We start from the raw sequence: 142,039 nt of genomic DNA, 5'->3' as shown, positions 1-142,039 counted from the left end.
TTAATTAGCACAGTGTTGTGTTTTCAGACTTGCCATTAACATGGTATAGCCATACAATGAGGCCAGATATTATTTAGACCAAATTTCCAAAGGATATATATTGCATGAAAAAAATACCTGTAAGATAGTGTTAAGTGCCAAAAAGTAAGATAGAAAGCTGTGTAAACATAAGTGTCTATCTCACCTTTTCCATTCAAGGTCAGCTTCCTTTCAGAGGGAAGGGAAGGTTTCAACCTATAACTCTCAGGAGGGGTCCTCACAGGGTGGAGGTGGAGGTCAATATTAGGAGCTCTTTCCTGACCATGACCTGCTGGATGGCTGGTCTCTGCCAGGTAACCCATGCCTTGGTTGCTGTTTATCTTCCAAGATAGCACAGATTTGGTAAGGATGTGGGAAGGCCTCTCTCCTCCCACCCCATCCCATAGTTCATGCAACCTCCTTCCATGACACTAGCCATACAAGCCAGCACACTTTCATTTTCCAAATATTTGCATAGATTTGAGATTTTTTTTGTGAAAGTTATACACATACATGGCTAAGAGTACTAAGAGAATGATCATGAGGAGGATGATGAGGATCAAGATGAAGATGATAAAGCAATACCTTACACTACTTCTGACCACACCCTAGCTCTCCCTAGCCAATTACTTTTAATCATAATTTATTAATTTTACTTTCTATACATCCTGATTTAGCTCTCTTTCAACACCTTTCCCTCCTTTCATTCTCCCTGTATAGTTTTATTACTATTTTTGTTTAATCAATAAACAGAGGCTATTTTTTTAAAAGATTTTATTTATTTATCTTTAGAGGGGAAGGGAAAGAGAGAGGGAGAGAAACATCAATGTATGGTTGCCTTTCATGCATCCCCTGCTGGGAACTGGCCTGCAGGGAACCGTCCTGCAACCCTGGTATGTGCCCTGACTGGGAATCAAACTGCAATTGTCTGGTTCGCAGGCCCGCGCTCAATCCACTGAGCTACACCAGCCAAGGCCAGAGGCTACTTTTTTATGTCTATGATGACAGTGTTCTTTGTAGAGGTAGCAGGTGTGTTTTGATTACGTTTTCTTTCTGTATAGCTTTGTGTTCTTCTTTCCTGAAGTCCTTACATTCTTTCTTTTCTCTGAATAAACAATAACCACAGAAACAAGGCCTCCATATTATCAGGTATGGAATTATCCCTGCTTTTTTCCAGGAGGCAGAGCTCCCTCCCAGTGACATCTGCCTCCTCTGATTTGGGCCTGCTGTCTTGATGTCAGTGGGGGGCTTTGAGCAGGGTAGAGAAGATTTGCTGTGCAAAAGGTGGTAACTAGCACTTCTCCCCAGAACCTGAAGGGGCAGCAAGGAGGGGATAAACCTCTTTACCGAGGGTCCGAATCCTGCACTGGGCCTGCTGCTTACTCCTGTCCCACTGTTATGATGCCTCTTCCTTTAAACCTCCTTTTGAGCAGCCCAGTCTTTCCCCATCTGAGAAGAAAAATCTTGCTTCCCACACCCATCCTTTCACAGAGCTGGATACAGAACTCCAGTCTGAGTCTCATTCCATGCAGTCCCCTGGGCTTCCACAGGATGATGGGGAACTGAGACTTCACAACTTAGTCACATGAGCATTCTGGGTTGGGAAGGGCTTTGACCCTCCAGTGGTCCAGGTGGACACTGCTATTGGGTCAGCTTTCCTTTGCCACCTCTCCACCAGTGTGATCTCAGGCTCTTCTGCTTCTTTCAGTTAGGTACCTTTTAAACCCAGCATCACCACTGATAGGTCCTGAGGACAAACAGCATTGCTAGTTATCAGGGACAGTGTGCAAACCCACAATGAGGAAGGTGCTTTTCCCTGAACAGCCTTATAATTAGTGGTGCACCTCCCTTTTCCCTAGGAGTCAGCACACTGCTTTATTTCCTACCTCTCCTTGGTGTTGGACCAAAAAATAAAGGAGACACATAATGCTCAGGGGAGGCTCCTTTGGAGACCTCAGGAGGGGCTGTGAAATGACCCTTCTAACAATGTCTTCATTTCGTTTTCACCCAAGAGCCTTTGTTCCCCAAATCCTTCTGAAGAAAAGGGAGTAATGGCCAATTCTTCCCATTACAAGGATGTGTGGTATGTTTCCAATATTAGATATACTAGGAAAAAATAAATAGGAGGGAAATATACCAGTATGTTAATGGTTGTTATCTCTAGGTATGAACAAAAAAGTGACAATTTTTTAATACTTTTACATAATGTTTCTATTTAAAAAATTATATCTACCATGAGGTGCTATTTAACAAATATTTAAACATATTTAAATATATATATAACATAGCAGGGGTAAGAGAGTCCATCTTGAGTTTGAACTGGAAGCAGACCTATTTGGACACATCTGACCATTGGGGTGATGGGTACAGAGGTCTGTTTGCAAAAATGGGCACTCTAGGATGTCAGAGACTGTGGAAGACAAAAAGAAAGAGAAAGTGATCTATTTTAAGGAATTGACTCATAATTGTGGAGGTTAGCCAGGCTGCTATCCATAGGCCAGGCCAGTTGGCTGGAAACTGAGGCCAAATTTCTGTTATAGTCTTGAGATAGAATCTCTTCTTCTCTGGGAAACATCAGGTTTTTGCTCTTAAGGCCTTCAATGGATGGGATGAGGCCCACCCACATTATGGAGAGTATTCAGCTTTACTTAAAGTCAACCAATCATAAATGTTCATCACATCTACAAAATGCCTTCACAGCAACATTTAGATTAGCATATGACAAGACAATTGGCACCCAACTTAACACCTTGACACAAAATTAACCATTACAGGATCCAAAGAAAGTATCTGGAAGCCCAGTTGGGCATATTTAATCCACTTGGACTTCTGAAGGATGCTTACAAGTCTCCTGACCCTATTTTCAGAGAAGACGGAGCAGAGGACCCCACCCATCTACAATGCCTCTCTTTATAATCTAGAGATGAAAACAAAGTAGAAAATGTATTTCTTTACCTTAGGTGGGCATGTTGTATCCAGAAACTTACTGGTCTGGGAACACCTGCCTCCCTCAGACTCTGACTATTTAACAATGATATTTGGGGGCATTTCATACAGTTGCATCTCCAAGAATAAGGAAAAAATAGTCACCTGAACCTGAAAGTTGGGTCTTAGTCCCAGAGAAAATGAAGTTTGGCAAAAATGCTAATACCAATGTAGGCATTGTGATCTTATTTGGAGATAACAGTAAGGAAGTGTTAGGCCACAGACCTAATAAACAGGGATGACTAAAGTGGAGAGTCCCACTGCCCATTCTGCCTTTGTCCCCTGACTCTCAGAAATGAGCTTTCAGACTTGGCAAGTTAGGGAAAAAAACACACAGATAAAAACTGTCACCATCCTCTCCCTAGACAGGAAATTGTGAGAGGGCATACCGCTGCTCCACTGAATTTTGACAACAGTAATTCACATAGTGAAAGCTGAGCTCTCGAAACCATGTTCACACTGCTGGGTGATGCTGTGGTTTCACCAGGCACCTCTGCTCCACTAACCTGGCTTCACAGTGATGTCCTGCTAGCCAGAGATTTTGGGTGGTCTTCAGAAAACCAGGGGAGTGAATAGTTTCACTATGTTCTGAGATGCATTTTCTTGGTGCAGTTATACAGTAGGGTGTTTGACTTTAGAAGAACAGCTCCATTGGTTTCATTTATAACATCTTGTTTCCCCTGGACCTAAACATTAAAGGATGGGCTGAGAGATGCCGGGTCTGGCTCTTTCCTGATGACCCAGATAAGTGGATCAGGCTTCACCTGCAGAAATTCCTCCCCTGTCATTCATTCACAAGCATATTTTAAAAACTGTATGTGCCTCTTAAATACCGTGAAGGCATTTTGTAGATGTGATGAACATTTATGATTGGTTGACTTTAAGTAAAGCTGAATACTCTCCATAATGTGGGTGGGCCTCATCCCATCCATTGAAGGCCTTAAGAGCAAAAACCTGATGTTTCCCAGAGAAGAAGAGATTCTATCTCAAGACTATAACAGAAATTTGGCCTCAGTTTCCAGCCAACTGGCCTGGCCTATGGATAGCAACCTGGCTAACCTCCACAATTATGAGTCAATTCCTTAAAATAGATCACTTTCTCTTTCTTTTTGTCTTCCTTCCATCTCTTCCTCCCTCTCTACATACCTCCCTTCCTCTTCTTTCTTTTTTTTTAAATTTATTTATCTTTAGAGGGGAAGGGAAGGAGAGAGAGGAAGAGAAATATCAATGTATGGTTGCCTCTCATATGTTCCCTGCTGGGAACTGGCCTGCAACCCAGGCATGTGCCCTGACTAGGAATCGAACCGCGATACTTTGGTCCGCAGGCCCACGCTCCATCCACTGAGCTACACCAGCCAGGCTCTTCTTTCTTTCCATATTTATCCTATTGGTTCTCTTTCTCTAGAGAATTCTGGCTGATACTGACACAGACCTCTTCCTTGACCAAACTTAACCAGACTTATCTGAGCCCTCTTCTTAATCAGGTCCCATCCTTGGCCTGCTGTGCCAAGTATAACCAAAGAATACTACTACACCAGTTTATTAAAAATCCACCCTCCAACACGCAAACACTGATATTCAGTCAAACTCCTCCTTCTCCACTTTTGACAGTTGATCAAGGTTCTCTTCCTCCCAACCCTTGATACCTTAGTAAATTTCTATCCTGTTCTTCACGCTGTCCTGGCTATAAATTTCACTTCTCCCTGTTTGCTTTTGAAGTTGAGTTTAGGCTCTCTCTCCTATTGCAGCAGTCTCTCCTATTGTAATGGTGTTGAATAAACTCTGTCTTACCATTTTTAAACAGGTGTCCACTGAATAATTCCTCTTTAATGGTACAGCCTCCAAACCCAAGGCCAGTTATTATCAGAATTTTATAATATTCCAGAGCCAAACTCAGTTTTTTATGTGGGTGCTATTTCTCATGTTCCTACAGCAATTAGAAATAATGAAATCAAGAATAGCACAGGGGCTTTCCTGGGGTACAGCAAACAGAGGGAGTGGAGAGATTGCATTATATTCTGTCCACTAAGGAGTGTCGAATGAAATGGAAGGTGTTAGCTCTAATGGATGGGAAAACTTCTGAATACCTTTAACTTGGGAGGGAAAACCAGACATCTGGTTGTAATCTGGTGTGAGGTAGGACCCAGGAACTGCAGAACAAGATTGTTTAATTACAAGCCACTTTTTATATGGATAGGACGTCCTTTGTGAATTACCTTCAAGACCCACAGGGACATGTGCAATATCAAGTTGTGGGGAACATTGGAAAGCCAGATTAGGTCATCACAGGACTGGGGAACCTTTCTAGAAAGCAGCTGGTGATCTACAGGGGAGTGGTGAGTACTCATTTGGCTGAGGAAGTCACAGTGACAGCTGGTACATTAAAGGAAGTGCAATCATTTTTTTTTTTTATATTAGGGCATGGGAGCTTCTTCTTCCCAAACTCTGGGCAAAAGACCACAAGATCCAAGTGGGGAGCCAGCTCTAGACAAGTATCCAGCAGACCTGTCAGAAACCAGACCAGGTAGACAGGGACAAGAGAAGGGGTGGCCCTGGGATTCAGTGGGCATCCAACAAGAGGCTCAGCTGGTGCGCTGAGGCCATGATGTCCTGCTGTCCTGATTGGGGATGGTTCAAGATGTGGGTTGGGCTGCCTCTGCAGAGGAATGTCACTGACACTTCAACAGGGAATACCTGGGGCAATGAGACCAAGTCCATCCTATATTTCCAGCTCTGCCTTGGGAAATACGGAGACATGCTAAGGAGTATCTTCCCTTTATTGTTGAAAATCTGCAACTTTTGTATTAGTGGCCTGCATAATGATAATGATAACAATAAAAGTAGCTAAAATTTACTGAATTCTTTCCATAGATCAAGCACATGACATAAATAATTGCATACAACCAACCTTATTATCCCCATTTAATAGATGGGAAAACTGAGGGTGGTGGAGTTAAGCAAAAGGCTCTAAATTACATTCCTAGTGGAAACGTAACGTGAATGCAGACAACATGACTTGACATTTAACCACTATGCTATTATGTTGGCACATAAGGCTCATCCCAAAGTATGGTTATTGCTGAACTGATATCCTTCAGGCGTGGCTTCAATATAGGCTACTTGTCTTAGTGTTGGAGGTCAATTCTGTTCACTGGGGACCTAACCACACCATATACCAGGAAATCCCTAGGTTGCTGTCAAGCATTGTGCTCTTTGGCTTATGTTACTGCCCTAGGGCATTGCTACTTCAAGTCTTCAGGGGTGCCCTCACTGCTTTCCACTGAACAGGAGTGTAGGTATTTGCAGGCTCTTTCCAAAACCAAAACAAGCTCCTTTGAAGGTTGAATCAGGGGGTATAAGGGAACAGTAACCCCTAGCTTCAAGTAGAGCACTATAACAATAAATAAGCAGTGGTATTTACTGCCTAATCCAAATGCTCTTTAGCTCTCCTTAGATAGGTCAAGGGCCTGCAGTATTGTTGATTTTTTGGAAATAGCAGCATTCAGAGTTAAGCTTGGGCTTTGGACTAAGATGGACCCGGAGTTAAAATCCTTCCCCACTGCTGATTAGCTAGATGATATCCAGCAAGTTACTTAAATTCTCTGAGCCTCACTTTTTTACTCAGTAGGGAAACAAAAGTATTATTATGAGAATCAAATAAAATATTTATGGCCTGGCTGGTGTAGCTCAATGGATTGAGCATGGGCTTCTGAACCAAGGGTCACTGGTTTGATTCCCAGTCAGGGCACATGCCTGGGTTGTGGGCCAGATCCCCAATAGGGGATGCATGAGAGGCAACCACACATTGATGTTTCTTTCTGTCCCTCTCTTTCTCCTTCCCTTTCCCTCTCTCTAAAAATAAATAAATAAAATCTTTAAAAATGTTTATGAAGTATAGCCCAGTAATAAACATGGGGTATAAAAGTTCTGCCAATGTCTATACTTTTCTTCCTCCCTCCTTGTTAAAGAAGCATGTGGGTACAAAGACAGCATACATCAGGCCAGAGGCCTTGAATAATTCTAGGCTTGTTTCAATTCATTTTAAGAGACTTTTTGTTCCTAAGAATCCCCAGGTCTTCTAGGCTGTGTTCCCCATGGGTCCTGCAAGGGGAACAAGTCCATATGCTCCTACTGGGCAGATGTGGGACTAATGGGATTACTCAGCACTGAGGTCAGTGACAGCACTTGCTCCATGCTTCTTCATTCCAACTCACCTGGGAAGCTGCTTCTGGCAGTGGTGCTGGCAGACACTTTCGTAGATCTTCTGACTACTCTTCCTTCTTTCCACTTCCTTGGATTGCAGGTTGGCTCACAGGTCGGCGGTTAGCTTAAGTCGGGCTTCTGGTCATTCTTTACGATTGAACTTCAGAGATCTTCCCTGGAGTCATTTGCCTAACTGAGGAAGACACTAAGTTGGGTTGAAGTTTAGAAGACAGGCCAGTTCCCACCGTTTTGGATTCAACATTAGTCCTAATGACCAATTCCATATTCGGGAATATCATCAGTATAACCATTCTGATACATAGCATTTACTGACCTTCTATAGTTCAGATACTATACTTAGTGCTTTACCTATATAATTTAAATCAAGCAAAATTAAATACTGAGTATTCAATAACTGCTGTATTTACTATGGTTTATTTTCATTTAATCTTCTCAAAAACCTGATGAGTATGTATTGCAAGCTTCATTTTACAGATGAAGAATCTTTCCACTGAACAGGAGTGTAGGTATTTGCAGCCTCTTTCCAAAACCAAAAGGAGCTCCTTTGAAGGTTTAATCAGGGGGTATAAGGGAACAGTAACCCCTAGCTTCAAGTAGAGCACTATAACAATAAATAAGCAGTGGTATTTACTGCCTAATCCAAATGCTCAGTAGGGGTCCCCAGTAGGGGTTGCTCGAGAGGCAACCAGACATTGATGTTTCTTTCACCCTCTTTTGCCCTCCCCACTCTCTAAAAATAAATAAATAAAATCATTTTTTTAAATAAAGAAACATTGTACATAGGACAATGACATCTCAATCCCCTTCAAAGTAGGCACCCCAGACCTTACACAGTTCTGCCAATTGCCATCAGCTGCCGCATTGTATTTTTATGAATCTCATCAAGGATCTGAAATCTATTTCTTTTCAAAGGTGATTTTAGTTTTGGGAAAAGCCAGAAGTTACAGGGCACCAAATCTGTGCTGTAGTGGGGCTGAGTCCTCTGAGTGATTTGATGTCTTACCAGAACACTCTCCATGAGCAGGCATATTGTCTTGCTAAAGTTGCCAATCACCAGTTGCCCATAGCTGCAGCCTTCTGAATCATTTAAAGAGTTCCCAGGGAGGAATGTGCAAGCTTAATGTAACATTTGATGCAGATTTGTTGCTCTACTCACTCAGTCATTTTGAATGTGATAGCCACACAGTACACATTCTCACTCAATGGCACCTATCACCCCCACTGAATAGAACAGTGAAGGCATTGTTCATTCATGCGCCTTCTAGTGCACTCTCATTGGCTGCCAGGTTACATTGCTGTCGTGCCAACCGTTCTCATTGTATTAATGATGGCTGGACTTTTTCTGGACATACCTCATGTACTGAGGCTACTTAGCTAGAAAACAGCAGAAACAAAGTTAGACCTCAGGTCATTGGGTCATAAAGCTATTATCAGAACATTACACTTCTTAAGTTGTCCCTTGCCATGTCAGCCGAGGTCAGCAGGTGTACTTCACTCTATCTATTTCTACTGAGTTCAATCCAATGGCATAATGCAGCTGACTAATAGGGGCTTCTAAGAGCTGATGTATGCACCTCTTCTCAACTATGTTGTTCACATGAGATTAACCATGGTGGGCACACATATACCACAGAATTAAGTAAACACTACAAATCATGGTTTTCTAATTTTTTCTAGAGGGACAGCTTATCAGTCTAACAGACCAGCTTATGGGCCAGTCTGTTAGAATTAAACATGAGTAATGCCAAGATTTATGGCTGGTTTTGTCTGTGGCTTTCTGACTACTTATATACCACACAAGAGAAGTAGGAACTAACACGACTGGTGTATTAGTTATCTATTGTTGTATAACAAATTGCCCTGAAATTTAGTGGCTTAAAACAATAGCAAACATGCACTATCTCTCATAGTTTCTGTGGGCCAGGAATTTGGGAAAGACTTAGCTGGGTGGTTCTGGCTTGGAGACCTTATGAAATTGCAGACAAGATGTCACCTGGGCCTCCAGTCATCTGAAGCCAGAACTGGAGGATCTGAGCAAAGCTGACTGATTCACATGACCAGCAAATCCACATGGCTGTTGGCGGGAGGCCACATGAACTTTACCATAGGAATGCTGAAGTGTTTTCAGGATGTGGGAGCTGGCTTCCTTGTCTGGCTTCTGAAAGAGCAGGATGAGAGCTACAAGGTGTTTTGTAACTTAGCCGTGCAAGTCAAATCCAAATTCTACCATTTCCACAATATCCTATTGTTTACTTCAGTCCTATTCAGTGTAAAAGAGGACTACACAGGGCTTGAATACCCCGAGGTGAGAATCATTTGAGGATCTCTAAAACTGCCTCCCAAAAATCTGTGGTTTAGGGAAATTGTAATTTGTTCTTCTGTCAGGGGTGGTAGCAAATCATTCTCTCCTAAATCCCATGGCCACTTGCCTGATAACTGTATTAAATAGCTTTTTCTAAGCAATAAAGAAGGGTGTGGCTATAGGATAAGCAAAAAATGACTGTCTGCTATAATATTATACATTCTTTAGACAAGAAACCCTTCTTCTGAGACCACCATATAATTGGCCTTTACGTGTTTTCTCCCAGCTTATTAACTAGAATAAATTGCTCTTGTGTCTGTTATGCTTGGTTTGCACAAGTCAACTTTGTGTCTTTCTGAATATACAGTCTTTTCATGGGGGTGGGGATGGATCTTTGGGCAGAGAGAATGGAAAAAATGAGGCTGATGTGCAAAACAGAGTTTCTTCATCTCTGAGGAGACAAGGGTAAATGATGCTTCTACCACATTTGGCCAGATCACAGGTGCATAGGTCTAAAGCTGATGCTTGCTGGGTTAATAACCAGACTGAAGGAGAAAGTTGGGTGAGTGCTCCCTGGATGTTGCCTTTGGAAGTGTTTGAAACATTTTCAGAGCAGTGTACAATGAGGGCAAAAGAAGTGAAAGCAGTTTTTATGATGAAGTATTTGTAATTATTAACATAAATGGCACAAGTGAATTCTGAGGCAGTAGATGCTGTCACCTTGACATCAGACTGTGCTTTTTACTCAAAACTTTAATGTGAAGAGCTTGAAACTCTATGTACTGAAAACACCTTTACCCCTTTACTTCGTGAAAGGATTTCAATAAAGCGGATGCCACAGGTCCTCCTCCTCATTTACTCCATCCCCCAAAACAAAGAATTAAATCCAAGGATTCTCAAATAAGAAAGATATTTTTCTCCTTAAAGAGATAGCTGGGTCTGGGACAGAATGCTTTGAATGTAGCCTTCCTCATTAATTAGATCATTTGTCTCACTGGCTTATTATGTAGAAAATCACACCAACAATAAGCTATGCCAGGCTCAGTTGAAGCATTTGTGATGGGATCCACTAGACAGGCAGGTTTAAAAACTTCTCTAGACAACAGTATGTGGACTCCAGCACGACACCGGACGAATACCTCAATTACCGTAAAGATGGAAGTGAAACATGGGGACTGAATGGCAATATGACAGAGAGAGTCATAATTGGTTGTTTTGAAAGGCCCCAAATGACAATTTCTATCTACCTGAAGTGAGGGTCCTTTTATTCTCCTAGAAGCTATTGAATGTGTTACTGTCCAAATCCCTCTAGCAAGGTCTTTTGCATAGTAAAGGGTGTTAATATTGAGGAAGTCCAATTTAGCAAATTTTCTTTTTATGAATCATCCTTTTGTTGTCAATTGTAAGAACATTTGGCCTGGTTTTGTATCCTGTAGATTTTTTCCTGTTCTAAAAGTTTTGTAGTTTGACATTTTATATTTATGTCCATGATCCATTTTGATTAATTTTTTTATATGAAGCACAAAACCTAGGTCAAGTTTCATTCATTTGTTTGTTTCTATGGACATCCAATTGTACCATGTCTAATTCTGTTCCACTGTTCCATATGACTATACTTCTGACAAGACTGAACTGTCTTGGTGACTGTAGCTCTATAGTAAGTCTTGAAATCAGGCAGATAGATTTTTCCATTTCTTCTTCCTTTTTCACAAGTTTTAAGGTATTTAGCCTTTTCATATACATTTGAAAAATCTATATCTGCAAAAAATCTTTGCTAGGATTTTAATAGGAGTGGCATTGTACCTGTATATCAATTTGGGAAAATTAACTGTTTTGAGTCTTTTAATTCATGAACACAATGAATTAATTTCTTAATTTCTTTCATCAGCATTGCATTGTTTTCAGCTTATATGTTTTGTTGAACTTACACTAATTTATTTCATGTCTGAGCAATTGTAAATGATAATGTATTTTAATTATAATTTTCACATAATAGTTGCTAAAATATAGAAATAAAGTGGATTTTTACATATTTTCTTCTATTCTGTGATCTTGGTGACCTCACTTACCAGTTCTAGGAGTTTATTTGTGTATTTGTTGAGATTTTCTACATCTTCTCATCTGTAAGTAGAGAGAGTTTCATTTCTTTCTTTCCTGTCTCTATGCTGGTTATTTCCTTTTCTTGCCTTGATTACACTGGTTAGAACATCCAACGTTCAATTAAATAAGAGTTGTGAAAGCAGATATCCTTGCTTTGCTCCTGATCTTACAAAAACAACATTCAGTTTTTCACTTTTAAGTGTGATGTTAGCTGTAAGTTTTTGTAGATGTTCTATGTAAGTTAAGGAAGTTCTCATCTATTCCTGTTTTCTGAACGTTTTGGTTATAAAGGGAGGTAAATTTTTATCAAATGCTTTTTCTATATTTATTGATATGATCATGTAATTTTTATTCTTTAATCTGTTAATATGGTGAGTTACATTGAAAGATTTTCCCATTTTAAACCAGTTTTGTATCTCTGGAAAGGTACACTCTTGATCATGTTGTATAATTTTTATGTGGTATTAATTTGTATTTGCTAATATTCTCTTAAGGATTTTGCATCCATGTTCACGAGCTATATTTGTCTCTAGTTTTCTTGTCTTTGTCTGGTTTTGGTATCAGGTAATGACAGCTTCATAAAATAAATTGAGAAGTGTTCTCTTCTGTTTTCTAGAAGAAATTGCATCTAATTGATGTTTTTTCTTCTTTAAATATTTGATAGAATTCTCTGGGTCTGGAGATTTCTGGGAGTTTTTAAATGACAAATTCAATTTTTGTAATAGTTGTATGGCTGTTTAAATTATGTTTCATGCCCTGACCAGGTGGCTCAGTTGGTGGGAGCAGCATCCCTTACATGAGCGGGCTGTGGGGTGGATTTCTGGTCAGGGCACATACTTAGGGTGCAGGTTCTGGCACCAGTCAGGGTGCATACGAACTGATGTCTCTCTCTCACATCAATGTTTCTCTCCCTCTCTCTTCCTCTCTCTCTCTAAAATCAATAAAAATATCTTCAGGAGAGGATTTAAAATATTGTCTTTAATAATGGAGGAATTGTGTTATCTTGCGCTTTTTAAGGAATTGGCTTCCTTTATTTGTTATTTCAGCTCAAATGGCCTTAGATCAATCAATACCTTCTCTCTCATCTTAAAAACACCCCAACTAAAAGGGTATGATTCCCCAAACCTTAGCACTGCTAAGGTCCAGAGAGTCAGAGGGGAGGCTACTTCCAGTTCTAAAGATGAACACTTCTTGGGCCAGGACCTAGAGTTAGGAGTCTGCTCCTCTTAACCCATCTCCAAATCTATTAGTCATCTATGGTGCCCTTGGATGCTTCCTGCCCTGTTTGTCTGTTGCTTGTCTCTGTACTCTGTCTTTCATTCTGATCAATACACAACATAATGGATCCTGGCAATGAACCATGGTTTCTGTATCAGTGTTGCTTCTACAGCACAGGACCATGGTGTAAGCAAACCCATGCTGTAAGTCACAAGATAATGACCTTACACCCTGACATTCAGTCCCTAGTACCACCTTCCTTAAATCCTCATGGGCAGATTCTCTTCCACCCTGCTGCAGCCTTGAACATAGGGAAGATGTAGAAAATCTCATGCAAGATGTCTATTATATATTGATTTTTAAATGACTATAAAAATGTATTCAGATGTAGAAGAAACTTCTATAACATATGGAGCTTGAAGTTTTGTCAGTGTGATGTAAACCCTGTAGAGAGGAAAGGAAGGTGCCAGGAAGCAGTATCAGAGTGCAAAGTGGTACCTTCTCACTCTGGCAAGGTATTTCTTAGGGAAATGATTGGGAGCCAGGTATATTTCAGAGACTTGATTTGTGCCACCTCCTCAGGGAAGCCTTTCTGGATCTCCCCTATACATTTTTAAATGTTAACTTTCATCGGATCTCCTGTAGAATTTTAAATTCACATACCATGAAATTGAGAGATATGATGAGATATATATTGAGATATAAGTCACATAAAATTCCCCTGTTTTAAGTGTAGAATTTAGTGGTTTTTAGTATATTCACAAAGTTATGTGATAGATACCACTATCCAATCCAGAGCATTTCAATATCCCTAAAATAAACTGGTATCGATTAGCACTCTCTCTTCCACCCTTCCACTGAGTTCTGATAACCACAGTTTACTTCCTGTCTCTCTGTATTTGCCTATTCTGGACATTTCATTTAATAAAACAATATAAAATGTGATTTTTTTAAACTTTAATATCTTTTTAAAAAAATATTTATTTATCTTTAGAGGGGAAGGAGAGAAGGAGAGGAGAGAAATATCAATGTATGGTTGTCTCTCGTGCGTCCCCTGCTGGGGACTGGCCTGCAACCCAGGCATGTGCCCTGACTGGGAATCGAACCGTGATCCTTGGGTTCGCAGGCCCGTGTTCAATCCAGTGAGCTACACCAGCCAGGGCAAAATGTGATCTTTTTGTATTGGCTTCTTTTGCTTGTCATAACATTTTCAAGATTTATCCATGCTGTAGCATATATATGCACTTCATTCCTTTTTTGTGGCTGGATAATATTTTATCATTTGGATAATCCAAAAAATGGATTATTTATCCATTTATCAATTAATTAATATTTGAGTTATTTTCCTATTCTGGCTATTATAAATAACACTTCTATGAACATTAATATACAAGATTTTGTATAAAATGTGTTTTCAGTTCTCTTGGGTAAATATTTAGAAATGGTATTGCTTGGTCACATAATAACTATGTTTAATTTTTTGAGGAACTTTCAATGTGTTTTCCTAAGTGCTGAACCATTTAGCATTCCCACCAGCAATATATGGCAGTTCCAATATCTCTACATCCTAATCAACACAAAATTGTCAGTCTCTTTAATTTTAACCATCCTAGTATGTATGAAATGGCATCTCATTATAATTTTAATTCACATTTCTCTACTAACTAATTATATTGAGCATTTTTCATGGGATAATTTGACACATGGGATAGTTTGGCACTGTATATCTTCTTTGGGGAAACATTTATATAAATACTTTGGTTATTTAAAAAAATGAGTTGCCTCTCCTTTTATTATTGACTTGTAACAGTTCTTTATATATTCTGGATACTAGCCTTTTATAAAATATGTGATTGGCAGATGTCTCTCTTAGCATATGGGCTGTATTTTCACTTTCTTGAGTGTCCATTGAAGCACTTAAGTGTGTAATTTTAAAGAAGTTCATTTTATCCATCTTTGTTATTGTTGCTTGTGCTTTTGGTATCCTATCTAGTAAACCACTGACTAATACAAAGTCATGAAGATTTATGCCTATATTCTTTTCTCATAATTTTATATTTTTAGCCGTTATATTTAAATCTGTGGTGAATTTGAGTCGATTTTAGTAAATGGAGTGTGGTTTAGGTCCAATTCCCCTGTGGATATTCAGCTGTCCCAGCACCATTTATTAAAGAGACTATTCTTTCTCCATGGAATTGTCTTGAAATAATCCCTGTTGAAAATTAGTTGGCTATATTTATAAGGGTTTATTTCTGGACTCAATTATATTTATTGATCTATTGGTCTACTCTTATGCCAGTAGCACACTGTTTTGATTACCATAGCACTGAAGTATGTTTTGAAATCAGGAAGCATGAGTCTTCCAATGTTGTTTTTTCTTCAAGATCTTTTTGGTTGTTGTGGGTTCTTTGCAATTTCATGTACATTTTAGGATCAGATTGTCAATTTCTGTAAAAAAAAAAAAAAAGCCAGCTAGGATTTTGACAGGGATTGCAGGGATTGCAGCTATAGACTAACTTGGAGAATATGGCCAGTTTAATAATACTAAATCTTCCAATCCACAATTACTGGATGTCTTCCTATTTATTTGTGTCTTCTTTAATTCCTTTCAACAATGTTTTATAGTTATCGGTGTACAAATCTCGTACTTCTTTTGATAAATTTATTTTTTAAAATTGTTAATGCTATGATAAATGGAATTTAAAAATTAATTTCTAGGTTACTCATTGTTTAGTGTGAAAACTACAATTGTTATTTATATTTTGATCTGGTATCCTGAAAACTTTAAAACTTTTTGTATTTGTTTATTATCCCCAATTGTTGTGTATGTGTGGCTTCCTTAGGATTTTTCATATACAAAGATATGTCATCTTTAGATAGACATATAGATAACATATAGAGGCAAATAGGTAGTTTTACTTTTATCTTTAAATCTGGTGCAATTTATTTATTTTACACTGTGTCATTGCCTTCTAGTACAATCTTGAAGAGAAATGTTGAGAGTAAACATCCTTCCGGCCTTGTTCCTGATCCTAGGTGGAAGGTTTTCATCTTTCTCCATTAAGTATGATGTTTATTATGGTTTTTTCATAGACACACTTTATCAGTTTGAGGAACTTCCCTTCTATTTCTAGTTTGTTTAGTTCTTGCTTTTCATGAGAAGATGGTGTTTTTTTGTTAAATGCTTTTTTACACCTGTTAAAATGATCATATATAACTGGAATGTTTCTAAAAGGCAGTTTTAATGAGAGGGCCTCTCCTCAGTGCCTCCTCCTCTTTTTTTCTTTAGCATGAACTCAGTTCATTCCCTACATCTGTCTACCTCAGACAGGCTTAGAATGATTGATATGGGTATGCATGCCAAACTCCAAGCTACCAAAGTTAATAATTTCCTGCCTTTCTATTTCTACGCCTCTTTTTTTACCACTATGATCTGAATATCGGCTCTTCAATTAAGACCATTTTTTTTCAGTTTGTTATAGTTTATTCCAGGTGCTCATGGAAAAGTTGCCATGTTATGATTTTTCAGATCATCTTTCCCTTTCCCTTCTTCCAGTCTTCCTCTACATTCTAGTGCTTCACCATAAATTGAGCAGCATGTGAGGAATCTTGAGCCAACTTCCCGCATCACTTAAGATGGCAGTCTGCCTTCCAGACTCACGCTTTTTTTTATCAGATCTGTCTTCATGCAGTTAGGAAGGTAAACTACCAACAGGAAATCCTGTCCTGTGTTCTGAGGCCATGGACAAGTGTGTGCCACAGATCAAGCTGCATGGTCTTAAAATGAGTAGCCTTCATTTTCTGCTCAGTAAAATAGGGACAACATCCTTTCCTCCTGCAGGAATGCTGTGAGGAATAGCTGGGCAATAGGTATGTATGTGCCCTTTGAAATTTGTAATAGCTCCAAGCACATTAAAAGCATTTTATTACGAAAGGTGCTTCTAAATTTGCCATTTACCTGATACTGTCAGGCTTGCCTGAGTTTTGCATGTATTGCTTTTATCAAAATGTACACTTGTGAATATTATGGGGTTTAGTTAATACAATTAATTGATTTGGATGAAAGAAAGTAATTTGAGCTGTGTTTTTCGTTGTTGTTCCATTTCTAAGACAGAACAAGAAGTGTAAATGTCTTTTTGAAGTACAGCAGTTTAGGTAAACTGATATTGTCATTTCAAAAGTGTTTCATTGAACTTTATTTTACTTTATAACATATTCTTATGTAATGTTGAAAATATTACTTCTCTGTATTGTGCTAAAATTTTTTATGAGCATTCTTGTAATAATGTTTCTCAACTTTTTTCCTTTGGATAAATTGTTTAAATGGATGAGAAATGTATTTTCTATTAAAATAAACATTAACATTTTGGAAGGAAATATGGTTATGTGAAGATTAATGTTTTTCATCAGAATTGTAAAGTTTTTGGTCATTATTTCTTCAAATACTCTTCCTGCCCATTTCTCTCTCATCTTTCTTTCTGGAACTCCTGTTCTGTGCATGTTGGTGTGCTTGATGGTGCCCCACAGGTCTTTCAGACTGTATTTATTTTTCTTTCTTCTTTCTGTTCTTCATACTGGAAAAATCTTCAATGGCCTGTCTTCAAGTACACTGATTCTTTTTTCTGCCTACTTAAATTTGATATTGAGCCCATCTAGTAAGTTTTTCTGTTGGTTATTGTGTTTTTGAACTCTAGAAATCTTGACTTTTTAAATACTTTTTCTTAATTGATATTCTATACTTGGTGAGAGATCAATCTCATAGTTTATTTTAGTCCTTTGGATGGTTTTATTTAATTCTTTGAACATGTTTAAAATATCCAATTTATGGTCTTTGTCTAGTAAGTCCAACATATGAACTTTCTCATGCACTGTTTCTATTGACATATTTCCTGTTTCTTTACGTGCTTTGTAATTCCTTCGCTGAAACAGAGATTCAGCAATTTTTCCTTAATAAACATTTGCAGGATTATTGTAAGCTTTTGGTTAATTTCCAGGCTATAAAAGCATTCATTCTGAGACCTTATTGGCAGTGTTCTCATTGCTTCTATGAACAGGATTTTCAGAGACCCTTATTCCGTCATTTCTGCTGAGAGTCTATAGTACTGTGAGTCAATCTCTGTACTAGCACATCTAACAAATGATAATGTATAACCTCCTTTTTTTCCCTGATAAGCTTGAACCCCTAAAAGGAAAAGATTGCCTTATTTGCTTCTTTGTCACCCCTTCCAAAACAAAACAGTGCTTGGTAAGTAGCAGACTGTTATTGAAGGAATGAGTGATTGAACCCCCAAGAGGATGCAAAAAAGTTTCTGTGTTGTCTTCGGATGACTTCATTTCTTAATCCTAGAGAATACTGGAAAAACTACTATTGTGCTTGTATCTAGGTAGTTCTGGAGATTTCTATCTCAACTTTGTCACTTATTTATAGTGTCCTAAGATGGTTTACATCATAATTTAGAACCTCGGTTTCGTCATGCATGCAATGTGGATAATAATGCTTAAGATCATGATATTGTGATCCTAGTATGGTTCAGAGGATTACATGAGATGACATATGAAAAGCCCAGAGCCATGTCTGGCAACGCTGCTCATAATTATGACTCTTTACTCTTCTTGCCTTTTCTAACTCCAGGGAGCCCTTTAATTATTTCCTGTTTAACTTGAGCAAGGGTTTGGAAAATGTACCAGCCAACAGCAACAGATGAACAATGGTATCTTAGCTCTCTCATGTCTCAACTTCTACAAAGGCCTTCTTTGTAACCCAGGCAGGCTAACAATAAAGGTGCTCCATCCATGGGGCACAGGCACTGACGGAGTTGTGAACAGAAAGCACGTGCTGCCAATTTTGTCCTCTAAAAAGTTCTGAGCTTTAAAAAAAAAAGAAAAAGAAAAGAAAACATGGGCGGCCTTGCGGGGCTGGGCAGGTATGGAGACAAGGACTGTAAGTCAGGTTTCTTGGAGAGCCGGAGGCTTTAACACTGGGGAAAGGCACTAGGCAACCTCAGGATTTACCCACAGATGGCTAGAGAGCAAAGTGAAAGGGGGCCTCAAAAAAAAAAAGACAGTAAAAAGAAAGAAAGAAATGAAAAAATCTTTAGTTTTTCTTTTTTCATTTTAGAACAACTGATGCAATCTAAACCCCTTATTAGATAGATGAAAATGTAGACCAGGAGAAACTCAGTGACCACCCCTGGTCAGACAGGAGAGGAGACACAAAGCTGGAAACCCCACGTGGGTGTTGTTCTGACTGGGAGGACAAGGTTCCTTCCATCTTGTCTGCTGCCACCTTAAATCACTTTCCACAGCACCTGGAAACACACCCGAGCCTGGGTTGTCTTCAGCCATGTACAAATCTCATCTCTAAGAATAGTTTATCTTATCATGGAAGCTTGGATATGTGGAGTTTGAAGGCTAGATTTGGAATCAGGAGGATGGGGTTCAAACACAGGCCCTGGTCTCATCAGTTAACTTGCGTCAATCTGTTTTTTCACTGAAACAAAAGGGGCTCCAAATCACCTTTCTACTTTTCTGCTTTGATTGTTCTAAGAATCACTGGAATAAAAGATGTGAAAAAGATTTTTAACTCCAATTTTCTTGAACTGTGAGTTCAACACATGTCCACTAAGATCCTCCATTTATTCCTGTAGTAGCAAAATACTGATGGCTTTACGTGATTTGTAAAATCCCAACCCTGAGCCTCCCATCAGAATCCTAGACTGCCCCTCTCCTTCTGTGGATTCCTGGACTATCAAGGAGAGACTGTGCTAGTGCATAGGAGATGTCATTCTGTCCCACACCTAGAGGATGCCGTGTGATGTGAGTGATTCCACCCAGGGCAATTTCCTTTAGCTCCTGCTCATATTTCCAAATGCTCACTGGAATCAGACACTTGAGTATCTAAGAAGCATCCATTTTTATCCCTCTCTAAGCATACGAGAATTCCAAAACCCTACCTGTCATCCTTTTCCCATGCCTTCAAACCTTATATAGTTCACATGATTTGCTCAACATCTGTGCTGTTCTTCCACACTAGGTAGCACTTAACGCCATTTGGTTGGGACTGACTATACCTATACCCTCATTGGTTCAAGCCATTAAGGTAATCTCATCCTCCTTACTCCTGGTGATTATTTCTAGCAACTCCCCTTTAAGCTAATGAGTTCATTGACAACTGATATACAGTGGGATTATAAAGCCAACTATCTGATCTATTCTCCTGGCAATAGGACTTGTTCATAAATGGCTCAATCAATCCCAAGATTGTGGTGTTTCTTTTATAATTGTTGGAAATTATGCTTTTTCCTCATCCACATGAATGGAGCTATCTTGCGACTATGTATGTATCTTGCTCTTGAAGCCCTCTTACAACCATGTATGAAGTCACTACTAGGATAAATGGATACAGAGAGGGTAGGGAATAAATGAGGCAGGACTGAGAATCAGAAAAATAAAGTGAGAGCCCTGATCAAACCTTGCCTGAAACCTACGTATATCACACCATTTTTTGTGTCTATAAGTTGCCCTTATTTTCTAAAGACAGTTAACACTGTGTATACTATTTTATTTCCTGAAATCAAAAGCATCCAAACTGAAAAACTTATTGAAACCACTAGCAAGTTCTGTCGTTTCTGCTTCCAGAACCACATACCATATCTGTTAGCTTCTGACAATTATCACCACCATAGCCACCACCACCACTGTCCTAGTGCAAAGTAACAGAACTCAAGCCTGGACTCTTGTAACAATCCCATTTCACCTTCCTACTTGCAATGTTGACCTCTCCGGTGTAATTCCCACACAGCAGCGAAGATGATCAGTTAAAAATGCAAATCAGATTTGGTTATTTTCCTGATTAAAACCTTTCAAATGCTTTTGCTTTCTCTTAAAATAAAGTGTAACCCCTTTTCCATATCACCCTCCTCCCCCACCCCTATATCCCTGCTGAAAGGGGCCCCTGCATTTCCTATGGTTTCTCCTTGACTCCATCTGCTCTGCCCTTATGAATCTTTTTTTAAAATATTTTATTTATGGTCCTGGCTGGTGTATCTCAGTGGATTGATTGCGGGCCTGTGAACCCAAGGATTGAGGTTCGATTCCCAGTCAGGGCACATGCCTGGGTTGCAGGCCAGTTCCCAGTGAGGGACACACGAGAGGCAAACACACTGATGTTTCTTTAGAGGGGAAGGGAAGAAGAGAGGGAGACAAACATCAATGTGTGGTTGCCTCTCGTGTGTCCCCTGCCGGGAACTGGCCTGCAACCCAGGCATGTGCCCTGACTGGGAATTGAACCACGATCCTTTGGTTGGCAAGCCCCCGCTCAATCCACTGAGCTACGTCAGCCAGGCCTGCCCTCATGAATCTTTATGTTTCTTGAACAGCCAAGCCCTTTCCCACTTGCTATTCTAGCTCCCTGGAATTATTCAACCCTTGCTCTCCACCTGACTGCCTTCTTTTTATCCATTAAGTCTCAACTGAAATACTACCTACTCAGAGATGTCTTTACTGACCACCTGTCCCAGTTACTTCCTATTTATCCCTTGTTTATCTCCTCCAGAGCATTTAATTACAATTTGTTATGACATATTTTATGTACTTGTTTACTTTCATTAGAATGTCAGTTGCTCGTGAAGACTTTAACTGCCTTGACTCAAAATTAAACTCAATAAATATTTTTAACATTTTTTATTGTTTTTCAAGTACAGTTTTCTGCTTTCCGCCCCCAGCCCTCCCCACCACTCCAGCCCTCCCCACCTCCCTCCCTGGTTTACATGCACCCCCCTTGTTATTGTCCCTGTGTCCTTTATAATTGTTTCTGTAAACCCTTTATCCTTTTCCTCTATAATCCCCTCCCACCTCCCCTCTGGTTACTGTCAGTCTGTTCTTAATTTCAATATCTCTGATTATATTTTGCTTGCTTGTTTGTTTTGTTGAGATCATATGGTATTTGTCTTTCACCGCCTGGCTTATTTCACTTAGTATAATAAATTTTTTTTGAATGAACATGAAAGAGCATTTCAGCAACTCAAAATCTCCTAGGGAGGTGTCCCAGGGTGCCATCCAGTGGTAGGCTGAGGCCTGCCACGGAGGTCGGGGATCTCCTCAGCCTGATGATGCATTGGAACATTGGTCTGAATCACTGGGCAGGTGAAGACTGAATGAACACACCCCAGTCAGCTGCTGGGTATTGAAGGCCAGGCAACTGGGACCATGAGTCACAGTGCGCTGTTATAGCCAAACACATCACAGCTTCAGTAACCTTGGGTTCACTTGGGAGTTAGTTAGAAACGCAGAATCTAGCCCCACCCCAGCCAGACTCTGAACTGGACCCTGTACTTAACAAGCGATTTTGTGTGCACCTTATGTTTTGAAATCTTGGCTGTCTATCACCTGGATATGCACTGCCCACACTGACACCCAAAAATCTCTGGGCTGGAAGTCAGGAGCCAGGCTTCCTTATGTACTGTATGACCTTATGTGAGTATGTTTGACCTCTTTATGACTTAGTCTTTCCATCACTTACAAGACATGATCCTATTATCTTATCATTGGTGTCATGGTGATAAAACAAAAAGCCTTGGTCTGGCGCTGTCCTGCTCATCTATGATCTTTGGGATTTGAGGAATTACTAAGGAGGACTCAAAGAAACCATATAATGACATGGGGGTGCATTAAAAAGGAAATGGACTCCTAGAGAGAAATGTATATGCATATGTGTATGTGTATATGTGTATATGTATCAAAACAGCAAAGAGTGACCTCAGAGACGACTCAGTACATTTTGCCTAAATCGTTCTTCATAAAATGGAAGTTTTCCTAACACCTCCCTTCCCCCTAGATCAGTGGTTCCTAATCTTGGCCACGCATGAGAGTCACCTGGGAGCTTTTTGAAGTCCCCAGCCTAGCCAGCCTTTCAGACCAATTACACCAGGTCTCTGTGGGAGGGACCCAGACATCAGCAAAGCTCTGCTGTGCTTCTCAAGCTTTACTGCACACAAAAATCCCCTGGGTGGTGGTGGGGAGTGGGCAGTGGTGCTGGTAGTTAAAAAAAAAAACAACACATTTGAATTCAATAGGTCCAGGTGGAGCTGAAAATGCAGTTCTGACAAGCCCTCCAGTGAGGCTGAGGCTTCTGGTCCAGGGACCACTCTGAATCACCAGGCCCCAGACAAGTTTGAGAATTATGCCTCTGAGGATGTTATGAAGAATTAAATGAGGTAGTCATCGATGGAGGGAATCTAATATTTTTGAACACCCACTACATGCCATGTGCTTTAAACTGTGCCATCCCAATGTGTCCATTTTGGTGAGACTGGAACAAATTCAGAAATAAGAAACTTGTTCAGACTTGGCCTCATACTCAATAAAAGGCACATCCTGGATTTATGCACAGGTCTTTCCAGTACTCAGTCCTAAGTGCTTTTCCAGGCTGCTATGCTGTCTGTCTCTCACCAACAAGAGCAAAGGACGGATGTGTGTTTCAACAGCTGCAGAGGGAAGGGCAGCTGGGCTGAGGGTGCCCTGCAGGAGACAATGAAGGCCATTATAAGAGCAGCTGCGTGGATGAAGGGAAGGACAGGTGGGTAGTGTCAGGGCCAGGAACAGCTTTAAAACGGGGGCAGCAAGTTACCTCAACCAGGAAGAGAGGAAAAATTGAGGGATTATAATTTTGGCCTTCACCCAGGGCTTTTCCAGACTCTTTATCTTAGAACTGTTGCCATCACCAAATACCGTTTATGGCATATCCGCTGAGGTTCGGCTGCTTCTTCGGCACGGTACTGGGAAAGCCCTCCGGTTCTGCATCCCATAGTTTAGTGTGCTCCCACATGTAATATCAGCAAAAGACGCTATTGCTCTGGTTTCCAGATTAACAATCCAAGTCAGAAAAATTTAGGGACTGCCCCAACTTCTCACGATTAGAGAGGCAAACCCCAGATCCACACCTTGTAATCAAATCCTATGTGCAGGAAGGCTTTAGAAGTTTACATCTAGTCTACAGCCGCACCACCCTGAACGCACTGGATCTCGTCTGATCTCAGAAGCTAAGCAGGGTTGGGCCTGGTTACAACTTGGATGGGAGGAGTTTACATCTACCAGACTTTCAGTAACCATCCTACAGGCAGAGAGGGGAACTCTATGTGCTATTTGAGAGTCCTTCTGGCTGAAGGGCACGCAATTCTGCTCCCTTCAAGAAGAGGGGTAGAATCACGTAATTCACTTGACGTAGAGAACAGCTAGACATCAGGCTGCTGCATCAAGAGCAAGAAAGAAAGCTTGTCTGAGATTCTGTCAAAATAAAAAACTCACCCACGCCCCGTTGCCAGGGCACTTTCAGGCTCTTCAGAGGGGCACCTCCTGAGCTGACGGCCCAGGCAGAACTCATCACTGAGATAGCACTGCCACCTTGTGGTAGAAGCTAAGCTTGTGCCGTCCTGACCTGCCAGGTAGACTTTTCTGCATACTAGATATTTGCTTCCCCCACCCATCCTTTTTTCCTCACTTGCCGTGTAGGACAGGGTACGTAATGATGACATTTACTGATAGAGGGGACACAAGACGGGAGGCAGTTTAGTAGGAGGTACCGTGAGCTTGTGTGCGAGCAAATTGAAGTAGGAGTGTCTCTGACAGGGAAAACAGCAGAAATCCTATCAATTTTGTGGAAAAGACAGAGATAAATACACCAGGCGTTCTATCTTGATGTTGAATTTATTTATCTATGTGAAAAATTTGCAAAGTATTCTTACGTTTAAGAGAGAATATAAAATTTAGGCTATAATTAATTTGTGTTTCCTTTTCTGCTAATCAGGCAGGCACCCAGCCACTCCCCTTCCCCGGAAAACTGTCTCGGCGGGGATCTTGGGGAGGAGGGCAGGGATTTTCTGTTTACTTGCCTCAGAAACAGCTTGCTGATTTATTTGTGACTTTAATTCAAGTCCATTTGTCAATAGGCAGAGTCATCTTCCCAGCAAGACAATGGGGTGAGTTGGGGGTATTATTCTATTGAACTTGTATTTCTTTGCTAGAAATCTAAATAAACTGAAATCAGTGGGTCCAAGAATGGGAGGCAATATTAGAAAACAAGTTTTGTGCCTTTTAAATTGGGTTTCATACAAACTCAGGATTCTACAGAAACAGCACTGAGAACTCTGAGGTCGGGGGCGGTGGCACCAGCTGGGCTCTGTCATCTGTTCTAAGCAATGAGCTTTGTTGTAACATTGTGCTGGTCTCCTGGGGTTGTTATAACAACAGCACCACAGGCTGGGTCCATAAAGGACAGAAATGGATTGCCTCCTAGTTCTGAGGTCAAAGTCCAAGATCAAGGTGCCAGAAGGGTTGGTGTCTGGTGAGAGTTCTCCCCTTGGCTTACAGATGGCTGCCTTCTCACTGTGTCCTTACATGGCCTTTCCTTAGTGCGTGTGAGTGGAGAGAGAACTCTGTTGTGTCTCTTCTCAGAAGGACACTAATCCTGTCAGATCAGGGCTCCGCCCTTAGATCTTATTTAATCTTAATCATTTCTGTAAAGGCCCCATCGCTAATTGTAGTCACACTGGGATTTAGGGCTTCAACACTTCAACAAACAAATCTTGGGAGGACTCAAACCTTAAATCATAACAAACCTCTTCTTTTAAAAAGAGTTAGACTTCTGATGGCATTTGAAAACCTTCTGCCCCGTCAGAGCCCACGCAGACTGAGGGGAGGGGAAGGGTGGACCACAGAGGAGAGCTGCTGACTCACTGTGGCCTCTGGGGAGGCGCTGGCAGGGCTGGAGCCTGGTCATGGTGCACCAGAGCATGCCTGGGCCCTGCCTCTGTTGCTGTGAAAAATAATGATGGCATTTAGGTCATCGAGTCAAACCACAGAAACTCTTTTAAAAATCCAGAATGGGGCTGCAGGCACAGTGCATTGAAGCTCAGCAGGGGACAATTCTGTTGAAACACATGATTAAACCAAATGCACAGTGAAGCTCAGAGGGCATGTTTCATTTGTCTACAAAGAGGGCAAAGAGTTTAGTTTTGAGTAAAGAGCTGGAGAGATTCTGATGGAAACTTTCAAGCAATCAGGATCACCCTTACTATCAATACAGTGGCTAATGGCACTCACTTGGACACGACTCTGCCTTAATCTCTCCTTTGACTTTGGAGCCATGGTAGCACCAACTTTTTACTCACAAATGCCATGAAGAGCTAAAGGGGCCATGAATTCCTCCTGAGGAAACTGGAAAGGGTCTCGGCCCTATGTCATCCCATCAACACAGCAGCTGCTCATTAAAGGCACACTGAATGAATAGATGAGCAAGACCAAAGGGCACAGAAGGGGTAGGGGTCATATGGATGCTCACCTACAAATGAGAAAGTGATTGCTTAATTGTTTTCTGGCACCTGGTTCTGGTTGTTCACCTGCTTTTTGGTGACCTTTTCCAAACCCATTCCGGACTCTTTGGCCAATGCACCTGGAGTACTGGTGAGGCCTGGAGCAAAGGCAGGGCTGGTTCCCAGGCCCCAGCGAAGATGCCTTGAGCTCTCAGATCTGTTGACCAGGCTCTGGAGTCTCTGTTGTTTTCACCCTTCTTTCCTGGTTCATCAGGGTTCTGGTTCACCCGCCCACCATTGGCCTCAGTTCTCCTGACTTTTGGAGAACTTGGGGACAGCATGGTGTCCCCAGTGATTGATAGTGTGGGAAAGAGGACCATGCTGGTGTGTACCCCCTAAGCATATTGTGTCTGTTGGAGGGGAGCAGGTAGTATCCCTACTATGTGCTATTAGGGGCCATAGGAATGAATGGAGGGGAAAGATGTGGGGTGCCCGAGAAACAGGAGCCTGAGTGTGAGCACGGAGGTGAGAGTGATGGCGGAGAGGGTCGCCAAAATCAGACTAACAGGAGGGGGCAGGAAACAAAAGCTTCAAGGAGGCAGAAATAACCCCTTACTTCACGTATGAGTATGTTTTTCTGACTGTAGAAGTGATACATGTTTGCTGTAGACAGTTTGAGGGCTGCGATCTGGTGCTAGGGCCACACAGAGCAAAGGGAGCTTCCGGAGGTGCCACCCTTGGCGGCTATGCTCTACCTTGTGACAGGAGCTGGCTGAGATCCAGGGACTAGTGGCTCTGATTCCTCTCCCAGCCCAGTGACTCTGCCAAGGGCTCACAGAAAGGTGGGCCTGAGACGAGACTCAGCTACCTCTCTTGTCCTTGCTGCTGAGTTGCTCCATGAAAGGTTGAGGCGGGGGTCCTAGAGGGCTGGTGGGCAGGTAGGCAGAGGAGAGACCCTGCACACAGTTTCCACGAGTGCCTTTAGGTCCTAAAAGTACTTTGGAAAATACCCAATGGTAATGAGGCTCCCTCAACCCACTTTGTGAATGAGAAGGGAGGGTCTGGGTAGACTTGAAACTTCTTAAATAAATGGCTTCAGGCTTTAAGGATCTCCCCCTACCCATGTGTTCCCACGTCAGCCCTTCTCATCTCCTGCTGACCCAGTCCAGCATGAAGATGCTCTGAGCCCACCACGCCCAGCTCCACACAGACTTGAGCTAGGGCTAAAGCGGTCCTTGACTACACCCAGCCCACCTCCCTCTCTCCCCATCTCTCTTTTCAGTACAGGTTGGGGTGTGATCTGTGTGGGGACATTGGCTATTCTTGCTGGATGTCATCAGCCTCTCTCATCTTCCACCTTTTCTGTGAGTCTGGGTTCATCTCCCTTCTCTTCTCACTGCTTCCTTGTTCCACCTCAGTGGGGTATGTCAAATGGTGGAGTGGAGGTCAGCTCTCCAGTTAAGACAGTTTAAGGATCCATGGACTGTGGGGGCAGGGTCAGCAACTCTGATTGCTGAGCTCCACCATCGCTTTGGCCACCCAAACAGCCTGTGTGTTAGCACAGCCCAGGCCCAGGATTTTCCCTGCTGGCCCCCCTCCAGGGCCTAAGATAAGAACCGTGTGTGAGTGCTGGAGTGAGGCTGAGTTGTCTCCATAGCATCCGGCATAGGGTATGGTCTAGAAAAGAATTATGTGGGAAGGGTGTCTCCTCTCACCCACCCTCGTTTTTCAACATGATTGGACTGGCCTCGGCTTTGTGTGGACTTCTTGTGAGTTATGTTAATGTGACCTGATTTTCGGCAGCTGCAAAACCAAGAGTCAGGTCCTGTTTCCCAGAGACCCCAAATGCTGTTCTTATGACCATCCCATGCCCCAGCTCTGGGGGCTTGTCTCTTCCCTCTTCAGCTCTATCCTTCCTGCCTCACTGGTGCCTGGGACAGCTGCCCCTCCATCATCATAACTTCTGTTAGAGCCCTTAATCACCCTGCCAACCATCTCCATCTTCCTCTAGGGCAACGGGTCCCACCCTGATCTGTGAACGTTGTCCTTACAGTGCTGACTCTGGGAGGAACAGTTGTACATCCAGGGATGGGGACTCCAGTGTTAGTGTCACAAACCCAGATGGCCGTGGGCTCTGCAGGGAATGCATGAGCAGCAGCTACTGGAGAGGACATGCCCCGGGCAAAAGGCAGAGATGCCCCGACCCCTGCAAACTGTCATCATGGAGGAGACTGCTGGGACTTCCTCTTCAGACATTTGGAGTTTTAAATAAATTGCTTTTTAATGTTGGCAACTAAGCAACATGGAGCTTAGCTGTCTTTGACTAGTACTGGTGGACAACTCTCGGTGAGCACTTAGCATGCCAGCTGACACGCTGGTCCTTTCTGCATGGTCAGGTTGCCATTACTGCCATCACATCTCACAGGCTGGGAAAGATGTACAGGCAGAGTAAGTCACTTACACCAGATGATAGTTTAGCAAGCAGCATATGAATGCTGGAAGCCTGGGTTGAGCACCCACAGGTAACATAGGACTTTTACCCCTTTTGATGTAAAACCCCAAGTCCTAACAATTCTGTTCCAATGAGCAGCTTCTGTGTGCATGGTGCATATACATTCTCTTATTCAAGTCTCACAATAGCCCTGGAGAATCCATATATATAATATTCTATTTATTTATTTTTAGAGAGAGGGGAAGGGAAGGAGAAAGAGTGGGAGAGAAACATCAATGTGTGGTTGCCTTTCATGTGTCCTCTACCGGGGACCTGGCCTGCAACCCAGGCATGTGCCCTGACTGGGAATTGAACCGGTGATCCTTTGCTTCACAGACCCATGCTCAATCCACTGAGCTACACCAGCCAGGGCCATATTAATTATTTGTGTTAAGGTCAGGAACAATGACTTTCCCGAGGTCTCTAGCTTCTGTGTGGAGGGCTACAACTAACATTCAAGTCTCTCTGGCCCTAAGCCCAGCTCCTTTCTTGTGTCCAGCCTAGGGGTGGATGATGTATGTCTGGAGCTTGGCTTCTGAGGCTGCAGGGTAGGACTGCTTGTGCAGCCTCCCATCCTGGAGCTCAGTCCAGAGTGGCAGGGGTGGGCCTGCGTTTGAGCAGCCCTGTGGAGAGGCTCAGTGTGCTCAGTCCTGCTCACTTCTCTTTGGCAACAGGCACTGCCAGATTCCTCTGTGGACCATGCCACTGCCCAGGGCATAGTTCACAGCGTTGATTGTGGGCATCGTTTTGGCGATGAGAGCGGGTACCTGTTGCAAAAACATCCAGAAAACAAGTTTCAAAGCTTCTGCTCCTCTCTCTGGTCCCACCTAGTGACCTCAGCTTCCCTGCCTAGCACCTAAGCCACCAATCATTTGTCTTGCTGCCTCTACATCTTTCCCGACAAGCTGTCGGATGATGTGTGAGAACACATGCCTCCCTGGGCACAGTGTCAGCCCCTGACCCCAGAATGCATGTTCACCATCTGGCTGTCTATCTCTGCCATCTCACATGAGGCTGAGGCAAGGTCAAGCAGCATCCCCACGTGGCCTGGGTGACAAGCAAATTCCCAGTGAATTATGAGTTTCAAAGGAAGAGAGAAAGACAGACTCTCATGGAGGCAGTAAAGTGAGAAAGAGAGATGGGGTGAAACAGAGACACAAACATGGAGAGAGTTCTAGCTCTGAACCCAGAGCTAGAACTGCATCTGTACCATCTGCAGCTTGGGGGAGATGAGGGTCACATCTGTGATGGCTGCGTACAGATACAGGAGGGCATAGGGGCCCCAGCCGAGCAGCAGCATCCTGGCTGGCAGGGTGGTGTTCACCTGGGGAGAGATTGTCACAGGAGGAAGGCACTGACCTGCTCCAATGGTTGGCAGCCCCACTCAGCCCCAGGACTGTGTAAGCACTCTGCAAGGGCTGGGCAGCTGGACCAGGCTGTGTGAAGGTTCAGAGCCTGAGGGTGAACTTGGGACCAGAGGGATCGCTCTGCTGTTTAAGATGCATGACCCTAATCCTATCATTTAAGCTTACTTGACCTCAGTTACCCTGTCTGTAAAATGGTCAGATACTACCTGACTGGCCTGGAGGCAGGGTGTAGGTGCAATGAGCTTCTGTACTGGGTCTTGTGAGTGTGGCTGTGGGCTGAGGTGTGAGAGCAGCCCAGGCTGAGCTGCTCTCACACCTCAGTCCCAGAACCAGCTCTCCATCAGCAACTGCAGCTACCTGGCTGGTCAACCTGTCCTGGGTTCAAAGGGGCTGCTTTCCACTGAGTGAGATACAGCCAGGCAGTTGGTGATGTGGTACTTACTACCTGGGACCACAGGGAAGCACTCAACTGGTAGTCTGATTTTAGGATAGAGGTTGCCATGTTCTTCTTTTCACATACACTCAGATGATAAACTCTGACACTAAAAATTGATGTCTATCTTCTCCTGACTATGTCTTCCTTTATCAAAAAAGGTGATTTAAGCTCATAGTCAAGGTCCCTGGGCCAGTGCATGGCAACTCCTGCTGATGCTATCAGAACTGATGGTTTAAAGTCAACCCAGAAAAATGAGAACAGTTGTGTGGCAGACTTGTCTCCAATGAATGTGGTGACTTTGAGCACCCAGACAGGCCTTGGAGGTGGTAATGAGGAGGTAAGCACCCAACTGGGAGCCTGGGATGTGATTCAGGTCCCTCATCCTCCTTCTGAGACCTGAGGGAAGCCTGGACTCCAGGGAAAATAGATTTGGATAGTCCTTTTCCCATTCAAAGAAAACAATAATGTGGCAAATTAAATGTTTCAATGAGAATTATTTTTTTATGATTCATGATTGACCACTTGGTGATATTGTCCCAGACCCAGGTTTGATCCAATGCTGCTGTTCCTAATTCTGACTTTTTATAAATTGCTTAGCTAACCCCACTCCTGCTCAATTTTCTAGTCTGTGACATAGGGATAATAAAACCTTCCTTCCTCTAGAGTGGTTGCAAAAATGAAATGACGTAATTCACATAAAGTACTATTAATACGTGGTTTTAAAAAAATCTTTTGTGCTTATATGGCTCATCTGCTAGAGATTTAACCAGGTAATAAAGTTACAAAAAAATTGTGGCAAGAGAATATTAATGTAGAAATTCAGAAATGGCCAGAGGGGCTTATTTTGAAGTGTTGCTTTTTTTGGCCAATTATGCTTGCAGGTGTCATTTTCTGTTGTGGGTAACAGCTTGTGCCTGTGATTAAATTAAACATATCAAAGCGATTCAAAACAGAATTTAAAAAGTATGTAATTTTGTGCCAATACTCACATCCTTGGGGAGAAAGAAATGTCACAGCATGGAGGGTGTCTGGCAGGGCCCTGGTCCTCAGGGTCACGGTGTCTGTTCAGTGAGTCTGAGCCATCCCGACCTTCCCTCCACATCTTGGCAATCCACAGGGAGGGTACATTCTTGCCTAACTCCTCATCTCTATGAAAGCTGGATCTACTTCAATTGTTGAAAACACAGAAAACTCCCAATTGCTGTCTGTCACATCACTCATGTTCCCTGGTGCCCCTGAGTGGGACAGAGAGATTTCTTCTGCTCTAAAAGTTAGACCTTACCTGGGGATGTCCTGTCTTCCCAAGTTTCTGCTCCATGAGCCGATAGGATATAAATGTGATAAAGAGGGGCAGGAGGAAGTTGAAAAAGGCCATGGTGAACAGGAAGCTGGTGAAGTTTCTGCAGGCAGAGGGGGTAGGATAGTAGGGGTCATCTCTCTGTGAAGATCACTACCATGGAAGCCCCTCGGCCACTCCCCTCAGGTGGGTACTCAGAATGTGGGCACTCCTGGGTCCCAGTTTAACTCCAATCAGAGCCAGAGAGCCACTAGGTCCTCCTAAAACTTGCCTTAAGGAGCCAGGCAGCTGAGGTGAGGGAGGGTCCTCCTTCAACTCGCTGTTGGCCAGTTCAAGTGCTTAGTTTTGTATGTGCCCCAAGCATGGAGACTGGGACACTTTCCTTTGGGGAGCATGTTTATCAGATGGAGGTGTCAGTGACCAAGAGGAAGGAGCATTCAAGGAGTGTTCCTGGCACAGAGGTTGAAAGGTGCCTGAGGATAGTGAACAGACTGGGCACTGTGTCAATGAAGAAATTGTTGTGGTCATGGGAGGTGGAATGGCAGACCCTTTATTAAGGGGGTATCATGTCACCTTGGTGCTGTCCGCTAAGGATAGGAGGGAAGAAGGGATGTCAGAAGAACTGGATATAGGCTGGGAAAATACCTGCAAGGAGTGCCCTGGTGGGATGCTTGCACCAGACCCAGGGTCCCCAAGTGGGTTTCACCTGGGAAAATGCTTTCCTCAGGGGCAGATGCTCCCTCAGTAAATGTGAGTAAACATGTAAAGCAGATGAAAGCAACATGGTTCTAATAGAAGTAAGAGAGGAGCTGGAGCCCATGTGACCCCTCCCCTAACAGGTCTCCCTAAGTCCTGGTCTCCCCAGAGACCCACGGGTGGGGCAGTATTAGACACATGCCCCATGAGGGTGTGGTCACTATGCATTCACTGCTGTCTCTCCAGGGCTTGGCCCAAGGATTGTCTCACAGCAGATGCCCAGAGAATTCAGAAACCTGAATGCTTTGTCAAGGGGGTCCCTCCCAATGCAAAGAGCTTAATGTTCTTTCAATCTACTTAATCCAAGGACAGATATGATTCCTCTAGAAATTAATAAAGTCAGAACTTGGGCAGTTGACTGTGATGAAGATGATAAAGTGGTCATGAGACCACTTTGATTCTCTTTTTTGGTGAGCAACTCTTTGCCTCAATTTGCATAACAATTCGATCACTTGGTCAGTGTTAATAATGAGCTCTCCCCAGTTCCATTGTTAACTTGCAAGTGGGTATCATAACTAAGGAGCTGAGATTGTCTGGCAAATGTTGACATTCCCTCATTTGGATTTTAAGCTATGACATCTCTGTCATAGGGCTCAAAGCCAAGATTTCCATGGAAGGGAGCCTTCCACCTCACCTGGAGTAGTCCAGGGTGCAGCATGTCCCCAGAGGCTCATAGTCATAGTGGCCCCAGCCCAGGAGGGGCAGTGCTGCCCAGAAGGCAGAAGATAGCCACACGAAGAGCACCAAGGATACAGCCGTGTCCCAAGCCAATGGGCTGTCTGCATGGACAGAGGAGGAGGATGGTTGAGAGGAGATGACAGCTATCAGGGTGACAAAGAATGAACTTCATGGTCATGCAAAATGGTCCTAAATCCTGGCTCTGATGCTTAATAGCTTAGTGCCTCAGTCAAGTTAAAAGTTTCTCTGAGCCTCACTTTTCTTCTTCACAAAAGGGAATAATAGTTCCTGCATTAGAGAATTGTTATGAAGAACAAGAGAGATAATAGATGGGAAGATGTTGTAGTAGACACTCTATACCATCTTCTTTAGAGGACCGAGAAAGAAGACAGGTGTGCTTCCCAAGCTAAATTAGGACGGAAACATGGACAGTGGTTCAGGTGAGGGTCATTGGGAGAAGAAAGTGGAGTCTTGACTTACCACCATCTCAGCTCTTACTCAGAATCAGATCACTGTCTCTGCTTTCAGGATACTCTTTGAGAACTCTTGACTCAGGATTTGGGGCTCCATCTCAGTCACACTGACAGAGGCTGGGTCCTGACAGCATTTTTTGGTGTGACCAGTCTCACTGACCTGACCTCCTCCACAATCCCTCCACCTATATCCCTTACAGCCTCACCCATCCCTTCTCATCCAGTGATTCCTCCTGGATCTCACTTCAGAATGCCTTCCCCAGATGCCTTCTCTGTCCATAGTTTATGTCATGTTACTTTAGTTAGCGGCTAGGAGGTTTTCAGCTGGGAGAGGGAAGGGGCAGAATTGGGGGAAAGGTGCAGGGATTAAGAAGCATAATTGGTAGGTACAACATAGACAGGGGGATGTTAAGTATAGAAAATGGAGAAGTCAAAGAACTTATATGCATGACCCATGGACATGAACTAAGGGGGAGATTCCTGGAGGAAATGGGGATACCAGGCAGAGAGAGTCAAGGGGAAGAAATTTGGACAACTGTAATAGCATAATCAATAAAATATATATTTTTTTTTAAAAAAATATTTTTTATTTATTTTTCAAGAGAGGGGAATATCAAGAGGAGAGAAATTTTTCAAGAGGAGAGAAATATCAATGTGTGGTTGCCTCTCATGCGTCCCCTGCTGGGAACTGGCCTGCAGCCCAGGCATGTGCCCTGACTGGGAATCAAACTGCGATGCTCTGGTTCGCAGGCCCACGCTCAAACCACTGAGCTACACCAGCCATGGCTAAAATATATTTTTTAAAGCAAGAAATAAAAACACTCCAGGATAATGGACAAGACTTTAGGCGGGGTTTGGTCAGTAGAGAAGAGGCCTACAAACCCCCTTATCCTGACACTTTGATTCCACTGACAGCCCCAGAAGGAGTTTGCTTGGATATGTCCTCCTTCTATGGACTGTGTTTATGTCCTGCCACCCCAAATTCACATATTGAAGCCGTAATCACTACATGACAGTATTCGGGGTTGGAGAACTTTGGGAGGTACTTAGGCCATGAGAGTGGAGCCTCCATGATGGGATTAAGTGCCTTTATAAGAAGAGACATGATTCCAGCCAAGATGGAGGTGTAGGTAGACACACTGTTCCTCCTTGCACAACCAAAATAAGGACAACAACAATTTAGAAACAAAATAACAACCAGAACTGACAGGAAATTGAACTGCATGGAAGTTAGACAACCAAGAAGTTAAAATAAACACATTCATCCAGACCACTAGGCAGGGCAGAGTTGGGCAGCTGAGTGGAGAGGGTTTGGGGCACAAAAAATAGTGGCAGGAAGCACACAAGTCGCCCCAGGAACACAAGTCACCCCGGGCACACAAGATGGCAGTGGATGAATCCTGGGTGTGAGGTGGCAACAGGCAGACCTAGAGAAGTGGCAATTGTGAAGCCAGGCACTGCATGCACTGCTGACCGGGTAGTCCCACATTCGAGCATGCAGATAAACCAGGCAAAACTGGGGAGGGAGACAGACTGTGCAACCGTCTGATGAAAAATATGAACAATAAAATGACAACAAACTCACAACTATCAACAAATAAACCTAAAAGAAAACAAAAACAATGGATAGAAAAACTAAACAAACAACCAGAACAAGAACAGAATCAGAGAAATGGAAATCACACAGAGGGAGTTCAGTGGGGAAGGGAAGGGGGGAATGGATGGGAAGGAGACAGGGAAGAAGAAACCTAATTCATAGGCATAAAATAAATGGGGAGAGATAAAAATGGTATAGGAAACAGAGGACTCAGAAAACTTATATGTACAACCTATGGACGTGAACTAAGTGGGAGGAAGGCTGGAGAATTGGGGGGTAGGGAGGAGGGGGGTAAAGGGGGGAAAATTGGGAAAACTGTAATAACATAATCAATAAAAACACTTTAAAAAGAATATTAAAGCTGCGATGTCACAGATATTGTTTAGAACAAGAATGAAGCCGGTGTTTAAAATCTTTAAAGTGAGTTACTTCCAAAAAAGAAATATCAAGTAGATAACAACAGGTGGTACTCTGATAGGGTCAATTATGAAGATGATGTTTGACAATACGGCTTGGGAAATCCAGAGTTATACTGGTTTTTATGAAGCTCCGGCATGGCAGAAGTTCTGCAGAAGTATGAAGTGTGGAGGCACATGCCTAGCCCCCCCCATATCACCTTTCTGCCCCCTAACAGTGCCTATCTTCAAGGACATTTTCTGCATCCATGATCACATTTGATTTTCAGAATAAAACTGTGAGGCTGGTCACTAAAACCATCTCACAAAGGAAAATACTAAGGTTCAGTGAGGACCTGTGACTTGCTTGAGGTTGCAGGTTTTCCAGCCCATACCTCAACACTCTTCTTGCACTCTCCCAGCCTTTCTCTTTTCCTGACTGCCCATACCCCACCCTTGTGCACACTAACCCCCACCCACACTCCCCTGAGCTGGGAGACACTGAGCAGATCTTCATTCCATCCACCCTCACTGCATGGATGTCCCTCCCCCCTGGGAGCCCCAAACATACGAGTGCAGTAGTGATGATAACTCCCCCAAGCAACGGCTGCGCTGTTGCAGATGCTGGCCAGTGCTGCTGCAAAGCCTTGGAAGCCGTGAGCCTGGCAGCCATCTGAGCCATAGGGCCAGTGCCTGTGGGAGATACCGGGCACAGTGATCCTCCCCTCTGTCCCTGCCCTCCTCTCAGAGGGTACCTTCTTGAACATTGGCCCAGCTCCTCAGAAAAGGGCTTTATTATCTGTTTTCTATGAGGAAATGGGCCTTAGAGTTCAAGTCACTGGCCTGAAGGTGTGGAGCCAGATGCAAACTCTCCAAGCTCAGCACCAGTGTTGGAACAAAGGTCTCTCTCTCTGTGATCAGGTGCCTCCCTTACAGTACATGGAACTGTACTGGTTGGAAAGAGAGCTTATAACTTTCTTCAATAGATTAGGAAACTGAGGCTCAGAGAAGACAAGGTACCGAGCCAAGGTCACAGAGCAAATGAAAGCAAAGTCAGAGAGTAGAACTCAGGCCTCCCAAATCTTGGCTTCATAGGCCAAGCAAGGGTAAAAGCTTCAGTTGCCCATCCTTCATCCTAGGCAGAGGTAGGAGATCACAGCAAGGAATCCTCACTGATTTAGACCCACAGATCATTAATGCCCAGGTGGACTCCAGTCCCATCTGCAGTGCCCAATGTTCAGTCTGCTTAAGAAAACAGTCATGTAAACACCTTCTGAGGCCATGTTGGAAGATCCTGATTTGCACATAAGGTCTGAGACTCTTGTCAAAATGCTGTTCACTTTAACAAACATGTATTTAGGGCTTCCCAGGTACCAATTCTAAGTTATTTACAAATAATAAAAGGTCAATACTTTCAACTACCATACGAGTTAGGTGATAATATCCAATTTAGAGAAGATGCCAAGAGGTAGAAATAATGATGGCAAGATCTAGATTTAGGCAGCCCGGTTACAGGGCCCATGTTCTTCATCCCTACAGTCAGTCAGCTCTGTTGGTCAGGTTTGAGAAACTTTGAAAAGTCTGGAATTCAGATGTAGCCTAGTTCAGCCTGCCCTCCCTGCTAGGGTCAGTTTTCAGTTGTTAGGAAGAATGCTTCTGGCTTTGCTGCTCAGTGGCTAGAGATCAGGCCCTAGGCAAGAACCCAGAGCCCAGGGACTGGTGGAAGGTAGGGGGGATGTTACCGAAGGAGGCTGGATGTGGCTGCAACGAGGGCATTCAGGCTGATCCCACTGTCTGCAAGAGCCAAGCTCAGCACCAGCAGGTGTCTAGGGGTCCGAAGCTCCGGGTTCTTGCAGAAAGAGAGGATGGTCAGGCTATTGAGGCTGAGACCGGCAAGAGCTGAAAAGAAAGTAGAAACTGCCATAGCGGGTTTCTGAGGCCCACCCAGGATCATAACCGGGAGATTGAGGTGGACAGAGCCTGAACAACCTCCTATCCCTAATCCTTCACATTTAGCAAGTTTCTGAGTGCAGCTCATCAAACACCTACAAGCAGAACTGGCCCTCAGAGACTGAAAGCTGTAAGACTCACACCCTGCTCTGTACCATGTGCAGTCTAATGAGAAGACAGACTAGGCAGAAAGCCCATAAAGCACAGCGCAGTTTATGCTAGAACATTTGTAATCATGAATGGCCCCCAAGTCCTTATCACAGGCAGCATGGTGCTCAGCACTTTACAAAAATCCTGTCCTTCAATCTTCAGATGAATGTTGTTCTCCCAATTTACATTTGGGTCTCTGAGGCTCAGAGACCCTAGCTAACTTGCCCTAAGCACACAACTTGTAAGAGATGGAGCTGGGAATTGAATTCAAGTCTTTCGAATTCCAGAATGCCTTCTCTAAGTGCTGTGGAGCAACATAAGAAAGACCCTCGAGGAGGAGGAGGTGTCGTAAGAGCGGGGAGCTATCCAGGACACCAGGCAGAGAGGTGAGCTTTGATGGGGGTGGTCTCAGGTGGCAGAAAGATCCGACTTTGAATTTCAGCTTGGTCACTACTTACACTCTCTGAGCCTTGGCTTCTCCCATCTAAAGTGAATAATGTGGGAATGGGTGGGGGGGAGGGAATAGGGACAGCTGTAACTAAACAATAATAAAAGCAATTAAAAAATAAAATGAGGAATGGGGAAGCATCCTGTCTTCAAAACTGTGAGCATTCAGTCAGAAGATAAGATGCAGAGAGAGCATTCTAGAAACAGGAACAGCATGTGCAAAGAAACGCAGTGGTAAAATTGTTTGATGACATAGAGAGATGCTAGATTGTAGAGAGGAGAAGAGGCCAGGGCCACCAGGACCAGCCTTGTGCTGCTGCTGCTCTCTCCACTGTCATTTCTTACAGGCTGAAAAATTTTGAGGATTATTTCTCTGGATCTGCTCTGAAAAAGGGCTGCATCTCCAACAACTTAGTCTTGGGGTGACCCAGCTCCCAGGTGCACAGTCCCAGCTCTGGCCTCAGTGAACATCTTAGGGATTCTGGGTTGAGGCTGGCACCTCATGGACCCAGATCACCCTTAGAATGGAAATGCTTAGGGTGGAGAGAATGGAGATGGTGGCATTAATGGGGGTGCTGGAGAGGCTGGGAGTGAATGAATTTAAAATGAACTTAAATTAACTGAACTCATTGAGTATCTATCTCAGCTAGCACTTTATACCCATGATCCTATCTGATCTTCATCATCACCCACATGGAATGTCAGGGTACTGAGGGCCAGAAAGCCTGAGTGACTTGATTATAGTCACACAGTTGGCTAAGCTATCTCTTAGAGCCTATCAGGGGCCTGATTTTATACAAAATTCTCAGCAGAATTTCCTGGGAGTGGATGAAACTTTCTCCTTATGGAAAGGGCAATGCAAAGGCCTGAACCCTGATTTGGGGTCATGCGCTGGGTACATGTCCCCCTCTCAAAGTCCCTCCCTCCCTTACCCTTGCCTGGCTTTTCCCTCTAGGCTCCCAGCCTGCAGGTTGCATCTCACAGGTACAGCCATCAAAGCCCCCATGGATCGAGTCACAGAGTTTAGTGACCTCTCCTTGTCAGTTTCATAGCTGTGGCTCGGGTTCTGAGAGCCTGCTGGTTCCCCACTACACCCCAGGTCCTGCCTGGCTCACCTTCCACCAGAAGCACCATCCCCACAGCCAGCACCTCGAGTTCCCCAAACCCTGTGGGCAGGGACCTGGACTCTGCCATCCTTGCCTTCCTTCCAGCTGGCCCAGCTCTTCTCTGGCTTCCCAAAGCCAGGCTCCTCCCTTTTAAAGAGCCATCTCACATGCTGGCGCATGCAGGTGATTATGCTAGATCTTGGGCTCCTTCTTGCTGCCCCTCCTCCCAAATCACCCTCTTGGCCCAAGCAGAAGGAACCTATTCACCAGCTGGACAGTACAACCTTTGTGAAGCCAGGATGAAACCATATCTCATTCATTTCAGCCCCACTAGACAGGATTAAGGACCCAGAATCAAAATGGTGTGTGGCTGAGAGCTGATTTAGAAGAGTTGCATAACTAAGGGAGGGATGGGAAGCAGAAGGAGGGGTTTGATGTTGCAGCTGTACTCGAGAACTGATTAGGAGCCAGTTCCCAACATGTTTGTTCAGGTGCTGACAAGCTGAGTGCCTGTGTACATGTGTGTGCACATATATATGTGTCTACATTCTTGCATGCATGTCCTCACAAGCAAGGAGGGAAGGATGATGGCTGGGAAGTCAGCTGCTGTTGTAGAAAGAACTTCAACTGGAACTAGACATTTGAGTTCTGGTTCTGAATCTGCCATTAACTAGCTATGTGCCCTGGGGTGGGAACACTGGAGTCTCTGCTTCCTCCTTTGCAATGTAAGCATCTTTTTGCATGGACTGTGTACGTCTTGGTTAGAAGAATATCTTGTGGGTATAGCCCTTTGGGCTGCACTTCCTGACTCCCATAGAGCACTTCAGCTACACAAGCATCAAAGTCTCCCAATTTCCATTCTAAGGGTCTATGGCTTGGAGCAGAGGGTCTGCAGCTCTCTCGTAAGTGGTCTACAACCCACTAAGAGCTTTGGCTTCTACAAATGAGGTCCTGGTACAAGTTACACACTGGCTCATTGTGAAATTTGCATCAGGAAACACTAACTAGAACAACTTAACTCATTTTCAGATAAAGACACCAAAAACCCAGAACACTATCAGCAATATAGCCAATGTTTATTGAGTGCTCACTAAGAGCCATATACTGTGCTAACTGAGCTTATGATGATTCCCGCAACTCCTTTCCATTTCATATGAGCAAACTGAGGCTACACAGTATTTCACAAAAGCCCCATCTGCTAATCCCTGGGGGAGGTGGGTTCCTGGTCAAACAGCTAATTTTATTTTGTGAAGGTTCATTTCCTATGCCTTTCTCTTGTGATTCCTGCTTATGTCTAAGCCTAAACATCCCTCAAGGCTGAGCTGACACTCACATATTCCTGGAATCCTTCCTTGATAACTCAGTTACCACAGGGTCTTTCCTGCCATTTTCCAGTTTCTGTCTTGCATTACAGTTAATGAGTATTTCAGATTTTCTTTTCCTTTCTTTTCTTTTTTTTTTTTTTTTTTTTTTTTTGTTTGTTTGTTTGCTTGCTTGCTTGCTTTGCTTTGCTTTTCTTTGCTTTTCTCTTCTTTTATCTCTGCAAGATTGCAAAAGATTTTAGGGCAGAATTGAAAGCAGGACAGGGCTTGGAGGACAGCTAGGTAAGTCAGACAGGATGGCAGCCCCAGAAGGAGGAGGAAAGGGCAGAGATGTGGGAATGAGCCAGGCTAGCCTTTGTCTGGGGAAGATGAGGTAGGGGTGGGAAGCACAGGAAAATCATATTTTCTGGAATGGGAGAGAGTAAAGGAAGGGAACTAAGTTTCCTGGAAGACAATGTTGTCAAAACAGGCCTGGCACAGAGCCAGACTTTTCATGTGTGCGCTGGGCCCCAGGTACCTGCTTTGGTCACATTTCACTGGTCTAGACCTGCCTAGGCTCATGGGCATGCGGTGAATTAAGAACCTTCTAGAAAAGTCAAAGGAACCTTCTTGAAAAGCCTTGGGGTAAAATGTGAAGAATGAATGAGTGGAAGGGGATGTCTATGATAGGATGAAGTTGGGGGTAGAGGACAATGTGTAAAAATGGAAAGTACTTTCAAAAACTGAGAGATCTGCTGTGGGACCCTCCTCAGAGTAGGATGACTTGAGGAGAGGGGCATCTCCTGCCCTTACATGGAGACACCTCATGCCTTTGCCATTGGTGGCAATGGCCAGGAGGTCTCCACTGGCCATTGTGTATGGAGACTGGTTGTCCACAGTACATTTGGGGAGGCAGCTGCTCACCCAGCAGGCTGGGAGGGTTCATGAGCCCTTGGGAGATACTTCTGAAGTCTATCCAAAATATCTGTATTTTTCCAATTCTTACATGAGCAGGTACTTATAAGTACCAACAAAATTGGATCCTTACTGTTCATGAGAAAACTTCTGTTTTCACAGGCTGTCGAGGTCTGGGAAACTTGGGTTGCTTAATTTTCATAAACACCCGGAGTAAAGTAACATTACTTTCTTTTGACAGATGAGGACACAGAAGCCAAGAGGAATCATGTGGCCTATCAAAGGTCACACACCCCATAAATAGAGAAGCCGGAATTTAAACTCAGGCAGCGTGGCCCTGGAGTTTGGGCTCTTTCTAGTACCTTCACTGCCTTCATCTCATTGCTTTTTCACTATGAAATAGTATCACAGAAAATAATTTCCAATAATCCTTATCAGAGGTCAGGTTCTGTCTTCACCTCCTCTAAGCCCACGTACCCTGGCGAGTTTCTACTTCCCACAGCCTGGTTGGCCTGGGATGGCTTTGCAGGTGGGCAACCCAGACAGTTGGCCCAGCAGCTACTTGGGATGGCTGCCCACCTGCCTGCCCCACCTTGCCAGGCCCTGGCCTCTCTGGTCCTGTGACTATTTTACAGAAGGGGATCTCCCCACCCCCACTCTCCAGACTAGATGATTCCAGGGAGCAATAAGCCGCTGAGTGCTCAGGCTGGAGCTTCCTTCCCTAATCCCCAGCTTGTCTGTGTTTATCTGAGCCGGGGGTGGGGGGGGGTGGGAGCTGAGGAGCCAGTGAGCTATTGCTGGGCTTGCTGGGCAGGAAAGACAGAGAAGTCCAGGGACAGGCCCCTGCCTGGGCTACAGAGGAGCCAGGAGCCATGAGGGTGACATTGGGCATGCTCTGGCTCCTGGCCCTCGGGGGACCCCCACAGGCCTGGAGCTCTTGCCCCTCTCACTGCAGCTGCAGCCTTCACATCCTGGGTGATGGCAACAAGGCAAGGTATGCTATCATGTGTGTGGGGTGGGTAGCCCAGCCCCCACAGTTCTACCAGTGTGGCTGGGTTGGGAGGATTGGACGCAGGACCCTCAGAGTGTGGTCAGGTAAGACACTTCTCTGGTTCTTGAGGCCTAGGGGTCCTATGGGGCTGATCTGCACTGAATTATTGTCTAGCCAGGAGGACATTGCTCTGCCTGGGTGGTACCAGGTACCTTTATACTTGGGGGTGGCAGTGGGGCACAGGTATGCCAGCTCCAAGAGATCCTTTCTGAATCTTCCTCTAGGATCCTGGTGGACAGGAACCTTCTTAAGGGTCCAGTAAATCTTCCCCTTCCTTCCTTCCTCCCTTCCTCCCTTCCTTCCTTCCTTCCTTCCTTCCTTCCTTCCTTCCTTCCTCCCTCCCTCCCTCCCTCCCTCCCTCCCTCCCTCCCTCCCTCCCTTCCTTCCTTCCTTCCTTCCTTCCTTCCTTCCTTCCTTCCTTCCTTCCTTCCCATCATCCTCACTATATCTACTTAGCCTCTTCTTTCCCAGGCCTCTCCCATTCTCTTGCTTCACCTCCCGGGAGGTACCCACTTACATCCCAGGTATTTTTTACCACCGCACCCAGAAAGGACCATCTGCCTCCTCATGCTGTCCCACTTTGGGTCTCCTCTGGCAAAGCCCTCAGTAGCTCCCAACTTGACCCCTTTCTAGAGGCTCTCTGAAAGGCCAGGACTGCCCATTCCCTCGTAGACAAGTTTCCCTCCCTCCTCAGCGTCTCTTTAACTTTTCTCATATCCCATCTGAGCTCTGACAGCACCTCCATCTTCTTTTCCTCCCCCTGCATGGACATTCCCAGGATGCTGGAGTTTGTGGCCCCTTGCTCTTCCACCACAACTTATTCTCTTTCTCTTCAATTGTCTTTAAAACATCTCTCTTCTGGTGCATTCAGCTTATCCATTAATGATCACTGCCTCCTCCATCTGGCTCAAGGGTTTCAGCCCCTGGCTCAGGGCCTTTCCCACCAACTTTCCTAAGTTCTAGACTTCCATCCTCCTTTTCTCCCTTGTCTTTGGTGGATGTTGTGGAGACACTGATGGTTTCTGATCAGGGCAATAATATTATCAGTATGATTCACTCACTGATTCTGGCAACGGGTGCTGAGTTGACTGGTTATGAGGGCAGATGGAGAAGAAAGATGAACCCCAAGAAATTATACCCCCAATGGTCTGAAGAACAGAAAGATCTCTATTTTTGGCCCAAATCTCTGATGCTCCAACTCATGTGAATCATCAGAAGTAAGGGTCCTCTCCCAAAGGGAAGCCAGGGCTAAGCCCTGAGCAAGTCAGAGAAATGCCCGTGGCCAATGACACTGTGACCAGAGTGATGAAGAGCCTCCCCTGACACCCACAGAGAGCTGAGTCACACATCACGAGGGGCAGACCTGGTGCTGGAACCCAGGGCTTCAGGTCCATTTCCAGAACTCTTCTCATCAATGACACTGTCATGGACATGGACTGCTGGTATCAGGTTAGCTTTAGGATGGAAAATGACATTCCAAAAGCAGTTTCCAGGGCCCCTTATGTCAACCAGTGGCCCCTTATGTCTGTCAGCTCTCTGAAGCTGGAGCTCTCATCATTAGTCTACCTGCCTGACAGTCCCAAAGCTGATGTTCACCAGGCCATGAACACAGAGTGTCCTATGAGAGGAATGAATCCATGAAAAGCTATAGGGGCCTTGAGGTCCCTAATGGCCACAGGCACAGATTGTTTAGTTAGACTAAGGCTCCTTCTGCCTCAAATGCCTTCTTTAGTCCTATCTCTAATTAGGCCCTTCAAAGGGTCTAGCCTTTGTGACCTGCCCATGCTCTACACTCCTGTAATCACAAACAGAGCTTGTGTTCCTGTGGATAATGGCATTATCTGGTGGGGGGGTAGTCTGGGTACCTGGACAGATGTGTCCCTAGGTTCTTTGTGCCCAGTGTGCACTGCAGTGCCGTTGGCCTGTGTTGGGGTCTTCTATTGGTTTCTCTGATCCCTCCCTTGACCGTTTTCTCTTCCTCTCAAGACTTGTTTTCCATCAACTCCTTTCTTCCTATCTATATCCAGACCTCCCTCCTTGCAACACCCAAATCTCTACCATCATTGAAAATATCGTTATGTCCAATGCTCCTTCTTCCTTAACTGTATTATAAGCTGTGTGCAGACAGGGTCTATGAAGCTGATATTATTCTGGATCTTCACAGCACCCATCACTCAGTAGAGGTTCCATGTATATTTGAAGAATATGAATGGATGGAAAGCAACTGTGCCTTTTGCGGGCACTGTCAACATAAAACAAAAACAAAAAAACAAGTCAAGCCCAGCTGACCTGGAGTAGAGTATGTAGAGTATGTGAGTTAAGCTGATGAATGTGGGTGGAGTGTGGGTGTTACCTTGCGCCTTGTATTGACGCAAGGTTGTGCACCAATGAGCAACATGTTATGATTCCACAAGAGAACAACCCCCCTCAACAAAGCAAAACATGACACCTCCTCCTCTTTGTGAACAGAGAAACTCTCCAGATAAAACTGAGCCTGCACAAAGGCTGGGTCTCCCCTGCCCAGCCTCCAAGTTTCCTCTTCTTGATAATCTTTTCCTTTTTACCTTATGTGAGTGTGCTCTCTGTGATAGCATAGAACACAGCCCTGAATTGTAGGTTCCTTGAGGGCAGGATTGTTTCCTGTTATCTCTCTATCCTCTGCTTTGGTGCCAAACTTAATAGAACAAGAGAGATGTCACTCTTTGGGCAGAAGGTGCATTGGAAGGAGCTGATGAGACTAAGCAGATCTATCCACAGTGCCGGGATGTGGAAATTTGTGACAATGGTCAATAGCACTGAGCTTCTATGCCTGACAGTTATGAAGAGCTGGTACACACATGACCTCATTTAAATCCCCACATGTCCCTGTGATGTGGAGTCTATTATTATGGGGCAACTGAGGAAAACAAAGGTTATGCCATATACTCAAGGATGCATAGCCAGCAAGCAAAGAGCACAGATGTGAATCCAAATGTGGGAGTGCAAAGCCCCAGCTCTTAAAACCCTTAAGCATCTTATGTTCCCTTCAGAGTTGGGAAAGGATTGAGGCACCCTGTGTATGGTTTCCCTTTCCGATACCCTTGGTGTATACACACACACACACACACCTCCAAGTAGGGGTGATACACACACACACACCTCCAAGGATATATATGCAAATATATATATATATTTTTAAATGAAGAAAGCCAAAATGGTTACAAACACTGAGGTATAATTTAATGATCAAACACTTTTAAGCACATTTGCAATGGGCCAATGCATGCGATGATCTCAGAATTAATGAATACTAGTCATTCTTAGTGCAGTGCAGGTGGTGTGGGATGTAATGGGACATAGCAATTTAAGCTTGAGGTCCTTTAGGCTAGTGACAGAGACTATGTGGTCCTCCTGAGACCTTGTGAAAGGCTCTGAAAGCAAGAACTCTGGCCCCGTCGCCCCCACCCTCCCTCCACCTCCTCTCCGCCCTGCAGAATGCTGCTTGTTCCTGGCCTATCTATCTCCAGAGCTCAAGAGAGCTTGAACCCTGGAGATTTCTGTGTCCCATGCAGACCAGCAGGTTTCTTGGAAGGAGGTAGGGGAAGGTGGGCATCTGACTTGACTGGACCTTTGCTCAAATATCCCCCATTTCTGTGATCAGGACTGTGGTGTGCAATGACCCTGACATGACCCTGCCCCCAGCATCTGTTCCACTGGACACCTCCAGACTGCGCCTGGAGCGAACGGCCATCCGCAGAGTGCCTGGGGAGGCCTTCAGGCCGCTGGGACGCCTGGAACAGCTGTGGCTGCCTTACAACGCGCTCAGCGAGCTCAGCGCCTTAATGCTGCGGGGTCTGCGCCGCCTGCGGGAGCTGCGCCTGCCGGGGAACCGCCTGGCTGCCTTCCCGTGGGCGGCGCTCAGGGACGCCCCTGAGCTGCGGCTGCTGGACCTGCAGGCCAACCGTCTCTCTGCAGTGCCGCCAGAGGCTGCGCGGTTTCTGGGCAACCTCACCTTCCTCGACCTCTCCAGCAACCAGCTGATGAGACTCCCACAGGAGCTGCTGGCCACTTGGTCTCACATGCAGACCGGGTCCTTCCTTCCGGGCCACCGCACCAGGCTGGTCCTAGGTAAGAGATGGCATCCTTGACTTGGAACCACGTTGGGGTCTTGTGCAGAATACCAAACCTCTCTGAGCTTAGATTCTTTACCTGGGAAACAGAAATCACACCTGTTCCCGGTTTGAGTGAACATTGAGTGAAGGACTCCTGTTGGCACAGTTAGGAACTCAAGTGCTGGGTCAAACTGCTGCAGTTCAAATTCCAACTCTGCCTCTTGCTAGCTGTGTGTCCTCGGCTTGGCTTCTCTGTGCCTTCGTTTTTTTTTTTTTTTTGTTCGTTTTTTGTTTTGAAAAGAGAGAATGATAAAACTATCTGTCTCCAAAAAAGGTTAGCCTTGTGGGTATAAAGACGGTGCTTAATACACAGCAGGTCATGTGGCAAGCACAGAAACGTGTCGCCCAGATCCTCATCAAAGTTGTGCGATCAGCAGCAACATTCAGCTGTTTGCCCCCTCAGGACAGCCTCAGCTGCAGAGCAGCCTCGCCCAAGGCCACCCGCCCTTTCTGGGGGCAGTCCCATCCAAACACCTATCAGGTGGGAATCTAAAGGCCCAGCTATTTCAGCTCCAGACTGCCCCTCCACCCAGTGATTCACCAGGTCATATATATATATAAGCTTATATATATAAGCTTATATATATAAGCATATATATAAGTATATATATAAGCATATATATATAAGCTTTATATATGAAATTAATATATATATGTAAACTCTGTTCCAACAACCATGTCAGGCAACCATAGCAAGGCTGTTGGTCCACTGTTACAAACAAGGAAAATGAGGGACAAGAGATCTTCTAGGTCATGCAGTGAGGAGACAGAACCCTGAGACTCAGTTTCCCAAAGCAGTGTTGAATGGGCTACACCAGCTGGCTCTCTCTGATTCTGTCCTATTCCTAACAAACCAATGGCTTACTGGGTAAATCAGACCTTCTTTCCTGATCAAGGCTCCTGCATGACCTGGAGGTGACAGGTGGGGACATAACTCACTCTGGAAAATTAATTTTAATGACACAAGTCATATATGAATATGTATAAACATTTAAAACATTTCAGAAAACGCTAAAAACCCTTTCGTCTCCTCTACCAATTCCAGTTCCTTCTCCCCTCCTAAAGAGTAGCCACTATTATGTTTATTTGCATGTTCCCTGTCTTCTACAGTATATCTCCATACATATACATATGTGCACATAGAGATTTCACCTGTGTGTTTTACATATAGTTTTATCATATTGTATATATCAACCAGCACTAATTTTTACCCAGTAGTATGTCTTGGAGACTTTTGTTAGTTACTACAAGTGAATCAACTTCATATTGCACATACTGCACAAAGGCTAGGTCTCCCCTGCCCAGCCTCCAAGTTTCCTCTTCTTGATATTCTTTTCCTTTTTACCTTATGTGAGTGTGCTGCTCTCTGTGATAGCATAGAACACAGCCCTGAATTGTGGGCTCCTTGAGGGCAGGATTGTTTCCTGTTATCTCTCTATCCTCTGCTTTGGTGCCAAACTTAATAGAACAAGAGAGGTGTCACTCTTTGGGCAGAAGGTACATTGGAAGGAGCTGATGAGACTAAGCAGATCTATCCACAGTGCCGGGATGTGGAAATTTGTGACAATGGTCAATAGCACTGAGCTTCTATGCCTGACAGTTATGAAGAGCTGGTACACACATGACCTCATTTTTCAACGAGTACATAATATTCGTAGTATAGTTATACTACACTTTATTTAACCATTTCCCCTTTAATGGACCATTAGATTGTTTTCATTATTTTGACACCTGTGATGCCACAGAGAACATTCTTGACATTGAAGCCTGGTGCAGGCAGACAAACGTTTCTCTAGGATAGGAACTGAGAGGTGGAATGACTAGCTCATGGAATGTGCACACTGGATATTTTAACTCGATCTGAGAGTCTCTAAAGGGGCTGGGCCAATACTTGTCCCCCAGCATTTGTGTGTGAGACCACCCATGTAAGTTCACTCTGTAAGTTTATTTGGGTGCCTATGAATGTGCGGGCACAGTTCTTGGTGCTGGGGTTGCTGAAGTGAGCAAAATGAATGAAAATCTATTTTTTCATGAAGCTAACATAGAAATGGCTAAAATGTTTTTTTGCCAGTCTGACTGGTAAACATTTTACTGTCCTTTCACTTTGTCTTTTGCATTAATTTATTGGTGACTCTGCTGTAACAGGCAAGAGTCAGATAGCTCACCACCAGAGGCAAGCTGTGATGAATCCTGGGGTTCAGATGTGTCATTACATGCATTTAACCAGTGACACAGAGTAGTGGTCCTCAGTGGGATGAGGTGGTGGGGTGGGAAAAGGAACTGACACCCTTGCAGCTAGTGCTCACCTGAGAGTCATGCATATGCAGCAGATCTGAATTCAGTCTTTTCCCCCTTTTCTTTCTTTGTTTTTAATTGTATGTTTTCCATAACCACTTAACCCCTTATACCTCCTTCGCCCTTGAAACCACCACGCTGTTTTCCATTTTGATGAGTCCTTTTTCCTTTTGCTCCACCGTCCACCTCCTAACCTCACCCCCACGAAGAGCTCTCAGCCTGCTCTCTATCTATGAGTTTGTCTCTATTTTGCTTGTTAGTTAAATTTGTTCATTAGATTTCCAACCATCACATTCCCCCTTCTAAATAAATCAAATATGTAAATGTATAAGATGCCATTGATTATTAGGTACACTATCAAATTTAATAACAGTCTCTGGGGAATAAAAAGGGCATCACATTAAATGCATTTATTCTGCACTTCAGAAGTGCAAACACACAAAAAGGGTTTGTGCCTTAGAACTGAGGACACATAATACCCCTCTATCTATTGAAGTTTTTTTAATGGGGTGGGGGTACATAGTGAGCTGCTTTAAGCTCTGTAATGATGTTCAATTTTAAAGTAAAGAGTGCAGGGAGGTGACATAGAATTTGATTTCTTGGTCTCCTCACTTCTCTCATTTTGAGCCTGTGTCAAAGGAACTATCAGTTGGAACAAATGCCCTCATTGCTGGGGTGATGCTGAAAGTTTCCCTTATACTGAGAGGATAGGGATCAAGTGGCAGAGGTCACTAGCATTTATAGAAATGGGTTTTGGCATGTTGCAATTATTGCAGAAGCACTCACTGGCCAGTAGCTGGAAAAGGTGAGTCTAAGAATAGCAGTAGTAAATACTAATTTTGTTGGTATGCTGTATGCCCTACCCAGTGCTTAATATGATCTCCTTTTATTTATGCTTATGGCAACCCTGAATGGGAACTAGTGCAGTCATTCAAGATGAAGAACCAGGCATAAGGTCACACAGCTAGTGAAGCAAGAAGCTGGGCTTGGAGGCCAGTCCTGAGGATTCTGAGCTCAGGAGCTGCCTTGTCCTCCCTGAGGGGGAATGGAACTGGGCCTGGGGATCTGAATAGCGAGGGCTCACCTCTTGCCTTTCATCTCTGCAGGGCTGCAGGACAATCCCTGGGTGTGTGACTGCCAACTCTATGACCTGGTCCATTTTCTGGAAGGCTGGGTCCCAAACCTGGCTTTCATAGAGGCCAGGCTGAGGTGCGCCAGCCCGCGCATCCTGGCTGGAGTGGCCTTCAGCCAGTTGGAACTGAGGAAGTGCCAGAGTCCAGAGCTCCGTCCAGGGGTGACCAGCATCAGGTCTCCTTTGGGCAGCACAGTATTGCTACGCTGTGGAGCCTCTGGGGTCCCTGGTCCAGAGATGAGCTGGAGAAGAGCTGATGGCTACTCACTCAATGGTACAGGTGTGTAAGCCACAGGTATCACTGTGCTGAGATCCCAGATGGGGGCAGGTGAGTCAGTGTCCCAAATGGGCAGAGTCAGGTTTTCCAAGGAGCAGGAGGTAGGCTAAGCAAGGCTGTTCACTCTCATTCTCTCGGAGCAGATTTGGACACGTTCCACCCAGAGGTAGGTTATGGGGACAATGGCCTGTCCTATCATATTCCATTAGCCACTCTATCAGAGACTTAGGGCCCACTGTGGGAGGAACCAAATGCTGACTTTTGATAGAAGAAACTCTTTTAGTGTATTTAATATTTATAGTAAGTTTCCCAGTTGTGACTATTAAGCCAATATTACTAGGAGTAACTAACAACATGAGTTATCATTTATGGAGCTCTACATTTGTTAAATGGATCAGTGTATAATGTCATTAAACTTTAGAGAACCTGAAGATCCTTATTATTTTGTATGTAAGTAAACTGAAGTTTTGAGAAGTTCAGTGCTTGGCATACATCACCCAGTTGCTACAAGGAGGAGCAGTTCCACAATGCATGATTTTTTGCTGTGTGGACAGAGATAGTTCATCTCTGGCACTGGGTTTAGGGCTGGGAGTGAGGTTGCAGGAGTCAGAGCTCACCAACATGCAGAAAGAGGGTTCGAGGGGAACAATTTCTTAGCATCTGACCAGAACAGCTTATGTTCTTCCCAGCTGTTTTCTGTCTCCTTCAACTAGGTTAGAAAGTATTGCTCTAGAACTATGGATTTAAAATCAATTTACAAACAAAGTTGTATAAGGAGCACCATATCTCAAACAGAAAGCTGAAGATGCTCTGATTGAATTGGCAATGGGGCTGGACAGGGGTAGGCAGAGCACTGCCCTATGTCCACCCTAACCCGCCTTACATGCAAAAAGCACCTGCCTGCTGCCCCTGAGGGTCAGCTCTGCAGAACTCCAGAGTTCTAAGGAACATGGTGTGAACATCTCATATTTAGAAGGCAGATTAATCTTAGGCTTAGACTTGGCTTGGGTCTCCCCAAATTTGAGCCTAGGTGATCTCTGTCTCCTCAGTTAGTCTAGGAAAAGTTTAATAAATCCCAGTGTTTTCTTGGGATGACAAGGTCATTAGTAGAGAGTGCATAGTCCAGAAGATGTGAACTTGGGCCTGGAAGTAAGGTTGAGGTAGATGGGTCCATTAATTCTCACATATGCCTCTTTCTCCTCAGTGCACCAGGAAGTCTCCAGTGATGGCACAAGCTGGATTCTGCTGGGTCTGCTGTCTGTGTCCCACCTTGACTCTGGAGACTACATCTGCCAGGCCAAGAACTTCCTGGGAGCCTCTGAAACTCTTATTTCCCTTGTTGTCACTGAGCCCCAGACTTCCACAGAGCACAGTGGAAGCCCAGAGGCACTGTGGGCAAGGACAGGCGAGGGGGCAAAAGCTGCTGCATACAACAACAAGCTGGTGGCCAGGCATGTCCCCTATATCCCTGAGCCTGCTATCCTGCCCACTGGCCCCTCTGTGCCCAATGTGAAGGAGGAGCTGATGCTCCAGCACTTCCAGATGAGTGCCCCAGCAGAACACCTGAATGAGCAGGTGGTACCCCAGGAGGCCCAAATGGTGAGGTCTCTCAAAGTATTAGGGGACACTTACCACAGCGTGATCTTAGCATGGAAGGCCCCGCAGGCTGAGAACACAACTGTCTTCAGTGTCCTCTATGCAGTCTTTGGGGAGCGTGACATGCGGCGGGTGGTTGTGCAGCCTGGGAAGACCAGGGTCACCATCCATGGGCTGGTGCCCAAGACTAAGTATGTGGCATGTGTCTGTGTGCGAGGCCTGGTGCCCCGGAAAGAGCAGTGCATCATCTTCTCCACCAACGAGGTGGTGGATGCTGAGGCCACTCAGCAGCTCATCAATGTGGTTGTGATCAGTGTGGCCTCTGTCATCGCCCTGCCCCTCACGCTGCTCGTCTGCTGCGGTGCTCTCCAGAGGCGCTGCCGCAAGTGCCACACTGCGGGCTCCACTGAGTCCACGGGTGCCTATGTCAACCTGGACAGGCTGGGCCACAGTGAGGATGGCTTAGAGGAGCTGTCCCGGCACAGCCTCAGTGAGTCTGACAGGCTCCTTTCAGGCCGCTCTAGCCTGGACTCTCAGCTCTTGGGAACCAGGGGGTGCCGACAAATCAATGAGTACTTCTGCTGAGGGGCCTGCTCCTCCCATACACATAGATGTCTGCATGTCTGCTCCAACCGTCTTCTACTCCCACATGCTCACTCTGACACCTGAGTCATGCTCACCCATTCTTACCCACTTGGGTGCTTGCTTATTCATCCATATATACAACAGCTAACACCTATTAAAGCACTTACTATGTGCCAGGAAGTGTTCTAAGTGCTTTATATGCATTAACTCACCTAATTTTTATAACAATCCTTTGCAGTAAATGCCACATTTCTCCTCATTTTCCTGTAGAAGAAATAGGGGAATTAAGTAACTTGCCTGTATCAGTCAGTTTTTGCTACAAAACAAATGAAAGCATAATGTCAGTGGTATACAGCAATGAGCACTTATTCTCACATGATCCATAGGTTGTTGAGTTGACTGAGGTGGTTTTGCTCCATGTGTCTTATTTGGGGCCCAGAATGGAGAGTCAGTGGCTACCTGGGCAGGTTTCTTCCATGGAGAGGTCAGATGATATCAGGGGAATGAGCAACAACATGTGATACCTCTCAAAGTCTTGGCTTAGAACTGGCATACTGATATTTCTGTCTATATTCTATCTGCCAAAGCCAGTACCATGGCCAAATCCAACTTTAAAAGGGCAGAAAAGGACAGTTCTCTGCTGGAGGTCATGTTGGGGCAAGAACTATTTTGCTGAGCACTGATCTAATCTACTCTATTGCCCACAACTATGCAGCTAGGAAGTGGCAGCTCTGGAAGCTGGAGCAGGCAATTGGTTCCACAGCTGAATCCTTAACACATGTTCTCATCTACTGCATCTTGATTACATTTATGGTGATTCATAGGCATTCACACACACAGCCTATTTCTGCAGTAGCCACATTTGTACAGTTTCACACATTGACACACACCATGCCCTCACTGTTACACTCACTGATTCTAACACTTTTTTCCTCTGGATGCCATTCTGCCTAGAGATAATAATTTGATTTTCAATAAATTCTAGAGGTTTAGCTGATGCCCAAGAGATTGCTGCTCATTTACCCCAAGAATGTCAGTCTGGAGGGATCCGAGAGACCCTTTGTGGTGCATGGCACACCACACAATGCTGTCTAGCGTGCCGCTCACCTCTGTCCCCAAGCAGCAGTCTTTGTAATCCTTATCGAAACTTACCTCAGTTCCTGAGGGTGTCTCAAAGTCTTCCCAGTCACTCAGTGAGCCACTTAAAAGGAGGATTCTGCTTTCATTTGCTTAAAGATGGGAAACACCCGAGATGTCTCTGAGTGCAGGAGCAGGCAAATATTCCTGCACAAGGGCAAATGTTGTATCTCGTCTGCAGGACTGAGCATCCAGGGTAGTTGGTGCCAAAACCCTTGGGTAACAACAACTGAGAAGATTTTTGGATAGCCAGTGATCCAAGGGAACTATCTGGCTAGTATAGTGGTTTCTAAAATTACTATATTCCCTCTCACATTTACAAAAGACCTTATAACATATGACCTTACAATATATTTTTTCTGTTTTCTCTCATTTGACCATTACAACAATCCCTTATAAAGACTGGGCTATTTGATTTTACAGACCACAAAACTGAAGTCCAGAGAGCAGAATAATTTACAGAGGGTTGTGATGGATTTTCATGGAGGATCCAAGTATTTAATAACTTTCTGGCCGGGTTGGGGGTCTATATTCACCTGATCTCTGCAATACAATTCTCAGCAGGGTCACTACAGAAATGGATTTTTTTTTTGCATGTGCCAGCTGAAATATAAGATCAGAACCATGGAACATTGATGCACATGAGTGCAAAATTTCCACACATGGAAATTTTTGCCCATCACCTGCAATTTGACAGCAAGAACATATTTATATGTTAGTATTTACCTAATATTTGTGTGTGTGTGTGTGTGTGTGTGTGTGAGAGAGAGAGAGAGAGAGAGAGAGAGAGAGAGAGAGAGAGAATTCAAACTTTCCAATGATTCATTTGGTGATCTGGATAAAATACCTCTAAGACAGTCAGCCTCCTAATACCTATCTGTCACCATCCTTCCTTTGTGTGTTCTGTCTTTTTTGATTGCTGTTATAGAGAATAGTCAGACTGGATTGTGCTCGTGAATATTCAAATTACCCAAAACCCACAAATTCCTGTTGTAAAAATAAAATGATGCCTTGTTTGTGTATCAGTCTTTTGGTATATGAGTCAGTCCTTGAAAACTTAATGTCTTCTTAGAATCCTGAGAAAAAAATTTCTGGTTGCCCAGTGCTGAAGATTTGCCTGCACTATGGTGATCCCAGAGCATACTGCCTTTGGAAGCCTTGTTTTGGAGGGTGGTTGGAATTGCAGCATCTCCATCGTCTGTTTTCTGACTGCTACATGATTATATGTCTCTTTACCTAGGTAGAAGCTACTTCTGATGTTATACATCTGTAATTGCAGATCTAAGTTGCAGAGTACCAAAAGACAAGTAACAGAAATTATGTCCCAGGAAGTAGATGTGGGCTATTCAAATTAGACTATCAATCAAGGTACTTAATGATCAGTGTGTTTAGAGAATCAGAGCTGGAAATTTTTGTTCTATCATATAAGCCAGAAGAGACAAAAATGAATTTACAAGTACTTGAACATACTCTATTTGATTGCAAGGGCATTTCTAGTTAGAACAGGTTATGCTTATGCTGTGCTAACAATTCCCAAACTTCAGTGGCTTGACATAGAAAAATTTATCTTTGCTCTCACAGAGTCTACTTGAGTCAGTGAGAAATGTGGATGAAGGGAGGGTTCTGCTCCACTTATTCACTCAGGGACTCAGGCTGTTGAAAATGCCACCACCCAGAATGTCACCAACTGCTGCAACAAGTGAAAAGAGAAACTGGAGAATCACGTAGGGGCTTTTAAAACATAATTTCTGCTAACATTTTATTAGCTACAATATTAGTCACATAGTCCACCTATTTCAAGGGGGTTGGGAATATAGTCTTCTGTGTGTCCATTACAGGCATGCCAAAGAATGCAGGTGACCGAGGGGACACCTTAGATGTGACTGGTGGAGGAGTGAGGGAAGAGCAGCAGCTTGAGAAAGAGGAAAGGCAGTACGCCTTACTTTCTGATGAGTTGCCTAGTTCTCTGTCTGAGTTGTACCCAAGTTCCACCTGATTAACATTCTGTTAAGAAAAGCCAGAGAGCTACAGCTTGAGGGCCATTTATATATAATTATTTCATAAACACGGAGTAGGTTTTTTCCTATGATTCTGTCTCTTCCACTCTAAAAGCCCAATTCCTAAAAGCATCCTGCAGGAGGAGAGGTAGGGGTATAATATACCGAGACTCCTTCCCTTTGGTGTTAAATCTCTTGAGTTTAGGGACATCACTTAACCACTAGTTAGGTAATAAAAATAATATAAACCAAATAACTTTAATTGTACCAGTCTCCAGATGTAACTGACACCATACTTCCTCCCTTATGCCCATATGCCTCATTAGGAAACCAGAGGATGAAGGGTTGGGAGAGGAGGTGGAACAGCGCTGATGTGGCCTGAGGGGTTCCAAAGGTGACAAGCTTTCAGTAAACCACTAGAAGGTTGGATTGAACTGGACTCATTTGAAGAGGTTAATACAGAATGAACAGAGAGGAAATTGTGTGTGTGGCGGTGGAGTGAGAATTCTTTATGCTTTTATATTTTGGAGTGAGAAAAAAATCACTAGTGGCATTTGTGATACATGTGGATTAAAACACACTTTTTTTCCCATGAAGCAAACCTAACAAAATCTTGGCCAACTTGGTAGGGGACTCTGGAGTGAGAATCACCCATCAGCGTTGTTCCCATCAGGCCAAACTGGCCAAACCCTCAGTCACTGCGTGTGGGCTGCATGAGGAAGGGAATGGCCCCGTGCAAGCACTCCTTGCAGATAAGCATCAACTTGTTCCTTGAAGGGGGTCTAGGCAGCATATCTCCGTGTCCACCACAGGCTGTGTGCCCATAGCACTCTCCTTGTTTTGATTTTTACTTTGAGAGGAACTCTAGAGATCTAGCCAGACTGTGAATGTCTGAAAACTCCAGGAAATATATCTGGCTTGAATGGAAAGCCTGAAATGTAATCAGCTTAGTTGTGACCCATTTCTCCCTCACTGGTTAGCTACTAAGAGGATTTTCTTTTCTGAGGCCTTTTGTAGGGAATAATGTGTATCATGAGTCTTAGGGAATGCATGGAATTTCAGTATTCACCAGGAAGTACCCCAAGTAATAGGAAAATAGACTTTGCTCTTCTTCGAGAGTTTGTTGATATGGGAGATGAATTAAAATTTATTGGACACCTACTGTATGTTAGGTACTTTATTTTACATAATCTCAAAATTGTCAAGAAGCACTGTTAAGTGTTTGTTAATTTCCTCAGTTTGCAGAGGAGAGATTAATGCTCAGAGAGGTTGAATGATTTTCCAAAGATGTCAAGACAAGGAAGCATAGGCTAGAGAGAAGACCTCATGGATCAATTCTATAAGAGTTTTTCTCACTATTGCATTTCTTGTACCTAATAAGTGTGTGGCTTAGAACAGAGGACCAATAGATATTTTTTGACTGAATAATGTGTGGCAGCACAAGTATCCAAAAATTACATATATGTAACTTTAAAATATCGGTCTTTTTTTTATAATGAAAGAAATACAGCATTCAGGAAAAGTCATGAGATCCAAGATAAAATAAAAAACATGTTTTAGTTGAATCAGAAAATACAGTCTTGTGGTTTACTGTTGTGGACTGCTCTGGCTAGTTTCAGGAACTGTAAACCCTCTCCCATGTCTAAGGCTGTGAGGGACCTCCGGAATGCGAGCAACAGGAGAAAAAGTTTGTCTCTGATAGCAAAGGCTGCCTCAGTTTCCTGTCCCTGCTCCCAAAGCATGGTCAAAGGTCCAAGACCAGTAAGTCTTCTCACAGCAGGGATCAACCTAAGCCAGACTTGACCACTTGGGAGGCCATCATGGAAGGACTCAGGGGGCTGCAACAAAGAGCGAGCAATAGACCCATGGCCCCCAGCTATGTGACATAGCCTGAGTTCCCATGTCCTCTGGTAGAAGCGCTTCCTGTCTCTAATCCCCTTAAGCCTGAATACCTGATGGGGAGGGGTGCAGCTCCTTGCCTTGCCAGAGCATGTTCAGGAAAAAATCTGGCATCACAAACAATTCCTGAAAAACCTGTGAAATATGCTCTGCTAAGAGTGCTTTCATTCATATGTTAAGGGTTCGAGCAAGAAACCCTAAAGTTTCTGCAAAACTCTCTTCCTGACAGACTCTGACTCAGACTAGGCCCTCAGATTTCTTTGAAATGTTATCTACTGTTTGATCCTTGCCACCCTGTATTCCTGTGTATTACAACCCAATAAAAGCCCTTGGAAGAAGAGGCTCAATGCCTTTTCCCCCTGAGAAACTGGCTACTGCTCAAGGCCCTTTTATTTTGAGGGATCGGCCACCTCTCCTCCCCAAGCAGATCATGTCATGTCTTATTTACTTTCATCCATGGTGGATGAAGGGACTTGCCAGAAAAGTCGCCCCCACAATTTACCTTTTGCACCATAATGGTTCTCTGAGTCTGGTCTTCTAAGTGGCAGATGCAGCTGCTTCAAAGCAATAGAGCTATAACTCCATCACATAAAACTCCACCACACAAGGTGTTGAGAAGAGATCCATATAGAGGCATGGTCACAGAATTACTTGTCACCCATCATCTGCATTCACTTTTACAGTACGGTTGGAAATTCTAGGTTCCAGGATCCAGGTTTGATTAATGAAATATTAAATGAATTTTGCCAAATTATGTTAACCATGGTGCTCAGAATAGCACTGCCTTCTGGTGTCTCAGATATTTTAGTGAGAAACTGAGGGAAGGCAGTATCAGGACAGAATTTGACATCTGCTTTAGAGTTTGCTTTCTGAAGTCAAGAACCAGACAAAGGGTGAGTTTTCTGACCTTAGTCAAGAGATGTAGCTCCCTCACTATGGGTTCTCACTAAGCCTGTGATCTGGGCCACAATAGACTTCAGAGTGTCCAGGGGCTTTTCCACTGCTGTGCTGACCTACATCGCCATGGATTACCAATAATAGGATTTACCACTTAGAAGCCAAGGCTATCTTACTCAAAATTCTCAAATTATTTTCTTACAGAGGAACATGGCTTCAGTTTCCCACTATTTCCTGCTAGTTCTGGCCTTTTTGGATTTACATGCATTTCAGCTACCCTGTCCACCAGGATGTACCTGCTCAGAGGAGAATTTTGGCAGGTGCGTTGTGCTAGGATGATGCCACAGAGCTGTAGGAGATGGGCTTTCTTTGTGGAGTTTTTGGAGTGGGAGTATGCCTAGAATTTGCAGGGAATTAGAAAAAACTCTATGACATTCATTCTAGTTGGTACTGAACTTTGGTGAACTGTGAGCTTTTACCAAGATAGGTCTAAATGTTTTATTTTGAGTAAGTAATGTTTTTTCTAATTCATAGTCTAATGCCAGGATGAGCTCTTACCACCTACCAGTTTTCTGATGTTCATCTTAAAGCTTTTCTGTTTCTTGTATAGGACTCTGCAGTGCATGTCTATCTCTTTGAGAAAGATCCCAGGGAAACTTCCTGAAGAATTCAAGCAAGTAAGAATTGAACGTTCATCCTTATTTGAGCTGCCCAGAGGATCTTTTGTTAACATGAGCACAGTGGAATACCTTTGGCTCAATTTTAATGATGTCACTGTGATCCACCTAGGAGCCCTGGAGCACTTGTCAGAACTGAAAGAGCTGAGACTGGAAGGGAACAAACTTCGTTCAGTACCCTGGACAGCATTCCGTGCCACCCCTCTCCTGAGAGTCTTGGATCTCAAACACAACAGGATTGATGTACTCCCTGAGCTGGCTCTTCAGTTCTTGGTCAATCTGACCTACCTTGATCTGTCTTCCAATAGGCTTACAGTTGTATCCAAGAGTGTCTTCATGAACTGGCCAGCCTACCAGAAACACCAGCAGCCTGACTGTGGGGCCAAGATTCTCTCTAGCATGGTGCTGGCATTGCACAATAACCCTTGGCTATGTGACTGTCGCCTAAGGGGACTCTTCCAGTTTGTAAAATCCACCAGCCTCCCAGTCATCCTGGTGAATCCCTATCTGATGTGCCAAGGTCCTCTCTCCAAGGCAGGGCAGTTTTTTCATGAAACTGAGCTCAGTGCTTGCGTGAAGCCCCAGATCTCAACCCCCAGTGCCAATGTCACCATCCAGGTGGGACAGAATGTAACCCTGAAATGCTTGGCACAGGCCAGCCCTTCACCAACCATTATATGGATGTATCCCCTGAGCATGTGGAGGGAATTTGATGGTAAGCCACATGCACTCTCTTACTATGTCTGGGAGAATGGGGAAATCTATAGTGACCTTATCCTCAATAGAGAGGTACAAAAATGGGTGTAGGTAAAATTGGGATGGGCCTGAATTATACATATCACAACAAGGTAGTATTACACTATTGGCATTCTTTTGAATGATTACATATGTATTTATATAAGATATATATAATATAGATTTATAAACATATATAAATATATAGATATATATGTTTCATATATAAATATATATGTTTATGGATTTACATGCAACTCAGCCATCCTGTCTGCCAGGATGTATCAGTATGTATATTTATATATAAATCATATATATCTTATATAGACATATGTAAATATATATCTTGGAGTTGACTTAACATTGTATAAGTATTACAGAATTCTATGAACAAATATAATTTGGGGGACTTTCTAGATGCAAAATACTATACTGTGTATTTTTAAATCATAGTAATTTCTGACTAGAATCAATTCTAGAGATTATCCATTACATATTTTCTAAATTTGCCTGAACAGACTCACCTGGGCTGTTTGTTTGAAATAATATTTCCAAATTTCCTCTGCCCTAGAAATCTGAGTTAAGTGAATCCAGGGGAGGACCTGAGAATATATATTTTAACAAGAGTTTTCTCCTCCCCTACTCTTCACCCCCACACCCTAGCTAATTCTTAACATCAGGCAAGGATGGGAAGTCCTAGATATTGACTGAATTTTATACTTTTTACCACTTTGTTGACCAGACCTTACTGATTTGAAGTTGTAATACTAGGATCCAGAGAGAGGTGGGCCCGTGGACCCCAGAACTGGGATTCAAACCTGCCTCTCATTTCCTGAAGCTCTGTGCTTGCTCTGCTTTTATACCTCAGCTGGAATCACCTTTAATGATACCCTGAAGGTTGGGGCACATCACAAAGCCAAGATGGCCTCTCAAGTGGCATCTCGAAGTTGTCTAGAAGACAACTAGAACTATCTGAGTAAAACTTGAGAAATACAGTCATTCAACCAGAAATTTGTATATGTGGCTAAAAACCTCTGAATGATCAAGAATACTGAATTAACTGAAATTTTGACTTTTTTCCTACCATTTTGATCATATTTTATAGGCTTGAAGTTAAACACCAATGAAAGTAATACAGGATTTATTATTGTAGCTTCTTTGAGAACAGTGAAATGCACCCAGATATTATCTTTTGTGATGCTCTGTAATTAGTCTCCTTGCACCATCTATTCTGTGAGTAATAATAACAGCCAACACAACCACTTACTATCAATCTTATTGAGTAAGTACTATTATCATCCCATTTTACTGATGAGCAAATTTAGGGAAAGAGAACCCAAAGAAATTATAAAAAGCCATAGACCTAGTAAGGGATAGAACCCAGGCATTTGGCTCCAGGTTCTAAATCACTCCACATCCTGGGGGTGAGAGGGCAGCAGTGAAGGTCACAATATTGCACAGTCACACAGTTGTGAGAGATATCCTGGGAACTATGGTGCTAGCTCAGCAAAGCTAAGGTAGTTTGGTGGAAGCAGCTGATGTGGTTGAAGAACTTCATAGACAGAAGGACAAGTTTTCAGATCAGTTGCTGCCTCTGAATAGCATTCATTATGGGAAAGCCACTTAATCACTCCAACCCTCAACTTTCTATGTATAAAAATTGGGTATTTGTCCTAAAGGGTTGTTGAGAGGCAAACATCTGATACCAAGTACATGCTTAATAAATGGTAACCACCACCTGTAAAAAAAAATGGCACTGCTAGACACTCCAGTTGTCTATCAGGGAAATGCATAACTGTTTTGCTCTCTCTCCACCCAGTGTTGACCTCATCCACTGCAGAAGATGCTGTTCTGTCAGAGCTGGTCATACCTGCAGCCCACCTAGTAGACAGGGGCAATTACACCTGTGTGGCTTCTAATTCCATCGGCAAGAGCACTGTTGTCATCTCCCTCCATGTCCAGCCTCTTCTGGTTCTGCCTGCATCCCATTCTCTTTCCATCCCCTCACAGGGTAATGTCTACATCAACCTGCGGGTCATCAAGCAAACCATGCGTGGGGTCCTGCTGGAGTGGTTTACAGTGGGCAAGACCTCTGAAGAGAAGTGGGCCACCCTCTATGTTGCCTCAGATGTATCCCTCAGGAAGGAGGTGGTTTACATCGGGCCTGGAATCAACACATATGTTATGGATGACCTCCTCCCGGGCACAAAATACAAGGCATGTGTCAGCCTCGGGGACCAGCCACTTCACCAGGGCCAGTGTGTGGTCTTTGTGACAGGCCGGGACTACAGTGGGTTGGACGAACGGGAGCGCTTACTGCACATCACGGTGGTCCTGTGCGCTGTACTGCTGGCTGTGCCTGTAGGTGCCTATGTCTGGGCAGCCCAGGTCCCCTGCAACTGCAGGAATTGGGGCTTTCTCTGTTGTCCTCGTCATAGGAAAGCCCCCAGGTGCCCACAGGCAGCCCCACAGCACAGAGATCTCACAGTGGTGTGTGAGGACAGCCTGGGACACAGGGACACTGAAGGACGGTGAGGGAAAAGGAGGACAGGGAGATAATGGCTGAAAAGCCTGGGCTAGATCTAGAGAAGTGTGGACCTCCAGCCCCTAAATTGACCTGTGGCAGCTCAGCTGGGTTTGATCTATTTATTCAACAAGTATTTATTGAGCAACCATTGTGTTCTTGGCACTGAACTTGCTTGACACAGTGAACAGTTCTTATTTTCATGGAGCTGATGCCAGTGGAGCTTTATTCTGTCTATTAATCATTTTTATTATTCACAATGTCTGAAAATTAATAAATATTTCTATTTCCACATATATAGTTCTATAACATTTACATGTTTATATGTAACATTCACATATACTATTTCACATGTGTTATCCTATTAAAGAAAAATAGAATTGGACCCCTTTGTACAGGTGAAGAGATGAGGCCCAGAAAATTACATTACGCATCTAGCAGGTGGTAGAGGCCGTGCTCCAAAGAAGTTCTAATTCTATTGTTTCCTCTAAACGTCTGCTTTGCAGTATTCTTGTTCTCCTATTGTTCAGAAAGTGTTATTCTCCCTCTTAATGGCAACTCCCAATGACATTGTATAAGTTTCAAAAAACTGTCCTTTGAGTGGTAAGAGCCTGGTGGGTGAAGCACATATGATTGTGGGTGTCCATGTCCCCAAGGGCAATCTTTGGTGCTCCAGAGAGCCTGGTGCCATTAGCACTGAGCAATGGCTGCAGCCCAGGGCTCCAGAGTATTGGCTGCAGCCCAGGGCTCAGGCTCCGGAAAATGTTGGAATGCAGGCTCATGAGGAATGGAGGGATCTCCATGAATCCAAGAGACAGTTCACCATCCCTTTGGGAAGCCAAGCTGGTAAAGACCAGAATTTAAACTCACATCTCTCTCCCCACAGCTTCTCCCATTGGTCACAAAAAAACACCCTGGTGGCTGTAAGCATACGCTGACCTCTTTGTAACATCCCCACAAATGTTTCTCCCTCCTTCCCACCTTTTCTTACCAATTCATTCTCATCTTTCTAGGTCTATCTCAAGGATCATGTGCCCCACTAACCTTCCTTGATTCACACCTCCAATAAAAATAAATAGAATCGAACAGGATATGCAATGGTTTCATTGGTTGCAAGCCCTCAGGGGCACAGACCAATCTTCTTGCTGAGGCTACTGGGCTCATCCAACACCTGGACTGTGTTGAAAAATCAGTGTTGATTATAACTAATTTTTAAAAATTAAAAGACTGCTCTCATATTCAGACCAATTGTTCCCTCATTTCTTCAAGGTTTTATTTATTTTCTTCTGAGCATTCATTAGAAGAAAACCATTTTAATGAACATTTTGAGTCATATAAAAAGTGAAGAGAATCTCATTCCTTCCCATCAGTCAGCCATAATAATTTTTAACATTTTTTAATCTTATTTCATCTAGTTCTGACCCTCAACTGTTTTTTAAAAATATTTAAAAGCAAATACAAAGTTCCACAGTTGACTTGTGAGTATTTTTGTTTTATCTATAACAAATTAAAAAGGGTTTTAAAAAATTAATTAATTTCTTTTTAGAGATTGGGGAAAGGAGGGAGAAAGAGGGGAAGAGAAACAGCAATGTATGGTCGCCCCTCACACACTCCTCCACCGGGGACCTGGCCTACAACCCAAGCATGTGCTCTGACTGGGAATCGAGCCAGCGACCCTTTGGTTCACAGACTGGCGCTCGATACACTGAGCTACACCAGCCAGGGCCCAAATTTAAAAAGTTTTTAAAAAATGCTATTATCATACCTAAGAACATATATTTTAAAATTATATGCACATACATAGTTATGTATGTAGAAACAACACATTCATATATATATATATATATATATATATATATATATATATATATAGCAGAATTTGTTCCTGTGAAGATTCCTATGGTCAATTTTATAGAAAAGGGTCAGAGTAAGGTGTGAACTTGAACTTCTATTTGCTTCTGAGAGTCAGGTGGATTTGGTGAACAGGGATAGTGTTCAGCTGCTTCTGTGAACATGACAATTTAAGGAGAGGAAACAGGTCTACAGAGGATCTCTGGGAATCTAACTCTTTAAGACCCTAGACTTCCTTCCCTTTAACAAATCCTAGAGCTAAGATGTACATTACTCAGATTGATTAGACAATATGACAGTAGGAATAAGAGCATAGACATGGCATCCAGTTTCTCGGGCTTAAATGTTGGCTTTGCTTCTTGCTTTGAAATATCAGGTGAGTCACTCCATTGTTCTGTGTCTTAATTTCCTCATCTGTATAAAATGGGGATAATAATAGTACCAACCTCATAGGTTTGTCTGGATGATTACATGAGCTTTTACATGTAAGGCTCTTAGAATACAGCTTGTCACATAAGCCCTCAGTAAACATCACCATGATAAATGTAATCACTGTTTATGCTGTCTGTGTGAGTTTATGTGTGTGTTTTTTAATGTGGCTCAGCATCCAGACTCAGAGATTTGGAACATCAGATCTTATTAGGGTCACATGTGTGTTTACGTGTATAAATATATAAGTAGTGACATAATATTTATGCTAATATCTTCACATGTTCTGTTTAATTAATGTCTAAAGGTGCTATAGTTTTAGACTCAGTTGTGCAATTTTAGAGCACTGTTTTTGATTCAGGAGATATCTGTAAGAAGGGCTACTCATTTTTAGGATAAAGCCATGGTTAGTCTCTGGCCTCTGCTATTGGCAACCTGAGGGAGGAATTTTGTCCTTTTTCTCTTTTCTTTTTCTAGCTCATTACAGTCTGTATCCCTAACACCTAGCAGAAGGCCTAGCACATGTGACATACTCAGAAACTGTGCTATTAAAGGAATGATTGAGTAAATTATATTGGAAGTGGACCTTAACCAAGGAGATACATTTGTGGAATTTTATGTCATGCAAATACCCTCAGCATGATCAGCTTGTTGTTGCAAAATAAGATCACTTACTTTATTGATCACAAATTAAGCCATCACTGCCTCATTCAGCAAACTAGTCCCTTTAAAGCACCACCTCCCTAAAAGTGATTTCTGTTAGTCTTCTAAGGGGTCTTTCATGTGTCCTCTCCACATGCCAGTCTGGCAGCTTTAGTCCTCATGTGGCATCTTCACTACTCCCTTGTCCATCCTTCCATGGCCAGGACCCTGAAGACTATCAAGGAAACCTCACTGCCTGCCAACAGATGCCAACATCCACGTTAGGTGAGCTGACCCTCCTAACTTGCTCCTGCTGATACAAAAAAAAAGGTTCCAATGTCCAGCATTGGATGAAAACATCCTGGAGAGAAGGATGTGTGGAGGGGGTCCTCTCCTCCAGGATGTGGTACTCTATCTAGCACATGGACTGTCAGCTACCCTCAAATGCCCTCTTGTACAACTAAGAGTAACAATCGTCTCCTGAGCTTGCATCAGTACATGCAAAACTGGTGCCAGGTGCTTTATATAGATTAGCTCTTGTCATGTCATCCTCTTCACAATGATTCTTTGTACCATTTATTGCTGAGAAAACTGAGGCCCAAAGTCACACTTAAGTGGCAGAACCAGGATTCAGACCCAGGGCTGTTAGACTGTAAAGGACTATATTGTTTCATATAATTAGAAAGTCTGAGCTCATTACAGGGAGAAACACACACTATTTTGCAGATTTCTTTTCGTCATATCCATTGATTGCTCGTGAGTCTAATGCTGTATTCTTACCACCCAGAATAGGTAGGCCTGCCCAGTCTATCACCTCTGCCTTTCAGCTTCTTACCTTGAGGCCTAACATTGTCCCAACTTGTAGTCTAGGCCCTTCCAAGTATAACTAAGCAAGCAGCTCCTTGGCCCCCACCACTCCTTACAGCAGTGAAATCAGCCCAGCCTCACTCACACAGAGTGTGCATTGGGAGACTCCTCCAATGCACAACAGGTGTGTGGGTACCTCATGTTTAGTGGTACTCTCCTCCTCTCTCTCAGTGTGGCTCATGCTGGCAACTAGGCACTTTCCCATACTTTTCAAAGTAAGAGTTGCCCACATGCCCTGTTTCCTGGCTCTGCCTTGGTTCAAGTTCCCGGGCTTGTCCCCTCCCAGGGCCTGGATGCTGGCTTGAGCTCCCAGTCTAGAGGCCTTCAAGACCATTGTCACAGAGCCAACACTGCTTCTTAGGTTTTAATGCCTACGTCAAGTCTCCCAATTCCTGCCCTTGCTGGGCTGCATGGGGTTAATTAGTTCTAGCTCCAGATTCCATTCTTCCCCAAGCAACCCTGCCAAGAAGAAAACCCAGTCCAGGCCCACAACACACCATGTGTAGGCAGACAAGCCCTGAAAATGTGCTGCTGTTAAAGAGTCTGCATGGCAATTTGGACAAAATTCTGCAGCCATGCACAGAATCAGATCTGGGGGTCAAAGGATGGATCTACCCACCATAGGAGCCAGGAGGCCTGATGTGCTTGGATATGTGTCAGGAAGACTAGTTTCTAGGAGTCAACTAACACACAGGGCAGCAGAAGTTGAGAGGTCAGCTTGGCTGTTGGTTAACAGATTTTATTTATCATTTTAAAGAGAGGTTGACTGCATGCACATTGGAAGGATACTATATTTCCTGAGGGGGGCAAACCTGATCCAGCACAACCCTCTCCTGAATCATGGACTGCAATGGACCTGTTTGTTCAGTCTGGGCTCCTGACTTCTTACAGCCTACCTCTTAATACTGTCTGGGTCAGGCCTGGGTCATATTGTACAAAACAGGAGTGACCCTAAGGAGCAGAGAGGGGGAAAATGGGGTGGGGAAGAGAGTGGTTCGGGGCTATGCTCTAGAAGTAAGCCTTGTTAGCTACACTCTTCTTCTCAAATTTTTGCCTGAGTTCAGAAACCAGGGCTGACTGGATAGGGCTTTCCAAGGCTTTGGGTTTGGGTGACTGTTGAGGTTGTAGAGGGGTGAGTGAGCCAGAGACCGTAGGCACAGTCCAGGGGGCTGCACCCATGCTGGGCACCATTCTAGGTGGAGGAGGGGGAGCTGGGGCTCTGGGGACTGAGGGACTTGCTAGGCTGTTGTTGTTGCAGTTCTCATTGGGAGGATCCTCTCTGAGCACAAACTTAGCAGCAGCTTTGGTCCTGTTGAACTTGAGCCACTCCATATGGACAGCGTGGGGTGCAGGGCTGGGCCGCTTGCGGAGCACGCGCCTCACTGGCAGGATTTTGTTGGACTTCTTGTTGCGCCAGAAGGTGGCAGTGGAGATGAAGACAGTTGTAGCCACTATAATGGCCATGATGCCAGCCAGCACACCCACAGCCTTCATGGGACTGTCTTTCATCTGCACCAGGAAGGTGTCCATGGGGCTTCGGGACAGCATCTGGAAGAGAGAGCCACCGCTGCATTCAGCTGCCCTGTCTGGTCCCTGGAGGACAGAGCAGGGGTCATGAGCTCCCTTAAGCCTGATAGTTTTTAAACTTTCTGGCATCAGGTATTCCTTAAGAATCTGATGAGCACTATGGGCTTCATCCCAGGGAAATGCACACAGAGAAAAAACACAGGGCACACAACCTACCACAAAAAATGCACACAGAGAAAGCATGATGCAAGCACCATCTTTTGGATTAAGATCTCCTCATTAGCTGGACTCTATTCTCCAGAATAGAGTAGCATTTACCTTTGATTACGAGGTGCAATTCTTCTCAAATCTAACAGGAACCCCTAAAATAATGACTTTCTTCCTGACGTTGGGCTAAGAACTATGTACAAGGGGGGACTTAAAAGCCAGAATTTATTTATTAAAAATTGTATATTTATTGTTACATGTTTAAACTTCAGTCACCATCAGAGTACTCTCCATTTGATTCAATACACCTATCAAGACATTGTTTCCACTGCTCAAAACAGTGTTTGAATTCATTGATTTTGATGCCTTTTAGTGCTTCTGACATTTACTGTTTCACCTCTTCCACATTGGCAAAACATTTCTTTTTGAGGACTTTTTTCATCCAGAGAAACAACAAAAAATAGTCACTCGGGGTGAGATTGGGTGAATGGGTAGGGTGGGGCATGGGGTCATACCACTGCTGGTCAAAAACTGCTGAACACTCAGTGCGGTGCAGTCAGGTGTGTTCATACATCTCCTATCATGAAATGGGCAAAGACATTGAAAGAGTCTCCAAAAAAAATTGCTGAAGCTGAACAAGCCTCTCACAACAACACCAGTTGGTACATTGATACAGATGGCTTCCTAGAGTACTCACTCAGCAGGGAAGCCTGTACTACAAGGAGTCTGCCCTACAGAAGATTATTCTGTTTTGGGGGGCATTTCCCCTCATATAATGAGTTTACTTCTGCCTTCTAATACCATAACAAGGAGGTATCATTATTCTCATTTTACAGAAAAGGAAGAACAGCTTGGCAAAGTCCAAAGTCACATCATTAATGAGTATTGAAACTAGGATTTCAACCTGGTTCTAAAGCCTGTGTGTTGCACAGGAGCCTTGGCTAGCATGCGTATGTGATGGCACAGGAGCCTGTGTTAGCAACCAGTATAATTTGCAGGAAGGCTAGAGATGTTCTTTCCCTCCAGTCATGTTGCAGTGAGGCTTGAGATGACCTTCTTCCCCACCCAGGCTTTATACCCACCTCAGTGTCTATAATGTCAATCTTGAGTAAGGCCGTGGTGCTGAAGGATGGAGAGCCACGGTCTTTGGCCTGTACCTCCAGAGACCAAGTATAGTCCCTGTTGCACGTGACATTGTTCAGGGCATCCAGGGAGCGGATGGAGTTCTTGAGTCGGATCTCCCCTGTGTGTGCATCGATGTCGAACACGTTGGCTGGCTCTGCATGGGTGATGGAATAGTCCACCAAGTTATTGGGCTCCTCTGCATCCCGGTCTGTGGCCTGTAAACAGGGAGGGACAGACATGGCTGGGCTCCTAGGAAAGTACTTGTGTACCCTGGCTAAACCAACATGTCATATGGGGCTTGCTGGTGGGTGGGGAAGGGTACTGATCCTACTGAGTAGACAGGAGCTGGGAGAGAAATCGAATGTGTGTGCTACTATGGGCCAGTGTCCATTCCAGGCCCTCTGTGTGTGTTATGCTGTTCCATTCTCAGAACAATTCACTTAGTAAGCATTGTTGAAAAACAAAAGCTTGGGTACTAAGTGACTTGTCTAAGGATAGACAGGTAGAGGGAGGGGAGCTGAAAGTCCAGACTTTTGGGTTTCAGAGTCCCTGCTCTTCCACATTGGGAAGGCAGTGTAGAACAGTAGAAAAGGCATTGCTTAGACAGTGGGCAGACTGGCTATGTGAACGAAGGTAAAGCAACACTTAACTTACCTGAGACTCAATCTTTTCTATCATTAAGTGGCAATGATACTTTCTTTTCAGAGGTTATTTTTGGGTTGAGGCGAGGATGAGGACATATAAAGTATCTTAAAAACCCTTGCCCAGAGTGAGAACCCAATATGTTTTCTTTTAAAATAAATTCTTATGCCACAATGTTTTTTTGCAGCTGCTAGAACAAGGCTTTTAGCAGCCTAGCTAGGGGAGCTAAGCTGTCTTTGAAGCACACCTCAATTTTCACTGGGGTCCCCAGCACCATTGTCTTCTCTTGCATGCTCTTTCCAAACTGGGGATAGTGGTCATTGACATCCAGCAGAGTGACGAACACCTCAGCCAGGCTGTACCTGCCCTCCGTGTCCTCCGCCTTCACATAGAAGTTGTACCTGGCAGTGGCCTCAGCATCCAGGCTGGCCCAGGGCTGGGTGCAGATGATCCCAGTGGATGGGTGAACCAGGAAGCTGCCAGTCACAAAGAGTGCAGGCAGAGGTGTGCACCAGCACAAGCCCAAGCACATGCACATGCACATGCACAAGTGTGCACACACATAGACACATGCCTATAGTAATGAGCTGCCTCCAGGAAGAGGCAATAATGCATTATGCAGCTTCTCTCAGGTATCCAACATGGCCCTCTCCCATCATTACAGTCTGACCAAGGGAAGCAGGTCCACTCAACTCCTTTCCATTAACATTGAACTTAACCACCGGAGTCACAGACATTTCCTCTCCTCCCGTGGTCTGCCCCTCCCTAGCCCAGCAGTGCTTGTCTGGCTCCTAAGGCCATGGGCCATAGCTCTGGGCCATCATGATGACCCCTTCTTTCTCAGATCCCAGCACCTTACTGTGTCCCCAGTACCTCTGCCTCAGGCTCTCCACTCCTGACCCATGGTAACCTTCGTGACCCAGGTCTTGCTCTTTCCAGGTTCCTCCTCACTCTGGCACAGACCCCATGCACCCGCAACCTCCTTGCCCAAGGCCCTGTCTGGGGTTGGATTTACTTACAGGTCTGCCCCGGACCCATAGATGGAGTATCTAACTTCACCCCAGGGACCTGTGTCTGGATCCACAGCCTGGAAGAGAGAAAGCTCCCAATGCCATCTGCCCCTTGGTTTGGGCACATTGGCAGCTCCTGTGTCAGAGGGTTATTTTCATTGGAAAAACTAGGGGTTTGGGGGTTTGCCCAACTGTGGTAGAAACTGATCTGGAGTCCTACCCCAGAACCCTAGTTTTCTGCCCAGGAGGTCTCAAGTAATAAAAGTACAAAAAGACACAAATCTGTACTCTTTGTAAATGAGGAAAGGAAAGGAGGTGAGTCCTATACCTTGAGCTTGAGGTTAAGCGTGTCCAAACACAAGCTAATGAGTATGGGCATATCAAACTGGAACCCAGGTTTGTCTGACTTTCTAAGGTCCCCTTTAGTGGGCCCCAAGCCGACCCTCAGTCCCTGGGCCAGTCCCCAACCCACTGTGACAGCCACCACATTGGAGCCCCCTGGGGCATTCTCCGGGATCCTGGCAATATAGTAGTGAGAGGTGAACTTGGGGACATTGTCGTTGGTGTCCAGGAGCTGGATCACTACATCCGCCGTGGAGCTGAACTTCTCCGGGGTGCTCACTTCAATGGCCAGGAGCTGAGGAAGGAAGGGAGGAAAACAAGGACTTGTCTTGGTGGCAATCACTTTTTGTCTCAGGCCTGGCCCAAACCCCACCTCAGTTCCCTGGACCCTGGCTCAGTTCTTAACTGTCAGCTGCTGTTCCTACCACCACTCACAGGGGCCACCTGTGAAGCACTCCATCATTTCCCCCACCAACTTGCAATGCCAGCTTTCTCGTAAGTTCCCACCTGTATTTAGGCCAATTTCTTTTCTTCCACTGATTTGTTTATTCCTTTTTAGTTCCAATTTTAAAATTTATTGTGCTTTATGATATAATTTAGTATATTTAGAGAAAGTTCCTGCCTCGCTCTTTTTTTCTGAGTGTTCACGACTGTTATTACAGGTTTATTTCTCCAGATAAAAACCTGTGTAATTGGGTCAAGTCTCTTCACCACCCCTTTGAGGGAAACTAAGACTTAGCTGAGGTGGCACTGGATTCTTTATTATGAGAATTTGCATTTCAGGTTTTCCTTCTTTATATCCCTTTGTTAAATTTCTGCAATTTTTTTGTCATTTAGGTCTTATCTATTTCTTGATATAGTTACTCTTAGAAATTTGTTCTGAGTTCTTATTGTAAAAAATATTTTATTCTATTATTCCCATAGCTATTTTTTGTATGTAGGAAAACTATAAAATTTTGTGTATTAACTTTGTAATCAATCATGTTAACAACTTTGCCATGTTTCTAACAGTTTTTCCATTTTTCTTAGGTTCTTCTAAGCAAATAATCATTTCACCTAAAAATAATGATAAATTAGTCTTCCTCTCCAATGTTTATACCTATTATGTCCTTTCTTTATCCAGGGATAATGTTATCTCAGGAAGAGTGTTAAATAATACTGGTCACAGCAGGCATCCAAATTTCGTCTCTAACTTCACAGAATGCCTTTAGAATTTCACTTTTAAAAATGATGCTGGCTATGTGTGCATGATGTATAATTATAGCAATTTAGAATAAGTGGGTATAAGGGCACTAAGTGGTAATGGAAAAATATAATAAAAATTAAATAAAAATTTAAATAATAACAGTAACATTTTATTTATATATTATTTATGTTTATGTATAATAACCATTGTTTATGTTTATAATTTTAAATAATTACAAATACAAAGGGGTGCTTTTCTTATGTTCTGCTAGAGTTTTTATCACCATAGATGACAGATGTCAAATGTATATGAGAAAAACATTTATGTTGACAGGTAGTTTTGCTTTCTTCACCTATTAACATGGGACATTATATTGGTAGTTTCCCTTCAAGGCCTCCTTGAAGTCCTGGGGATAGCTGTAGTTTAGAAGCTGGAGCTCACAAAGGCAGTGGGGGCAGCAGGAGTGGGCTCTTGTATCACTTTTCTTCCTCCCCTCTCGCTCCCCAAATCAGCGGTAGGGGCAGAGGGACTGAGAGAAAGAGAGAAGCACTTAGGAGGGGCAAGGGTTAAAAGGGACCCCTCAGGAATAAATCCAAGTGCTGTTGTGAGCTCCTGGGACTCGCTCCCCCATTCAGGCCAGTACAAAGCATCACATACCTTGAAGGTTAACACTTTGAACTTTTCAAAGTCAATGGCGGCTGAATTCTCCACAATGATTGTGACCTGGGCCTCATTCAGGACTGTCTGTGGGACCACTCGGAAAATGCCCCCGGGTCCCACCAGGCGCAGGTTGAATTTAGCATTGGCTCCCTGTGCAAGAGTTTGGAGAGAGGAAACACGAAAGAGGAATGAGAATACAAACTCGTGTATAATAGTGTTGAGCAAGGAGCCTTCATATGCCTTTAACCTTGGAAGGTAAGTATTTTCTTTTTGTAGGTGAGGGAGTCAGTAATCAGAAAGACTTAACAGACTATGAGGACTATTCAAGAGAATGAACAGAGGCCCAGCCCTGTGTGGGTCTAGGGGGACACACACGGAAATGCCTGTCTGGAGGCTCAGATGCAGAGGTGCTTTTGTTTGACTGGCTTTGACTTTTTAATTAACTGTGAATGTCTTTAAGCCACACATTCTTTGATTAGCTACTCTCCCATCTCTCTCTCTTGGTTACACCCTCCTGTTTCATTCAGTTTGTGACCTGCCAGGTCTCTATGACCTAAGCAGTGAAGGCTGATGCAACCTCAGCTGTGAGACCTTGTCCCCATACGATTTTCAGGAAGATGGTGGAGAGCAGAGCTACAAACCTGGTCTGAGTCGTTGACGGTGATCTTCAGGCCCTGCAGGATCTCCCCCTGAGGTGGGTGCTCATACATGGACAGCTCGAATCTGTTCTGGGGTCCACTCTCTCCATAGAATGTAGGCGGGTGGTTGTTGAGGTCCACGATCCTGATGGTGACAGGGACCATGGCCTGGGCAGCTGGGCTCCCTGCAGAGCTGACCTCAGTCACCTAGGATGGGGATAGGTGACCATGGTTGTGTGACAGGGTGACTCTAAGATGGCCCCAATGACCCCCACCACCTGGTATTCATTTTTGAGTCATCCCCTCTCTGTGAGTGTGGCCTGGCCTAGCAACTTGCTTCTAATGAATAGAATATGGCAAAGGGAGATACTACTTAGTGATTAGATCACAAGAGATTATAACTACAGTCTTCTAGCAGATTCTCTTGCTGGCTTTGAGCAAACAGCTGTGTTTCAGGGAACTAATGGTGACCTCTAGCCAATAGCCAGCAAGGAACTGAGACAGACTCAGTGAGCCCTCAAGGAACAAAATCCTGCCAATGACTGCATGAGCTCAGAAGGTGATCCTTCCTCAGTGGATTCCTCAGTGAGAAAGCAGTCCAGGCTGACAGCTGGATGGCAGCCACATGAGAGACTTTGAAATCGAGTACTTAGCTATGCTGAGTCTGGGCTTCTGACCCACAGAGACTGCAAGATACAAATGTGTGATTTTTAAAGCCACTAAGTTTGGGATAATATATTACAGCATCTCTAGGAAACTAATACAGTGCCATTACCAACCCCATTTACCAGATGAGGCATGGAGGGGTGAGGCAGCCACCCGGAGTCATAGCTAGTGAGTAGCAGATGTGTCTTATTCCTTAGTTAGTGTTTCTCTACCTCACTGCACTGTTCCCTCTTTGCTGCCAGACATGGGTTCAAACTCTAGGTCTGCCATGCTCTATCCTTCTGTCCCTTGGCCAGGGGAAGGTGGCAGGGAGAGGAGGTGTAGAGACACACAGTGGGCAAATAATACAGGCTGCAAAGCCAGGGTCAAGAGTCCTAGGCACCTCAAGCATCATATAAACCCCTTCAAGGATCTCCTTCCCCTTGTTCTATAAGCATGCTCTGGTCTTGTGTATCTTAATATTTCCCTCCCTTGTCCCTGCTCTCTTACACCCTAGATTCATCCCAACTCTCCTTTCTAAGAAGCCTGCACCTCTCCATTTCCTACTTTCCACTCTGCTTGTGCCTACATTGCATGTGGCACTGCCATTCCTTTGCTCAGCTGGTGGGACTGCTCTCTGCAGTCAACCTCTCTGGGCCTCCTGTGCTGGATCTTCCCTCCCCCATCCTCCCTCTAAGCCTCAGATGTTCCTCCAGTTGTGATCTTGGCCCATGGCCCTTCTATCCTCACAGCCATCCTCTGGCTGACCTCATTCCCACCTAGCCTTTTATAGCTGCCTGTATGCTCATACTCTCTCCCCTAAATTCTAAACCTGTCTTCCCAGGGTGGAACATTTCAACTTTATGGTCCCTGAAGCAGCAAAATTCATCGTGCCTGTCCTAGTCCATTTGCCTCCTCTCTGTCCCCAATGGCATGGTGCCACTATGCTCCTTCATTCCTCTCTTCTCCCCCACCCCTCACAGCCAGTCAATTGTCATTTTCTGTGGTCTCCTTCCTTCATATTTTGCAGTCTGTCCATTTCTGCCATTTCGCCTCCCTCATCTCCCCAGAGCCCTCTTCATCTATCACCTTGGCTGATGGCTCTGCCTCTCTGTTTCTTGCCCATTTCCCTCCAAACGTGAATCAGGACCAGAGTCCTCAAATGCCAGGCTGGTTTCACTGCCTTTGGTATCTCCCAGGGCCAGAGGGCATGGAAGACCAAGCTAGAGGGAAGTTACCTGTACATGTAGCTCATACACCTCTCTTCGGAGCTGGGCAGGGCTCTGTGTGACCGAGATGGCTCCAGAAGTCTCATTAATTTCAAAGACCCCATCACTCCCTGTCAGAGGAGAGATGTACCCTATAGTTCTGACCAGCGCAAGGGGTCATGGGGGACTCATGCCAGGTACAGTAACCATACATTCTCTTCATGCATTACCTCATTGAAGCCTCCTCTATAGAATGTTATTCTATTATCTGTGTCTTGCCAATGAGGAAACTGAGTCTCAGAGGGGCTAAGTAACTGTGTCCAAGATTACACAGTAAATGAAGAGCTGGGACTTGAACTCACTTCTCTCTGGCTCCCAGGTTCCATAGTATTTTGGTTCTCTTATGTGTAGTGTGTATGTGTGTGTGTGTGTGTGTGTGTGTGTGATGGGAAGAGAAACAGAAAGGAAAAGAAACAGAGGGAGGGAGATTAAAAATGGGGAGAGAGAGAAGGAGTGAAGAGAAGGGGGGCAAAAAAGAGGAGAGAGTAAAAGAAAAAAGACCAAAGAAGAGGGAGACAAACCGTCGAGAAGAGAGGAGAAGAAAGGGGGTCATGGGTACTTGGTAATTTGTAAAAATTTGAAGTGGTGGTGGAGAGGCAAGGCACTTGAGGGTCGGCATACCTGGGAAAAGGAGCTTGTGTATGGTGGTAGTCCTGTTTGTCCATGCATGAGCCCTTACATCCTAGGGACAGGGTTGGAGGAGGGAACAGTGCCTGGGTGAGAGCATGTAGACGTATGGATGATGGGAATGGGCATTAGGTGTTAGTGCCCTACTGAGGGGTCTAGCCCTGTAGGGACCAGCTACTGAGGGCTGCAGAGCCTATTCCAGGTTTGGCTCCCCCTGCTCAGTTGCTGCCCAGTTGTGTAAAAAGCACAGACTTGCAGCCAGCAGACTTAGTTCAAACCCAGTAGGAACCTGGGATGCCTACTCATCTTCTCTGAGCCTCAGTTTTCTCATATATAGGGCTAGTACTAGGGAAACACCGTATCATTGCATTTAATTAACTAATTTAAGTATATGTTCTAGGCCAAAAATTTCAGAATTTAAAAAAAAACAAAGCCATTTAAAGAATGTAAGAAAGGTTGTCGTTTCTGTCAATGAGCATATGCCCAGAGCAAAGGAAACATAAATCTGCCCACCCATTGCATCTTTCCTTGTGACTGGACCTAATGACAAGTGGGGAACCGAGGACATATCCATGGAGACTTACTGCTCAGAGGAAGCACCCAGCCTCTCCTCTCTATACATTCTGTGTTTCTGGCCTGATAGACGATGGACTGGGACTCAAAGAGGCTGGGGAACCTTGCTCTGGTTGCCCAGGGAGTCAGAACTGCTGCCCAGTGATGGCCTGTTCCCAAAGCTGATTCAGACTCACCGTTTAGGAGACTATAGAGAATGTGGTTGGGTTTGCCCCGATCTCCATCCATGGCGACCACTGTCAGTACCTCCGAGCCCTTGGGAGAACAGGAGCAGCTTCTTGAGGCTGATGTGCGATGCTAGGGCTCTCCCCTCCCCAGACACTGCCATATCACAAAAGGGAAGTGTTGTTCCCACCCAAGAGAAGTGGCAGGCCTTTGTGGCCCTATACCTTCACCTCAGGAACTTGCAGAACCCACTGGCCTCCCAGGGCTGGAGGGTCAGCCTGAGCTCCACTGCTTCCTCATGCACATAGGTAGGCATGTGGATTGTCCAGGGACTCTCAGGCTACACACCTCTAACTTTGCCTCCTTCCCCACACACTATGCTCAGCCCTCAGCTCTACTGTACCTGCCTCCAGCTTCACCTCCTCTGCTTCATCCTTTTTTTTTTTTTTGCCTTCAGAGATGTGCAGAGGAAGAGGTGAGAGACTGGTAGGAGAGGAACCAGCACAGAGGTGTCCAAGGCAAAATGCAGTAATTGGGATTTTACCCTGCGGCCCTGGAGTGCTGTTTGAAGGGTTTGGACAAAAGTGCCACAACTAAGAAGATCTTGCTTGACTTTGGCCTACCCTCCCTTGTAATCTCCCTCCTCAAGTCTTTCTCCCTGGCCTGTTCATACTCCTGGGTCTTCTGGGCTCACTGAGCACTGCCTCCTCTCCCCTCAGCAACTCTCTCCAGTCTTAGCTCCTCAGCAGGACAGTCCCACAGGCCTTCCAGGGAAGCCAGAATCTCCCCCCATCTCTGTCTGCCTGTCTGTCTCTCTCTCTGCTATCTATACCATTTGGCTACCAGCTTCTGGAAAGGTGGTATTTAGCTTGGGCTCAGCATGTGAATGGTCCCCAGTAAATGTGTTTCATTGTTTTACAGAGTCAAGAGTAATCAGAAACTGGGGAAGTGAAAATTGAGAATGCAATTCAATTCCATGGAGAGTTCTTGAGCCCTATGAAGTCTGGCTCCAGCTATGGCTCTCCCCACAGGGAACTCATGGTCTGGGTGGGGGATCCTGTGAGTGCATACCAAGGAGGCATGGAGGGGAATGCTTATGGAGGGGTGTACATAGCATGGGAGCAGAGAGGGGGAAGCTCCCATCTCAATCAAAGATATCAGGGGAAGTAGTGCCAGGGCTGAATTGAGAAGGGCAAGGGGCATCAGGCCCATGAGCATATTTCAGGCAGAGGGATGAGGGTAGAGTGGTGAAGTGGGCTGGGGTGGGCAGAAGATGGTGAAAGCTCATAAGTGGAGGGGCAGCTGACCCTTGGGTGCCAGGCTGAAGAGTGGGTCCTTACTGGAGAGGCCAAAAGATAAGTGCAGTGGCCCAAACACTGGGGGCAGAGAGTGCACTGAGGGGAGACAGCTGAGGTTGACCTTTGAGCTGTGTGTGATATCCAGCAAGGGTCATGGTAGTTCAGCAGCAAACTGTAGGAGCAAGTTGTAGGTCTGAGAGGCCCCAGGCCACAGGCTTAGGGCTGGGGAAGCACAGGGGCACCTCATCTCCTATATAGGTGTAGAAAAGTCCCCACCCAAACCAAGGCTCTCAACTACCTTCCAGCCTCTCTTTTCAACCCTTCTGAAGGGGCAACCTTTGTGGTAGGGATGAGAGGAGAAGTGGCTGGCCCAGTCTTGGCACCCAGTATGTGCTCTGTACATGAGCACTTACTTCCTCCCCTTTATGCTTCCAGAGGAAAAAAAACCTGTTGACCTGAGCCTGAGTCAGCCTCCATGTGAGGAGGGTGACCCAGGGCTGAGCTCAGCCATGTCCAGCAGGGGGGTCTCAAGGCAGCTTGAAGGACAGGGTAAGAAGCATTAGGAGGGAACACTGGGCTGAGGGGCAAGTCACCCACCGGAATGGTGTCCTCGTACACATAACCATAGTAGGGCGTGCCCACAAAGACAGGGGCCATGTCCTGCACGTCTTCCACGTTGACCGTGACTGTGGTGGTGGCTGAGAATACCACATCAGCCCCTTGTAGCCTCCCTCCGCCATCCTGGGAAGAATCGGGGAGTAAAGAGAGGTTGGGCTCTGGGTTTGTACAGACTTCAGTGGAATCTGGCTCCTGCCACTTACATGAAGCAGCTGTTCCCCCTGAGTTCTGTTTGCTCCTCTGTCACCTAAGATAATTCTCTCCTTGTAGGAGGGTTGGGAACATGAAATGAAATGATGAGTGAAGGTCTTCAGTCAGTGTCTTGTATGTAGTAGATACTCAGAAATGCTCTTTTGGACTCAGGGTTAGTTCACTGTCCAGGGAAATCATGTTGGACAAGTGGCAGAAGAGGGAGTCCAAGCCAATTCCCTTCCCAACCAGAAACCAAACCTCAATACCTGCTGAGGCCTATCAGAGTATAACTTGGCTGTGCTCAGCATGTAGAATGGAATAGTCACTGAGCCCAGCTCTCATGGAGTAACAGTGGGTGGGGCCAGCTCAAGTTTCCTGGCACGGGCCAGAACCGATGGCCTGTAGCCAGCATGTGACCAGCAAGGGCATTTCTGGAAAATTTCACACTGGGCCTAATGACTGGGATTTTTTTTTCTCAGGGGGAGGAGCAAATACTTTGGCTTAGCACGTGCAGAGCTGCGGGTCCACACCACACACTTTAGAAACATAAGGAACTTAGTTAAGACTCGGGATAGGGCTGATGAGGAAGCTGAGGCTCAGAGAGGGTAACTGGTCACACAAAGAGAAAGAGGTGGGTGAACAAGCTTGGGAGGTGTGCAGAGGCTATGTCGTGGGGTACGTGATGGGACATGAATCTTCAGGCCATGGCCACCTGGTCCTATGGAGGGAACCTGACCTGTCAGTCCCCAGGAGAGAATGTGACTTTAGAAGCCCACAGTCACCAGTCACCCTGGAAAATATATTCATGTCTGGGCAGGGTTCACTCAACAGAGACTGCAGCTGCACCCTGCACCCTCCTCCTCATCCCATCCCAGTCATCTGCTGTCCAAACTGCCCCCACTCCACTGTAGAGCCTATTTCTGTTCCCATCCCAGGGTGGCTTCTTCTGACAAAGGCTGAGGAAAGACTAAATGCTCCCCATTCCTCCCTATTACCTTGGCAACCACAATGACGAAATGGGTCCGGGCCTTCTCATAGTCCAGGGTAGTCTCAGCCTGAAGGCGCAGCACACCACTGTGATGGTCCATGGCAAATTTGGTGGACTGCATATTCTGTAAGAGTGAGGAGCAAGTTTGGCCTTGGAGAGGAACCCTGGCGGGCCCCAGAATGCCCATTCTGCCCATTCTGCCCATTCTGCCCATTCAGGGCACTCAGCCTTTCTGGCCTCCAAGGTCCCCCTTGTTAGGGCTCTGGGTCCCCCCCCCACCCCGCACTCCCTCAGTTAAAACCCAGAAGGTCCCTTCCACAGAACCTTAGCTCTCCTCTCTGCTTATCTAGAAAACAGTTGGGTCTGGCTTTGGGCTAAACTCTGGCCTGCAGGTTCCAGCACATAGAGATGTCAGCATAATACTTTAATCTAGAGGGGGTGGATCTTCACTCCCCGAAGAAGTGACTGTGGGCCAGTCTGGGGCAGCATCTGAGGTGGGGGTGGGGGTGGGGAGGGAACAGGAGATGATCCACAATCTACAAAAGGGTCACTGTGTGCAGGAGCTGTTATTGGAGCTTTATATGGGTTTAATCCTCACTGCAGTCCAGTGAGGATGTGCTTTTTATTTTTCCCATTTTACATGAGAAGAAACTGGGCTGCCAGAGTTAGATTATGTTTGAAGGCCCCACGAGTGGGAGGTGGTTAGACTTCTCTAGAATCTGTAGAGCACAGGAGATATTTCTACAAGCTATGTTTTTAACCACCAAGCTGTACTGCCTTGAAAATTTTGTGAGAGCAAGTGAGTAAATCTGGAGAGAAGAGAAAATGCTCTACAAACAGCACCATGTGATGGAGGGCAGCTGGTTCCTGGGGAACCCAGGGAGAGGCAGGAGGTACCAGGAAGGGTCTTGCCTTCGACAGGGTGGGATGTATGGACAGGGATGTATGTGGTGAGGGGATCACAGCTCCGCTCCCAGGAGCTGCCCCTTCTGCCCTTTTGCCTATAGACAATTCTTGGCACAACAGCTTTAATACACCCTATATGGGTACAAAGTGCCCAGGCCTTCTCATGGAGAAGGGTTTGGGGGTAGAGAGCTGAGGGTCCTGGAGATCTGGAGAGATAGAGGCAGACCAACCCAGAGGGAGGCAGGGTGGGCCAGTCAGGAGAAGACAGCTTCCACCCAGGCCTGTCTCATGTCCTCACCTATCTGTTCTACCCCTGTATTTACTAAGAGCTCCTTGGGATCTGGTGTGGCATCTCTGACAATCTCTGGGAACAGTCGATGCACTGACCTAAGGGCCTTGGTGATGGAGGTAGGGTCCACTAGGTGTCCCTTCCAGCCCATGCCTCTGGTTTCATCTTGTGTGTACTGCCTTACCTGTAGGAAGTAGGTGACACTCCCTCCAGACCCTGTGTCCTTGTCCACGGCATGAACCTTAAAGATACTGCTCCCAGCAGGTGTATCCTGAGGGGTCATAGCCACAGGGGTGAGTCCTGTGGCACTGGCAGAATGCTTAGGGAACTGGGGTAATGGAGGGTCATGGAAAAGTGGGGTCAAGGGAGTAAAGGGCTGAGGAAAGGTGAAAAGATAGTGACTGAGCCAGAGCACCCCCAACAGGGGGAGGGGCAGTGACAGAGGACACACAGAGTGGGTGCAGGAAGGAAGGAAGAGGAAGGGAGGAACAAACAGACATCCTCCCCTGAGAGGGAAACTAAGACTGGAGTAGAGAAACTATTTAAATACGAGCTGAGAAAAAGATTCGTTAACATGAACATGCTCAGCATCACCAGGAATCAAATACATACAGTTTTGAACCAGAATGAAAGACCTTTCTCTTATAGAATTAACAAACATTTAAATATTTGAAAAATCCCCAGTGTTGGCAGTGGTAGCTGGGGAGGAGGCGCAGGGCAGGGGACAGGGCGACCAACCCTCTTCCACACTCTGCAGGAAAGAACACATTGGTGTCTTTCTGGAGAAGAAATAACACCTTGCAGCTTCATGTTTTCGACCTAGTTAGTAATTTCAAATCTTGGATTGTGTCTTAAGGAAATAATTTTAATCTGAAAAAAGGAACTTTTATGTTTGGAATTTAATGTCTCTAATGACAGCAAAAATTTACACTGTCTTAAATATCCAAATACAAGAGAATCGTTTCACAAATGATGGAATGTTCATTTCAAAAATGCTATTAAAATAATTATGCAAACTTTAAAATTAATTAAGGAAATGCTTATAAATTAAATGAAAAATGTATACAGAAAGCATATTTAGTGTAGCACCAACTACATAAGACAAACAGAAAATAAATCCAACCATCACAAAAATGACTAGAAAGAAATACATCAAAATTTAACAATGCTTTTTCAACCTGGAGGGGTTCTGTGTGATTCTGAAACTCTTTTTTCCCCTACTTTTCCATATATTTCACATTTCCATGATAAATGAATATTATGATTTGGAGGAATGGTAAATGAGCATTCCTTTGGAAGAAAAAGAAGCATGTGAGGAGATAGCAACGGAGGTGAGGAGGACACGAGAGAGAATGTCCTGAGGGCAGTGAGCAATGGAGAGGGGCGCTGCACCCCGCAATGCCTGGTCTCCTTGCCCAGGCCACAGGGTAGCCCCAGAAGGCAGGCCATAGGTCTAGCGTGGGAATGCTTGGGGCCCTTTCTACTGGCCTCTCGCTTACCTCAGGAACATGGACAATGTAAGGCTCCTGGATAAACCTCGGCACCTCGTCGTTGGCATCAGTCACCAGAATCACAACTTTTTCTGCTACCTGAGAAGAGGCAAAGGGGACAGGATTTGGGGCCATGAGACCTGGGTGACAGAGGGACAGCAGTCCCAAATGCTCAAGGTATATGTCTCTACTCATCCTCCTTCTCCTCCCTCCCTCCTTCCTTCCTTCCTTTTATTTATTTATACAACAAATATTTTTAAGCAACTACTTGGTGCCAAGCACTGTGCTCCATCCCAGAAATAGAAGATATAGTCCGATAGTGTGTAACTGATAGGATGAGATAGGAGGGCAAAGATCAGTATATAAAAGAAGGGTAGTGATGTCATTCAGGGTGATAACACTGGCATGCCAGGCACTGCAGGCAGGGCCCTGGCAGTGCAGGACTCTGGGAGCAGCATGCTCACCATGGCCTGCATCCCCTGGGGCTGTGGGTGCAGGAGGCTGTGTCCCCTGGCTCCAGCCTGTGGTGGTGGACAGCAGGGAGGTTCACAGAGGAGTGAGAAGAACTAAGCTCTGCAGCAGTTCGTCAGGTGAGAGGGAAAGAGGTGTAGGAGCAACATGTGCAAAGGCAAAGAGGACTGAAACACAGTGAGTTCTGAGAACATAAGTAAATTTATAGCTAGGTGGTTGGTGAGGTCAACATGGGAGAAAAGGCGAAGAAGGCCAAAGGTGCCCAACGGGGAGGCCCTGAATGCTGACTGAAGCTTGGGTTCCACCCTGAGGGTTGTGGGGGCCAGCTGATAGTGCATTCTGAGCTGGGTTGTGGCCAGGCCTGTTTTCCACAGGGATGGCTCTTGGCCAATTCAGAGGTAGATTGGGGTTGGGGGCCTCAAGCATGGAGCCCCTGCAATGATTAGGGAAGCACTAATGAGTGCTGGGGGGAGGTGGTGGCTGTGGGGAGAGGTTAGGGAGAAGCTGGGGCCTGGGTGCCCAGGTGTTCAGCTTGGGTGACTGAGAGGGAGGATCCAAGAACCAAGTGGGGAAAGACAGATGGGAAAGCAGATCTAAGGAGATGCTACAGAACATGGATGTGCTCCATCCGAAATGCAGCTTGATGAGTCTTGCTCTCTCCATTCTTATTCTCTCCCTCCTCCACTGACCTCACTCACTGCAGCCCTCACCTGTGGGCACACTGGAGCAAGTCTTGGGGACCTTAGCTAGAGTTTGCCAGTGAGTGAGTCCCCACCTCCCCCTGCACCCTGAACCTCAGGTGGGAGGAAGGAGATGTGCTCAGGCTCAAGGAGCTGTGTGTTATTGCCAGGAAACTGGCTCAGGTGTGCACTCACCAGATTCAGGCCATCAGAAATGCTGATGATAGCTTCAATCTCATCCTCCCTCTGTGAAGAACAAGAATTGAGTGAGTGTCGAGGAGTGATGTACTCTAGAGAACTCCCCTCCAACCAAGGCTAGGAACAGCTCTTCCCGCACCTCCCCTGAGCCCTGGGAGGAGGCCTAGAGTAGGGCGGGTGGCCCAAAGCTGCCTTTAGCCATGCTTTCTTTCAGGGTTCTGCATATCAGGGATTCTCATGAACCCAGAGGGATTGTAGAGGGGCCAACAGAAATGCTTCCCAGATAGAATGAAGAGGTATCTATTATGCTGGGGATCAAAGGAAAAAGGTTTTATTTCTTTTTTTTCCTCCTTTTCCTTCCCCCCCACCCCTGCCACCTTATCTCTCCTATGCCTCTCCATTTTTCACAGTTTTGCAAAGGTCCAGGTCTGTGATGTCTAAATTACTCCCCATGACACAGTGAAGAAGGGTATTGAGGCTCTTAGGTCCCCAGGAAGGGACCACACAGTCACACTTTCACTGCAGCCTCTGAGACTTACGCTTTCCTTTCTCTACCCTGGCCTATGCCTGGTGGAGTCTGCCATCAGACCAGAGCCAACAGTAGCCCTATAGCTGCAGTCCAGTCATGTGGACAACTAGGCCCACCCGGCTGGTGTGCGAGCTCAAAGGGACAGAAACATAGCTTGTGCCCTGGAACATTCAGGTTGAAGGGTGCAAAAGGGCAGAATTTTACCAAGCTCAGACCCACTCTCTAAAGCATACTTTCCATCCCTGCTCTGCTCTCTGAGTTTTCTGTGGCTTACAGGACCTCTCCAAAGACGATATTCAGGGGACCTTTCAGCCCAGAGGTGTTTGTCTGCGTGCCAGCAGGCTGCACTCCTCATACCTCCCCATACCTCTCTGTCCAGCTCTTCAACCAGGGTGATGTTTCCAAAATTGGGGTCAATGGAAAAGACACTTCTAGCACCGGGGTTAAAGCTGATGTGGTAGGAGACAGGGTCTCCCTCTGGGTCTGTCCCATTCAGGGTGTACACATGAGAGCCTGGAAGGAAACCGAGATGGGAAACGGGGAATTGGGGACCCAACTTTTCCTAAAAGGAGCAGTTGCTCTGAACCCAGGGTTCAACTGTTCATACAGTGACTGCAGTTCAGTGCCGAAGGCACAGCCCTGAACTTAGGACTTGCTGCTGTCCTCACGGTTGCTGGCTGCCCCCCCATTCTTTGTCTTTATTCCTCACAGCTTTTAGTGAGATGTTTGTATGGGCCACTTTGCAGCTTGTCATCTATGATACAGATTGCAGAGGAGCTTCTGCTCTGCTGTACCTAACTCTAGGCCTTAGTCTGGTAATGACTCCTGTCTCAGGAGCCAAGAGTAGGGGCTTCCTGGGGAAAGGAGCTGGAGAAAGGGATACACCATTAAGGCCAGAGGAGTGTCCCTCTGGGCAGTACTCTCACTCATGCGCAGATCAGTTCCTTGTGGATTTCTGAGCAGGTAGCCTCTTTTACACCACTGTCCTTTTGCTCTGACTCAGGGTGAGGGAGAAGAAGTGCAAATCTCTATCTTCTTTCACCTTCTTCCCGTCTCTCTGTGTATCATCGGGAACTGGGTGTTCTTGGACCATTTCAAAGCCTAAGGACCTGAGATTCTAGGAGTCAGTACATTTGCTCAAGGTTACAACAGTGTGTACTGGGCATCTAAGCCTCACAGTAGCCATCATGCTGCAGACAGAGTTCTGCCTGCCACCTAGAGCCCTCAGCCCAGTTTAGGTCTCCCCTCAACAGCACTAGGGAATTCAGAGCACAATCAGGAGCACAAGCAGTCTCCTGATTGTGTTCTCTGGGCTTGGAGCGAACTCATGGTTGGGTGCCATGACTGAGGGAAGGAGGGCTGCCCCTCCGGGACATCTGTGGGGGCCGGTCCCAGGGCTCCTCACCAACAGGGGTGTCCTCCGGGAGGCTGAATAGGGCCATGTTTCCATTAGTGCTGCCGACCCCGTTGTCGAAGAAGTGGGGGGCGAAGTTGGCTTGGGCTAGGAAGAAAATAGAAGGATGGGACACCCACACACGAGAAAGGACAACTTCGCACCAGCGTGGTCCGGCATTTGTTCCCAGTCCAGAGCAGGATGACACTCCCCTCTCCCGCCGTAGCACACCCGCGGACTCTGCTGGGGAGCCTTGGCCAGGGTCCCTTCGCCACCATCTCCTGGGCCCAGGCTTGTCAGGGACACGGACGATCTGGGGCGCTTAGGATCCAGGCAGCGGTCAAACGAAACCCATCAATGGGCAAAGGGGGATTCGGAACCAGAAAGGGACAGTGGCCTGGCCAAGGTCATATCAGGCGCAGGTGCTCCCTCCCGTGCCCAATGCAGCCAGCAGAGCAGCCGCCTAACCTCCACCCCTGCTTTTGGAGAAGAGGAGGGTAGCGGGGGTCCTGTCCCCAAATCCTGGGTCTCCAAGCATACTGGCCTCGGGGGAAGTGCCTCGGGAGTTCTTTACCAGCAGCGTCAGGCAACGGGAAGAATCGCCCTCCTTCCCACCCGCGCCGAACCAGTCCCTCAAACCAAGTCCCTCTCTAGAAGTGAACAGCCTAGCAATTCCCGGGGAATCGCCAGCCTCTGTGTCCCCCAGGGTAACGCCGGCGCCTATCCCTCGCCCCACCGAGGCCCACGAGGCCCAGCGGTCACTCACCCAGGCAGAGGCGCAGCAGCCCCAGGGCCAGGGCAGCCCGCGGGCCGAGCCTCATGTCTCCGCCAGCGGGTGGTGTAGCTCGAAGCAGACAAGGCCGGGCGCAAGAGCAGCGAGCATGCCCCGGCCGGAGAGGATCACAGAGGTGATAATGGGGGTGGCGGCAGAAGTGGCAGCTGAGGGAGTGGGCGCGGGGCGGGACCGCCGGGTGGTGAGGGCGCTAAGCCGATGACACGGCTTGGGTATGCGCCACTGGAGCGCTCACGCTGCCTCCTTAAGAGACCAATTAGTGCGCGGAAAGCCGAGGGGACCTGCTTCAGCCGCGGGCGGGGCTCGGAGGAGAGGGCACTCCTCTCTCCTGCCACTCCCCCTTTGCTCAGTCTGGATCAGGAGTCCAGGGGCTCCCAGGTACCAGACAGAAGCAATGTGGAGGGGGCCAAGTGTCTTCCCCAAGGGTGCCCTGAGCAGGGCACTCTGAAATTGGGACTTCTCGGAGTCCCCAAATTCCTGTGGGGTTGGGCTCCACTGGAATCTTCTCTTTTAGTAATTTCCTCTGACTTTCAGGGAGTTCAGGCTCTCTCAGAGCCTGGGCATTCCAGACTGTAACTCAGCCTCAAGCTAGAGGGATCCCTCCCTAGAGGAAAAATGAGAGCAGAGGAGAAAAGGGAGTGGATGGGCCTGGGAGAGAGCATTGCGCTCTGGGACAAATATGTTCCAGGGACAAATATGTCCCTGAAGGCTGTATGTAGTGTGAGATCAAGAGATAAAAAGGAGGGCTGTGGTTTGGAGACAGCACATGGTGGGGGGTTAACAGGGTTGCCTCTGCAGCATCACACCCTGCCTCCCAAGCCAGGCCAGTTCTCCCAGAAGGTCCCATCACTAGTCCTGTCACTAGTGGGGCCCACATGTGCAATGGGTAGCAGGGAGGGCCTTCAAGTCTCCACAAAGGTGGGAGGCAGACGTTTCCAAGTGGGAGGCTGGCCTCCCTCCCCACCCCTTTGCCCAGTCACGTCTTGCATTAGCAAGAATTAGGGATTCGAGACAAGGAAAAATGTCCGTAGTCCCAGAGTGTCTGGCAATTTTCATACTCAATTAACCAAAATTCATCTTGATGAACCCCCCAGGCTTGGCCTTTTGGCTGGAAAGATGCACTTTGTTTATTTTTAAAATTTAATCTTTTTTTTTCCCAAAAAATGCACTCTAAATTACACAGACACTTTTGCATCTTTGTGTCACAAAATGTTGGGACAAATCGAAGGCAAGTGTTCCACGAGTCCTCTATAGAGATGAGGATTCTAAGGCCTATGCTGGTCTCCCAGTGACTGGAAGCAGAGCCGCATGTCCTGGGGCAAATGTGTGGCCAGTGTGCTGAGAGGAGCCAGCACTCCCTTTGTCCTGCCCGCCCATCTCCTCATCAAGTGGTTCTGGGATCTCTGCCTTCTCTCAGTTCACTCAGTCAACAGACTGGCACCAGAGCTGGATAGAGGAGTGTCCACACAGCGTGTGTGTGTGTGTGTGTGTGTGTGTGTGTGTGTGTGTGTGTGTGCTGTCACTCATGTTATCTCATGTAACCAGCACAGCCTCTTCTGGTATGATGTCTGCTTTAGAAAGACAGAAGTTAAAGTACAGAGAGGGTAAGTCACTTGCCTGGGCTCACATAGCCAGTGAGGGACAGACTCCAGATTCACATCCAGTTTGGACTGGTTCCAGTAAAACTTGAGACTCTTCCCATGTCAGTAGAAGGTGACTGTGAGGCCACTGACTTTTCAGCACCAAGCCCCTTGCTCACTAATTTTGTATTTGTAGTTCATGTTATTATTTTTTAAAGAGATCATTCTCCTTCAATTGTGTAGGTTGACATTTGCTAGAGTGACCAGCCATCCTAGTTTGCCTGGCACTGAGGGGATTTTCAGGGATGTGAAACTTTCAATGTGAAAACTAGGAAGGTCTGGGGTAAAGGTCCCAGCTCCTGGGAGGAGCTGGTCACTTTAGACCAGCCTCTGTCCTCAAAAGCACCTGAGAACCTCAGAAAACAGCAGCTCTACATGACAGTCTCATAATGGTCCCTGGTCTTAAACTTGCAGTATGGAGGGCTTGGATGGCTTGGATGTAATAGCCAGGAAGAAAAGACTCACCTGCCATGGAACATGGGGCTTGGCCCTACCCTGCTGACTCTGGGCAGGCTCAAGGCACACCAGTAACCTTGTCTCCTACATGCCCATCATCCCTGCACAGTGACAGACTCTCTCTTTTCTAGGATCTCCTCTCCATGGCACTTGCGGTGAAATACCAAATGAAGTCATCTGTAGGTCAGGTACATTGAGAACAGCTGGTTCAGCTGCCAGGCTGGGCATGTATGTGTTCCAGCTCCATCTGCCAACATGGCAGCCCAGGCTCTTATGAACTCTTTGCTCATATTTGATCCACCTGACTGTGCTAACCCACAGTGCCTTGCTTGTGTGCACACACACATTTACACAGATGCCTGCAGACACACACAGCTCTAGTCTCATTTGCGGACTCATGCACACACATGCACACACGCACACACCTGCACATGAATCTGCTCACATCTCCTCATGTAAACACACACGTCCAACACATGCATGCACACCTGCACCAAGAAAGTTTGGGCAAGGAGCTCTCCAGGCTCCTTCTGGTGCTGAGGATGTGATGAGTAGCAAGTGCCTGCTATTCAGGCTCATCTTCCTAACGATCCTGACTTGGGGTGGGTGGGGGTATGAGCAGGTTACTAGCACCCTGCTCTGACCCAGCTGTGAGGATGAGACCATCTGGTAGGCTGACCTCTGCCCTAGTACCTGGCATCCTCAGCTGTTTTGTCCATTTGCTGAGTTCCAACAAAATGACTGCTTATGATAGGGAAGTCCTTTCCAGAGGGATGTGGTACTGAGTTTGAAGGTATAGGGTCAGGGGATCCCAGTGGGCCTTGATGAACCCTCTCTGTGAGGCCTATCCCATCCCAGCTGAGGTCCAAAGGACTGTTCTCTGTAAGTCTGGGCCAGGATGTATCATCTGGCTGTAAGGTGGAAGTCCTTTCTCACAGCAGTGGGCTGAGACCGGAAAGCCCTGGACACCATCTACCCCGTAAAGTGGCCTCCCCTTTCCTTTGCTGCATCTAGGCCAGGTACAGAGTGGCTGCCTCAGTTTCTTCTGACATGGGGATGGGATCTCTCCTCCATCTTCCTAAGGCCCTGCCTGTCCCCCTAACTAAGGGACTCTGCAGGAGTCTAGAGATGCCACCTGTTCCCCAGTCCCCATTCAGCTGGCTTAGACACCTGGTTGCAATGCTGTCTCTTGGTCATTTTGGTATTTTCAAGTGTGGACAGAAATTTTAGTCTTGACATTGCTGGTTTTTACCCTACAATGGTTTCCTTTGCTATCTCAGCCTGCAGTGTGGCTAGGGTAGGGAATACACCAAAAAATGTGTTTTCCTCCAGAAGCCTTTTGTTGTTGTTGTTCTGGCATGCTCTGCCCCCTCAGCAGAACTGGTTCCCACTTGAGACCTTGACAGGGCCCTTGAAAGATGTTAGTGCTCTACTTTGCTTGTTTTGGCGTCTCCCCAGAGTTCTGCGAACCATTTAGTTTGTTTCAGTATCAGTACAGGGCCTGTCACAGTAGGTCCTTAATGTGTGGTTGTTGACTGACTGACTGAATGAATGAATGATTTAAATAAATTAATGAATGAATGAAAAGGCACCTGATAGTCTTGGTACTTGGTCATAGTCAACAGTGGACATTCTGCAGTCTGACATGTTCCTTCTCCAACCATTCATAAGCTGACAGACTGGAGTGGCCAACCCAATTTCATGAACTGAAATGCCAAGAGATAGAAATGGCTGAGTGAAAGTCAATACCAAGTGGTGGAGACTACTGCACATGGGTAAGTGTTCAGAGCCAAACAATATTTAAATGTTGAATTGAACAAACAGAATGGTTTCTGGTATGACATCTCACAATTTGATCTCTCCCACCCTCAGGTTCACACTTAGCAAGTCCAAAGAGGAGTTTGAAAGATTATTTTTTAAATAAGTTTATTGATTTTAGAGAGAGAAAGGAAGAAAGAAACATCGATGTGAAAGAGAAACATTGAAGTGAAAGAGCGACATCAATTGGCTACCTGCCATATGTGTCCCAACTGGGGATTGAACCCACAACCCAGGTATATGCCCTGATCAGGAATCAAACCTCCAAACTTCTGGTGCATGGGATGATGCTCCAACCAACTGAGCCACAATGACCAGGGCAAATTTGACAGATTAAACATTCAATGAGCAAAAGACCTTTTCTAGGGAGCTGTTGATAGAAAGTCTGCCAGTTGCCTCTAAAGCTGTCCACACGTTACTGGGCTGCTAGTAAATGGGCCAGGACCAGCCACTGTCTAGGAGACCAAACTAGAGCCCTGGACACACTCACATCCTAGACATTTTATGATGTTTTCAAGGCAGGGGAAAATGGCTGCAGAGTGAATCAGGGGGCCGTGTGTAGGGTCCTGCATGAATATTAACCAGCCAGGGCATGGCCTCTGCAGGGCTCCAAGAAGTGTTTACCTTAAACAGTTTGCCCAGAGATAAGCTCAGAGATGATCAGCCGAGTGAGTGGGTAAAGGGCTGTAAAGTGAATGTGGTGCCCAACAGGATGCTTTGAAATAGCTTGGGATAAAATTGGTCCAGGAGGACCCCACCTTGAGTGGGGGTGGGAAGGGGGTGAGGCCTGAATAGTTTTAATTTGGTGGAAGCAGATTGGTAATTCCAGAGTCAGGCATTTCTCATTTTCTCATTTACTCTCCCTAACAGCCCTCTGTGAAAAGTGGTTTCAGTCTCATTTTACAAATGGGGAACCTGAGGTTCTGGGAGGTCATCTGACCTCCCTGATGTCACATAGTGGGCACATGATAGAGCCATCATTTGAAGCCAACTCAGTCTGTGAAGCTTGCAGCTGTCAACTTACAGGTGTCTCACACAGAGAGTGTGGATCCCCTTTAGTTGCCATGGAGACTGCATATTTCTCTAATGACACTACTGTAACCTGCAAACATGTCTAGATTCTTCACAGAATCAGTTAGGGCAACAGAAGAATTCCAGTTTTCTAACTGAAAGTCACTTACAGATGTCTGGGATTTCCTTGTAATCTCATAGGGTGCCCAATAACCTTGACTAGCCTTATGCACAAGATTGCCACTGTAGACTCAATCTACCCTTCAAGGGCAAAGTTCTTCCACCAAGATTAAAAACTCATGTGGCAAGTTCTGGCAGTGGCATCCCATAGGTGACAGAGAGAAAGAATGTCCCTGGCATTTGGTCTCTGGCTCTGCACAGGCACCTCTGTTTGCTTGGGAATCAGGCTCTCTGCCACTCCTTAGAGGAAGGACAGATGGGGCAGGCCAGGCAAGCAGGGGCTGAGTCCTTGGCTCCCTTTCACACCTCCCACATTTGGCCTGGGCTGCTCTGAGGGACTCATGTCCCTTGAAGGCCCCTCTGAGTCACTGCCCATTTCATCTGGGGCTGGTCTTTTTAGCACACCATATCCCAAAGGACAGTGGCTCAGGGCTGTGAGCACTGCACTCCTGCCCCTCCTCCTTTTCTCACAGGCCAAGCTGTGTCTTCCCTTTATTTGTGTACATTAAATGTCTGACCTCCCTTACTGCACCCCTCAAAGAAGCTGAGGCTTTGGAGGCTTGTGCTCCTGGAGCATAAAGAGGGACTTGGTTCAGTGGCCAGGCACATAGTTTTTGAATTTTTCCTCCCAGTTGACTTTTGAGTACAAGTGTATAATTTTGTGTGAGATTTTATTCTTTACCTCTTTCGGGGGAGTTGGGGGTAGGGAGCAGGTAAAAAGTAGAGGAAAAGGGTGAGCGACAAGGATCTGGAAGGGCCAGCCCTCTTGCATTGCTGGAAAGTGAGGGGTTCACCTTGCCAAGGGAATTCTAGGTGGGAGTCCTACACAGCACAGGAATGGTCACTGTGGATTTGTCCACTCAGCCCACATAGCTGCCAAGTCTGCAAGGCTATTCAGAAACCCTTCCATTCCTCCCTTCTCTACTTGCCCATTGCCCTGCCTTAGTCCAAGCATATTCTATCTCCTTCTAATAGCTTTCCCAACCAATATTCTCTCCTACTTACAAACATCCCTGGCTCTTCATCATCCTCAGGATAAACTTTAAATATCTGGTAGCATTCTCAGTTCTCTCATGGCCCCAGACTGAATCCTCTGCTTCCCTTTTGTCACTTGATCTTGCTGTCCAGTTGATGGATTTTCCTGAAATACTCTAGTTTTCCTGCCTGACCCTTGCTGCACCTCTACTTCATTACACCCCACCCCACAAACCCCTTCTCCAGCTGAAAGTCTTCCATAACTCAGGTCAAGCACCAGCTCTTCATCTCACTCCCTCTCTCACGCCCAGCCCTCTTACCTCAGTGCTCACTACTTCATGGAGGCCTGATTGCTTCTCAGCCCTCAAAACCGTATTTGTTCATTCCTGAGCCTGAGAATGTCCCACGGTCTGACCATTACCTACCCCTGGAAGGAATGAGTGAGAGATTGAGTGAGCGAGCGAGCTGGTGAATGATGCTTCTGAAAGGAAGTGAAAGGTCTGGCCTATCTATGACAAGTAAGGACTTCTGGCCACCCTGGGACCATGTTCCCAGAGGCCTGTATCAGAGAACCTGTGTCCATCACGCTTGTGCTTGCTGGGCCTGTCAGTCTCAGACATGGCTGTGGGGATGGTGCATAGAGGAGGTTCTCACCTTGCTGGGAGAATCAGATTAGAACGGAGCTTTATTGAGAGATAAGCCTCTTAGACCTGGGCCATCTGTCCCCTTTGAGCTGCAGTTCTGCAGCTCTGCATTCACTGTGGGCATAAACACTCCCCACAGGGTTTGGGCAGGGAGGCAGGAACTTCCCTGAACCAAGCCCTCTATGATCCAGCCCTTTGCTTGTGGGAACTGCATATTCCTCTATGAGCTGGAGCCTCCTGTCAACCCTCTGAAGAGGCCCTGTGCTCTTTATTTTTTATTTTATTTTTTTTAAAGATTTTATTTATTTATCTTTAGAGGGGAAAGGAAGGAGAGAGGGAGAGAACTGGCCTGCAACCCAGGCATGTGCCCTGACTGGGAATCGAACCGTGGTTGCTTGGTTCCCAGGCCCGCGCTCAATCCACTGAGCTACACCAGCCAGGGCTCCCTGTGCTCTTTATTGCCCAGAAAAGGGAAACCCTGGTCAGGAGTGGGATTTGAATGCTGAGGTGTCGAACAAAGACCCTTGCTATTGTCACTATTTCTCATGCTTCCCTCTCACAGTTAGATGTGACTCAATGAAGGGGTGGCCTGCTGGAGAAGCTTGGGGACAGGTTTTCTTTAGCAGGAAGCTGTGGCTCAGGTTCTCTCATGGACTTTCTCAAACAAGGATGTGCCATGCATTTTGGTTACTTATTTACTTAACATTTATTTGTATGTCTTTTCCAGTGAGTCTCATAAGAAAGACAGAAAGGGATTCCCTCAGGAGCCATGGGATATAAATGATTGGAGGCCAGACATATCTAGAACAACTGAGCCTCTGCAGTGCTGGTCAGCTGCTCTGGGTTGCCTCTTATCCTGCACCCCAGCAGGCTCAGAGTCTCTGAATTTATAGCTTCCATGTGCCAGTGGCAGAATCTTGACTACCAGCGCTGGAGGGGCCAGGTGGGGATGGAGGCCAGGAACTGAGCCTTGTTTTGGAAACACCTGTTTACACCTGTGGGAGTGCCCCAGGTACTACCCAAACATTGGACTTGGGCTTCAACTTGCATGGCTTGCAGATTCTCACACGGTGTCCTGGGAAGGAGCAATGAGCAGGCAGAGAGGCAGGCAGAGTCAGTGATGGAGAGAAGGAAAAACACAATTACCATTCATTTCTAGACACAAATATTTAAAAAAAAATCAAAGCACAAATCAGATTCTACCCTCCTTTTTGGAAGATCGAAATGAGACTTTCATGACAATCGTAACCAGTCCAAGCTGTTTGAGGCCCATCTGGGAAAAGTCTGATTTATTAGCAGAAGATGGAGAGAAGGTGGTTTATCTGTTCAGTTGGCTGTGTCAAGAGCAGAGTCCACTGAACCTGAGAGTCTTGGGGGCCTGTTTCCGATGGGCTGGGTAGAAGGGTCTATCCACACGTATTTGCAGACCCTTGGACCCATCTAGCTACCTCTTTCCAGACAGCAAGCGCTCTCAAGCAATGTGTGTGGCAAACTTACATTTGCATGTCTTGACAAACTATTCCCATCTGTGGGAGGAATAATCAACAACAACAAAAATGCATAGACTGAGTTTTTCTTCATAGTTTTGTTTTCAAAGTGGAATAAATTTCTGGAAACAATCTAAATATTCTACAGTTAAAAAGTGGTTAATTAATAAAGGTATTACACAATAATGAAAATATTTAATAGTGATGAAATATTGTATGAACTGTTATAGCATAAAGAAAAATAATTATGATGTAATGTTAATTTTAAAAATTAAAAATGATGTACAATAAACATAAAACCAGGAAAATATTTTGCATGAAAAACAAAGGGAATATGAATGAGAGGGTTAAGTTATGGTAATGAGTTTACTCTTGTTTTCTCCTTCTGTTTCCAGATTATGACTGTATGCAAGGCAGTGTGATAGTTAAGAACATAGACAGATACCACATAATTTCACTCATATGTGGAATCTAATGAACAAACTGACCTTACAAGCAAAATATAGACAGACTCAGAGATAGGGAGCAGGATGACAACTATGGGGAGTGAGGACTTTAGGGGATAGAGGGATTAAACAAAAAGGTTAAAAGGACCATGAACATGGACAGCAGTGTGGTGGTAGCAAGGGGTGAAGGGGGCATAAGGTGGCTAAATGGCAATGAAAAAATGCAATAAAAAGAGAAAATGCTAAAAACAAATAAATAATTTCATGGTAAAAGAGGAAAAAGTAAATTATATGAATGAATTAAAAAATAAAAGAACATACAATCTGGAGCCAGATCATTTGGTAGAGCCAGCTTTAACACTTACTAGCTGTGTAACCTTCAACAAGCTACTTAACCTCTCTATGTTTTGACTTCTCATCTGTAAAAATGGGCATAGTAATAGTATCCAACTCTTAGGATTGTTATGAGAACTAAATGATTTAGCAGATGTAAGTGTTACATAGCAACTGCTATATAACCACTGACCATATAAAAATACATTTCAATATCATAATTCATCCATAGCTCCATAATTAGTTTTTGGTTGCTATAGTTGCTATAGTTTTTCTTCTATGTGTTTTAAAATATATTTTATTGATTATACTATTATAGTTGTTCCATTATTTTCTCCCCTTTATTGTCTTCCACTCTGCACCCCCCTCCCACCATCATTCCCCCTTCCCACGTACATTCCCCTCCACCTTAGTTCATGTCCATGGGTCATACATATAAAAATTTGGCTTCTCCATTTCCTATACTATTCTTAACCTTCCCCTGTCTATTTTGTACCTAACATTTATGCTTCTTATCCCCTGTACCTTTTTCCCCATTCTCCCCTTTGATTCTCCCCATTCTCCCTCCCTACTGATAACTCTCCAAGTGATTTCCATTTCTGTGGTTCTATTCCTGTTTTAGCTGTCTGCTTAGTTTGTTTTTGTTTTTAGGTTCAATTGTTGATAGTTGTAAGTTTGTTGTTATTTTACTGTTCATATTTTTATTATCTTCTTTTTTTTAGATAAGTCCCTTTAACATTTCATTTAATAAGGGCTGGGTGATGATGAACTTTTAACCTGGAAAGCACTTTATCAGCCCTTCCATTCTAAATGATAGCTTTGCTGGATAGAGCAATCTTGGATGTAGGTTCTTGCCTTTCATGACTTTGAATACTTCTTTCCAGCCCCTTCTTGCTTGCAAGGTTTCTTTTGAGAAAGCAGCTGACAGTCTTATGGGAACTCCATTGTAGGTAACTGTCTCCTTTTCCCTTGCTGCTTTTAAGATTTTCTCCTTATCTTTAATCTTGAATAATGCTTCCTTGGGTTCAACTTCTCAGGGACTCTCTGAGCTTCTTGATTTTCCTGGAAATTATTTTCTTTGCCAGATTAGGGAAGTTCTCCTTATTTTTTCAAATAGGTTTTTACTTTTTGCTCCTCCTCTTCTTCTTCTGGTACCCCTATGATTCGAATGTTGAAATGTTTAAAGTTGTCTGCGTGTTCCTAAGCCTTTCCTCATTTTTTAAAACTCTTGTTTCTTCATTCTGTTCTGGTTGAATATTTATTTCTTCCTTGTACTCCAAATTGTTGATTTGAGTCTTGGTTTCCTTCCCTTCACTGTTGGTTCCCTTACATTTCCTTTTATTTCACTTTGCATGGCCTTCACTTTTTCCTCTATTTTGTGACCATACTCAACCATTTCTGTGAGCATCCTGATTACCCGTGTTTTGCACTGTGCATTTTATTGGTTACCTATCTCTTCATTGCTTAGTTGTATTTTTTCTGGAGCTTTGATGTGTTCTTTCATTTGGGCCATATTTTTTTTTGTCTCCACACACCCATTATGTAGTAAGGAAAAGAACCTTAGGTATTCACCAGGTGGGGTAACCCACTTTACTGCATTGTGGTGCTGTATGTGGGGGAGGAGTATGAGAGGGAACAATGCCTCTTGCTCAGCTCTCAGCTGGCTTTCAGTCACTTCCCCACTACCCACAAGCAAATTAGGCCCTTCTGGTTCTGATTCTTAGGTGGGTGGGTTTGTGTATATTCTAGGACTGTGTGGGTCCATCCAACTAACTCTCCTATGAACCTGGGAGTTTCTCCTGCTGCCACAACCCCACAGATTTTTACAGACAGAGGTTTTTGTGGCTTTCTTTTCTAGCACTGGAACCCTGGGTTTTGAGGTCTTTCTTGCTCCCTAACTAGGAGCTCCCTAGCTACTTGCTCCTTTGCTTCCTCCCAGTATTTCTGCACACAAATATGGGACTATCTAGTCCACCAGCCTGCTGCCTTACCCACCCTGGTCCTCCAGCCACCACATTGCTGTGAGTCCTCTCTGCTCCGGCTGCCTTTCTCTGCCCCTCCTACTGGTCTGGATGAATGTTTCTTCTTTAACTCCTTGGTTGCCAGATTTCCATACAGTTCAGTTTTCTGCCAGTTCTGATTATTTTTTGCTTTTAAATTTGCTGTTGTCCTTCTTTTGGTTGTATGAGAAGGCCAAGGGTATCTTCCTACACATCCATCTTGGCCAGCTGGGAAGACACTTTAGATTGAATAGTTGATGGTCAGCATGTGTGTCACAGCTGCTGTTGTGAGCTCAGGGATATCCTCCGGGCAACCTTAGGTTACTTATTCTTTCCGAAGACAGGGTACACTTATGTCAGTGAACTGAGGTACAGAGGCTAAATTGCCAGAGCCTGGCACCCCAGTACCCCTGTTGATTACACATCAATGAGGAAGCCCCAGTGTCGGCCCATGATGATGGCTGCTGCATCTGCCAAACCTGGGCAAGAACATACTGGCTTTGGTTTCTAGTGTGGAAGTTGCTGGTCTCCTGACTGAGCTGTTGTGGCCTGGCTCAGATTTCCTCCCGAGAAACAGCTGGGCATGTTTTGGGTCTTCAGGGCCAGGCTGACTCCTCACCATAACCCAGAGAGGTAGATTCTATTATTATGCCCTTTCCCAGATGGGGAGACTGAGGGTCAGCAGAGCTCGGTGACCAGCATATAGTAGAGCAGATATTCCAACCAAGATGGTGCTTTCTTTCCTGGAAGTCTGTGGTCCCCTGGGGCATGTGCATGTCCCTGAGTTGACAGCACCAGCTGTGACACACACATGCTGGCTATCAATTACTCCTCAATCTAAAGTTTCTTTTCTGAGCATTGTTTTATATGTTAAGTGCTGTGCTAAGTCTATGGGGGCGGCAGGGAGTGGCAGGCATAGGACTCTGGGTCAATTCAATGAAAGCATCTTCAAAGATCAACATGCTGAGTGGTCAGTTGCTGAATTTACATGCTCTCTACTGAGGAGGCAGTTTGTTGTAGTGGAAGGGTGGATACACCTGGCTTCTGGCTCTGCCTCAGTCTTTCTGAGTTTCTGTTTCCCAGTGTGTAAAATGGTGACGATGCTTCCCCAGGGTGGTTCCAAGGATTTAAATGAGGTTGCATCATAAGGACCCAATAAAAATGTTTGGTTTGCTCTTTTTGTTCTAAGTTGTTTGCAAATTTCTACAGTGAAATTTTTAAAATATCTACCCTAAAAGAATTCCAAATCCAACATTACAGCCATGCATCTAGAACAGGGGAGTCAAACTCATTTTCACTGGGGACACACCAGCCTTGCAGTTGCTTTCAAAAGGCCAATGTAATTTTAGGGCTGTATAAATGTAACTGCTCCTTAACTGTTAAAGAGTTAAAATTACATTTGGCCCTTTGAAGGCAACCTTGATGCTGATGTGGCCCCCGGTGAAAATGAGTTTGACATTTCTGATCTAGATGATTCTAAAGCACTCTGCAACTAACTGAACGCCTGCCCTTGTACTTGTATGGTACACAAGGAGTTAATCTGGCTCTTTCCTATGAACTGTGTATGTGCCTGTGCACACAGCCTTAACTTTGATTTTCCTTACTGATTCTGAGCAAATTTATCCTGGGTAGTGGTTGGGGACAGCGGAGAGTTTGAGCATGCCCTGCTGTCCACCTAGGGATGGACTCCTGTCTTCCCTAGATTTTTGTCTTATTTCATGAAAACATTCCTACTCTGTTAGGCTAGGGCCTCTGGCGGGAGCAGAGTTGCAGGAAGCCAGTCAGTGCACACACCCTCCACCTTGGCTGGGTGGGTACCTTACACTCAAGTTCAGAGTGTGAGATCTGGTTATTTTTACCCTGCTCCAGCTACATGTGATCCCTGCTGGTTTGGAAGAAGGGGCTGTCACTTTCTCCAGAGAAGTGGCCCGTGGCTGAGGCATGCAGTCTCCCTCCAGTTTTCTCCTTCACACCCACTCCCCCTCATTACACAGGTTTCTTGGTAGCTGGGAGGGGTGTGGGAGCTCCAGTTCTGGTCAGGGCCATGGCCCCAGAGAAACCAGCAGGGCTGGGGCCTTCTCATATCTTTGAGAGGAAGTCTTAGGCTACAAAGAATGGGGGCAGGAGCCCTGGGTTTATGTTGGGCCTTCAGCTCTGCAGCTTTTCCCTGAGGACTATGCTTATCCCAGGCTTTAGGACCCTTCTATCAAAAGCCAACAAAGGTCCAGCACTCCTACCCTTACACTCTGGGGCAGCTGTTATGTGTTAGTCTACCCCTGGCCTGGAGCACCAGCGCTGAGAGCTGGGTACCCACAACCCTTCCCTGGATCCTGCGTCCCTTACTACCCAGTGACCCCCTGAAGCCTTGTGAGAGAGGGCAGTGCTGCTCTGCCAAACCCCACCCTGGCATGGAGCTCAGCTCTGATGCCTGCCTCTACCTCTGGGACTCTCTGGCCCTGAGAGCCTCATCTCCCCTATGTGCCAGCCACTTCACATGCCTGCTCATAAGACTGGCCCTGCCTTAGTTCATAGCTGCTATGACCACTTCCCTCTGTCTTCCATTCCTCCCTCTTGTCCATCTTAGGCACCTATGCCTGTTCCTTCTTGGCTTGCACCCTAACCCTCCACCCTCTTTGTGCCCGGTCTCCTAATTCCTTCCTGTTCTTTCTTTTGACAGAACATATTCAGTTCAAAACGATTACTTTGTTGATTGGTGGAGATGAGGGTGATCAGTATTCCCACTAGACTAAAAGCTTCATGAGGCTAAATCTTATCTACTTATGGCCACTCCATACTAGCATCTGGTGCCAGAGATGGGCAGGGTTGACCACAGCCTCCTCAGAATCCCTCCTCCCCATGCATAGGTACAGTACTTACCTTTCTGGGTACTCAGAACAGGATTAGAAACTGGGGAGCAGCAGAGCTTGCCTTTCCAGGGCTTGGCAGGACGCCTCTTTCCTGAGGGTGGACACAGAGGGGGCAGAGACCCTTTCTTAGCATGTGTGGGGACACCATGAGGTTGGTCTGTGTAGGAATGACTTGTGTGAGCTTCAGCTCTCAAGACTTCGGGTTCAGAAGTATTTATTCATGAAAACTCAGGATGGACTAGGCTATGGCACGGCCCAGGTAAAGGAAGAACCTTGAGGTGATTTATTTTTCAGAAATACTAAAGTCAATGTGGAGACATATTCTGCCCCCAAAACATGTCTTCCTCGTGTTCTTGTCTGAGAAACAGTTCACTCAAAAGTGTCTCTGCCTTTCGATGCAGTGATTCTCCCCTTGGCAATCTAGCCTTAAAAAAAAATTGTCCTAAATATAGAAAACGTCTTATGTGTACATATGCCTTTGCCACATAGAGCAAAGTTGTAGGTTTTATCTTAGGATATTCACTTGATGGCAAGTTATACCTAAAATGTACTAGTTAAACAGCACTACTTTGGAGAATCTGCCAGAGATACTCCTAAATAGATGGAAACCTTTATCAGGAAAGATATTCATTCATCTTTGTTGAATTGTCAGTAAGGTAACATCGGCAACTTCTAACATGTCTGAAATAGAGGTATAAGATGCATTACTATGGACTGCATTTATGCGGAATTCTGATCACTGTTTTCCATGTTATATATGCAGCAATGTTCTTTGCAGAAACTTTAGAAAACAAATACTTCCTATAATCTTATTGTTCAGAGATAATTGCGATTGACATTTTATAGTAAATGTTTCCAGAATTCTAATCATTAAGTATTTCTGGTCATTATAATAATACAGTGATAAATAAAAAAGATAAAACATAGTACAGAGATTTATCAATTACAAAAATGCTTGCATGCAATACTGAAAAGAAATAAACAGAATGCTGAATGTGGCTATTCTTGTGTCATGAAATGATCGATGTTTTCACCCCTACATATATTTCTTTATCCCCAACTCCAATAAATGTTAAGAATAACCATAACTGCTAAAACAGGAATAAAAGTAGGCAGTTTCCAGAGGGTTGGCAAGAGAAAAAGATCAAAATACTCAGCTATCTGGTCAAAAAAGGCAGGAAAGATAAATATTCATATCCACAGAACAAGGACTATCTCCCCCACTTCTGAGCACACACGAACATTCCCCCACAACATGTACTTTCATCCCTTCTGCCACAGGTGTCCATTGTGTTTGAGTCTGGGAGATGTGCAGGCTCAGATAGTCTACTCATTAATTTATTCATTCACTCGATACAAATTTACTGTGCTCCAAGAATGATACAAGACAGCTAAGTGGCTCTGGAATTTCTAGCTAGGTAGGACTAAGGTGCACAAAGCAATCTAGCTGGGGAGGTTGTGCATTTGAATGATAAGCACACTGCTCTTACTTAGCTTGTACGTGCATTTGGGAGAGTTGGAGCTGTAGATGGAGACTGTGGGGCTGAAAGCCCCCAAGCCATCCTTGCTGCCTCACTGTAGGTGAGGTGTTACGTAGATTCAGGGGGAAGAGCCCATCTTTCAGGCCCAGGACTGCCTGCCAGGGGCTTGCCCTCCATTTCCTGATTCCAACTTTCCCAGACACTGGAAGCCACACTCAGGGCCCAGCACAGCCTGGGGACAGACCTACCTTCTGTGGAGAAGATGGAGAAGCAGAGAAGCAAGATGCAGAGCAGGCTGGAGAGGACTAGAAACCTCATGGTGGGCGGCTGGATCTCACGTCCTGGGGAAGAAGCTGTGCCACAGAAGTCCTCCCTTGAGGACACCCAGACCTTTATGGAGTGGCTGGGAGAAGTGTTTCCAGATGGGCAGGGCAGTAACAACCTTGGAATTCTCGCATAGGGTAGAGTTAGCCCCTCCCAGGAGGAAAAAACCAGCTTTTCGAGAAGTTGAGAGCATTTAGTGAACTGTAAACAGAGCTGTAAAGGCCCCAGCCTCAGGAGCTTCCAGCGCTCACCTCAGTGCTTAGAGCAGGAAACTCTTGCCAGGGAAGAGCCACTTCCCAGGGTTGAACGTTAACTTTTAGTGTCAGTAATAATTCCATCACATAGAGATCTTCCTGTTCATTCCTCAGATGGGGCAGGAGGAAGGCCATAAAACCCTTTACAAAGCCTCTGGGAAGTCTTGAGCAATGAGTGAAATGTAGAGAGCAGAAGGCAGGGAATCAGACAGCCTGGGTTTGCATCTGTGCTCTGCTACAAGCACTGTGAACTTGAACTTGCCATCGAATGTCTGTGAATCTGTTTTCTACCTGTGAACTGGGCACAGTGCTGCCTCTCTCACAAGTTTCCATGAGAAGCCGAGAAGCTATCCGCAACAAGCCAGAAGCTCCTATGGCTGTTAAGGGAGGTGGGGCTGCAGCTGGACCTTGAGGTGTATTTTAAGATGAAATAAAAGGGAATTCAGGTACAGAATCAGCCTGAGCAAAGATATGGAGAGAAAGATCATCCTACAAGAACAAGCATGGGGAAGAGTCTGGCAATGGGTGCAGAAGGCTCAGCTGTCACCTACTCACCAGATGCACACCATGGGCTAGGCTGTGTGCTTAGGCCCCAGGGACATGAAAGACACTGTCTGGCCTCCGGCCTTTTGTTAATGGAGGCAGCCATGCAGATACAGAGAATTTGCATTTTTCTCGTAATATCATGTCCTTCTGTTCTTTGCCTTAAAGTGTGCCCTTCTAACTAAAGAACAGGTTCTGTTCCAAGCCTCCAGGGGCATGTGGGAAGATGGTGGGGTACGTGGTTCATCTTTTCAGGATCTCCCTGGTTCCCGGCAGCTCGTCAGACACTCCTTGCTGCCCAAGACTGGCCAGCGGTACCCTTTACTGGCCCTCCTTTGTTGCTGGACATTAGAGAAACAATTCAGACATTCCCAGACAGCTTGGTGTGCAAACCAGGAACAGGGGGATATCCGACAGACTGCCTGTATGCTTTTGTGTGTTTTTAAACATTTTAAAACCAATCCAAAAAAACTTGTTGGAGCTGCTGGGCTTAATGACTGAATGTCACGCTATGTTAGTCACCCACCCAGCCCCATTCCCTTTCCAAGCTGTGTTCTAAATCTTGATAGCTGTGCTGAGTGGGCATGGCCACAGCAGAGGGTGTGGTCAAGAAGACCAGTGGAGCCAGAGGAGGGTGGGGGTGCGGGGGAATGGGTTCTCCCAGAAACTACTCCAGAGTTGATGCCCAGAAGAGACTGGTGGGGAGGGGGTGCCACTGCTGAAAGGAGAGGAAGAGGGTGGGACATGTCTGGAGGCTGCATCTGCTGGCCAGTAGGCTGTTTTGCTGAGTGTATGGACCTATAAAGCCAAGTTTCCTAAGGGGGCTTCCTGAGGTTATATCCTTGGTTCATATCAAGAACTATTACCACTATTTTATTTTTATCTGTAGTTTGGGGTGCCATCACCAAGTTGTCTAGGTGATAGCATACTTCTGGCTGCTACTCACCTACTACCTGTTGTAACAGGTAGTCTTTGCATTGGCATGGTTCTTTTTGCTTTTGGCAAACTATTATCAGAGGAGAAAAAGAACAATCTACCTGGCAGAGGGGGCAGGAATTGGGTCCTATCTTAAAAGATGAACTCTGCTTTTGCAATAGTATAGAAATCAGGAGACTCTCTGGCTAGTGATGAGAGATATTGGTCTGCATCCACTAAGTCAGGACTTGCATAATTTTGCAGGGCCCCTCAGCCACGGAGTCCAAAATAGCTGTCAGATTTTTCAACATAGCTTTTTGTCTCCATAGAACACAGCCATAAGAGCATTGAATAGCTCAGAGCAGGAAGAACCGGCTGTCTCAGTGTCTCTGTTCCTTACATAATCGTAGACCATTCTCAGCTATACAGATGTTCCTGGGCCTTTATGTTTGACAGGAGGATAGATTCAAATGTCTGAATTCCACCTGCTTTTTATGCTAAGTGTAATAAGCCAGGCAGTGAAAAACAAATACCATATAATTTCACTTATCAGTGGAACCTAATCAACAAACAAGCAAGCAAAATATAACCAGTGAAATAAACTGACAGTAACCAAAGGGGAGGCGGGGAGGGAAATAACAAGGGAAAGAAGGAAAAGGGTCATCAAGGAATGTGTATAAAGGACCCGTGGACAAAGTCATGGAGCATAGGATTGAGGGTGGGAGGTGGGGGTGGTTGGGTGGGGGGGACAGTGGTGGTGGGAAATGGAGACAATTGTGCTTGAACAGTAAAAAAAGAAACAAAAGAGAATTCTACCTGCCTTTAAATGTTCATTAAAAAATTATTGAAGCAATCTCTGCCTGCACTGATTTAATAACACAGGGTATAAAGTGCAAGTTCTACCCAAAACCTCACTCCCCAATCCGTTCACAGATTTTCACCTGCTTTTTTAACACTTCAAAGATAGCTGTTAACGTCTTATTTTTAAAAAGGAAGAAACACCCCTGGCTGTTTAGAATATTTGGAATCTCATGTTGAGCTGAGAGAGGTGAAAATGAGAAGCATTTTTAACAGGAACACCTGTTAGTTTTAAGCATACGCAGTTTGGGTACCAAAATAATCAAGTTTGAGGCTTTGAATAATTTCCAAAGATGATTTGGACACGTGGCAGCCTTCCTGAGAAAAGAGTCTCCAGAGGCACACCTAACACACAGGGGAATTTACAGGAAGAAAAAGTTTTCGAGTCATATTTGTGATTTCTAAGGTCAATTAGGAAAATGCCTGAAGCATCCCCACCCTTGACGGTTAGAAGATTTTTGGCCCGGGTCCCTCCCTTCACTCTGGGCCACCACATTCTTCTTCTAAGGATATTTTATAGACCCTATGAATGTTCAGAAATGACTCTCCCTCCTTTATTTGCATAGCATTTGCAGATCAATTTATAATAGAAAGAAGGGTCAGACTCAGTTGATTACTACAGTGATCCTTCAATTCTTTTCTCACTGAATTCTGCCCCAACCTCAGAGACAAAGGCATTTAATTTTCATCTCGTGATAAGGGAAAGTGAACTTTCCTTCACCTCACAAAAAAACATTATGGCCACTTCTCACTTAGAACCAGGTCTGTCCGGCTCCAAAGCCAAGGTTCTTTCCCGACGTTGGTTCCATGAGAACTCATGACATTGAAAATAACCTACGTTAATGTTTAGTTTACGTGCCACCCCAAATTGTACAAAAACCTGATAGCTTCCTCTATTTTTCAGTTAATCTGAACTTCCTCATAAATCTCCAATCTGCCTCTGGTTGTTCTGCTGCTGGGCTCAAGGCTGGTAAATACCAGGTCCTCCCCCCCCACCCCCACTGTTGCTGGCCCCCTTGGATCTTAATGATGCTATATACCCTCATTCCCCACTGTTACTCATGTCTCTCTGCCCCTGGTGGGGGCTGTCTACCCACAGCCATGACTGTGGGCTACCTGCCTTATCAAAGTGGCTGCCGGAACTGTGGACTCCTCCAAGGGTTATGCTAGAATGTCACCTTCTCTTCCATGACATAAAGCAACCTGAAGAAACTAGAAGGTACTGTCTTTTCTAGCCTGGGTCCATTCCATGTCAGTGCTGGAGCATTTGTGAAGCCACCACCTCTGACTCCTTTGGCTTTCTGCCATCTCTGGAGTTTCTGGCCTTTCGCTCCCATACCACACCAATACCATGGTTTTAGCCTGGAGTTCAGGAATCAGGATCGTGTTCTTTAATTTGTCTCCCTACTTCCTCATACTTCTTGAAAAGACAGGCTCAAGTCACATATTCCAGCCTCTAACCAGGGTCTCCCACATTTTAGCTGGGTGGCCCTGGAGAAGGTGCTCAACTTCCCTGTTCCTTAGTTTCTCTGTTCCTCATTAAAACAGTAGCTGAAGCTGGAGAGGAACAGATCCTTTTGATCAGTGTAATGCTAAAGTGTCCTGTAATCTGAAGATAACTTTCTATTATATTAAGTAGCCAATTCCTGGAAGTGGGGTTCACAGCTTTCCATCTTTTCAACAGCAACCTGTCTCCTAAAAATAGCAATCTCCCACTTGTGTTCAAGAATATATGGTATTTCTATAATGTGGAACAATGACTATGTTTTCTTGCCACAATTTAGGGCAAGGAAAAAAAACACCACAAAAACTCAGGTCTGAATGACTAACACCAGATCCATTCACAAATGTGGAATCTGAGGAAAGGTGGGAGGACCAGTAGAGCAAGTGCAAGAGACCTGGGCACTAAGAAGGGGAATGCCTGCACCAGTCTGCATTCCCACCAATAGTGCACTAGAGTACCCTTTTCTCTGCATCCTCCCCAACATTTGTTTGTTGATTTGTTTATGTTGGCCATTCTGACTGGTGTGAGGTGGTATCTTATTGTGGTTTTAATTTGCATCTCTCTGATAGCTAGTGATGCTGAGCATCTTTTCATGTGTCTCTTGGCCTTCTGTATGTCCTCCTTAAAGAAGTGTCTGTTCAAGTCTTTTGCTCATTTTATAATTGGGTTTTTTGTCTTCCTGGAGTGAAGTTGTGTGAGTTCTTTATATATTTGGGAGTTCAAACCTTTGTCCGAAGTGTCACTGGCAAATATGTTTTCCCATACGGCTGGCTCTCTTTTCATGGGATTATACCCTATGAGCCCTGAAACACCAACCTAAAAGAACCTATGCACCCCAATGTCCATAGCAGCACAATTTATAATAGCCAAGCACTGGAAGCAACCTAGGTGCCCAGCAGCAAATGGGTGGATCAAAAAACTATGGTACATTTATACAATGGAATACTACACAGCAGAGAAAAAGACAGAGCTCCTACCCTTTGTAACGGCATGGATGGAACTGGAGAGCATTATGCTAAGTGAAATAAGCCAGGTGGTGAGGGACAAATACCATATGATCTCACCTTTAACTGGAACCTAATCAACAAAAGAAAAAAGCAAACAAAATATAACCAGAGTCATTGAAATTAAGAACAATCTAATAATAACCAGAGGGGAGGGGAAGGGGACAGTGGGGAGAATTTTCAGAACTACTATAAAGGACACATGGACAAAACCAAGGGGGAGGGTGGAAGCAAGGGACGGAGGTGGGTTTAGAGGGGGTGGGGAGAAAATATGGACAACTGTAATTGAACAATAAAATAATTTAAGTTAAAAACAAGGGGGGGATGCCAAAGTTTGCTGCTTTTGCCCACCCTCAGATCTGGAGTTTGTCGGCGTCTGCTCTATGACTTGCAGGTCTGACAGCAGGCTTCCCAGAAAAGAGATGTCACCTTTCTTATCATCACCCTCACACCTAGCACCACCAGAACAGGGTGGATGTGTGAGATACAGCTAGAGCTCTGCAGTCCCAGGGGAAATGTCAACAACCCTGGTACAACAACCCATGCTGCAATGCAGACACAGCATGTCAAGGCTATTAGGACCTTGAAGGCTTTGGGTCCAGCTCCACTCAGAGGTAAGATGTGCCAAAAGGCCATACAGGGTGGAAAGAAGTTCTGCTTTCCTAGATCTTTCAATAAGTTCCCAAAATCTGAGAAGTGTTTCAATGTACTTTATCTCTCTGTATATACTTTCTTTTGTAAAAAGTTATTTAGGGGAAGCTATAATATATTGAAAAAGATACCAAACATCTCATTTTCCTACCAAATGCCCGTTTTTTTTACTGCCACTCAGAATTCACAAGATCTTGTCATAATTTCTCTAACTTCTTTTTAAATGACTTCTACTTACAGTCAGATCAAACCAAACCACTCATGCTCTCAGCTTCCCCTGGTCTTCCTGTCTGACCAATCCTCATGAAGTACATAGCTGGGTGGGGCTAGATTTGTACTTTCTTCTGAAGATTCCCTCTGAATCATCAGTAAAAACTGCTACTGGCAATTACCAAAAGATTATACTTCAGATACCTGTTTTTACAGGACATGAACTATTGGGAAATTATGGAAACAAATTCCTGGAAAACACCGTATTTTTTCTATTCTAAAATGCCACTGGTGTTAGGATATGCTATTTAGTTCTGAAAAAAATTACAAAATTGAACAAACATTTCAGAAATAAAGTCTGATGGGGGATCTTGGCATTGAGGCATGATTAATCAGTAAATGAAACTAAGACATGTAATGAGATCACCACATAAACCCAATTTCACCAAGCTGAGCTACCGTGTCAAACCACAGCAGTGTACATGTGCCAGGCACATGAAAGGCTAAGTCTGGGGGAATGATGGCCAGCTGACACCACACTTACCTGAGCTTTGTAAAAGCTCAGGTAGTTTTTACAAAGCACTCAGCGAATTGTTTTAAATGTTTGTTCTTAGACTTCTGTGTCCCGATGTGAGAATGTCAATTTGGCCCTGCCAGAAAATATCAATTCTCGGTGTAGCCACAGGGATTCCTGAAGGTGGAGAGCCCCCTAAGGACAAATGATAACCCACTAGGTAAAGAGCCAATACAAATGAGCCAGGCAGAATGGAATGCTGAGGCTGGGAAGAGATTGTACTGGATTTGCCCTCATGCTAACTGGCCAGCAGCCCTGTGATATACTGGCCAGAATGGTCCATATTATCCCTTCTCAGACTTCAGATTTCACCTTTGCTTCTGGCAGAAGATTCTCCTTTTGCTGTTTTCAAGTGTTATCATGCGAATAACAGGGGAATTTCCTCCATCTTCCTGAACTGTTACACAAAAGACAAAGTCCTCAAGGTCACAGCTTTCAAATTTCTGCCTTGAAAAAATGGCTTCCATTTTGAGTGCTACCTATATAAGCTGAGCACATTTAGAGTTCACCTTACTAATTATACTGACCTTTAAACAATGGCTTAATTTGTAGCTCCAAGTAGGAAATTCTGGTACTGTATATAAAAAATAGGATCTGGGGAAGTAAAACATGATTATCATTTATCTGAGGTCAATTACTACTGGACTGAGGTCAATTCCTTTGGATAAACACTAAAATTCTAATGTTGTAGGTATGTTCCCCAGAATCTCAACCTGCCTATTTAATCTGTACTGCACTTTTGATTCTCAGATAGAATTTTAGCCCTATGGATTTTATCTCGAACCCCCCAGTATGATGAGTTAGGAGGATCTCTCAATTCTACCACTTTATTCTTCCCAGCCCCAGGACACAATCTTGCGCTGGTTGAATTTGTGAGCTTCAGTTCACTCCTCTGCAAAATGGAGATAGCAGTACCTAGCTCAGAGGAATGTTATTATTTGTGCAAAAAAAATTAGCAGACAACATAAAAAAAAGTCAATTAGCTACTGACACCAGTCTATCTGGATACTTATCCCACTCTATCAAAATGATGCAAATGCTGGGTATCATTTAGTTTCAGAAACTTTTTTAAAAAAGATTTTATTTACCTTTAGAGAGGAAGGGAAGGGGAGAGGGAGAGAAATATCAATGTATGGTTGCCTCTCATGTGTCCCCTGCTGGGTAGTGGCCTGCAACCCAGGTAGGTGCCTTGACTGGGAATTGAACCTTGATCCATTGGTTTGCAGGTCCATGCTCAATCCACTGAGCTACACAAGCCAGGGCTAGTTTTAGAAACTTTTAATGTGGACACATTTTATCCAGATGAACAATTTTAAGGGAAACGTGTCTCTAACATTTTAAAGAGCACAGAAGATAGCCAACACTTTTTAAAAAATGTTACTGATTATGCCATTACAGTTGTTCTATTTCCCCCCCTTCATTCCCCTCCACCTAGCACACCCCTCCCCCACCATTCCCCCCTTTAGTTTATGACCACGTGTCTCAAGTTCTTTAGATTCTATATTTCCCATGTTATTCTTGCCCTCCCCCTATCTATTTTCTACCTACCATCTATGCTACTTATTTTCTGTACCTTCTCCCCCCTTCTCCTCCTCCCACTCCCCTGTTGCTAACCCTCCACATGATCTTCATTTCTATGGTTCTGCTCCTGATCTAGCTGTCCTCTTAGTTTGCTTTTGTTTTAGATGTGATTGTTAATAACTGTGAGTTTGCTGTCCTTTCACTGTTCATCTTTTTCATCTTCTTTTTCTTAGATAAGTCCCTTTAACATTTCATATAATAAGGGCTTGGTGATGATGAACTCCTTGAACTTGACATTATCTGAGAAGCACTTTATCTGTCCTTCCATTCTAAATGAAAGCTTTGCTGGATAGAGCAATCTTGGATGTAGGTCTTTGGATTTCATGACTTGGAATACCTCTTTCCAGCCCCTTCTTGCCTGTAAGGTCTCTTTTGAGAAATCAGCTGACAGTCTGATGGGGACTCCTTTGTAGGTGACTGTCCTCTTATCTCTTGCTGCTTCTAGGATTCTCTCCTTCGTTTTAATCTTGGCTAATGTAATTATGATGTGTCTTGGTGTGTTCCTCCTTGGGTCCAACTTCTTTGGGACTCTCTGAGCTTCCTAGATTTCCTGGAAGTCCATTTCCTTTGCCAGATTGGGGAAGTTCTCCTTTATTATTTGTTCAAGTGAGTTTTCCAGTGGTGTCTGTTCCTCTTCCCCTTCTGGTACCCCTATAATTCAGATGTTGGAATGTTTAAAAATGTCCTGGAGGTTCCTAAGCCTCTCCTCATTTTTTGAATTCTTGTTTCTTCATTCTGTTCTGTTTGGTTCTTTCTTCCTTCTGGTCCACCCCCTTGATTTGAGTCCCAGTTTCCTTCCCATTACTGTTGGTTTCCTGTGCATTTCCTTTCATTTCATTTAGTTTAGCCTTCATATGTTCCTCTAATTTGTGACTAGAATCAACCAGTTCTGTGAGCATCCTGATCACCAGTGTTTTGAACTGTGCATCTGAAAGTTTGACTATTGCTTGGTTGCTTAGTTATTGGCTCTGGGGCTTTGAGCTGTTCTTGAGCCATAATGTTTTGCTCTGTTTACGCCAGTTACATGTGAGGAGTGGAACCTTAGGTGTTCATCAGGGTAGGGCTGCCTGGGTCGCTGGTTTGTGATGCTGTATGTGGTGGCAGCGTCAGAGAGGGACAATGGCGGTCCCCTCTGCTGCTGGGGCCTGCGCAGTCCATCTCACTGCTTGCTCCACTGGTTTATCTGCGTGGGAATGTGTGACCACGATCAGCCCTCAGTGGGTCCGCCCACTGCTCCTCCACACCTGGGATCTGCCTATGACTGCCTGCGCGCCTGGGTTGCACGCTCAGATGGTCAGGTGGATCTTTTCTGCATGACCCTGCTCTGCTGCTGGCTCTGCCCCTTACCAGTCTGGCTGAAGGGTTCATTGTTGTCGGACTTCTGTGTAGTTCAATTTTCTGTAGTTTGGCTGTTTTTATTGCTAAAACTTTGTTGTTTTTATTTTTTAATTAATTTTTTTATTGATTATGCTGTTACAGTTGTTCTATTCCCCCCCTTCATTCCCCTCCACCCTACCCCCCATCCCCACCATTGTTTACCCCTTTAGTTTATGACCACGTGTCTCAAGTTCTTTAGATTCTATATTTCCCATACTATTGTTGCCCTCCCCTTATTTTCTACCTACCATCTATGCTTATTTTCTGTACCTACTCCCTCCTTCTCCTTCTCCCACTACCCTGTTGCTAACCCTCCATGTGATCTTCATTTCTATGGTTCTGCTCCTGATCTAGCTGTCCTTTCAGTTTGCTTTTGTTTTAGGTGTGGTTGTTAATAACTGTGAGTTTGCTGTCCTTTCACTGTTCATCTTTTTTACCTTCTTTTTCTTAGCTAAGTCCCTTTAACATTTCATATAAGGGCTTGGTGATGATGAACTCCTTGAACTTGTTTTTAAAGTTGGTTGTGCGAGACGGCAGTGTTTCCACCTCCACCTCCACCTTGGCAGAAGTATCCAATAGCCAACGTTCTTAAAGTGCTCTAACCACAGAACACAAACCTGCTGACTTCAAGGGAACTTCTCGCTTCTTGCCATTTTCTCCATATTTCCCTACTCTTCCTTTGTATGGAATGTGTTTTTCTTTTTTAAAGTACGCTCTAACTACATTTACTTGAAGACTTCCTCCTGGGTACATTTTGGACACATTACTTTGTTCACTTCTCATACTGAACTCAACACAATTAACTGTGGCTGTGTTTACACAGGGATGCTATTCTTTAGAAGGCAATTTTTATTCATCACTGTCTCCCCTGGGTCTAGGTAGCATGGTACCTATCTAATATATTCAATGTTTTCTGACTGAATGTTCATTAGATAATACTGTAAACAAACCAAGGCCTTTATTTTTGCATATTATTTTTAAACACATCTTAGTTATCCTCTAAACATTTCAGATGATGTGTAAAAAATGAGAAATAGGTGTTTCTTTTTCCACTAAAGATTATCAATTTGCCAGTATTCACTCTTCCCTGTGAGTGATGTGAGAAAATAAACCCCCGTGGGATGTCAAAGGAGCCAAGGACCTAATGATTACTTTAGCTCTGGTATAAGAACTCGCATTTACACTAGGGACACCCCCCAAAAAACCTGGACTTATAAAAAATTGTATTTATTCTTATATGTTTAAACTTCAGTCACCTTCAAAGTACTCTCCATTTGATGCAATATACCTATCCAGGCATTTTTTTCCCACTGCTCAGAAGTTTTTGAACTTGTCAATTCTGATGCCTTTTAGTGCTTCTGCTGTTTTCTGTTTCACCTCTTCCATACTGGCAAAACATTTCCCTTTGAGGACTTTTTCAATTCAGAAAAACAACAAAAAATAGTCACTCAGGTAAGACTGGGTGAATAGGGAGGGTGGGGCATGGGTGTTTGTACATCATCCATCATGAAATGGGTAAACATGTTGAATGAGTCTCAAAAAAAATTCACTGGAGCTGAACACAGCCTCTTACTACAATTCCAGCTGGTACACTGTAAAGGTAGGTGGGTTTGTAAAATACTCAGTGGGGGAAACCTATAATACAAGGGCCCCACCCCTCATATACCTCACTTTTTATACTTAAAAGTCTTCATTGTCTTGGCAAAATCGTAAGTTAAAATCCTAGGTCATTAAATTTTTTAAATTCCTTATTTTTCAGATAAGTTTTTGCTGATATCCATTGTTGAAATTATACCATTTTGTTTTGTGTGTGATGCAATCTAAACATAAAGATATGAACTTTGGGATCCAGAATGTGACTGAAGACAAAAGGATCTTTAAGATTTCACATTAAGCCCTGGCTGATATGGCTTAGTGGACTGAACGCCGGCCTGTGATCCAAGGGGTCACTAGTTTGATTTCACATTAGGGCACATGCACTGGGTTGCGGGCCAGGTCCCCAGCTGGGAGTGTGTGAGAGGCAACTGATCTGTACATCTCTTGTACATAGATGTTTCTCTCCTTTCTTCCTTTCTTCCCTTCTCTCTCAAATACATACATACATACATAAACAAAATCTTTTAAGCAAACAAAAAAGATTTTACTTTAAGATCACAATGACAATTTATAGGAACTGAAGTAGGGAAAAAAAATAGAAGGCTGGCACTTATATTTTTCTTAGGGGAAAAAAACCCCAAAACAAACCAATAGCAGCTAAACTTACAAGTGCCATCATATTTCACCTTCAGGTAGATTCTGCTATCATCTTCATTTTGTAGATGAGGAAATGGGCACAGAGAAGCTAAGTAATACCTAGGTCACATAAGAAATAAGTAGGAGAGCTGGGATTCAAATAAAGGCAGTATGGCTCTAAGCACCGTGATAATAATCACACTGTACTATATACACTCTATTGGTTAAGAGAGTAAGTTGTGTTCTTGAACAAACCCACTATTCAAATAGCATGTATATGATTCAGCTGGAAAAATTACAGACCAATCACCATCTGGCTGGAACCTTTATTATTTCAAAAATAAGCATCCTATGTAACTTGTGGTCATTAGAATAGTTATTTCTATATTACTACAATTATCATATATACTTCATTAAGAACTTTCAAAATAACTCTTATCAAAAACTTACAATGTCACAAGTGAGTTAAGTAACAGTCTATGTTGGAGAGAAGGCAAATTCTGCTAGGGGACATGCAAATGAAGTATTCTGCCCATTACACTTTTGACTAATATAGTCCATAAAGAGTATCTGTGCTTTCCTTTTTTTTAGTGCTTAGTCCAAGAGGGAATGCATAAAACCAAGTGTTAGGAGAGAAACTGCCTTCATATCTCAAGTGTATAAGCCACAAACAGGCTTCCCTAATAGAAGCTTCAAAGCCTGAAGAGATGAAAAAAGCAAGCATGTATTCTATTAAACATTTCAATAAATACGCAAAAATTTCAGCAATTATCAACATATTTGCATACTTTGAATATTTTATCCTGAGAAGGTATTCTAAGGATATTTTGTTCTGAGACACACAAAACACACACACACACACACATACTCTATATATCAGAAATTCTTCATATTAAATTCTAAAGCATCCTAATAATGTCAAACTATGGGGAGCCAAACATGACCACATCTATACTTTAAAAAGAGAACTAAAAAGGAACACCAGGAAAATGCATCACTCAGGTCTTTGTTTTATGCTCGATGTTTCTGATAAATTCAGTGGACAAATGTAAAAAGTGATTGCCTCTCACTGGCTCACCGCCAATTACACAAGTCTTAAAGTCTAAGCATTCAAAGAAAGACTGCAGGGTAATCATTTACTTCTCTCTGTCCTTGTACCAAACCCTATACCACTCATGACATTACTTGTTAATATTCTGCATCCCAAAATTTATGCAGGTAAACACAAGTTTGATTAGTTCCACTTAAAAAAATCAAAAGATGAAATAAATTCTCCCAACACAAGCCTCAGTTTTTACTCATTAAAATATTTCAGAATTACTCAAACATGAGAACTGACTGTGTGTGTGCTCATTTGGCAGAGAACTACCGATTTATTCTCCAGAAGAAAAAGCAGATCTGAAGCATCGTATTATTGGTACATTTCAAACATGATGACAAGTTCTTATCTTCTAAACTTCAACAAAAGCTGCTTGAACAAACTATTAATGAATACCTGCCCCTATAAACAAACAAGATGATTGATGCACTAAAGAAGTCAGAAGCTGAGTCACTTCACTTCTTTCTGTTGGTTCCAGTTGCTAGCATAGTGGCAACTCGCATAAATATATTTAATGTGTCCATGTAGATCCTCAGCATCCTAGGGGAAAAAAATGCGTTTAAATATGATACAATTCTAATAATAATGATAAAAACTATTTCTTAATCTAGAAAAGAAGGAAAAGCAGTACCAATTATTTGTCCTAGGTATACAAGATGGAAATTTTAAAACAAGATGCCAACTAAGGAAGTTCTAGATAATAGTCAAGATTTTTGTCTGGCAGTTTAAATGGTAAAGAACAGTTTAAAAATCACTGTTCTATTCTCTAAAACCCTACTATTAGTATAGCATCCTGTGGGAAAAAAGTGGGTGCTAGACAACAAAGAATCAAAACAAAACCAAAGAAACACCTTTACAAAAACCTGTTAGACACAAGTCTGACATTTTTAAATATAATACAATCCCTTAACACCCCACCCTCATTCACCCAGTTACAAACCTGTAAGCATTAGAGTAGCATTTTAAAAGCCATTACATTTTTAATTTAAAAAATTACTTTAAAAAATGTGGTAATACCATGGAACTCAAAGAAATTGTTTAAACTATACTACTTTGGTGCGGAGGCAAAGAAAAAGCATTATAACATATCATTTAAGTTAAATTTGATTATCTCCAAAATAAATTTTTCATACTAAGGTGTTTCCAATTTTTAATAAAACAGGCTTTTCTATTAAACATTTCAAGTCACTTATGTACACTTTTCCATGAATACCCGACTAAGAAATCTTTTCTTCAATTCTAAAGTCTATTAAATATAAAAAGTAATTGACCTATAAAAGCACCATGAGGCTAATTGAAAATACTCTGAATTAGCCCTGGCTGGTATGGCTCAGTGGACTGAGTGCTGACCTACAAACCAGAGGGTCACCAGTTCAATTCCCAATTAAGGCACGTGGCTGTGTTGTGGGCCAGGTCCCCAGTATGGGGCATGTGAGAGGCAACTACACACTGATCTTTCCCTCTCTCCCAACCCCCACCACACCCCCATCTAAAAATAAATAAAACTTCTTTAAAAAAAACTCTGAATTAACTAATTAAATATTACACTTAGTTACAACACAATCAAACTTATGTGGATACACAGCTTACCAATAGGGAAAATAGACCAAAGAGCAAAAGAAATAAAATAGTAATTGTTGAATTCGAAGATAATTTTAAGTCCTAATCCCTGGTCACCTGTAAATTCGACCTTATTTGGGAATAGGATCTTTGTAGATGTAATTAAGAGGCGAGTCAAGATGAATACTGAGTGGCCTTTTAGTCTAATCTGACACCTGTCCTCCTAAGGAGAGACAGAGACAGGCACAGGGAGAACGCCATGTGAAGAGGAAAGTAGATGGGAGGATGGGGGCAAACAGGACAAAACTGGGACAACTGTAATAGCATAAACAATATAAAGTTTAAAAATAAAAAGAATTTAAAAACTTTAATGAAAAAAAAAGGGGTAGAGATTGAAGTGCTGCATCTGCAAGTCGAGGGATGCTGGCTGCAACAAGATGAGGAGAGAGGCATGGAAGCGATTCGCCCTTAAGAGTCCTTTGAAGTTACCAATCCTGATGACACCTTCATTTTAGATTTTGGCCTCAAAATTGTGAGAGAATTATTTTCTGTTATTTTAAACCACCCAGTTTATATAATTGGTAACAGCAGCCCTAAGAAATGAATTTACAAAGAAATAAAACAAAATAGGACAAAATGATACAAATGTCTTTATGTAACAAAGACATTAAAGACTACTTACGAATTGATGGGATCATATGTTTGAACTCCATACACTGGTACTATTTCTGCACGCTTGATTACTTTCTGTGTATCATAAAGAAGGAACATGCTGAAAAGAGCTAATCCACCATAAATTGCCACTGAGTACAGAGTGGCACCAGCCACAGTGGTAGGTGGAAGAAACATTGATCCTGAAATCAAAATGGGGAAAAAAGTTCTTTTTTAAAAAAGCACTTTTCTACAACTGGGTTTATAATTAACCTTGCTTAAAAATACTTATTTGGTATACTGCCAGACAACAGCACATCTGGGTATAAGCACAGTCTAGTTTTGTGTACATTCAGTTCAAAACCCATGACACTCATTCCTACAAGGGGTCACCTGCCCACATCATAAGGAATGCTCTTGCAACAGAGCAATCTTCATGTTCTCCAGGCCACATTTGCCATTTTAGACGTATTTGGTAAAAACAGTAATAATGGTTTGTCATGATGCCAAATAAGAAAATCCGGTCTAATTAATTAGCGTGTATCTTTTAAACAACTTTTAAAAATGACTAAATATACTCCCTCCAGTAGGATACTTGAGTACATAAGATAATTTTGGGACATAAGCAAAGAACCAAGTGTCAAAGCACGGTGGCTTACCCAGAGAGGACACAAAGACAAGGCCCAGGCCTACTCCCAGGGGTGCGCCCATGTTCAGAAACTTCTCGCTCGGGGCACACATCGCCACAGTGGAGAGCCCTCCTACGATGCCTGCTGTGTACCACGCAGCTCTGATGAGAAGAGGCCCCCCTAGTATCGTCAGAGGAGCTACCACAGCACCCATCACACCTGGAGAAAGAGGAAGTGGTCACTTTTCACTAAACAATGACCTAAGGGAAAACCAATGCTTGTAACTAACACCCCATTTGAACATATTATACCTTATTGGTAAACAGCACAATCACAAAAAGCCTTCCTCCTTATTTAGGTGATAACTACCCCCAAATTCTACTACCAAAACTTGGGGCTATCCAGATTCTAAAATCACAAGAGTAACACTATTCCAATCAGTCACAATCACAAGTACAAACACAAATCTAAATTTTTAGTAACTCTGTCAAATTCTATGTAGTTCATTATTTGGATCTAAACCTAACATTAGTCTTTATAACATTCATACATGTAAGAACTGGGATTAAAATAGCTTAAAATGCATAGCTCAAGGTCAAATCTGCTGCTGCCAAAAGGAAACAAAGTGAAACGAGAAAATGAGAGCATATTATGATAATCTTGACATGGAGAAACTCCAAGGACAGGCACTGCTGTTATCCTGCATTAATAGGGAATGTGATCACAACTTGGAAAAAAGTAATTTAAGTTGTCAAGATATTTATAAACATCCTATAAATATTACACTGAGTTTCCCACAATATAATTAACAAAGATAAATAGAACTCAACTAAAAAATAAATCATAGGTAAGGCATTGTTTCAGTGGTGAGTACAAGAAGTTACACTTTTCTTAAACATCAAATGTGTATAGTTTAATTCAAGGAACAAGGAACAGGCAAAGCGCTGTTCATATTGAAATCTTCATATTGAAATTTCAAAACTAGTGTGTTTCTTTTGCAAGAATAATGTTTCTAGATCAAGTGGTAAGGCAATTAATTATGTTTCATGATGATGAATTAAAAAACATTTTTTTTGCCCTAGAAAAAATACTGGCTAAAAATTCCTCTGTAGGATATTTGTTAGGATTTCCACTAGTTTTGCATTTGGCAGAAAAATTTTTATCGAAACATTTAAAGAGACTATTTAGAGAGTTTTCAGTGATACTTTTTTAATTTAATTTTTTTTATTGTTGTTCAAGCACAGTTGTCTGCATTTTTCCCTTTACCACTTCCCCCACCCCAGCCATCCCCACCTACTACCTCGTCCTGCCTTGTGATACTTTCTGATAAAAATCTTAAGTGGTAATAATATGTTTGCTGCTTAAGGACAAATCAATTATAAAACAAGGACAGCTCATTATTATTGTGAATGAAAACTGGCATTTAGCAAATTGGTACAGTCACTATATAAAAAACAAGTATGGAGGTTCTTTGATAAATTATAGCTAGCAATCCACATCTGAGTTTGTATAAAAAAATTAAAATCAAGATATCATGGAAACAGCTGTACTTTAGCTGACATCTGAAAAAACCTGAAGTGTCTACCAACGGATAAAGATGTGGTTTATATATATAATGGAATATTATTCAGCCATAAAAATGAAATCTTGTCCTTTTTGAAAACACAGATGGACCTGGAAGGCATCATCCTAAGTGAAACAAGTCAGAGACAAATATATAATCTCACTTACATGTGGAATCTAAAAACTCAAACTAAGAGAAACAGTACAGTGGTTGTTATCAGGAGTTGGGAGGGAGACGGGAAAATGGGGAGACAATGGTCAGAGAGTATAAAGAGCAAGTCTGAGGATCTAATGTAGAGCACAATGACATTAAAATAAAAACCAAATAGAGACCAGCCCTGAACTTTCCCTGGCAGACAAAACCAGTTTAGTCATACAAATAAAGCTGAATTTAGCTTATTTTGCAAGACTAACTTGACCTGGGTCATTTCTTGCTTATGCCTCTGGAAACTGTAAGCAGTATTTGATCTGTTTACTAAGACTGACATGAGGTAACCACAGAAAATTCTACTATAACTAATCACTGTGTAAAGAACAAATAGCCACTGCTTTCTTATAATGTGAGTTGCTTTATACTAATATACCTGAGCCTCATTCCATATTTTTGGTTAAGTGTTCCTGGTTTTCAGACTATCATTTTGGTGTGTGTACAATAAAACTTTTAGTAAGTACTACTTCAGTAATTCATTGGTTTTACTTCTGTTATTTCTGAATTTTTGACAGTGATTTTAGCTAATGACAGTGTCACTCATTTGAATGCTGTGAAAGTAGATCTTAAATATTCTTAACATAAAAAAAGAAATGGTGTATATGAAATGGAAGTGCTACAGTGTAGTAATTTTGCAATATACAAATGTATCAACTCAACATGCTGTATACCTTAAACTTATACAATATTATGAGTCAATTAAGACTCAGTATTATGAGTCTCAATAAGGCTGGGGGTATAACACAATTAGAACAGTTTTTCAAGAGCATTTCAGTAATTCCTGCAAACTATCACTTGATCCTGATTGTGACCAGCCATGCTAGACATCTGGATAAAAAATAAAAATCGAATGTATTTGGGTGTTAATGTTGGGTCAAAAGCCAACTTTAATATCCCTTTGATGCTGTACTTATCCTTGAATTACCCCAAACCACTTTGGGTCCCATCTCAGTCATGCCAGTGAATAAAACAGAGTGCAGGTCTTGAAGAAATAAGGTTGGGGTGTGAGTCTTGACTTTGGTGCTCCCTGGTGGTGGGTGACCTCACCCAGCCTCAGTCTCCTCAGTTAGGAAATACGAACATGCTAATGTCTGAAGAGCTTCCCAATATGTTTATGAAGAATAAAGCAAATTTTGAATAACAATTAAAAAAGAAAAAAACTGGCCTTCGTACTGTGCAGAAATACGTTAACAAAGCAGGTCTAAGGCTATCTTTACAAAGGCCTGACTGCCAGAGTAGTCCTTTATTCTTTTGAGAAACTGGCACTTAAACCATTACCTAACTGATAGGGTTAGACTATCTGTGCAAAGACCGTGAGCTATTCTGAAGACCAGCCTTCCTTCTGGGAATCTGGTTTTTGAGAGCTGCTAGAATAGTGCCTACATAATCAGCTTTCAACAAAAACTTTGGACACTGAGTCTCCACTGGGCTTCCCTGGGCCAAGAAATCACATGTACTGTACTTTTCGCATTCTCAGTGTGTCCCCTGAGGAATGAGAGCACTGAAAGACTGTATATTTCTCCACACTCCAGAATCTGCCTGTTCTTCCCCACCTGAGGACACTTTTTCATTGCTTTTAGAGAGAGGAAGAACAGGAGGGAGGGGGGAGGAAAGGAGGGAGAGGGGAGGAAAGGAGGGAGGGGGAGAGAAAGGAAAGAAAGAGAGAGAAATATCAGTTGGTTACCTTCTGCATGCATCCAACCAGGGACTGAACCCACATGTGCCCTGACTGGGAACTGAACCCATAACCTTTTGGTGTATGGGACGAAAGCTCCAACCGAGCCATGCTGGCCATGGCTCTGCCTCTTACTTTTTCCCCTTGCTGATCCAGTTGTGTATCCTTTCACTGTAATAAACCCTAGCTCTGAATACAAATCAATCACTGAATAAATTGGTTGTCTTGGGGACCTCACCCCTGCAACACACGTAATACCCTGGCTCAAGTAATTTATGTGCTACAATGATACCATATTAAAAGGGGTTTTCTAAGCAAACCAGGTAAAAATGCTTCTTTACTTGCCTAACTCAATTCAACAAGTGACTATTACTAATCAGAGATAAAAAGACACATGTTTTCTCAAGGAACTTAAGTGTCTAAAAGGGAAAACAGGTGCAGAACTCTGCTCATGGGCCAAGATACCATAATCCAGAGATTTAGAAACATAAATGTAAATGTTAAAACTCAGATGGTGAGGATGTTGGTGTTTCAATGAAAGGATGCTTTCTTAGCAAATGCATATGCTATTTTTATATTGAACAATTTTTTCTTAAAAGCAGTTTATTGGTACTAGATAAGGGACCATCTCCCTCCAAACCAGTAGTGTTTTGTCCTATAAAGTTTCAGGGAGAATATCTGTGGTTGAATAATCTCATACCAAATGAAAAAGACCTGAAAATCAAGGTTGGGAAGCTGTCTCATATTTACCAAAATAAGGATAGCACATGAATAATGTAAATGACACATTTCACATCAGAAATTTGTTACTGAGTGCCAAAAACCTTGTTTTCATTTACTAACATGTTAAAACATTTCAGAGTCTGTCTCCCTGAAAGTTTAAGGAAAATGCTTATGAAATGTCTTGTTTTGTGGTAAAGAACACACATCTATAAGAAGCATTTTTCCTTCTGGATCTGGCTGGTTCTTTATTCAATCCAGAGACAGAATATCCGGGGATACTTGAGGTGGAAAACTTATCTAAAATTTCAAATAATCTGTCATATTATACTTAAGGGAAAAATACTTTGGCTATACAACTTAGGTACAAGCATTCACAACTTATACCTAAAAGGGTGTGAGAACGGTCCTGGGTTAAACAGTCTGCCCTGCCCAATGTAACCTCATATCAAGAATTATCTTAATACTGACTCAGCTAAATTCATCAGACAAAAATGTGCATTTCCAAAATCTCTGGGGACTGCTTTCTTTCTCCAAATGCTCCACTGCAAAAACCTCCTCTCCCATTCTTTCACATGTCTTACCTCCTTCTTTTCACCATTTATTTTTCTAAATGTAAGCTAGAACAATTCTCAAGTGATGTGTATCAGATCTGAAATCCTCTTGGTATTAGACAAAATACATAAAAGGAAATCGCTGCATATACTAGACTGTCCAAGGAGTCAAGTGTAATACTGGGGATGCCCATGGTCTCTGTATGTAACCCGTAGTAAGTGCAGAAAATTATCAGCATTTTCTAAATATAGGGGATAATTAAATTATGTACAAAGCATTTACGGTTGTGAAGAGCAACCATAAAGGTAGTAGTCAAGATTTACTTAGTAACAGCTGAAAATTAGAACATACCAGAATGTAGTAACCAAGCAAGATGCTTTGGGCCTGGGCTCTGGTCATATGGTATTGATTGTACCAGCATTCCAGCTCCAATCATGGCTGCAAAGGTTGCACCAATTGTCTGAAAGACACACACTGCTGAGAAAAATCGGTCCTTATATAACAACAAAGTAGAAACCCCCACACTCTAATCTCAGTTAGTCCCTTAAATAAACCATGTTTACAAAGATGAAGGCTAACAAATGGAATCTGTATTTTTCTAGCACATTAAAGGTCTTTATTTCAGTTTGGCCAAGTTAGCAAGAGTGCCCCTACTGCCATACAGTGAAGTTCTGCAGAGAGCTTGAAGTGAATGAGTTAAGTTTTTATTTTAATAACACTATCTTTTAAAAACTTTGTACACAAAAGTTTAACAAAATCCCTTTAAGAATCCTAGAATAATTTTTAATGATACTTGTTTTAGTATAGCACAAATGGCATTTAAAGTGTTAGTCATGATATACCAATCAGAATACAAAGCACATTGCCTTGAACTCCGTATTTGCTTAAAAAAACCCCTGAAAAATAGAAGCAGCACATGGAAAAGATGAGAAATAAGACTATGTTTCTATCCTCCCAGTTTTCTGGCTAACTTGGTCCTCTTCCCTTTTCTTTGTTGCTTAGACTTCCAGTGTTATGATATTGTTATATTTAAAGATTCCTTGTGTATATAATAAGGAAGAAATGTAAATAATGAAAGAAAGATGATAATAAATCTTCAGGAAATTTAAAGGAGAAACTGCATACTAGACGCCTTTGGACAAAATCAGGCAGCAGGTATTTTGTTTGGCCAAGTACTCAAAAAATTCAATGTAAATGCTCTTAGCTGAGAGGGCTTTTTCTCTAGATGCCAATAATCCCAGTGACATACCAGGCCTGCCTCACTCATCTGCATCATCTGTCTGACATACAGGCATCTGCATGTGCAACCTCCAATGTAATAAAACTGAACAGGACAGCTGTTTTCACTCATATTAATATAGAAAATCACACTGGGCTCTACCCTACCATTTTCCAATGGAGAAACAGTTACTAAAAACCACTTCATACATTTCTGTGCAAAGCATTTTCAGGATATTTTTTACAATTATATTGTTTCTTTTAAGGTCCTCCATGATTCAGTTCTATTTTTGCCTTTTAGCTTTCCCTACTCTACATTACAACTGCACTGAACTAGTACGGCTGCAAATATGCCTCAGGTTCATTGTGCCTGAGAATAAATCCTTCCTTCTTATTTGTTTGACTTATTCTAGGGATACCTCCTTGCCCTGGCTGGTGTGGCTCAGTGGACTGAGCGATGGGCCAAGAAACCAAAGGGTTGCCAGTTCAAGTCTCCTTAAGAGCACATGCCTGGGCTGTAAGCCAGGTCCCCAGTAGGGGGCGTGCGAGAGGCAACCACACATTGCTGCTTCTCTCCCTCTCTTTCTCCCTCCTTTCCCCTGTCTAAAAACATAAATAAAAATTAAAAATTAAATTAAAAAGAGGGTTACCTCCTTGTCTGGGAAGTTTTTATGGTTGGTCTCCTGACTGCCATGATGTGTTGGATGCCTCTCCTCCAAAAACACTTAGTACAAATTCTGACATTATCTGTGTGTATGTCTCCCATCCTCCTGTTTTGTAGCTTACCACAAAGCCACATCTTCACCTCTGTAGCATCTGTCTGGCTTTCCAAACTATTTTGTTTAATTAGTGAATGAACGGCATGTGAGAGTGATGTTATGCCCACATAGAGCTGACAATTTGGCCAGTGCACAAAACTTCTTTGGCGTCCTATTTTAGGGGCTAACCTCTTTTGTACATTTTCATATAGCCATGTATATTATTAAAAAGCACAATTTTAAAGTTATTTACTACTGATTAAATCTGGCATTTCTGTTGAGAATGCACCACTTATTCTGTGTCTTCATGAACCTCTAAGCTAGACAATTCATGAAGGCTACCTGAGAAGCAATATCCTAAGAATACTGCACTGTCCAAATGGCTACTATGAATGGTTCTCCTTTTGGAATGTAAAATATAGTGGAGATACACAAATTTGGAAGTTAGACCGATTTGGGTTACCTGAGGGGAGAATTGGTTTGCCATGGGAAATCTCTAAGTAGTACATAAACTCTCCCATCTTCCCTTCCCCTCTAGTCTCTAGTTCACATTATCATCATTCCTCTCATATCTTGCAAAGGCTCAGCTAGCACACCTGCTTGTCTCTTCCACGTTAGTTCTAAATACTCAAATACCCATCAGACTTTTGCTGTGCCAATATCTGCAAAGGCCCCTCACAGCTCAGGCGCTCTCATCTTGGCAATCACACAGGCCGTTTCTAACTGCCTTCTTCGTACTCTAGCCCTCAAATACTCAAATGGAGCTAGAAAGTCACTTTCTATGACTACCTCCTTTGTTCAAGCTGTTTTGCAAACTTGGACTACCCGTGTCCTCTCCTAAAATAGAAAATGCTAGGCCTCAATGGCCCTCATGAGATGAAATTGTCTTTCAAGGAACCCCCCTACTAGTCCAAAACAAAAACAGTCTTTCAACTGATTTTAAACTTTCTACTTCTTACTGTATACCCTTTACCACTTATTCTAGCTCATCTCTTCGCCCAGAAAGTAGAGAAATAGGCATCACATTTGTAATCAGTTTTGAAATCTAGTAAAATAACAAATGCACAAGAAACACTCACTCAATATACCTCATTGTAGGGTCAAGAAAATTCAGAATAGTTGCAGCACCTTAGTACTCATAACATTACAGAATGCTTTGGTTTGGGGTCTGCCTTATTTTTAGCAAATAGCTGTAAAATACATAAAATAGAGGCTGTTTGATATCTGCAGCTAGATAAATAGCACGTTCCTGTAAGTTTGGTCTCCAACCCCTTTGTCGCTATAAAATACATAGTCAACAAAGAATAACAGCTGATACACCTCACAATGTACTTCCTACTTCGTTTCAGCTGCACTAATAATTTGTTTATTATTTGAAAAAAAAACTGTTCAATTTAGTAAGACATTCTTTCCATTTAACACCCGGCCCCCAATATTTCTTTTTTCTAATCTTTTGCTATGCTGTGGAAAAGGTAAACAAAACCAAGATGACTTACCACCCAAGAGCCTCTCATCATGAAGTTCATGAGAACAGGAGTTCTGCTCACTGCCAGGGCAGACAAAGCTGTTAAACCAATACTTCCTGCTAAGTACATATAGGTGGAATGAATTCTATCCTTCACATACTGGGGCCAGATTCTGTAGAGAAAACACAATATGGTTAATTTATAAGATTCTGCATGAAAACTTTTGTTGATTCAGATTAGCTGGGAGGCCTTAGAAAATATCCCCTTACTGCTGTAAATCTTACTTACCTCATTTATCATGGAAATGATGCATACATTGGCATTCATAAACAGTAAAAATCAGAAGACATATAAGCACTTGGCTCATGTACATAACACATATTCTCCCTTTTTAAATACAAATAAACTAAAAAAAAGATTATATAGGTTTGATTAACTGTATGTCAAAACAAAAGATTCTACCTTTATTCATGTATATTCTACACAGTTGGAAGACTAGACATTCAACATTCCAAAAGTGGCAAAAGATAAGGACAAGAAAATTGGAGCCTTTAATGTTGGGGACCGCCACCTCTGGTTCTTGCAGCTATGACCTTCAAGCAGCATGGCCCGAGGGGAAGCACTGCGCCAGAAGCTGAATGGCACTGGAGGGAAGTGGCAGTAGGTTCCCAGGGAAAGGCATCCCAAAACATGAACCCTTGTATGAGGTAAACAAACCTATTAATCAACTTAGGCACTGGATTCAGCTTACTGAAGCATTTAGCTTTGGAGCCAGGCCAGTCTTTACATATACAGCTTATGTTTAACTCACGTCCTGCTCAGTAATTATACATCACTTTGTTAGTTCCAAAGGACACTGTCTTTTCCTATAAGCAGCTCAATGTTTAAGCAGCTCAATTAAGGGACAGGGTGCTCTTATTTTAGTACTGAGAAAGAAACAATTAACTTATCAAATCTAACTGGATGAAGGTATTTATAAAGATCACCTTACTCCCTTTATCTTTTCCTATAAGAAAGTTGTGCAAAGATTTATGTGTCAACTGACACTTATTGTTCTGTTTTCACAAACTATGTATGCTTTTGTACTGAAAACAGCTTTCCCAAGCTTAGGGGATGATTTATGATGAATAAGAATCACAAGGTACATGGGGAAAAAGCAAATAAAAGCCCTATGGGAAGACTGGTCAGGAGCACTCTCTCTTTACAGAGGTTGCTCCCCCTTTTTGTCTCCAGGTAGAAAGAGTTCTCATTGTGCCTGGATAGACTTTCATCTGCATTGCAGGAGACTCACTGGACCAGAATCATCATGTTTAAGGTTAGAACTATCAGGGAACTGTTTACTTACACAGCCTTTTCGATTGCTCCAATTTCATTTGACATTCCCAAGCCATAGTAGCACAATGCTCCAAGACCAACAGCAGCCCCTCCAGCAATAAACCATCTTCCCATCTGATCAACTGTAGAACACAGGAGGAATGCAGGTTAACAGTCATGTTTTGACTAAATTAAAATGCTGGTGGTAAATATTTCCCAATATTTAAGTGAGGGAAATCAAACTAGATACCATACTTCTTTGTAATAGCCATGAGTATGTATGGGGATATAGAAATAGCCTGAAAATTACCCATCAGGAGACGAGTAAAAAAAAGAACATTGCTGAAACATAGGTATAATCATTAGTAGAAAAAAAATCACCCTTGATTAACCTTTAATTTCACGCCAACAAAACTGAGGGTGAGGTATCTGTTGATGTGGGGAGACTTCTGTGATATGTTATTTTACCGGTAAGAGTCTGGGATGTATTCTTATAACACTTAGAAAGTAAAGATGAGAAAGAAATGTTAAATGTTATATCACATTTGTCTGAAGTGCAATTAGCAAAGATGGTGTTTTATACAGAAGAAAGAAAGAAAGAAAGAAAGAAAGAAAGAAAGAAAGAAAGAAAGAACGAACCAAAGAAAAATGGAATCAATGTTTTAGCAGCTCAATTAAGGGACAGGGTGCTCTTATTTTAGTACTGAGAAAGAAACAATTAACTTATCGAGTCTAACTGGATGAAGGTATTTATAAAGATCACCTTACTCCCTTTATACTAAACGTGTTCACAAGAAATGTTACTATTCTGTGGCCATAGGAGTCATATAACTTGGTTTCTAGAGCCACCTTAGTGATCATAAATACCTTGAGGGATACCAATTAGGGATCTCTCCCACTATAATATATTAACATTTTGCAAGATGAAGGAACAGTAGTGTTCTTTGACTGGCTTTGGGTAGATTAACTATCTAGTTTCTGAACTTGCAAAGCTGAAATCCAAACTGTGAAACAAATTGGTCTGCTTCCTGAGAGGCCTTATCGGGGCGGCTAGTTAAGAGGACTCTTCCTGAACAGCTAGGCTTTTGTTAACATGGGTGTTTTGACAATTTATTCTTGACCTGAAATATATACAAATATATGCTTGAATAACAAGTCTATGCAACTTCAAATTAACTTCCTTAACAGACTATACATACATAAATAATGGTGAAAGTAAAATTTTCCTTGGAAGAATTGTGACTGGGAACCACTAAATCTAGCGTTAAGTATCATTTTTTTCTGGGTCATCAGATTCCTGAAAATGATGAAAATAATTGCTCTTCTTCCCAGAAATGTATATAACATAAATTTGCACATATTTTTAGGATGACTTAATTTAAAAACTAAAAACTGACACCTACTTTTAAGTATTTTTTCCGCTGATGGTTCCATTGCTGCTTCCTTGAGTTCTTGGCCAGTTCTACCACGTCGGATCCCAATTCTTGTCTTGCTGGCATATTCCTGATACACATGAAAACAAAGATATACACCATCCATAATAAAACAGGATGTTAACCACAAAATGAAAACAGGCTTTTGTTACACTAGAAAACTATATAAAGTAATATAACACTTTATATACATGTAATTCTATAATAAAAGTATGTTAACCAATCTAAAAAACTATACGGAGCCCCGGCTGGTGTGGCTCAGGAGACTGAGCTTGAGCTGTAAAGCAAAGGGTCACTGGTTTGATTCCCAGTTGGGGCACATGCCTGGGTTGTGGGCCGGGTCCCCAGTAGGGGGCACACAACTGACAACTGCACACTGATGTTTCTCTCCCTCCCTTCTCTAAAAATAAATAAATAAAATCTTTAAAAAAATTAAAAAAACAAACAAACCTGTATGGAGACCCCATTTGTGCTTATTTTCAAGGTGACTAATTCATTAACTTAACTTCTTAGTTTAAGTTTCAGAATTGTTTATTTCATAAATTACAGATTTTATTTGTATCTATTATATTTAAACACTATTTAAAAACATGCATTCAATATTAGCTACATTGTTTTTCATCTGGGAACTGGGCTCAGGAAAGGTTCTTTCTTTAACACAAAGCCAAAGGAAGGAATGACTACTAGCTATATTTTAGCTCCTTTTCAACAGTAAAACAGTTAAAAGGAAAAACCATGTCCCTCCTATATTTTGTATATTTCCTTATCCACCTCACATGTCAAAACTTGTATTTCTGCTTTGAATGTTAGAAGAGATATCTATTTATCAAAGGAAATGGATTTCTCTTTAACCTGACAGATTTCCCTATTTCCTAAACATGAGGTGAAATAACATTTAGCAATGTCTATTGGCCAGCTGGTAATAATCCTAGGTTCTTAAGCTTTTGATTATAGGCTCCATGAATCTATCTATACCCTAGCTCTGAATCCCTCACAAACTACTCTAAATGAGAAACTGTAAGAGCTGTAAAGAAAGGAAAAATTATAGTTACTTTTCTCTTTCAAAGGAGATAAAGATGAAACAGAATGATACTAAACTGGTGGGAAGAAAGCTTTTTAGGTCATTATCAGGGCTAACTGTTCCAGTAAATGACTAATAGTAGAGTAGGGAACTTGATACTCTTTCCCTCCCTGCCCCCCCCATGGTCTTAGGGGCATAAAGAGAGAGACAACAATATAAAAACATTATTATTTTTACCCTGCTGGGCGTTAAAAGCCATGGATTCTTCCTGATGGAATTCCTCACAATGGGGGAGGCCTTGGTGAAAGCTGGGTGGAAAATCCGGGAAGGTAGTGTCTGGAGACACACAAGTCTTGCAGCCAGCATGGTGATGAACCAGGTTTACCAAAGCTGATCTAAAATGCTAGTTAGACACAAAGACAAAAAAATAACCCATGAACCAACTGAGGAAATGACATGAGGGGGCCTGAGATAAGAAGGAGCCAATCATCCCTCAGCAGAAAAAGATGGGTAAAGTGACCCTTGAAAATGTTAATGATAAACTTTCTGCATGTCTCTTGTTAAATTCAAGAAATCCATCCCACAAAACCCAATTGGAGATGAATCACCAAATTAGGTTTGAACCCCAGTTTACACAGTAACAAAACATACAACTAGGTAGGTTATGTGGCTAATACAGAGTGAATGTCTTAAGGGAATTTACATGGTTTGTAACTGCTTTTATAAATGTGATTTTGACTTAAGAATTATACCAACATTCAATGGGAAAATTTAAAAGGAGACTCTATGGAGACTTGACTTGGGGTGATGAACACACAATCCAACATACAGGTGATGTATTATAAAACTGTACAGCCAAAACGTATATAATTTTATTAACCAACGACACCTCAATAAAATCAATTAAAAAAACACACAAAAAACCTCTGTAGTATAACTTTTAAGATGAGGAAAAATGTCGTCCAAGAAAAGAGATGACTAAATCTTCAACGTCATACTGCATTGCAGGGTTAAAAGACATCAGTGAAAACCAAATAAATTTCTGGCAAACATGCCAAAAATTACTTCTCTTCAAAATCTGATATAAAATATACCAAGCTATTGAAATCACTTCGGATGTATTTTAAAACGTAGATTCTGGAGTCTAACTCTGGTCCTAATGATTCAATCTCTACGAAGAGATCGAAGGAATATATATTTTAGCTAGCTCCCCAAAGCTAAGAGTCCTTGCTTAAAAATAACTATCTCGATGCACTTCCATGTCTGCCCCAGGATCTATGTACACCAGGTACAACACTGGGCACCTTCCTTTGGGAAAACCAAGTTCTTCAAGGTCTTTCGTACTATCGCAGCATCTCCGCCTACAACTGCGGTGTATCTCCTTCAGTCCTCAACACAGCGACTGGGAACAGGACCAGCTCAGTGGCTTCCGTGACGCGTAACAGAACAGGGTGGGAATCCTGCTTCTGCTGCAAGTGTGTTTGACCTCTAAGACTCAGGTTCCCCAGGTATAATAGATAAATACCCTGTACGCTTCTGTGAGCCTTAGCGAGCTCAGGCGTCTGGTCCTCGAGGAAGTTGACCCAGCTCACTAGACTCTTCTAGAGACACCAGCGACAAGCCTCCAGCCTCCCAAAGTCAACGCACCCCCTTATCTCCCGGGACACGGCTGTGCGGCCCAAGCAGCGGGGATGATTCAGCACCTCGCTGGCAAGGGAGAAAACAGCAGCAAGGGGCCAGCCCCTGCTTGCCTTCCCCGGACCCCGCAGCCTCCGCCCCAATTCACAGGGTCACTCGCGGGACGATCCTAACGCACCACCAGGCTGTGACGCACCCAGCAGCGCCGCAGTCTCCAGCCCTCCCCAGGCGCACCCAGCGAGCCCTCGAGGTCCTGACTGAGAACACGGCGATCTTCCGTGCCCGTCGGGTCGGAAGAGCTGTACCTCGATCCCCGGTCACCTCAACCACACGGTCTGCCCCCCGGACAGCAAAACGCTGACGCGCGTACTTAGGCCGTCTTTCCCCCTCTTACGGTTTGGTTGCGCTCTGTGCGCCGGCTCTCTGCGTCACGCAATATCCGGAGAGGCGGACAGCCAATCACGAGCAGGTCTCCGACAGTAGGAAGGAGGGTTTCCGGGCTGGCGGCGCCTAACGCGCGAAGGTTAATGGGAGCGCACTTTGGGTGCGGTCGGAGATATCTTCGTTCTTGGTAATAGAGCTCTTTGTTTTTGTCTTAACAATTTCACTTGCGACAGTTACAAAAATTTCTCAAAACTTGAAAGACAGGGGTGTGAGAATTAAAAATTATCCTGCCGGCTTGATCGGTAAAATAAGTCATTTCTCTGCTCTTCCAGGTTATTTTTGTTTTCTTACATTCTTAACTCATTAAATATTTACTGAGGCTGGAACAGTGAAATGCTTACTTTCTCTGATGGCCTTCAGGCTAATAGCTGCTACAATAATGCCAATTTAACTAGAAGAATTCTGCTTGAGGTTTGAGCAGCCCTTTGTCAATTTAGAGGTACGGAAATTTGCACAGTCATGACTGTTTTTCAAAGGTTTAGGGCCAGAACCTGACCCAGATCATCAGGAGTCAACTGACCGACCAGGAACAAAGGGGATTTTGTTGTTGTTGTTGTGTTTTGTTTTCATTTTTGTAACACGAAGGGGAGAAGAGGCAAAGGAGCAGGGCCCAACCATATCCCCCCAACAGCTTTTGAGGCAACACGTCTGTCTGGATTTGTTTTGAAAATACAGTTTCAAAGACGTGTTTCAGGAAATGACTGGACTATCAATCTCAGGGCAAAGACCTTAAAACGAAACCCTGTTTGCTACCCAGGGATCCAACAAGAGGCACAAACAAACCTGTTTGGAGAATGACCTCAGTAATGCAGGGGCTAGGGCTTTAAAAAATGCATTAACACAAAGAACCTTTCAGGAAATCAAGTTGTCTGCAACTTCACAAAATCAAAATCAACAAATAACATTTCCAACGGTAGAAGTGCCGGCTGAAAAAAAAAAGGACTTTACATAAAGAGGAGGTTCACAAAATACATGGCTGGGCATCCCTGCAACACCTGCCTCTTATTTCTGTTCTGAACAGATTTCATGGATTGGAGCTCAGGTCTCTGGGATACAGAGGGCCTGCTAGATGTGTGCCCCACCTGCCTGCTGGGCTTATTTTCTGGCTGACCTCTGCTGGTGCCTGGAATCCAGCCTTGGCCCTGGCCCCCAAACGCCCCTTGTCACTCAGCCAGCACCCCAGATACCTCTGCCTTTCTGCTGCTTCTGCTGCAGTAAAGTACTGTGGCCAAAGACTTGGCCAGCACTTCTTCCTTAACCATGTCGATGATCTCTGGATTGTGCAGGTACTTGGTGCCACTGCCACAGATGTAGCCCCTGGGCATCCACCAAATTGTCCCTGTCCCTGGATATGCACATCGCCTCAGGCACATTGATTGATGTTCATCCAGTTGACACAGCTTACCAAATGCCCATTGTACATCTCCCTATTTTTAAGGCCCATCTACATGGGGTGATTTCAAGATGTCTTCGGCAGTGACAACTGGAGCATGGTGTTAGCAGAGAACTGGCCTACTGGACACTTGCACCTCTGTTGCTCACGCCAGGAGCAAAGGGATTTGTATCTAGAAACTTTGTGCTCTTGTTTGGATCCATTTTGACACATAGCTGTCTAGCCGTCTACTGCCTAGACCAACATCTTGCCTTACCTACTCCCTTCCCTTGACAATAAAAGATTGCCTGAATCTTACTCTCTTAAGATGGATTTGTGGGAGTTATAAGACACTCTCATCTTCTATAACTAGGCCTTCTTGATCAGTAAACATTTTCTTACTTGAAATGTTACCAATAACGGGACTTGGCCCTGAGCAGTTTTGCCTAGGGTTGGCCAGTAGTATGTGGGTTCTTTGTGCAGGAAAGACTTTACAACATGAGTCCAGATGATTTGGACATATATTGAGGTGGGGACAGACAAAGAAGGGCCTAGTATACTAGGTAAGAAAATGAACTTAGGCATTGGCTTGTGTGGCTCAGTGGATTGAGCACTGGCCTACAAACCAAAGGGTCACTGGTTTGATTCCCAGTTAGGGCACATGTCTGGGTTGTGAGTCTGGTTCCCCAGGCTCACAGTGCAGGTCACCAGAGCATGCAAGAAGCAAACACACATTGATGTTTCTTTCCCTCTCTTTCTCCCTCCCTTCCTCTCTCTCTAAAAATAAATAAATAAACTCTTTAAAAAAAATAAAATGAGCTTGGGCTGGGCTGTTTTGGATCAGTCAGAGAAAAGGGGGTCTTGGGGACAGGTTCAGGGGATTAACCTGGGATGAGCTGCTGCCACCCATTGCTCCCTGGTTACAAGCGTTGTGGGATCCCTTAAAAAAAGATTCATGTTTGTGGGGAAAGAAGAGGAAAAGGGGGGAAGGGAAAGGCATGGGAATGCTACTGGAAGGATGGCACTTATGGTGGGGACCTTCATTTTGGGAGTATTTAAAGGCTGGGAGTTTTTCTAGGGGAAGTTTTAAGAGAGGATCTCAGTAGATGTGCCAAAATGAGATTTATTCCTTTAATTTGTCCTTGGGTATAGTTGGCAAATGGCACTAACTGGGTTTTTGCTATCTATCTCCCTGAGCAGGATGATTTAATCTATTTACCCTCTGGTTGGGGAGAAGTACAAATCCTTTACTCTTAAGTGTTCTTGATGTATGGAAGATGGAATTTACTATATGGCTGCAAATTGCTTGGCATCTAGATTTACTATATGGCTGCAAACTGGTTATTAAGTATCTGCCTCAGTTTTCCTATTCTGCTTTTTCTGGCTTACTATCCTGTTTCACAAACTCTGATATATTGAATATTGTTGTTTTTTTTAAGCATCAGGCACATGAACCTTGCACCTGTAACAAGGCTCACTGTATACCAAGCACTGTCCTAGGAATATAGAATAGTACCCCACTTATCCACAGTTTCATTTTCCACAGTTTCATTTACTTGTGGTCACCCTCCAGTCTAAAAATATTAAATAGAAAATTCCAGAAATAGTAGGTTTCAAATCCCAAACCATTCTGAGTAGTGTGAAGAAATCTTGCATAGTTCTGCTCTGTCCTGTCCAAGACATGAATAATCCTTTTAATCCAGTGTTGGGAACTGCTCTGCCTGGTTTCAGGAGTTGTAACTATCCCCCATGGCTAAGGCTGAGTGAGCAACCTCCGGAATGCAAGCCACTAGGAGACAAAGCTTGTCTTTGGTAGCAAATGCTGCCTCTGCTTCCTCCCCCTGCCCCCAATGCATGGTTGGGTAGTCTATGATGGGTACGACCCTTCAGAAGGGAGCAACCTAAGCCAGACGCGATCACTTGGGAGGCCATCATGGAAGGACTTGGGGGCCTACAACAAAGAGGGAGTGATGGACCGTTGCCCCCCAGCTATTCTGACATAGCCTGGATCCCCATGTCCCCTGGGAGAAGCACTTCCCTGGCTCTAATCCACTTAAGCCTGAAAACCTATGATGGGGAAGGTGGTGCAGACCTTTGCCAGCTAGAGGGGGGATCCAAGGTGATTTGGTATAAGTAAGAATACCTAACAATCCTGTGAAACCTGCTTTGATAAGAATGCTTTTAGTTAAATGATGAAGGTCTGTGCAGAAAATGAGTTTGTTTCCCCAAAGTTCTGTAGCCTTTTGGGTGACAGGCCCTGACTTTGAAGAAGCCCTAATGGTTCTTTGTATACTATCTACTGTTTACTGCCTGAGAATGATTCATAAGTTGTATCTGAACTCCTGTGAAAAAAAACCAATAAAAGCCTGTGTAGGCAAGGGTCAGCGTGCTCTCCCCTTGAGACAGTTGCCAGGCTGCTCTGAGGCTCCCTCCCCTTGAGGGAGTAACTGTGCTGTCCTTTTTCCTCCACAGAACTCAGTAATCCATGTGAATTTGTCTCATGTCTCATCCATGACGCCGCAGGCACTGTGAGCCAGTGCACGTGTCAATCCAGCATATTTGTTGTACTTGTTACCAACCCATCCTACTCAAGGATCCAAACCAAAGTCCTTCTTCCCAGTGCTGCTTGTGCCAATAGAACAAGACAGTTCAGTAAAGCAGAGCAAAAACCCTATTCCTTGATCAAAGAATGAACTCATATTCTAACAGCACCTTCTCCCTGACTGGAAAAGAGCCCTCTAGATTTACAGGCTGTGGTGTGGAGTGATTAAATTATTTCAGGCATGTGCATTCTGTTGCACTCAACCCTTTTGCACATGGTCTTTTTTGTACTCAATGCTTCATCACCATCTTGGGTTTTGCATTTGGCACTTTGGTCTTTGTTCTCAGGAATTCTTTCCAGTTTCTATAATCAAGCCCAGTTTATGATATCTTAGATTTTGAGAAACATTAGGGCCTTTGGATGATAGTCCAGTGATTTTCATGCTGTGCTGGTATTCACATTGCTCATCAGATATTTTGAGAGAAAGAGGGAGACCATATTCACATAACTTTTACTACAGTGTATTGTTATAATTGTTCTACTTTACTAATTATTGTTGTTAATCTCTTGCCTAATTTATAAATAAAACTTTATCATTTCTATGTATGTATAGAAAAAAAGATTGTGTATTGAAGGTTCAGTATTATCAGACATACACTGGGGTCTTGCAGTATATTTTCAGAGGATAAAGGGGAACTGCTGTAAAGAAATGACTAAAACACATGTAATAACATTGTCTTGACAAAACAAGGTCCTTGACCTTAGGTGCTTACTTTTTGTTGGAGACAAAATACTTGGCAGTGATAGATGCTATAAAGAAAAACAAAGCTGTGTTAAGCCCTAGAAAGTTTCTATTTTAGGTAAGGTGACTAACAACACGTGATTAACAACATGTAAAATTCACAAGTTTTATGTATAAGCTATTATTAATTGTGACTTATGATAATCCTCTAAACATGTAAATCTTAATAAAGGTTTGCATTTTATGTGTGTAATAAAACAGTATGACAACATACAGTTATTTATTTACTCTGAAAATGGCAGGAAAACACTGTAGAAAAATTTGTCAGGTAAGAGAGTGAATAGATCCAGCACGATCAATTTACCTTACTTAAGATCTTCACCCAATTTGGTTAGCTAGCAAATAGGTGTAAGAGAGGATAATAAGAAACTAGGGAAATTCCTGGGCAAGTGGAATAAGGACACTGAGACAAGAAAATGAAACAAGGCCAAACAGTTTGAGCAACTTACAGCCAGCTGGAGAATCATAAGACCTTATTTCCCCTAACCAAGAGCACTTGAGAGCAAATGGTTTATACCTCTCCTCCTTAACCAAAGAATACATAGCCTTCCTGGCCATAAACCAAAGGTGTCCAGGGAAGAGAGGGATGCTAATGCAAGTGGAGGGATAGCATCAGAACAAAGGGAGTGAGCTTGGGAAGAGGCTGTACAGCTCTCCTTTCAGCTCCCATTCCCCTTACTCCCAAGAGAAACAGCACATCTGCACTTCCCTTAGAAATTTCCCCCTCCCAAATTCTCATTTTTTCCCTGTATAAACGTTTTTATTTTCTTAAAAACAATTTCATTTATTTATTTTTAGAGATAGGAGAAGGGAGGGAGAGAGGGAGAGAGACCTTGATGTGCAAGAGATACATCAGTTGGTTGCCTCTCACATACCCCCAACCGAGGACCTGGCAAGCAACCCAGGCATGTGCCCTGACTGGGAATCAACCGGCGACCTTTTGGTTTGCAGGCTGGCACTCAATCCACTGAGCCCCACTACCAAGGGCATAAACTTGTTTCTTAAAGCTCAAGGGAAGGTGATTGTTAGAGTTGGTACCTGACACCTTCTCAGATGGCAGGCCTCTGATATAAATAAAAGCACAATTACAATCCGATCTCTGTCTCTGCTTTTTGGCTGCGCAGTGATAGGAAGCATGAGCCCCTGACATGACTGCCCTCCAGTTTCAATTTCTGGTGACTCCACTGGCTCTAAAATTGGCTTTTAGAATCTCTGGTCAGGGGGAGTCCCAGAGGCTGTCTGAACACAGAAGCCCTGACCTTGAGCTAAGATCTTTAGCAGCTGCCTGGCAATTATGTCAAGGAAGATCTTTGGTCCTTGGAACCCTGGCACTTCCTGTCACTTTGATAGGGGCCTCAAGAGTTGAACATTTTTAAGTTAAAGTAAATAGTTATAAGCCTAGTAGGTGTTGCATATGTTAAAGCTGTTGTTTCAGGAACTGCAGATGTGGCCCATCCTGACTCCCTGGAGAGAGAGCCCTCCTCCTGAGACACCACTAATGACCACCGCCTGGGGAACAAGTAGAGACACCTGGGCCATTGTGTTCCAGGGAGAGACAACCACTTTTCCCAACCACTTTTCCCACTTTTCTGCTAACCACCCAGGACGAGAACGCTGCAGATTTTAATTTAATTTTCCCTGAATCTCAAAGCCCCTCACCACACTTTTTATATTCGCTGTTATAAAAAGGCTGGCTTGGGAGAAAATGTGAGACGGTCCATGAGGCTGTGAACCTGCTGTCTTCTCAGATTGCTGGCCATCTGAAGAAAGATTTATTAAAGATTCAATCCCTGTCCCTGCTTATTGGGCTTGGTAGGTGACAAGGCAGCACAAAAGCCGACTTTTCCGATTTCAACCTCACCTTTCAGTAAGAGATTGGATTTATCCTCAGAAAGCTCATCTGGTTTCTGGCCTTTAGCCATCTATCTAGTGGTCTGCAGACTAAATGTGGAATAAGTCAATGTTGCTTTGGGCTTTCTGTAACAAATATCTGGTAACCAGTTTCTCCGTGGAGTCAACACACTCCAAACTGGGTAAATTCCTGGTGTGTGTGACCAGGAACTCTTGCCCCACCACTTGGATTCTTTGAAACACCTGGGATTTTGTAAGAATAAATTGGTGCCACTTGGTTGTAGGCATGGCTCAGGGACAAGAAAAATCCCAGTTCCTCAGTGTGGGATTTGGTTGGAATCCTCTTCTGACTTTGGAATGTGGACTTTTGATTGTTTGCTTTTCTTGTGCATATTGCTGTTTAATTGTCTGTTAGTTTTGTTTCTCTGTTCTTCTGTGGGCATAAGTGAATTTCTGTTTGATAGCGCTCCTCTGTTTCTCTCATCTGTCAGGAATGAAATGGAGTGTAAGGTAATGTTACAGGGTACAGCCAAGAGGGGGCCTCAAAAAGATATTTGAAATGGGGTCCAGAACTCAGGGTGTCTAGGAAATATTGGAGAGACATAATAGATGTCCTTCCCCCTTCCCCCACAGGTGTGAGTTGGGGGAAGGGACACATGGAGCAGGAACATGCAGGGCCGTTTTGTACAGCTACAGCCTTGCAGCTAATCCATGGCCTGGTCATTTAACATATCTATAGCCTTTGGCAGGTTGCTTAGATATGTTAAATAGCTGTGGCCCTGCTTGGAGCCAGAGGGATGAAAGTCACTCCCCCCAAAAAAATGTAACTTGGGGAAGCAGGTCCCTTGAGTTACAGCACCTACATGGGAGCTTGGAGAAGATTGGCTCCATGACATGAAGCCATACCTGCCCAGACTCGTGATGGAAGCCCATTAAACTTGGAATAATATAGGAATGTTGGCAGGTGTAACTGATTGTGGGAGGAGTTGGAAATGGGGGTACAGAGTAAGACTGACATGGGGATTTAAACCCAGACACAGTAGCCATTGGGGAGAGTGCCACACAGCTTTGCCAGAGTGAGGACACCCTCTTGGCTTTGCCAGGAAAGAGAGAGAGGCTTCACCAGTATGGGGACCCCAGCAGCTTTAGAAAAGAATCAGCATGTGGCTTTAGCAGAGAATCGCCACATGGCTTTGGCAGAGTGGCAACCCTACTCTCTCCGCAGCTTTGTGGAGAGTTCCAAGTGGTTTTGGCCAGAGTGTAGACCCCTGCAGCTTCGGTAGAAGAGGAACACCTGGCTTTGGGGTGCTCCTTTTGGCCACATGGCCTGGGAAGCAGGAGAGACTTTGCCTGGAAAATGGGCACAAAGAACTCTTGCCAATAGACCATGAAAAGGTGCCACATGGCTTTGGATTAATTAGAGATCCTGCCTGGACAGTGACACAGCTGATGGTGCCAGTGGCCTGGAAACACAGAGGTATGCTCTTTTCCTGAGTTATGGTACCCTGAATTAGGACAGGGGGAAAAGGAAGCACTGTGGGTGCCTGTGGATATCCTAAAGGACTGATATTTTAATGAAGACGTTAGGTCACTACTTTAATTCTGTACAGCATAAAATAAACATTTCCTTTCCTTTTCACAAATCTTTAGCATTGAGAGACATCTTTCCTATAGGGCGGCAGACATAATTAACCTTGGCCCCTGTTGTTCTGTAACAGTAAGATTCTAAGTCTAGTCCCAGTCCCTCCTTTTAGAGGAGTAGTTGTTTATTTGAACTTTGTCTTTTGCTTAAATTTTGTTCTATTTGCTTCTGTTTTGTAGAGGAGCAGCTTGGTCTCTGTCCCATTAGAGTCAATTAGGGTGCATTTTAGCTGATTGGTCATCTTAGAGCCCTAAGTCAACTACTAAGGACAATTGTTTTGCCAAAGATCTGGTAAATAGAATAAGATTCTCTCTCTCTCTCTCTTTATTGTTGTTCTGTTCCTGTTGTCCCAATTTTCCCCCATTGCACTCCCCTGCCTGACACACCCCTCCCCCTCTCACAGTCAATCCCCACCCTGTTGTCTGTGCCCATGGGTCATTTATACCTTAGTTGATTACACCTTCCCCCTCCCCCTTCCCTCTGGTCAATGTCAGCCTTTCCCTTGTTCCATGCTTCTAGGAGGGGGAAAGAGAAGGAGAGAAAAATCAGTGTGTGGTTGTCACTCATGTGCCCCCTACAGGGGACCTGGCTGGCAATCCAGGCATGTACCTTGACTGGGATTTGAACCAGCAACAATTTGTTCTGCAGACCAGCACAATCCATTGAGCCACACCAGCCAGGGCTATGTTCCTCTTATAGGTGAGAACATATGGTGCTCACCTATATGTTTTTTTCTTTAAATATTTTATTTATTTATTTTTAGAGAGAGGGGAAGGGAAGGAGAAAGAATGGGAGAGAAACATCAATGTGTGGTTGCCTCTCATGTTTCCTCTACTGGGGACCTGGCCTGCAGCGTAGGCATGTGCCCTGACGGGGAATTGAACCAGCAATTCTTTGCTTCACAGGCCCGTGCTCAATCCACTCACTGAGCTACACCAGCCAGGGTGGTATTTGTCTTTTACCACCTACCTGGCATATTTCACTTAGCATCATACTCTCCAGTACTAGCCATACTATTGTGAAATGTAGTTCTTTCCTTCTGCTTCATGGTACATTGTGTAAATGTACAATGGTCTTTTGATCTACTCATTTACTGGTGGGTACTCAGGCTGTTTCTACCCCTTGGTTGTTGTAAATAATTCTCTTATGAACATTGGGGTGCATAGGTTCTTTTGAATTAGTGTTTCGGGATTCTTAGGGTATTAGCCCAGCAGTGGAATCATCAGGTCAAAAGGCAGTTCAATTTTTAGTTTCTTGAGGAAATTCCATACTGTTTTCCACAGTGGGTGTACCAGCCTGCATTCCCACCAACAGTGCACTAGTGTTCCCTTTTTTCTGCATCCTTTCCAGCACTTGTTTGTTGATTTGTTAATGATGGCCATTCTGACTGGTGTGGAATAATATCTCATGTGGTTTTAATTTGCACCTCTCTGATGGCTAGGGATGCTGAGCATCCTTTCATATGCCTGTGGACCCTCTGTATGTCCTCCTTGGAGAAGTGCCTGTTCAGGTCCTTTGCCCAATTTTTAATTGGATTGTTTGTCTTCCTGGCATTGAGTCATATGAGTTCTTTAGATATTTTGGAGATCAAACCCTTGTCTGAGGTATCATTTGAAAATATGTTTTCTCACATGGTTAGTTCCTTTTCTATGATGTTTTCTTTAGCTGTGCAGAAGCATTTAAATTTGATGTGGTTCCATTTGTTTATTCTTTCTTTTATTTCCCTTGCCCTAGAGGTTATATTGGCAAAGTATTGCTGTGTGGGATATCTGAAATTTTACTGTCTATGTTTTCCTCT

The 142,039-nt window shown here is 44.0% G+C and overlaps 6 protein-coding genes and 1 pseudogene across 13 annotated transcripts; 2 read left to right on the top strand and 5 right to left on the bottom strand.

Moving 5' to 3' along the window:
- Positions 1 to 28,810: 28,810 nt before the first annotated feature.
- On the bottom strand, positions 28,811 to 39,403 carry RGR (retinal G protein coupled receptor). Its single transcript, XM_037144216.2, has 7 exons — positions 39,307 to 39,403; positions 37,387 to 37,543; positions 36,216 to 36,337; positions 33,136 to 33,280; positions 31,731 to 31,848; positions 29,856 to 29,969; positions 28,811 to 29,412 (listed from the first exon to the last, which is right to left on the bottom strand). Exons 1-7 carry the CDS (start codon positions 39,383 to 39,385, stop codon positions 29,290 to 29,292), a joined length of 858 nt encoding a protein of 285 aa, XP_037000111.2. The 5' UTR covers positions 39,386 to 39,403; the 3' UTR covers positions 28,811 to 29,289.
- A 2,893-nt stretch (positions 39,404 to 42,296) lies between these two features.
- Positions 42,297 to 53,678, top strand: LRIT1 (leucine rich repeat, Ig-like and transmembrane domains 1). Of its 2 annotated transcripts, XM_037144217.2 has the most exons (4): positions 42,297 to 42,507; positions 46,205 to 46,671; positions 50,117 to 50,422; positions 51,624 to 53,678. In XM_037144217.2, exons 1-4 carry the CDS (start codon positions 42,386 to 42,388, stop codon positions 52,598 to 52,600), a joined length of 1,872 nt encoding a protein of 623 aa, XP_037000112.2. In that variant the 5' UTR covers positions 42,297 to 42,385; the 3' UTR covers positions 52,601 to 53,678. The 2 variants fall into 2 exon arrangements, with proteins under 2 accessions (XP_037000112.2, XP_037000113.2); XM_037144218.2 differs by lacking the exon at positions 50,117 to 50,422.
- Positions 53,679 to 58,707: 5,029 nt separating this feature from the next.
- Positions 58,708 to 63,710, top strand: LRIT2 (leucine rich repeat, Ig-like and transmembrane domains 2). The gene is made up of 3 exons (XM_037144219.2): positions 58,708 to 58,850; positions 59,141 to 59,922; positions 61,762 to 63,710. Exons 1-3 carry the CDS (start codon positions 58,741 to 58,743, stop codon positions 62,475 to 62,477), a joined length of 1,608 nt encoding a protein of 535 aa, XP_037000114.2. The 5' UTR covers positions 58,708 to 58,740; the 3' UTR covers positions 62,478 to 63,710.
- Positions 63,711 to 66,978: 3,268 nt separating this feature from the next.
- On the bottom strand, positions 66,979 to 86,946 carry CDHR1 (cadherin related family member 1). The gene is made up of 17 exons (XM_037144221.2): positions 86,689 to 86,946; positions 85,935 to 86,030; positions 84,897 to 85,042; positions 83,998 to 84,048; positions 82,661 to 82,750; positions 81,346 to 81,432; positions 79,974 to 80,090; positions 78,766 to 78,909; positions 76,882 to 76,960; positions 75,476 to 75,576; positions 73,596 to 73,799; positions 72,952 to 73,104; positions 71,239 to 71,403; positions 70,776 to 70,843; positions 70,004 to 70,232; positions 69,072 to 69,329; positions 66,979 to 67,803 (listed from the first exon to the last, which is right to left on the bottom strand). The coding sequence occupies exons 1-17, from the start codon at positions 86,741 to 86,743 to the stop codon at positions 67,264 to 67,266; spliced, it is 2,583 nt and encodes an 860-aa protein (XP_037000116.2). The 5' UTR covers positions 86,744 to 86,946; the 3' UTR covers positions 66,979 to 67,263.
- A 7,220-nt stretch (positions 86,947 to 94,166) lies between these two features.
- GPR15LG (G protein-coupled receptor 15 ligand) lies at positions 94,167 to 102,486 on the bottom strand. Its single transcript, XM_037144227.2, has 3 exons — positions 102,302 to 102,486; positions 100,583 to 100,663; positions 94,167 to 94,514 (listed from the first exon to the last, which is right to left on the bottom strand). Exons 1-3 carry the CDS (start codon positions 102,369 to 102,371, stop codon positions 94,429 to 94,431), a joined length of 237 nt encoding a protein of 78 aa, XP_037000122.2. The 5' UTR covers positions 102,372 to 102,486; the 3' UTR covers positions 94,167 to 94,428.
- Positions 102,487 to 114,392: 11,906 nt separating this feature from the next.
- Positions 114,393 to 132,069, bottom strand: GHITM (growth hormone inducible transmembrane protein). Of its 7 annotated transcripts, none has more exons than XM_053663980.1 (9): positions 131,983 to 132,069; positions 130,188 to 130,353; positions 128,900 to 128,999; positions 127,528 to 127,639; positions 126,213 to 126,354; positions 123,092 to 123,200; positions 118,050 to 118,238; positions 117,422 to 117,593; positions 114,393 to 115,719 (listed from the first exon to the last, which is right to left on the bottom strand). In XM_053663980.1, the coding sequence occupies exons 2-9, from the start codon at positions 130,314 to 130,316 to the stop codon at positions 115,635 to 115,637; spliced, it is 1,038 nt and encodes a 345-aa protein (XP_053519955.1). In that variant the 5' UTR covers positions 130,317 to 130,353; positions 131,983 to 132,069; the 3' UTR covers positions 114,393 to 115,634. The 7 variants fall into 7 exon arrangements, with proteins under 7 accessions (XP_053519955.1, XP_037000119.2, XP_053519956.1 ...); XM_037144224.2 differs by having other exon boundaries at positions 131,894 to 131,983; XM_053663981.1 differs by lacking the exon at positions 131,983 to 132,069 and adding an exon at positions 131,959 to 131,982.
- A 907-nt stretch (positions 132,070 to 132,976) lies between these two features.
- LOC119048584 (U6 snRNA-associated Sm-like protein LSm4) lies at positions 132,977 to 133,524 on the bottom strand (annotated as a pseudogene).
- Between the last annotated feature and the right edge of the window lie 8,515 nt (positions 133,525 to 142,039).

The sequence above is a fragment of the Artibeus jamaicensis genome, unplaced genomic scaffold (assembly GCF_021234435.1).
Source record: "Artibeus jamaicensis isolate MK-2021 breed Jamaican fruit bat unplaced genomic scaffold, CSHL_Jam_final contig_332, whole genome shotgun sequence".
NCBI classification, from domain to species: Eukaryota; Metazoa; Chordata; class Mammalia; order Chiroptera; family Phyllostomidae; genus Artibeus; species Artibeus jamaicensis.
The sequence above is the reverse complement of the archived record's forward strand: the minus strand, read 5'-3'. Positions and strand labels throughout refer to the sequence as shown.

Excerpts from the sequence above, each read along its gene's own strand:
- GPR15LG (XM_037144227.2), bottom strand. The coding sequence starts at position 102,371 with ATGAGGTTTCTAGTCCTCTCCAGCCTGCTCTGCATCTTGCTTCTCTGC. Across the intron at positions 100,664-102,301 it reads CTCCATCTTCTCCACAGAAG|GAAAGAGGCGTCCTGCCAAG; the intron begins GTAGGTCTGTCC and ends GTCCACCCTCAG. Across the intron at positions 94,515-100,582 it reads TGTTCTGAGTACCCAGAAAG|GACACCGTGTGAGAATCTGC; the intron begins GTAAGTACTGTA and ends GCTCCTTCCCAG.
- LRIT1 (XM_037144217.2), top strand. The coding sequence starts at position 42,386 with ATGAGGGTGACATTGGGCATGCTCTGGCTCCTGGCCCTCGGGGGACCC. Across the intron at positions 46,672-50,116 it reads CCGCACCAGGCTGGTCCTAG|GGCTGCAGGACAATCCCTGG; the intron begins GTAAGAGATGGC and ends TCATCTCTGCAG. Across the intron at positions 50,423-51,623 it reads CTACTCACTCAATGGTACAG|TGCACCAGGAAGTCTCCAGT; the intron begins GTGTGTAAGCCA and ends CTTTCTCCTCAG.
- CDHR1 (XM_037144221.2), bottom strand. The coding sequence starts at position 86,743 with ATGAGGCTCGGCCCGCGGGCTGCCCTGGCCCTGGGGCTGCTGCGCCTC. Across the intron at positions 70,233-70,775 it reads TATGGGTCCGGGGCAGACCT|CTTCCTGGTTCACCCATCCA; the intron begins GTAAGTAAATCC and ends TGTGACTGGCAG. Across the intron at positions 67,804-69,071 it reads TTGACATTATAGACACTGAG|ATGCTGTCCCGAAGCCCCAT; the intron begins GTGGGTATAAAG and ends TCTCTCTTCCAG.
- LRIT2 (XM_037144219.2), top strand. The coding sequence starts at position 58,741 with ATGGCTTCAGTTTCCCACTATTTCCTGCTAGTTCTGGCCTTTTTGGAT. Across the intron at positions 58,851-59,140 it reads TCAGAGGAGAATTTTGGCAG|GACTCTGCAGTGCATGTCTA; the intron begins GTGCGTTGTGCT and ends TTTCTTGTATAG. Across the intron at positions 59,923-61,761 it reads CATGTGGAGGGAATTTGATG|TGTTGACCTCATCCACTGCA; the intron begins GTAAGCCACATG and ends CTCTCCACCCAG.
- RGR (XM_037144216.2), bottom strand. The coding sequence starts at position 39,385 with ATGGCAGAGTCCAGGTCCCTGCCCACAGGGTTTGGGGAACTCGAGGTG. Across the intron at positions 36,338-37,386 it reads GCCACATCCAGCCTCCTTCG|GCACTGGCCCTATGGCTCAG; the intron begins GTAACATCCCCC and ends TATCTCCCACAG. Across the intron at positions 29,413-29,855 it reads TCTCCCCCAAGCTGCAGATG|GTACCCGCTCTCATCGCCAA; the intron begins GTACAGATGCAG and ends TTTTTGCAACAG.
- GHITM (XM_053663980.1), bottom strand. The coding sequence starts at position 130,316 with ATGCTGGCTGCAAGACTTGTGTGTCTCCAGACACTACCTTCCCGGATT. Across the intron at positions 118,239-123,091 it reads TGCTTGGTTACTACATTCTG|GTGTGATGGGTGCTGTGGTA; the intron begins GTATGTTCTAAT and ends CTCTTTCTCCAG. Across the intron at positions 117,594-118,049 it reads TGTCTTTGTGTCCTCTCTGG|GATCAATGTTTCTTCCACCT; the intron begins GTAAGCCACCGT and ends TTTTGATTTCAG.